Below are 101,719 nucleotides of genomic sequence, written 5' to 3'. Positions count from 1 at the left end.
AGTTTATGACTATACATTATGAGAAGTGGGTGACATGTCAGCAACATAGTGGCGTCATGCAGTGAAACTGGATAACTTCCTGCAGCACACATTAATCACCATCAAGAATACCTGGTCTAGTTGTTAGCCTGTCTGCTGCACAGTTTTGAGATGTAAGAGTTAGAAGTGTTCATGTTGTTTCTTTGTGTGGATGTTCCAGCCTCTTCCCACATTGCAAAATAAAGAAAATATTTCAAATGCATACTACCGCAATCAGAGTCACAGTTGTCCATATGTGTGAGAGAGAACATTTGTTTGCCTCTATAGGATAGCTATTCTGTGGTGGACCCCACTTCTTTGCAAAGAAGGGATGATTTCTGCTTGACCTGCAACCCGAATGGAAGTGTATGAATGGCCGAGGGACCATAAATTTCCTATCCTTGTTTTATCTTATAATAAGTAAATAAATCATGCATTTTCATTGTATTGTTTTGTTTGGATTTTAATTCTTATGAGACCTCCCTATGAAGTTTGTTGGAGTTATCGGGACAAAATATTAATTATTGCAATCAATAGACCTTTGCAAGGCATCTTTTAGCGTGGCAGCAAAAGGACCTTAATGCACAAAGATGAAACATGCCATTCACATTGTGGCCAGTACTAAAGATGTTGAGTCATCGTTGTATGTGGTTGCTACATTACTCTGCTCGTAGTGGAAAATTCCACTATTTACACGCTAACTTTTGAATAACAAGCACATACAGTCAATCATAGTGCATGTGATAAAGAAGCATGTGACTATCTTCATTGCAGTCATCTTATCATTATTATTTTTTTAAATGTAGTGTCAGTGTGAGATAACAAGGCCAGCAAGAGCAGTTGACTTTCATCAAAACATCCTGCACCGGCAGACACGGCTCTGCATATTATAGGGGGAGGGAAGCCGAGTAAATTTCCACTGGCTCTTCTGGTCCGATACGTTGGAAATTTCCATCTCGAAGAAAACTACATTTCCCAGAAAGCCTTTCGCGACGGTGACGTTTGTATATATGTCCGTTGCGCGACTACCGATTGAGTTGCTCGACCGATTAAAATGTTGGAACTATTCACGCTAAATGTACATTTCTCGAAACATGTACAATTAATAAAGTTAAATCAATCATATCGTTGAATGCATGTTAAATCTGTAGGAGCATCAATTATATCTAATCGAAAAACACAATATAAATGTTAAATACTAGTGGCGACTGGTGGAAGTTCCGCGGTGGGGTGCCGGGGGTCCGTAAACAGACAGACATCTAAACCGTGGTTAACAAATATCATTTGTATTATATTTTTCTTAGGAGTAGTCGTAAGAGATCTCTTGTATATTTTAATCAGAAAACAACATTTTATTGAGTTATTATATTGTATGCAGTTATACTTTTTACTATTTTTTATGCATCTCTGAGGTTGTATTACTTGAAGAGCTTAGTATTATTTGAGAAGATTGTACTTGTATTTTACATGGCAGAAAATGAGCTCCAAAATAAATTTAAAAAATTGCTTTTAATAGATATGCTTTTCCCACACAGCAGCTCAAACAAATCCAAATCTCTACATTATAATATAGCAGTTCACAGTTCATATTTATCAATCTGATGGAAAAAAAAAGCGTCAAAATGTTTCAATAAAATACATCATACTTGTCAGAGATATTGATGTCAACCTCATTGCTCCTGGCTGTCTGTGCGAACTCACTGTCGAGGTAATAAACCCTGCTCAGAAAGTGTCTCCCAAAATCCTTTTTCAGGTTGAAACGTGAAGCCAGCCAGCAACATTGTTGGTTGAGCTATCCTCACGATGATATTGCTAAATGTGAAACGCCAGATTTCTGAAAATAACTAAATATGCGTATGTTGTCACTGGCCACTTTTTGAAGTACCTCCCGGGACTGTTCACTTCCTACGTTGATAAATAGATACTTGGTTCTTCCTGTGATAGAAATGAGATGGACACAACAATGACCTCAAAAACGCTGAATACAACCTGTAGAATTCCAGCAGCATTCATCTGTAGGTCTGCTGACATTGTTTGTGGAAGAGTCATGGTTTTAATTCAGGCACTGTTTCAAAAGGGGCCAACTCAAAATGGAGTTATTTAAAGGACAGGATCGCCTTCACCAACAGCTCCATTCTTGTATTCATGAAGCCACCATGAAGTCTTTAGCCCCAAAGTTGACATTTTCCTATTTGTGTCCAATAGCAACAGGAAACCAGAATTGTGGTTTTAGTTCAAGTTGCATGTGCTTTTGTAATTTTTTTTTTTTAACCACTAAACAGAAATTCCAAGGGTTCATATATGGACATACAATCATCCACACTCACGTCTATGGACAAGTTAAGAGTCTAAAATGATCAATGCACAGGAATGTGTGATGGGACACCGATAGAACATGCAAACTCCACACAAGGAGGAGATGAGATCCGACCCCCGAAACGCAGAATGACATGATACATTACATTATGTTACATACACGACTACTTGGAATGCAGTCCCACTCTGACTTTGCAGATGCGTGCGGTTACATTTGCGAAACATACTTGTTAGTGCATTGGGACTCAAGTGGCCAATATTCACAGCCAGCCAACTACTTGTGGCTAAGGAACATTTAAAAAAAATAAAAACGCCCAGTCGAGCTTTGCAGCAAGTGTCATCCACGCATACCCCCACATGCACACACAAATAAAAACTGCAGGTCTGATCCAATACAGCTGCAGCTCGAGTCACATAAAAGTGCAAACGACTGCACTTTGCGCAGTTTCACTGAGGTCTGTTAAACATCCTTTTAGGTAACAGACAAACAGTCAGACGGCAAGGAGGAAAACAAGTGCCTTGGCAGTGCTAACAACGAAACCATTGTTTCCTACCTCCCAGCGGTTCAACTTGGCTTTGGCCGATTAGAAACAACAGCGTGGCCTCGGCTGTCTTTTCACGTGCACATGATCATGGTTTCATCTGGACTTGGGAAAATCAAAAATTCATTCGAGTCGATTAATCTGGAACAACAAGATGTAGTTATGTTAATAAAACATTCCAGCCTTCTCCCCTGACGCTGGTTGATTTTCAAGTTGATCCGACTTCAAAACTCATGTGGCATTGCTTATACGCTGAGGAAGATTGATCTTTATCGAGCCTTGATGCAATTACGGTTGGGAAACACTGCTGCATGGATAGTGGCCAAATGTGGTCAAAGCTTTAAAAACACCACCACAAACCAACCCATGATGGTTTGGGTGAATAACACCGGCCAATTTTTTTTTTTTTTGTAATCAGAGATGTAAAAATAAACTTGTCAAGATGAATTATTTGCACTGAATCCGGATCTGCCTTGATTTTGTTCTTGAGCACATCAAGTTTTTAGACTAAAAATATAATATTCAGTAATATTCATGAATCAAGGGTAGGGATTTAAAATAGGTGGATTTTTCTTTTTCTCCTGAAACGTCAGCTATAAATTGCAACACTTGGTAAAATGCACAAAAAGCACAATGAAATATTGCTAAATTGTGCAGTGCAATCTGTAATTGTGTTGATTCTAGGTGTCTGAAGCTAATGTCAAATTGCTTCTCTTGTTGGCTGAAGTTCCGAAACTTATTTAGTAGCATTGTTGTTGTGTGCAGCAGAAGGAATCAGATTACTACAATCACCAAAGGAGTGGTTCACTTTTTTTGCAGGGGTAGTTTGCAAGAAAATCCCATCATGCTGTGACTGCAAAGCTTTTCTCCCAGCGTAGTAAAAACGATTCCGTCTCTATAGAACAATTTTTGATAGCGACATCACTCCTAATGCTATTTCCGTTGTTAATGCTGGACAGGATTACTGGATACACACGGTAAGACTAATACAAAAATAAAAGGCTTATTGCGACCCTACTTTTAGAGCGCAGAGGCAGGGTACTTTCCAACAAGGTTTTACTGTATTCTATTGTTAGGTATACTTTCCATTAGTGGAATATTATCTCATGAGGTGTATAAAAAGGTTGCAGTCCGAGCAAGTGAAATCTTTGGTGTGGCAAATAGAATGAGAAATGTGCACAGGCTGGGTTAACATGGTATTTGTAAAATTTTTATCTTTGAAAAAAAAAAAAGAAATAAAATATAAAATGAATAAAATACAAACGTAAGTAACAAAAATATAAAGTGACAAATATTATTCATATTTATAGATTTACAAGACTGATTTGGATCTGGGGGGGCACAGGTGGTGGTTTAGATTTCGGCTCCGGCCTAGTTTGCATGATCTCCCGTGCCGGCGTGGGTCTCCTCGCTCATTTCAAGAACATTCATGGTAGGCTGATTGATGACTCCAAATTGCCCGTAGGTGTGAGCGCAAATGGTTGATAGTCTTTGTGTGCCTTGCGGGCTGGCAACCACTTCAGGGTGTCCCCGGCCTTCTGCCCGATGACAATTAGGATAGGCTCCAGCACGCCCATGACCCCCGTAGGGACACCCGGTACATATAATGGATGGATGGATGGATGGATGGATGGATGGATGGATGGATGGATGGATGGATGGATGGATGGATGGATGGATGGATGGATGGATGGATGGATGGATGGATGGATGGTTAAAAAACACAACACTCATTGTGTAAAATTGAGCAGGTTCTGCATCAACACTGCTCGAAATGATCGAAAATGAATGAGTGTGAATCCATCAGAGATTAAATAAATAAATACATAACTAAACTGTACCAGCTATAGTTCGGTAAAATCTGAGGAGTTCTCAGCGAGATATTGTTCCAGAATCTCATCAATTACATCACACTCATAATTGACTTGGGCCAGGTCTAGGCAAGGCACACGATTGACAAGAAGACGTCCAATGTTGTGACGCAGTTCAATCAGCCTGAGAGAAAGAGAGAGATGGCAAAATATGACACAGCAGTGCTGGAGTTAAATGTTGGCTTTTCCCTTCCAACCTTGTGAGGTGGTTTGAGTTTGAAGCTCCGTGTGCTTCTTCTATGAAAGACTCTTCATTCTGTAGCGACACTTTGCTTGCATTCTCATGCTCTTTTTCTTCCGCTTGCTGCAGCCTCCTCCTGAGGTCCTCACACTGGCTCGACAGGTTTGCCTTTTCTTCCTCAAGTTTCTTTAACTGATGAACAGGACAGAGCAAGCGTCAGACACATGAGGAATATTTGCAGGTCTAGCGTGATATTTAACACTGACCTGAGAAAGCAGTTGATTCCTCTCCGTGGTTCTTTGATCCAGTTCCCGGACAAGAGATTCAACTTGCAAAGTGCTGTCGCCCGAATCCTCCTCGGCCTGGGGAGTTCTAGGCTTGGTCTGAGCAGCTTCCAATAAATCAGCTCTATCTCTCACAAGTTGATCAATTTTTTCTTCAGCCTTCTCAAGCAAGCTTTTATAGTCTTTATCTGGCCATGTTTCTTCCGTCTGGCTTGATTGGTGGGAACAATTTAAAAAATATTGTCCTTGCTTCTTAACATCTTGTTGTTCCGGTGCCTCTGAAGGCCATTGTGCTGATTTGAAGATGTTGTCGTCGTCATCATCATCGCTACTGTTTATGTCTACAGTCTGATTGGATTCTTTTGTGACCTGATTTCCGTTTGGGTTTTCTTCCTTGATCCTTCTTGAAAACTGAGTCCAGCGTTCGGCGGTTGTAACGACCCCACCTTTTGTTTGATCTGGATTTTTGCTCTGTATCTCCCTATCCTCCTTCTCATTCTTTATTTTTGGCGTTTCCGTCCGACTGACGACAAGAGGCGGTGCGGGGGAGGAACTGCTTCCTTCATCGGCTGACCCCGTAAATCCTGCTCTGCCATTTTGGGGTTCAAAGACCTCGATTCTGATTGGGGTCACATCTCCCGATGACGACGCATTCGAAGAATCTTGATTTGAGACGTTTTGATGACAACTTTGAGGTGTATGTTGTGGCTCGACGGATAGTCTTTTTTTTTTTCTGTCGAACATAGAAAATCACAAAAAACAGGCTTATGTGATAAAATATGTGGAAACAGCCAACCAACAAAAAAATAACAATCACTTCTCGAACAATGTATCTGAATTTTCACATTTTTTAAATTCTATCGGAAACTGTTTGAGCGGGAGAGATTCTTACATTGAGATTCTCATTTGATGAGATATATTAAAGTATTTTTGCTTCTTTTCAACCCGTTTGAGAAATGTCATCCAAGGTTTTTTTTCCAGCGTTGGCAGCTTTGTGAAAATAACAAGGCCACATCTAAACATGCCTACCTTGGAGTTTGAAACAAGGAGTAGACACTTGAAATAATTGGTAAACCATTGGTACTGGGTGGGCTGCCAGCTGGAGAGAAAGAAAGGAAGGAAGGAAGTGTTAACACTTTGTGGTATTTTGTTTTGGCTAAAACAAACTTTTGCTCTGTGTGTTTTGTTTGGTTACATGTGAACACTATTGTAAAAAAAACCAAACAAAAAAAAAACACACACACAAAGAAGCAGCCCAGAAATGGATGGAGACTTGTAGAGCGCGCTTTGGTTAAATTACAAACATAGTCAAGTCAACCGCCAGCGCTTTTGTATGCAAGATTTGCATTTTTACACACAACACAACAAAGCCCTACGAGCGTATCGTCTTGGATTTGATTTCAAAGATGTTTTTTCAAATTACAACTCACACACAGCAGTAATCCCTGAGGGTGAAGATTCCTCTACTGACACCATGTTCAACCTATTCCGTGAGGTAGTGGGAGTTGATGGGGAATGGACACTCTGTAGATAAAAATAATAATGAAAAATAAAAATTGATTAAATTCTCTTTGGAATGATTACATAGAAATAAAATGGTTTTATTTTGCAAATACTTTGCTATCTGCCTACCAGCCATATTCTAGAACTTTACTGAATGGTATAGAGTATAAAAAATAAGCATAGAGAGAGGTGAATGGGAGACACACATTGTTCTGTAGCTGGCGTTTGAGGTGATTCTCCTGCTGCCTTAGGCGCTTGTCTTCCCAACATCGTCGTTGCTCTTCAAGCTAAAGTAAAAGCGCATTGAAATGCAAACAGTCTTGGAATGCTAGTGCAGATAACAAACACTGATCACTGGACTGGCCCTTACCAATTGCTTACTTTTTTGCATTTTTTCCTCCCGCTCTCTGTAATACACACATCACAATGGTCACTATTTGATCAATTGATGATTCAAAAACAAAATGGGTACTTTTTCTTGTAGGTTTTTTCGTATGTCCGTTGATCATCATCAGAGTCCTGAGCCTCTTCTTCCACCTCACAAATCCTGCCAAAGCATATAAATAGTATACTAAAATCGTGGGATTAACAATTTAGTCGACAGAAAAGTCTTGGTAGCCACTTTTTTAAAAAAAAATTTGAGGAAACAACACGCCAGTAAATCACTGAAGTGAATGAATTTACAGCAGGGTAAATGAAGGTCACTCGGGATGTTTAATGGTTCAATGATTTAGGAAGGAAGCCTTGTAAACTTAAGATAGCAACACTTTTGTTGCTACTTCATTCTCTTAAAATTAAGACTTCTTATTAAAAAACAAGAATCGCATAAAACTAGAACTTTGTTCTCATAACATAACTTGGAGTGCATGACCTTAGCTTGTAGTATTTTGGTTTTAGTCTGCACCTGATATGCCTTCATCATCGTGGCTTGGGGAATTATTGAATTTATAATGTCTTGTCTGTACAAATGTTAATAAAACTGTGAACACCTGAATTGAGGATCAGGATTCATGCTACAAAACCACTGGTCAGGCAGCCTGCTGCAGTCGATCCCATCGGGGAGTTTGCGCCATTTTCTACAATTGTCACACATCACCCAGTTCTGGTCCGGACGCTTGCTGTAGACCAAAGAAGAAATACAAAAAAATCACGCAAGCTGGCGATCTTCAGCGTGTCTTTGCCTGCCAAAGATGTTTCCTAAATTGTTTATGATTGCCATCATCTGGAGACAAATATTCAAATAATAGGACAGACAACAAAGACAAAACTGACAATGTGATGATGACTTCTTAATAAAGTTCTTTAAAAAAAAAATGGATGTATTATTCTGGCTATACCCATTCGAATTTGTATCAATACGAACCTGATGTCGCTCACTTCCAAATTTTTGCCCGGGTTGTTTCCGGTCAACCTGTAGCGGATTTCATTGCAATATTCGTCCAGTTTGACAGTCAAACTGCTCATAGTTTTTCTGTTAATGAATAAATAAAAAAAACAATCATAAATAATAAAAAACAAAAAAACAAGCACAACACACTGGCGGCATTTCTACATATCGGAGACGTCATTTACCTGTACTTGTCATTCTCAATAAAGCTTTGCTTGTTGTGCATCGGCTCCAGAAAGTTGCACTCCATGACCCCGATGACGCCGACACCTTTGCTGTTAGGCTGTTACATGTCAACAGAAGGCATATAAAAGTTCAGGGGCTAATGTCTTCACTCAAGGGGGATCTTATAATTCAGCCGATTATTCTACAAACTTTTGCCGATGCCGCAAAACCCACCTTGAGTTGGCAGCCGATACGCTCGTAGGCCTTTATGAGTCGATTCTTGTGATACATCATGATACCATAGTGGTCTTTGCTTTTGGTGTTGTAACCAAAAATGATGGGAACTCTTTTAGTCTGTCATTCCATTTAAGGTAACTGAAACCAAAACAGCTCACATCTCACATAATCGTATCATAAAAATAAAAAATAAACGGATGAACAAACGAATGAATAAATCAATCGATAAATAAAACAAAATTGTAATGACAAGAGGATACAAGAGACAGGGGTTTGTAGTGATCTGTTTTGCTTTTGGCCAGACTCTTGGCAATCAGCTGAGTTTTCACCTTCTGACCTCGTATAACAATGTGCATGCGAGGCTTCAGGTACAAGATACTGCAGTACGCCTGAAAACAAAAAAGAGAGAAATATACAATCAGATAAACTGTACATAACATGACGTCGTGTGTGTTGTGTTGAAACTTTCTGTATTATGTTAGCGGTTGATGTCATGCATTTTCATTATTGATTAAAAAAAATGTGTGAAGCAATATCTCTTACCCGTAGTGAGTATACACTCGGAGGTATATGTGAGGGGATTCTCTCACCAGGCCGGATTAACTCTTCATAGACATCAGATGGAATTTGAATATCGTAACGGTCTGTCTGAAAATCAAACTCCAATGCCCCAGTGGATGTCCTGAGAAAAAAATGGATGGAGTATTATAATCAATGCAGTTTTTACAGTGCTGCATTAAAAAAAAAAAAAGACTTGGTTTATGTTCATGTTAAACATACACCGCAATTCATCATCGGATTAAACCACACATGATTTGATGACAAATAACTCAACTGGGTTATCTAGTATATGAAATCATATGAAGTGCAAACCTGCGTAAGTTCCAGATGATGATGCGTGTGCCGGTCGTGGTGGTGGAGCAGGTAGACGTGATGGCGCTGATCTCAGTCAGCAGCTCTGTCTCGGTCTTGAAGGGAGAATATTGAAGAATGTCTTGCAGACTAGCTTTTTGCTCCTCTCTGACAAACAGTAGACGGTATGTCAAGGAGAAAACATATATTGTGCATGACAAAGCTGAGTAGAAATTATTTTTGAAAGAGGCAACCGTGTGCTAACGCAAAAAAAGGATATAGTTGTGGTTTTTGTAGTCAAAGTTGACAATGGGCACAATTATCTGTTGGGCGTTGATCTCTTCCAGGTACGTTTGGGAGAGCATCCCGACACACGACGAATCCTTGGACCTGGAAAAGACGATGGCGTCCCTCCCGAGACGCATGGATCCGGATTTGAAACCGTTGCCGTACATCCCGATGGGCTCCACGCCATTGACGGCAACCTTGTCACTGTAGCCGAAGCTTGAAAATGCAGAAAGATGAACATAATGAACTTGATTGTAACAAGAGCCACTCCTGAAAATGTCATTCTTTCTCTCCATGTGTGTACCTGAGCATTTTATGCATGGCGTCGGGGTCTAGACCATTTCCATTATCCATGAAACTGAGGCATTCGCGTCCTTTGACAACAGTCTTATCGATCCAGAAAGCATTGGCCAACACATCTGGATCGCAGGCATTGTCTGTCAAAATGAATGAGAGCAGTTGGTTTTCTTGTGAACAGTAGTGTTGGGGAATAAAAAAGAATGTCTGGATGAGTGTCAAACAAGTGTGTGGGGATATTGCAACACGCTCATTACATAACATTTGCACAGAGAATGTGTTGGATGACAGCAGTGGTAGTTTGGGGTCCATGATTCAAGTCAATTTGGGATGTCGAAATCATCGAATGGTTTTGCGAAACACTGGAGTCCGTTAAATATTCTGTTCATATGTGCCTGGTTGATTCATTAGCTTTTGTTGCTTCCATCCGATTTTGGTTTACTTGTTGTTTGAAAAGAAATGATGATGAAACTCAAGAAATGATGTTGCGTGACAGATATTTTTCCTGATGACTCTGATGAAGGCAGAAGTACACGCCGAAACATGTCAGGTAATGCAATCTAAAATACCTTGTTTGAGATAAAAGAATCAGAGAAGTGAGATATTTTTCCTTTTCTTGTCATTGCACTTTGGTCGATGACTCACCAATGAGTTCAGCAATGGCACTGAAGGGCCAGGTGTGGCTGGTAGAATTTGTATGAAGGTACTTGGGACAAAGCTGAAAGTGGTGCACATGCAATGACAAAAAAGGTTAAGTTGGTATGACATCATGCGAGACGGAGATCAAAAGACATTCCTTAAACTAAATACAAAGCATTTAGTTTAAAGGAGAGTTGTAAACTGGTAAAAGATAAGGCCTCCTGGTCTGGCAGGCCAAGGCTTCCCCCGAGATTATTCCAACACTCGTTATTATAAAACACATTTTATTTGGAATTTTGTTTCTTGACAACTTATTACAATACGGCAAAAGCTCGGGATGACAATGAAATATGTTTTCATACTGAGAAATCTGAGACCAATAAAAATATATCCTAGATTAGAGTTATTACCTTTTCCCCCATTTTTTTTTAAATTACAGACATTGCAACTTTCTCGACCTGTACTGTGCATAGTATTTGCATAGACGCTGTATTCTGAACTTGATGCCCAGCACGTCTGCAGACAACTTCTACACACAAACAGAAGATCGTTTGCTATTATGTCTGCAAGTAAAACCATCGATTCCCTAGCAACAATATAGCCAAATAAACGCTTTATTTTGAATACATTTGAACGTCGTGATCGAGAACCTGTCAAAAGTTACAGTTGTTTTCAATTCCATCTTTACAATTACAGTAATCCCTCCTACTTCGCGGGGGTTACGTTCCAGACCCACCCGCGAAATGGGAATTTCCGCGAAATAGAAACTAGATTTTTTTGAACTATGAGCCATAATTTTAACACTTCAGAACACTTAAACTGCTTTCTAAAACAGGATATTCTATTTTTATCGCTGACATCAACCAGCTCGCTGCTAGGGGACTTTCATATCAATGGACTGTGCGCTCCGCATTCATGCCTTAGCGACGAGACTAACAGTGTATCGCTATGTCCAGATGAAGGCCACCGCCGGTGGAGAGAACGCCCTGAAGTCACATGTGACGATAAAGTATACTGTACTGACTCTTTAATTTATTCATTTCAAAACAAGAAAACGACTTTTAAACGTAAGCTATCATTATTAAAGGAAAATGAAGAAACTCAAGTGGCCGCGAAACCTCGTGAAATGATGAAATTTCTGCGATAAAATAATTAATTTACGCATTTTTGAAAACCCGCGATACAGCGAAGCCGCGATAGTTGAAGCCGCGAAGTAGGAGGGATTACTGTACATTCATTCAAGTCATGCCAGCTATAGTGACTCCCTCTTCCGTACCGATCTCACCGCTAATGCTATGTAGTGGTTTGAGACGTCACGCTTGAACCGGCAGCGTTTTAAACATAGTTAAAGAAACCTAAATGTTGAAGAACGGCGATATTTATTGAAACTGCAGCAGAGAATCCCTTGTTTTACTTACAGTACTCAAAGGAACTCCACGGTCTTGCGCTACAGCCATCACGTTTCATCGATAGCGGAAGTGACGTTTGAGCAAAAGCAGTATGCGATATTACTATGTATATAAGTTCTTTTGTTCAGACAAAATCGGAACAAAATAACTGCCTTGTATAATATACGGAGACATTATGAATCTTATCCAAATAATGCAGTATTACGCGCGCGCTGCATTACTTTCGTTTTCCACAAAATGACGCGCCCGCTGCATTACTTTCCTTTTCCACAAAATGTTGAGGAAACGGAAAGGCGGTAAAAGTAAATTCAGTAATAATAATAATAATAATAATAATAAAGCTGGACCGCTTTAGACAAAAAAAAGCACCCACACACACTGGTGACGTTGAACCGTGCTGGTCGCCCTCCCGCGGCTTGAAAAAATGTCACTACTTCATTTATAACATTTTTTTATTTCAACTTTGACAAGATCCTTTCAACATTTGGAATAATTTAAACAATGGCATTTTAACATAGACAAGGGTAAAAGATAGCAAGAATTTGTAAAAGCTATCTTGGAACACTTACAACGGATTTCCCTTAATACCCCTAATGGCATGTAAACAACATAAAATCTAAGTATTAACTAGGGGGGGTTGAGGTCCAAAAACAATCAAGAGATACAGATTCCTCGAGACAAAACAGAACATTCTCATGGTCAGACATTGTAACATGAATGTTTAGTCTTGAAATCTGGTTGCTCTCACAATTTGCATTCAAGTACACAAATACAGAATATTCAAAAGGTGCACACACTCCAACACCACAATTTAGAGGTGTGAGTGGCCAAAATACAACTATGCAATCATTTTGAGAACAAATCCACATTGGCTCCATTTAAATAAAAAAAAAATAGGTGAGGGCAACATTCCAGATGGTCATTTGTGACATATGCTGACTAAATATATTTAACCCAAAAAGCTCAATGGAGTAGTTTACCACACAGCCTTTCTGTTTTTAAATATAGATTCGGTGTATTTATGTGCAGATTTGTTAAAATATTTAAAAGAAATTCCAAGCCAACTTTCATAAGTAGCAGTTAACACTCATGCACTTGGAATGGAGTTCCATTCCACTCAATTCTCCATGTCATCCAGGAACTCTTCCTCGATGATCAGCTCAAGCCTGTCCAACACAGCGTCTGAATTAGTTGCGGGGTAGTCTGCTACTTGAACCGGGGCCGGTGAGTGGCTGTGAGTGGGAGGGCCCTGGAAGGAACAGCACAGGGTCAAAAGGAAAGGCAACAAGTGTGTGATGGAGGACAAGGAACACTGGGTGAGGAGGGGGAATTCCAGGTGCTCAGTAGAAGACTCCTCACTCAGTCCGTTGCTTGCCTGCAAAATAGGTGCACAAAACTCTGTGAAGTGTTTTGGGATTGATCAACGAAGCCAGTTTCTGGAGTTATCAACAAAGCGATCAATATAGGATTTTACCCCATAGCGTTGTTGTATGCCTTCCAAGACTCGGACAACGTGGGGCTTGCACTCCTGTTCGCCCTCTATCAGGGCACTTTCCGGACCGCTGTAGTGGTTCACGTCTACTTCTGGAACAAACGCCCAGCGATACCTGCGCAAAGAATGTGGCATTTTTATTATTTGCATTTTAAGACATTGCTTGAAGACATTTTCTCTGAACTAAAACTCAGACCAACAGAATATAAAGTCCGCTTACATCTGAAAGATTGGTATTTTCTCCGGGGGGAAGGCTAAGGATGTGTCCAGAAACTTGCAAGCCGACAAGTACATGTCCAACTCTGCCTGGGAGAAATTCACGGGAGCGTTTCTGTCCAGGGCTCCGCGTACGACTTTAGTCAGCCTGGGAGCACAGTTTATTCATTTATTTAGAGCAATTATCCATACCAATCAAAAATTGGTAAATAATAATAGTGAGCTCACTTTGAGACATCTTTATCAACCAGCAGAGCTTTCTCCAGACGTGAAAACGTACGAATCTGGAAAAAAACAGTTATTACGATTTTTATACTGTGTGGTCTGTGAGTGAAGATCGTTAATGATATTAATCTGAATATTTACCAGCTCTGTGACCATGATCGGCCAAAGAGATGTCAGGTGCTGAGATGAAATCCGCAGCAGGAGAACACGGAACATCAGGAATATCTGAGCGGAAACAGCGGGGCTGGGATTCATTCGTAAGGCCTCCGTGAGGCGTTCTGGGAGGAAACAATTTTGTTATCATCACAACTCACGAGTTGGAAATGTAAAAGTTTGCTCACTTAGAAAGACAAACAATTCTTATGAATTGTGATTATGGTAATAATAAAAAATCCATAAAAAAAGAATAATACACCTTGGATGAGGGGTAGATAGAGATGATACTGATCAAGTTCTCCGCTGAACATTGCGAACGCCTGGCGCTTGAGGAGCATCGGTTTCTGCTCGACATTGGCAAACAGCTTTAGGGAGCCACTCTGCATGCCTGCGATAATCAAAACCAATTGTGGCGTTCACACAATTGTCTTTGTCTGGCATCTGGCTTGTCATCAAGGTGCGTGTACTCACTCATGAGATCTTTAAACATGGTCTTCTCGTGAGTCAGCAAGTGGTCGATTATGGCTTTCCAACTGGATGGAACACACAAGTCAAGCATCATACCATTAAATTTTCAAAGTAACCACTACGGGGGAAATGTGAAATAAAAAATAAAAAAAAACCTGAAAGACATTCAAGTAATACGTTTTGCAATCCCACTTACCTGGGTGCACAGGAGGCATCCATTGTGAAGAAAAGTGGATCCATGAAGAGCTCAAAGACTTCTTTCCTCCAGGCTCTTTTTGTGTAGGCATAACCACTCAGGTTGCTCAACAGCTGGGCTCCTGCCTCAAAGCTGGGCATGTTGTAGGCACTACAACCAAAGGAGAACTTCATTTCAGCATTGAATCATGATTAAGGGCCGGCACTTTGGAGATAAGAGCGATACCTGTGATTCTTCAAGTAGGGGAAAACATAGTACATGAGACGAGAAATGAGAGGCACAGCTTTCTCCTTCTCATCACTGCGGTACACCATATCAAGAAGTGGTGCCAAGACCTGCACAGTGAGAGAGAGAGAGAGAGAGAGAGAGAGAGAGAGAGAGAGAGAGAGAGAGATGATTCATTCTTATGAAAATGTACAATGGGGGGTAGATTTGCATGACTGTTAATTTACAAGTGTAATTCAAGTGTAAAAAAAAAAATATGTATTGGGAGTTTCAAATATTCATAAAATGAATTAAATTGATAGAATGCAAAACATAGATTCGGTTTGCAAACATTTCCACCCACTCGCTGTTATTGAAACTCAAAATCTTTCAAGTCTCTTCGCTGCCAGTTTTGTCCACGGTGTCCTCCAGCAGGGTTGCCATGGCCACCCAGAATCATTATTTCAGTGGCATTTTTTATTTTTTTTCCCCTTCACCTAAAACATTTATGTCCACACATTTAGTATGATATAAAACATACCTCTGCCAGAAGCACAAGGGCCTGCACACTGTACACTGAGGGAGCCGAGGATGAAACCATGGTGCTGGCTTGAGGCATCGACTCTGTCGAGAGGAAAAATAATTAGCATCTCTGTTTACAAAATTGGGTTTTCAAGTTTGAAATGGAGCTACCAAAAAAAACAAAAAAAACTTCTTGTGCTCTAAAGTGCACACTCTTGATTAGTAATGCAGCCATTGAGTTATAAACAAACATAAATATCCTCAAGTCTTAAGACACACAGAAAAAGGTTCATATTTGTTGTCAGTGCTCATTCAAAATATTTTGGGTTGAATTTGCTGCAGGCAGATAAGTGTTAAGTTACCACAGTGATCGGCGTCCGTCTCCACGTCATCCGGCTCATCCGTTTCAGGGCACACCTGCGACTGCACTTTGACCTCCAGGCTGCGGCTCAGCCAACTGGTCTGCTCGAGAGACGAACCCGCGATTCCACCCACGGCCTCCAGGATGCGCTGAGTAACCTCCTGCGCCAATTGTTATCATCGATACAATCAATACCGCCAGTTTCTCCTGGTTTGTTACTTAAGTGCTGGAACGCCGGATTTTCTTCAAACCTGCAGATCTCGTGTGTCCTTCTTATTGTCCAAGTTGGGGAGCCGGTTGACAACTTCATTGAGGATTCTGCAGGTGACAAATGTCATTGAAGCAGAGAGTAATCCTAACAAAATTCCTTAACAGCTTGACAACAAATGTAAGAGTATAAATATCGGTGCAAAAACAAACCCCAGGAGTAAGAAGTGACCAGGGGGAGCCAGGTTCAGCGGGACGGACTCCCGTAGCAGACTGAGGAGAGGGGCGACGTTCTCCTGCAAGGCTTGTGCTGTAACACTATAATATTTACAGTAAATCAATAAAATAATTCATAAAAATGAAAATAAAAAATGCTAAGGTGTTTTCTACTAACCTCTTTATGTAAGTGTAAGTGAACTGCAGTATGGGAATGTCTACCAGGGTTGTCTTCTAATTCAGAGCAGACAGTTGAAAGATTTTTTTTTGTTAGAAAAAGTTGGCAAATAATGCAACATCTGACCAATTGTTGTTTTCTTTTACCTGATCCCCTTTGAGCTGGTGTGGCTTTTTCACCACTTCCTTGACCAACTGTAAGATTATGTCTGTGCGTAAGGTGTTTAATGATTTCACCAGGTCGACAATTGTCAGACGAGACTCGTTGGCCACAGGTAAGACCTAAAAAGAAAAATCAAGGACTGTCAATCCTGTCAATTGTTGCAGGTGCCTCGAAACATTGCAGTTCTTACATTGGTTGTGTTCCTCCTTTTACTCTTCCTGTTACTCCAGGCTGCTCCCAGTGAAGCCATGAGCGGAATCCCATATTGGCCAGTTAGAGGAAGCAAGAACTGTAATATCCGCTGACGTAAAATCTAAGCAAGGAAGCACGTGGCAATATTTGGTCAAATTTTCGACTGCATTTAAATGAGTTCTAATATGTTTACAAATGTTATTACAAAATAGGTTGATACATACAACAACAAAAGCTGCAGTTGTCTGAACTTTACGATATACGAGCGTAAAGCAACACACCTTGGTGCTCTTAAAGAAGACAGATGAACTGTGCGTGCTGCTTTGCGTAGAGTCGGACGCTCCCCGTTTGTGGAGCTCTTCCTTCATAACCACGCCCCATAGCAACGCCATGCTATTGAGCATGTACGGCAGCGCTTCCAGTACGGCGCTACGTGCGTTACGGATGTCAACGGAATCGCAGGCAACCGAGGTCTGACAAGACAGACAAAAAGAAAAGTGTATTCCCAAAACAAAAGTGGTCCTGGGCGTAATTGCTGGTACGCTATCCATGAGACTCACCCTCTTGTTATCCAGGAGACAGTAGTGTGTAATGGTGGTCAGGCCTTCTAGAAGGGTCAGAAGGTAGTCTGGTGCAATATTCTCCCGTCTTCTTCCAGTTACACTAAAGAAAACGGGAAAAAAAAACTGCATTTCAAAGAATGGAGTTGAACCGAGAAGTCTACCTGCCCATAAATTGTACAATAATGAATCCATCTGTCTATTTTCTTCAGGTATTTGTGCTCATTTGAGTCACGGGTGTGCTGGAGTCTCTCTTTACCTCTGATTTGTTCTCCCATCATGCTCATAAAGTTTCACCAGTTCATCCAAGTTCCTGCAAATCTGATTGATGAGGGGAGCCACAATGATGCCCAATGAGCGGCCCAAGTAAGGCAGGGAGGAGCACAGCAGCGCCACCCAGTGGGGATGCATGGCGTAGCCATACTGCGCCTGCAGAGCCCTGGCGGCGGCAGAAACAAACATTCCCTGGGCGGTGATGGGGTGGCTTTGGACGTATTGGGCTGCCTTGATGGACTGCTGGAACAGGACGGCCGTTTGCCAACCCCGGGTAAGGGGGTTACCGCCGGTCGGGGATTCCGCAAGCTGACCGGAAGACCCGCCGGATCCGGCGCCGCCGGGCCACACGTGGTACTCCAAGATTATGAGAGCCTGAAGGAGTTTGAGCAATTCCATCTGTAACGGATATTGCTCCTGCCCTTCTCCCTTCCCGACGTTCACAAGACTCTCCTCTGATAGTCCGCCTTCTTCATCCAACAGCTCAAGGCACTTGGATGTTCCCTTGTCCGTTCCTCTTTGGCTTATATACATGGAAGCTGAAAGTGTAAGTAAAGTATATTGCTGCACTTTACAACCAGCGAGTAGTGCGCGAATGTTTTCCAGGCTGCTCTCCTTTCCTTGTGCCATGCAAGTGAGCTGGTTCACCATACGCGTCAGCACTTCCACGCTCTTCACCTGAACGTCTCGATTGCCCTGCAAGTCGAGAGGTCCGAGGCTCTGGTAGGACAAGTAATGGGAGCGGAGGAATCGCAGGCACAAGTTCATCAGCAGCTCGATGAGCAGAGAAGGGGGCGTGGAGTGGGAGGACGAAGGGGAAAGTAAACCGCCGTAGAAGTTCAAGCCGTCCTGAGCTTGCTGGTGGCGCTGCAGGAGGTTGGAAACAAGGTTTAGGTGTGCGGCAGAGCTGGTGTCCAGAGAGGTGGAGGAGAGCGCCTCCACTAGAGGGCACTCGGCGCTGCTTCGCAGCAGACTGTCGAGCAGCGCCAAGCCTTGGAGCAGATGGCGCCAACCGCCCGCCGTCTGATATAGAAGCACATGATGGAACAGTGAACCAATGGCCTCTTTCTTCTCACGCTCTTGTTTTAACAGACGAGATCTGGCCATAGCCTCCAACTCCAGATCCTCGTCATCCTCGCTCGACAGCGAATCGGACGCCAGCGTGCGCTCGGATTCCACTCTTTGCAGGCCGTTGACCAGTCCTCCATCCTCGGTGGCAGAGCCGGAATTCTCCGTCGACACTTGGGCGCCGCTGGTGTCGGCCGATTCCGTGTGCTCGCTCTTGACGGCCTCCTCTTCATCTTCCTCTCTGTCCTCCTCCTCTGTCTCTTCGCTCTCGCTCCTGGATGCTATCAAAGCGTCGCCTAGATTGGACAACTCGACGCCGCTGTCTAATTGTAGCCAGAGGGATTCTCGGTCAATGACATTTCGGAGATTCAGGATCTTGCTTTCGGTCTCCAGGGCATCCGCTGCTTTGGCAGACAAACGACTTCTGTTATTTAGAATCTTGAGGTTGCCTGTAAAATGGAGAAAACCATATCAAGTATATTATTCAAGTATTTGAAGCCCACTCAAGAAACGTTAATAATTTCTCATATTAGGGAGTTTAAACTAAACAGTGTGCCTAACAGGCAGCTTGGAAGCATTACTCTTCTATTAGACAAAAGTAGTGCTAGGTACCATTCATTTTTGATTTTTTTTTTATCTTTGTCACCCTTTTGTAGCAAGGTAGGGAATTTCAGGAAGCGCACAAAAAAACGCAAACAGGTGAATTTTTGTATCATATATAACAACAGACAAAATAATGGGTCAATTTGTCAGTAGTATTGCCGAGTATAGACTCCACAAAAAAATCGTGACTTTATGGACGGAAAACTGTAAATATGCTGGTGCTTGAAAAAAAAAAAAAGACCTTGTGGTAACACAACAGAAGCTAACAGACTAACCAGCTGTGACATTTTGTTTGATGGCCTGAATGGAGCAGCGCTGAGTGGACGGGTGAAGCAGCAAGAGCAGGATGGGCTCGAGGATCCGGTTCACGTCGTTGAGGGACAGAGCTCGCGCTAGCCAGCACTGTGCGGCTGCACTTATTGAGCCGTCCGTGCAGCTGAGACTCTCCACGACAACACACAGCGACCTGAAAAAGAGACAACCACATTAAAGACACCAATTGGAAAGAATACAAGGCTCCACATTTGACCAAATATTGGGAAACCCTAACCTGTCAAAAGAGCGGCAGTTCCTGTTTAAGTGGATCTCGCGGGTCAAGTGCCAGAGGATGGAGAAGCGATGCAGGGCTTCGAGCCGAACGGCCTGGGCCGTACAATCACGAGAACCGGTGTTTAGTTTTTTTTTGTATTTCCCTATGTCATCACAAGCACGAGTGGTGGTTCGACAGGTTTTTTCACCTTCTCGCTGTGTGTCAGCGCCTGGCAGATAATGTCTTCGCAGATGGTCCCTGACGGAGCCAAACAGTGAAGACGGTAAAAGAGCTCCACGCAGGCGGCGTGCTGCTCTCGACGTTCTGTGTCCAGCTGGCTCCAAAGCACCGCGGCCAACCTCTGACAGCACAACACAAAATGAGAAGATTGTCAGTATTGAGATTTTGGGGCAAGCGCAAACGTTTCCTTAAACCTGGTAGAAGTCAGTGTCCTCTTCTATGGTGCAAAGCACAGCGGGATAAATGGGGGGCACGGTGATCATCTGCAGCTGCCCGCTCAGCGGATTGGCCTCGCAGGTCTGGTAGCGCCTCCGCTTGTCCTGGATGACCAGTGCTAGGGACTGGGAGTAGTTGATGAGTTCCAACAGAGAAGATATTGCAGTGTGCTGGATTTTGTAGTCCCTTGACATGCAGCACAGTGTCATCAAAGATCTCAGCCACGCCGACAAACGTTTCTTGTCACCTCCTGCCAAGCACAAAAAGCATTTGAACGCAGCCGAGGCTTCCGCTGGGATTGAGAGCCCGGGAGGGGAAAACCTAACCTGCTAGGTCAAACATGTCCGTGTGGAGAGCCAGAGCCTCCTCTTCGCTTAGGTAAACAGGGAAGGTGGTGCACTCCAGAAGTAGATGGCATGTAGCAGTGAAGGCCTGCCGACACGCCTCGTTGATCTCGGCTTTGCTTCGCGGCCGGTACCCGGCGGCCCAGTCCAGACAAGGGCCTGGCTCTTTTTTCTTTTCTGTTTGTTGGACCTCAGATGCGTGCTGATGTTTTAACTTGCTTGGGGTGAACAGTTCGGTGAGTTTGTCTTTAATTTCCAGTCCTCCTATGCTTCGTAATAAAGTGTTATTCTCCACAGGTGCAGTTGGGACCTCAGTCTTGGGCTTTCCGTCCTGTGCTGTAACATCCTCCACCTGTACCAGCAGGTGTCTACAACACAGAGAGTTTTTTGGGGATTAGATTCATTCACCTGGAAAACACATTCCGGGTTTCACATTTACATTTTTTGATTTTGTTGTCGAATAACGAGTAGTTTACCTCATGGCTATGAAAGCGAGGATGTCCTGCAGACATTGGGTTGTGGTGTCGACACTACCACCCCTTCTCCACACTCCATTTCCGTTCTTGCACATTCCATTCCCGCCGGAGATCATGGAGGGTGGAAGTTGCTGCTCGGATGGCGATGCACTGATGCCCAGCCCGCTGTCCTCTGATCGGAGTGTCGGGTAGGCTTCCTCTGCAGGCTCTGCTTCATCCACATCTCTGTTTAGCTCGTCATCTCCGTGGTGACCGTTGCCTTCTGCAACACTGTCTTCTTTCTCTCCTACCTTCTCTAAATCCTGGAGAGAAGTAGAATTGAAAAAGTGAGGCAGTTTTCTTTCTTTTTGACTGATTTGTCTTGAGTCAATGGTCAAACCTCTACCTGAGTAATCCTTTCGTCTTCTTCTTGTGCTTGTATCTCCATCTCTTTTGTGTGGGCTTCTGTCTCAAAGTCCATGAACGCCACAGGCATCTGGATCTTACTCAGGACCTTGAAGCACGCACGCAGACCCTGTGTGACATCCTCCAAACGAACAAATTCCATGTGGTCATGCACAGACCGCAGCATCGTGCCCAGCATCTCAGGAAGGAAGTGAGACTGGATATCAGCATGGAGCTCCTTTGAAAGAAGACAAGGATTAAGAAAATGAGTCGTTATGACCACGTCATGTTGCCGTTGACAACTAGAGATTCTTTACCAGGGGAAGAACATCAAGCAGAAAAATGATAAGGTTTGACATCTCTGTGACAGAGGGAGCGGGACAACTGCTGTCTCGCTGAGGCTTTGGTGGCTCGCCCACATCACTACAAGTATGAGAAAAAAAAAAAAAAAAAGTTCAGTAAACAAGAACTCATTCAGTAACTGTAACAATGAAACTGTGTGTCTCGCCTGAGAGACTTGCAGAAGCACTCGGTCATGTAATCCCAAAGGTAATCACTGTTCATGGAGCTCACGAGCATGTTCATCGTCTTGATGATCTCCGAAGCGTTCTTGTTCTCTTTTATCATGCTGTGAAAATTCAACCAGGACAAACATCTATATGGAACAAACTCCACTACGTAGTACAGATACTGCTGGTAAAAATATATGTGACTGTTTTGATCCTTGTATCTGCTGCCCTCACCTAGCTAACTGGTTGCCTGAGAGCCTTGAGCTGGTGAAAGCATCCTCACCCAGCATCTCTCGACAGTAGCTGTAAAACGCTCGGACCACCTCCAACAGCACACAGCCCAGGACCGCGGGACCTTAAAACAGATACAACAGTAAGTACTCTTAAAAACAAGCCATAATTCATTATTTTAATGTCTTTAAGTGACCGATTTACCTAATTCTGGTTTATCTAGCAAACTAATAATGATGCGAAAAGGCCTGAGGTAGCCAATCACATTCTCCGGTTTGCTCTGCACATTCTTCTGTTTGAGAATGCTAATCAGACCCTGAAGGCAAGGACACCGCCAGATGGGAAGGAGAGTAACAAGTGAGAAACAAACATGAGTAAATCAGCATGCAGATACAGTACAACACACGAGACAAACGTAAATGGCAAACTCATGAGAAATAGACAAACGTTTTAAATGAGAATATACAAATTTAAATATTGCACAAAAGTATCACTCAACTAAAACGTTAATTGAGTCAATTTAATGTGGTAAAAATGTAGCTCATTACTTCCCACCTCTGGAATATAAACCCCAACAATACCTATCACACACCACTAGGTGGCAGTATTGTTCCATACACACTTTCCTGTCTAAAAAAGCTGATTCATAATGTAAATTAGATGATTACATCCAATTGTGCATATTAGCTTTTTTAGAAAGTGGGAAGGAATTAGCCTTATCAGAATTTTCATTCATATGCAATTAATAAATACCATTTCCACGATACTCTCACTTATTTAGATACAACTCAAAAAGTGTGAGCTACCTGCACAATAAGATCCTTGGAGTATGTGTTGAAGTAAAACACCGTATGTTCCTCTGCCGAAGAAGACATGCTTGGATGCGGAGCAACCATTTCCCCTTTAATGTCTGTGCCTGAAGGGGGGGACACAGAAAATAAAAGTGACAACCAGATATCGACCAAACACTACGACAGAGGTAGTGAGTGAGCACTTCGGACTTTCTCATGATCAGTTTACCTAGGAGCCATGCATAGAGACGCCTGTTGAGTGACATGTCTCTGCGAAGTAATGTAAGTGAAGCAGCAGAAACCACTGCGGTCATGTCCTCAATGCTCATTACGATGCTGGCCTCTGAAGGGTCCTGAACCAACAATAGAAAAAAAGAAAAGCGTGAAGACATACACATAGCGTGCAGACTGGCGTTAATCAGAAAATGTGGTTTGTTTACCAGGGATGTGGCCAAGGGAAAAAAGAAGAGCAGGATTTCCAGCATGTTCCTCTGAACCAGTACATTTGAGTCTTGCAGGGAAAGACACACAGACTTCATCTAGACAAAGACAAGCATGAGGGGTAAACAAACAAACCTCATTGAATTGCTGAATGAATTCATGACCAAGGAGAGAAACGCTTACCACCAGGCGATGGTCATAGCCGAGCATGTGTTTCTGCTGTTGTAGGGGCGAGGTGCGGTCAAAGTGCGCGACTATGAAGACGGTAGCGGGTAGTCGCACCAAAGGACTGACCAGAATAGAACCCCACAGCGCTCCATAGAACACCTGCTGTCCCACCAGCAGAGACAATTTCAGCAGCAGGGCATCAGTCCTGGACAAACAAAGAGACAAAACAAACCCAGAAAAAAATGTGTTCATTAAAATACTTTTATAATTTATACCTAAGACCTGGGCGATTAATAGAATAGAATTTTATATCAGGAAAAACAATATAAACAGATATGAAAAAGAAATAATTTTGATGTTTCAAATAAAAATAAAAAAAAATCTGACTTTTTAATTTCATCCAGACCTAAATAGAAGCCTGGTCCACTATACCTGTCATTGACCTCCAGTCCCTCCTCCAGGCCAGGCAGCAATCCTGTTATGAAGGCCTGAAGACTGGGAAGTAAAGCCCTCTGCAGTGGCAGATAGTAACGCTCGTACAGCGTGAGCAGGACAGGCTTCACTGCCATGGCTGCATGGCCCAATAGTGGAAACAAGCCGGAGCTAAGGATACAGAAAAAAAATAATAATAATAATGCGTCACAGCAAAACACACAAAGCACCTCAGGCCATCGCTCGTAATTTTTCGACTCACCTGTAAATGAACAAATCCTTGGCCAGCCATTTTGTCCCGATGATTTTGAAAATAACCTCGTAGGTCTCCAGAGCCTTGAGGTGCACCCCGCTTGGTAAGGCCGGGTGCAGGCATTGGGCCAGACGCTTGCCGATGATGAGCCTCTTGGGAAGGAGGGAGTAACGGAGGTTACTCTGTAGGGCCTGGCGGGGAGTGAGAAGAAATTCGCAAAAGCTGTGCTTCCAAAAAACATTCTTTTAAATCGGGTAGTGTAACACAAATTTCTACCTTGTTGAGCTTGCCCAAGGAGGAAATGAGATCCGCCCATTCGCTTGACGATTCAAAGTTTCGCAGCGCCTTCTCAATGACTGCTGCGTAGCTGCGGTAGCGGTAGTCGTTCTGAAGTTCGACCTCCTCTGGATCCATGTCACAAGTCAGTCGGGCAGCAGCATGTTCTCAGAATGTTTCTGCAAAAACAGCAAAGGCACGTAAAAGTTTTTTTTTTTCCCCCCACTAGGCGTGGATGAAAATCAACTTCTCATGTTGTCTTTCTGAGAAGCCTCCGGGGCTTGTTTATGGTAAATAGAATTATGCACTGCATGTGATAGAAGAGCGTGTGTGTGTGTGTGTGTGCGTGTGTGTGTAAGATTAGAAAAAAAAAAGAGTCGAGGTAGGAGGGACATCTAGACTCTTTGGCTTAGCAGGGATGAGCTATGCAGAAAGAGACATGACATAAGTTTATCCACTGATGCCGCTTATTGTCATGCAGACATATCTTGCCAACATTTTCATTTCTCATGTTTAACCCCATAATTCTTTGTTTTTCACAAGTCCAGAATGGCCCTCAGAAGACAAACCATCCCATATTGGAAAACCGGTTAAACTAATTTAACGTCAAACCAAATAGTGGGTTTTTTGGGGTTTTTTTCAGTTTTTGTATTTATTTTTAGTCAGTATTTTTCCAGAACAAATTTGGGTAAGTAATTGGAAAATTCAATTCAAAAACACAAATGGGATGTTTTCTTCTAACAGACACATTCTTGGCAATTAGAGGTTATTGAAAGACAAAATGTTTTTATGAAATGACTATCAAATTATAGACGATGGAATTCATGTGGGGGAAAAAAAGAATCCCTTAAATTAATCTTCAGGATATTAAATTCATTACTGTCATGCCACCCTCTGTTTTTGTTTACAACAGAGAAACTTGTTGATGACTTGAAATGTTTGTCTGCGCCCAAAAATTACCTAATTGAATTTCATGGAAAATTTGACAAACAAACAAAAAAACAGCAACACCAAAGAGAGACAACTCAAGGTTTCATAATTGGAGTGTGAAGAAGGACAAGATCATGAGAAAGACATTGTGAAATAGAAATGGATGTTGTGTAATCCTCCACAATTAGTCTATTGAATGACATTTACAGGAACATCAATAAAGTGAACACTTACAAGGGGACCAAGCGTGAAGTGAAGAGCAAATTCCGAGCGTAATTGCCCCCTCCCAAAAAAAACATACGTTTATAAATTCTCATTAGTTGTGAAAGCGAGTGTGAATGATTGATTGTTCATATGTTCTTTGCCGACCAGTTGAAGGTGGACACTGCCTCTTTCCCAAAGTCAGCCGGTATACACTCCAGCTAATGCACAATACTAATGAGAATATGGAAAATGGATAGATGTATTATTGATCAAATAATAAAGGGCAGCAGAAGTACCAGTGTACTACAAGTACATGTCTGCCCCGAGGCTCAAATGTCTGCTGGCCTCCCTGTGTAGAGTTTTCTTGTGATCGCATCACACCAGGACAGTTTGTGCGCTTCTCAGAAAAATGCAGTTTGGCTCATTAAAACTTGTGGTTTCATCAAACGCCTTATTTCCAGTTTGTTGATTTGCTATCCGTATTTTAATGCTTCTTCAAGCACTAGTGGGTTAACTCATTATTGACCCCCCCCCAAAAAAATCAAAAGTTGGTTGATGTTTCATGTTTATTGGCATATCTTATGTGGTTTTGTGGTATTTGATATCATCAGCAAAGAAAGTTCCATCAAATTTGCAGGATGCAAACAGTCTATCTGAAATAATACTTAAATGATCAATTATTGTTATTAATTCATGAGGTCACTTAAGTCTTAGTTTAACAGTGACCCGAGTGAAGACAAGGGAGGATATTTAAAAACAATACAATCAAAGACCCAAGTTTGAACCTGACGCCTCGGTTCAGCCAGCTTGCATCTACTGCCATCAATTTAAAGATGCCTGAGTGTTTCAGGACACAACGACCACAACACCACGCAGCAGACATTGTCACCTGACTGACACTAAATTCCCATCGCACTTGTCCACAATATTCATTATGATGAGACAAGCTTTTGGCCACATAGCAGCATCCCTAGTTGAGTCTATTATGTAACATCAATGTGGATTAATCGGGGGGTGAAAAACGCCACTCCCCGCAGATAATAGGAACACTGCAGTAGAAGGCTTAGCTAGCATAGAAATACCTTCAGCGCATTTAATTGTGAGTGAATGTTCGGAGCGTATAAAACTACAGAAGGGTATACGTAAGCTAACCTAGCCGTGTATCAGGTGCATCAATAAAATGACTCACCGAATAAACCGCGGTTTGCGTGCAAGCTCAGTCGTTTCGATGAAGCCAAGCACAAAGACGAGACAATTTACAGGATTTCGCCTCAATGTATATATTTTTTTAAACACCGAGGTAAAATATGCGTTTGTTTCCGTCAGTAGATGAGCGCATCAAAACTAGCGTCCCTGAAGTGCTCCTATCAGGGTAGTCATGACTGGGTGGTGGTATTCTTCAACTCAGCTGATACACAGTGGACGAGCAGACTGTTTCATATCCGAGTCCACAAGGGGTGGCATGAGCAGATGATTAGTACTATAAAATAAATCCGACATTTAAACCACCAAACAAAATGTAAGGCACCATTATTTTATATTTATTCTCGCCTTTTAATAGAAGATAAAGCTTTTTGTAAGGACACAGCCTTAATTTGAACTAGAACACGTCGCGTCACAACCCCTCTCCCGGGTATGGTACATTCCAGGATGTGTCGTGTTTACAAACCTCTCACCTAGCCGTTGGACCGACACCGTTCATTTAACACAACTTTAAGAGGTTTTTTTTTTAAATTATTATTATTTTGTTTCGCTTTTAACGTTTAATTTTTCGTCTTTTTGTACTCAAAGTTTAATGTAATACTGTATGAATTTTAACATCAAATATAAAATGGGGTAAAGCTAAGTACGGCACACAAAAATAAAAATTACTGCAGACAAAAATACACGGAATGAAAATAATATTATATTACTAGGATGGCATCATTTTTGTATTGAACGTTGTGCAACAAGTGCGGATAGGTCCGAGGGTAGTTGAATGTACAGCCACTTGCTTTCGTGAGGATGTCAAATTAGATCTAATATATTAATTATATGTATTATTATATTATAAAAATATTATTATATTATCAAACAATTGGGTAGCAAAAATAATTTCATATTCAAAAATCTGTGATTTTTTTCCCATTTTGTATATGCTGCAGTTCCAAGTCTTTCCGATAGGTAGCGATAATGTGCCTATAAGCTAGTTTACAATGATCGAAAAAGAAAAGCACGCGTTGACGGTACTTGAACCACAGTGGTCCACTTCGTGGAAGTCCTAACATTTGTCGAAATAATTGTGTGTTTTATGTCCTCAATTGATCTCCAGTGTGTAAGTGATATGGTGTGATAATAGTTTTGGGTCCTCGGGAGGAATCACATTTCTAATTATGGTCTTGAACAACTATATTTACACTCCAAATAAAATCTGAACTACGAGTTGAACCATTTAATCAATTTAAGGATTACACATCGATATTTACAACTATATTTACACCCCAAATAAAATCTGAACTATGAGTTGAACCGATTATTCGACTTCAGTATTACACATCAACATTTAGCGGTTGAAGACCACTAATCACTATATGAATAGACTTGACTTGACTTGACTTATTAGGTGTCCTTGATATCTTCCAGTCAGATCCAGTTTACAGAGACTTTTGACTCGCCTTTATGCTGCTGTCACCAAACTATAACTCTGTGCATCTGGCCAACAGGTCGGCACAGTCTTTGTACGTCCGTGCGATCCGACAGTACAAAAATAAGATGGTTGATGAAGAGTATAGCGGTTGGCCTCGCTAGCGTCTCTTGCCACTAGTCTTAATTAAAAAATGCACATCAGCTGTACCTTGAAAATGGCGGTGAGGAAGAAGGGCAGCAGCTTAAAGAGAAACACTCACCTTCATTGGTAAAATATCTAATAATGCACAGACAACAACTGACTGTCCAACTGCAAAGGAGAACTTTACTCATCATAGAAGTTGTAACTTATGCAACATGGTGACATTTGTGTTGCTTTATGACATTGATCATGATGCTAGTAAGACTGAGCAAGATGGAGAGTGAAATAGAAACAGAACAATGTCACATTTGTTGAAGAGAAAACCGAGCAAATAAGTACTTGGTAGCCTCCCACTAATCACAGCATTTAGAGTTTCACATTGTATTAATCATTTGTTTTTATTCATTTCTTTGCCTCACCAGATTGTCTTGATGTTAAACTGGTCTAGTAGTCTGTGCCACAACAAATGCTTGTAGGCTGCTGTGCACTCTTAGAAAAAAAAAATCCCTTATCGGAATATGTTGTTGGGAAATACAACCCCGGGGTTTCATGAATTAACCAGGTACATTTTATTGATTTTTACTGCCTTCAGAGGAAGGCAAGACCAAGATGCCCCGCAAAGGAAAACGCTCTCGAGCTGTAAAGCTTCAACATCAGAGGAGGAGAATGCTAGCACAGCAGGTACTGTACGTAACGATAAGGTGGCTACTGCATAAGCTTCTAAAACATTGTCTTGAAAACGATCGCGTGTATTATTTGATTTGACATTTACCCGGAATTGTACCCTCCCATGACTCTGTTGATGCTCAACAAAAGCCGGGCATCTCCCGGCCTTGGCTATATCAGAAAACAAATAGTCATGTTGTTTGTCACCCTTGTCCCAGAAAATTTGTAGGACATTACAAATCAGAGCATGGAGACAAGTGAAGCTGCAACTGTGCTCTGGTTATACACCGCATCTCAAATATTGGTTTTATTTATCTTCTTAGAAAGCAGAAACATCGGAACCAGTGATTCTTTCCAGCACTACAGAGAATACAGATGCTCCCTTGCATTCTTCAGCTAAAGAGGTATGCTAACCCCTCCTATTGCGTGGCATCAAGTGCAAGGTTGAACACAATAACTTCTGAGATGGTATCAACAAAAGAAATTAATTGAACCACCTCGAGATCTAAACTTTTGTCCTCATAAAACATAAAGTGCACTCCATTTAGCATTTATTAATCCTTATGACCGTATTCTAAGTATACAGTTTACTAAGGCTGGAATGATTAAATGAAAAACTTAACTCTCTTATAGATTTTGACTTTTTTTTTTTTGTCAACAGACCAGTGCAGAAACACTCAAAAGTGTTGAACATAGCAGAAAAAGGCTCAAGTCTGACATTCTCTCATCATCTGGTATGGAAAAAGTAGTAGTTTCTATGTGATGTAAAAATTACTTTTTAAAAAGTACTGAGTTATAGTGATTGATTATATTATTCAAAATATAATGGAAATAGTTACTGGAATGTTGTTTCAAGAAATTAGTTGAAATTACTTACCAGGAAATTAAAAAAAAAAACCACTTAGCACAACCTACACCAATGGATCATCACTCAGAATATTTGAGACATCTGATAATCCTGATTTTAATCGTAAGAGAGTAATTGGGATCAGAATAGGCCCAATTATCACCCTAATTAAAGGATCATTTTTCTCACTAGCCTGCAGTGACTCTACCAGGAGCTGGCTTCCAGTTATTATCGATGTTTTCTCAGTGTCAGACCCCAAAAGGTATTATTTTATTTTTCAAGGGTTTTGATTGATTATTTTTGTTCTCTTTGCTGCAGTTTATACAGGAAATATGTTTTTGTCATTTGTGTAGGGGACTACTACTGAGTAGACCAATTCCCACAACTAACAATGAAGAAACTAATGATGACCTTGTCATCCAGGGATCTTCCATTTCACCCGAAGACATGATCAATTAACAATCATCCATGGAATTCTTAACAGTCAGTTAATTGACTTAAGAGGAGAAACTCTGTCTGTCTCACCTTTGGGCACAAATTTTGGGCTCACAAATAATGAGTTGCTTCTGTTAGAGTTCTTTGTTTCGAGAAATGTTGCTATTTATTTTCCCGGTGACATGTTTGATACTATTATTTAAAATATGTTTTTATTGATGACCAGAAACCATGTCATACATTTTTGTTTCCAGGATTGCCATATATAATGTGGCATATTGAATGACATTAAACCACAGTTCTGCAGTGTTTTGTGAGTCATTCTATATGATCAGTGTTACCGCTACTGGTATCTGAAATATACAGAAATATACAGAAGTACAATTACTTAATGAACCATAACAACAAAGAAACAGGAAACGTTAAGTCCGTGGGTGTAACTCGCATCGTAAGTGGGTTGGTTCATCTCCGCTAACTCCGCCTTTTCCGCATTTTTGTCCAATCACCGATGAGCGCTGGACCGGAAGTTTTGAACCAGCCTAAACGCGGGAAGGTGTTCAGATTCTTCAACGGGACGACAGCAAAGGTAAAACACCGAATTCTGCCGAGAAACCCCGTTAAACCTTTGTTTTTATTCGTTTCAGTACGTGTATGCTAACTGTCATAAAGTGCTCATTTGTATATGTGTGAAATTAATTTAAATGGTCGAATGTAAGATATTTTTCTTGCATATGTAGCCGCCGCGTTTTATTAGCCATTAGTTTTCTTTATAGAACAGTAATGAAAGAAATGTCTCTAAAATGGCTTCGCTCGAAGGTCGGTGCTGGATTGAAACAAGATGAAGGTTGTTACTTGTGAGATCGCCTGGCACAACAAAGAGCCGGTCTACAGTCTGGACTTCCAGCACAGCTCCGATGGACGCTCTCATCGTTTGGCCACTGCTGGCGTCGACACCACAGTCAGGGTGAGTACTGGACAGGTTAACATTTTCTACAAAAGCTGGGCCTTATAGTCATCGATACTCCATCTTATAATTTCTTATTTTGCTAAGATACTAAACAAGGGGCCCTGCAACACAATACGTATTTATTATTATTATTTACTTATGCAGTTGTGGAGAGTCGACATGGGCCCAGATGGAAAAGCGGTGGTGGAATTTCTGTCTAATCTAGCCAGACACACAAAGGCTGTCAATGTGGTCCGCTTTAGCCCCAGTGGAGAGCTTCTTGCCTCAGGAGGAGATGGTATGTCTATTGTATGAATTTGCAAGTCCACTGATGTAACAAACATCCAGAGCAAGAAGTTTTAAAGGAATGATTGTTTCTCTGGCTCGAATCTCGAATAATGTCAACACAATATGAGATGCACCTCTCTGTATGTTATGATGCACCTAATTCGACATCACTATTAAACAAGCATAAAATAATTACCTATCTGAATAGATCAGCTAGCAATAGTTTTAATAGTTTTTGTTTGTCGATGAAATTGTCCTAGTTTTTGTCATCATGCATCTGTTTTTGTTGTCAAGGAAGATAATCTTGTTGTGAAAAATGAAATCAACATTGCCCACATGGGAAGTTCTATTGTATTAGCAATTTACCTCAATCTGTTTGGGGCTTGGTTCAGACGCAGCCGTTCTGTTGTGGAAGCTCAATGACAACAAGGAGCCGGAACAGGCACCCGTGTTCCAAGAGGAAGAAGACTCTCAGTTAAACAAAGAGAGCTGGTCTGTTGTCAAGACACTGAGGTACATAACAATAATGGCATTCATTCCCCAGCAAGGCTGAAAGTGCCGCTTTGTATGCATTTCAATCCCACAGCCACCGAATATGTGGCAAACCAAAATAATCAGGAAAGAGCACGATGTCACTGTATGTTGATTTTTCGAGCTTAGCTTTGTGCATGGTGTTTTTAGGGGACACATTGAGGATGTGTATGACATCTGCTGGACTCGGGACGGGAACTGCATGGTGTCTGGCTCGGTAGACAACACGGCGATCATGTGGGACATCAACAAAGGTTTGCTGAGAAAACCTCCAAATACGTAAATTTTGTGACAAAATTGTCATTTGCTAATTTTTGTCTTTCAGGACAAAAACTATGCATTCTGAATGACCACAAGAGCTATGTGCAGGGTGTCACTTGGGATCCATTGGGGCAGTATGTTGCCACTCTCAGTTGTGACAGGTAGCCATCATTACCCACAAAGACTTTAAAAGCGTTCGGTCCAATGAATTGACAGCTTTTAAAATGTTTTGATATTCCTCCTTTTCAGAGTCATGCGTGTGTACAGCACTCACACAAAGAAGAAAGCCTTCTGTATAAGCAAAATGAGCTCAGCCTCCCCTGCAGATGGAGAGGTTAGTACACACACATCATGTTTTTGTCACCTGATGTGTTAGTTACCGACTGAAATGTGTTTATATCATTGAATTTCTTTGATACACCGTAACTTGTCCAAAGTGCGACTTTATTGGATACATTTGCCCATCATGTGTAACATTGTTTTGTTGATATTTTTTGCAGGCCAAGCAGCACCGTATTTTCCACGACGACAGTATGAGGTCTTTTTTCCGCCGTCTTTGCTTCACACCAGATGGCACCTTCTTACTCGCTCCAGGTAGTTCTACGTAAAATTGTCACAATTGTTATTGTAATTGTTCTTTTGAGAGATTTGGTTTGAGGTGTTAACAGAAATATTCTCACTGTTCCTGCCCTCCTCAGCCGGATGTGTGGAGGTCGGGGAAACCATCACAAATACTACCTACATTTTTTCCAGGAAGAGCCTCAAGAGGTAAAATGCACTAGTTGAGATTGTTACAAGTATTTGTTTGATATCTAATGTACATGAATTCATTGTTGTTGTTTTTAGACCAGTTGCCCACTTGCCATGTCCAACAAAAGCCACACTGGCTGTGCGCTGTTGTCCAGTCTACTTTGAGCTGAGAACCAAAAAGGCAGAAGGTAAGAATACCTGACTGTCGCTTTAAATGTTGATTTCTCTTCTATCTCCCATTTTGTCTTCTAAATCTTTCTCTGTCCTCCACATCACAGACGGTTCAACCGAGCCCCTTCCTAATCTGTTCAGTCTCCCTTACCGTATGGTGTTTGCCGTGGCATCCGAGGACTCCATTTTTCTGTACGACACGCAACAGGCACTCCCGTTTGGCCTGGTGTCCAACATTCATTACCACACACTCAGTGACCTTACATGGTAATGGAACGATCTTCTCCAAAATAATCCGAACATCTGTCCTCGTTTTTATTCCATTCTGGTGTAAAGTGAGCTGTTAAGGCATTTCTAGGGCCGAATTATTGAGTCTTTTCATTAGGGTCTGGGCGATTATGGAAATGAATCATCATGATTACTTTTGTTTTGTTTGGAAATCACATTTTAGTAAAAAAGATATTATCTAATGATAGCTGAAAATGAGTTGCTTCCATTTTGTCTCAGGTCTCGAGATGGTTCCTTCCTGGCAGTGTCTTCCACAGATGGCTACTGCTCCTTCCTGTCCTTCTCTCCAGGGGAGCTGGGAACTCCACTGAAGGAGCCCCCCACTCTGGAAGTTTTCACACCTACCAGTGCTGCTGAGAAAAAAAGCAAAAAGACACCAGCCGCTCGAACCTCATCTCCCGTGCCCCAGCCGCCAAGCTCGGCTTCTACTCCCACATCCCACGTCACCCCGGGAGGAGACGGCGGCACAACCCCAGATGAATCGAAGACAAAGTCCAAGCCTCAGCCTCGAAAGATCACCCTCAACACACTGGAGGCCTGGGGGAAGCCCTCCACTCTAAAAAACACACCTCCCTCTACTCCTCCAACGTCCACAACCACTAGTGCACCCCCAACTCCCCAACCTCGCGTCAACACACTCACACCAAGCTCCCGGAAGGGCCCCCGCCTCACCCCGCTCGCTCCCACAACACCCAAAGTCCTCAACAGCACCAACTTGCCCACTACTCCCAAAGGTACCATAGCTTCTAAAGGACCCACTCCAAGGTAAATAGAAGTGGGAAACCGTGAGTCTGTCATCTCATTCTATTAAGTTGCCCTCACTCATTTACAGCCATGAAAAGATGAAGAAATACACTATTGCAGATAGCCTTCATGCATATTGCTAGATGTATCCAGCACAATCACATTGACATCAATTGCTTTGTTTTGGTTGTGCTCAGCTCAGAACAAAAGCCTTGTCTGGTATTAGGGTGTTCGTTGGACCCCCTGTTGATTATCAAATAATCACTGACAGACAATGGAGGGTCTGTGCTAGCTTTTGTATTTAAATGTCTGACTCGGAAACAGCTCTATCTCAGCTGACTTTTGCTAATTTTATGGCTGGACGGTAAATAAGTGAACAACACGATGAATAGATGATGAATGGGACTTTCTGCAACTGATTTATTTGTCTTTGTGTCCAGGCGAGTTTCTTTGACTCCTGTCGGGTTGCATTCATCCAGTTTGGTCTTCACTTCTCCTGCGTCTACTGAGAAAGCTAAACATGGTCAGTGTGCGTTACAGTACGGCCACCTCTTCCCTTTTTTTGCTTCTGCTTTTGGAAGCTTCCTTTAAATAGTTAATTAGAATAGTCCCGTGTCATTCTCATCTTTCTTTTTTTTTTTTCCATTTATCTTCCTCCTTCAGGACGCCCTTCCCCTCCCACCGATCCCCTTTGCCAGCCTCCGGAGTCCAAGCGACCCAAGACGGACGACAACATCACTGCGCCAAGCGGCGTCATTCAGCCTTAGTGCTACCATGATCGAAGCATGACTGTCCCACGGACATCATGATCAAATAATCCTCTTATGTGTTATACCACAGCGCCATTGTGATTTGAGAGGGTAATAACGCCTTCGTGCATGATGTATTCAAATGTTATCGTAAATACTTTGCATGAATGACTTTAAGAAGTATTGTATGATAATTAGTTGCTGTGATGTAATCAGTTAGCACAAAACATTAGGATCTTTCAATTCTGAATGGTGTAAGTAATAAACTTGCAGTAATAAAATAGCACTTGATTTAGTGCTGTTAACTTTAATTATGCTGTATTTCCTCAGTCTTGCTGAATGCGGTTTGAGCTCTAAAATTGTATTGTAAACTATTTTTTATAGTCAGAGGTTTAATGTTTCTTGAAATACATTTCTTCATTCAGAACAAAGCTAAACCAAATTAGTGAATTCCTCAACCCTAAACTAAAATCAGTGAAATATACACAGTAAAAACATTTGTCAAACGTTCAACTAAGCTTTTTTTGAGTCACCTAAATGATGTTGCTATCGGTCAACCGAACATGATTCACAGGGGGGGACGGAAACTAAAACATTGACATGTCGGTCAGCCAATCATAATCGAGCTCATTCGGGCTCTTTAACGGTTATGTGCACTGTGTGAAGGCGGGGAGGAGTTGGCTCCTTTAGGCTGATTAGCAACAAACAGAAGGTTGCGAGTTTAAATTTTGGATTATTTGACCACCGGATTGGATTTTGCCGCAACCGGAGCGGTATGAACTCGCATCTGTATTACACAGTCTTGTTGGCACTCTTTTCGGCGAGGCCAGGTGACTATTTGTAACATTAGAGAGCGCTGATAGCGCAGGGCAACCTCGCTTTTTTTTTTAGGTCGTTGGAGGTAGCGATGGTGAGCTGATAGCTGCGTCATCATGTTGCTTCCGACTCGAGTTGGTCGAAACAAATCTCAAGTTAACGCCGTCCGCAGTGATTCCGTCCCGAGGGCCACTCCCGATCACCTGAGGTAGATGCAACGCGGAACGCTGCCCGTAGGGAAAGCTTGCTAACGGCCGGGGATCGAGCGAAGCGGCTGACTTTACATCACTTGGCGTTATTGGCGCGATTCCCCCTCTGGGCTGCAATTGTTGTCTCCACTCGAGCGAACAGTCCCCCCCAAAAACAAGTGTGTCGCCGTTTGAACGTCACAACAACAATGACAATGTGACCATAACGTTTAACGTGAACTATAGCCATATAAATATTTGATATTTGAACGAGGACGAAGGATGCCCGTGATGACATCGAGGTTCCAAATCAGGAGCATCCACTAAGATTTTCTCGTTTGGCACTTTCGCCACTAATATTTATATAAGAGTTGATTTTCTAATCATTTTTATCAAGAGACAACTGATGAGGCATCAGGGTGTCAAAGTGTGTTAAGTTGGACTTGAGGGACTTTTCTCCTCAAAACAGGGGCAAAGGTTCCATCCGATCTATCAGGGTATATAACATAAGTCACGATGGCCGTTAAGGGGTCGACTTGCCCCCCCAAGCCGTGGTCGAGTGTTGCCAGCGAAAGGAGCCGGTCTTCGAACTTCGAGTGGATCGACGGACTGCTCTACCGAAAGAAGCTAGAGAAGGGTTTCCTAAACTACCGGGAGGTTTTGGATGAGGACCGGAGACTGGAGGCGGTTGCTACCTTTCACCGGCGACCATCCGGCAAGCATCACCTCTCCCTGGAGGAGACATACAAATGCGTGGCCGAGAACTACTGGTGGGAGGGTAAGAACGTCATCTTAACAACCTTTGCTTATTACAAAAAACAAAATCACAGCCTTTCTTCACATTTCACAAAGGTCAATAAATGATTAGGAATCAGACATAAATTGTAGATGGAGAAAGGTCCGCTTGTTTTGACAGTCTTGGATCCATCCAATCATTTTCAATAGTACCAGTAGGATTCTCCCAGGACTAGTTGCAAGTCAATCGCAAGGGGACAACAACCATTCGCACTCACATCAACACTTATAGGCATCTGAAGTACTGGCGAAAACCCTCACAAACATTCGGGAGAACATTCGAACCACCACACACAAGAAGGCCAGAGCCAAGGGTCGAACCTCAGAACAGTTTAGCAAACTTGATAACCAAATGGTCAACTTTGATAGATGGATGACTAAGGTGTATGCTGAGATTTGAACCCAGAACTGCACCCTGTTTGGACTTACCCATGGGTCTGGATAATGGACTCTGTAGTTTGCTATGAGGGTAAAACTGTGCGGTATGAATATTTTCTCTTTGTAGCTAAATAAAGTGACCCAATTGGCATCTTATCACATATTTGAAACTGGAAAAGCAGGGAAAAAAGTCTTTTTCTAAAAGAGCCCATTGATGTGTCACCCACTATTCTTGTCTCAGTTTGCTGATGAGATCATAGTCACTGTTTCTGTTTATAGCAATTGTAGATTGCAAAACTGCATATGATAATTCGGGGGGGGGTAATTTCTTTTTACCTTTTTTAAATAAGATGTGTTAGAAGCTGTGGACCAGCCTCGAGAAGGAGAAAAAAAATCTTTTTTTTGTCCATTATTGTTGTTGCAGAGATGTACTTCCACATCAGAGACTTTGTCCTGGACTGTTCTGAGTGTCAGAGCCAGCAACACAAAAAGAGAGAGGTGAGTAAGGATTGCAGTTTTGAGGGGGGGTTGTTTCTTATGTCATAAGTGTTTGGGTTCATACTTGCTTGCTCTCATCTTCTGTCCAACTTGGATGTCCCTGACATCACCTTTCTCACCTCATTCCTACAGTCTAACCCTGTTTTTTTTTTGTTTTTTTTTTATCCCCTTTAAAATCCGCCTATCTGTAGGAGCTCGGCAGCCGAGGATGCGTCACGAAGACGATGGCGTCGCACAGCTCTGACATGCTCAACAAGCTGAGGAGTCAGAGGGAGGCGGGAATGTTCTGTGACATCACTCTGCGTACTAACGGGCAGTCCTACGCCGCGCACAGAGCCGTGCTGGCAGCCGTCAGCGACCACTTCCAGGAAATCTTTACCGAGATGGATTCTAGTATGAAGGCAGACATAGATCTCACCGGTAGGTTAACATCAGCATATGTCGCGTTGTCTGATTTACAGTTAAGTGTTTCAGAAAAAACATCCCGTATGTCTTTGTCTTCATTCTGAAAAACCCATTGGTAAAATATATTTTTTTTGTTGCAGACCAGTGTTATGTGTGAAAGTGAGCCTACAAATTAGAATTGCATGCAAAAGCATCTAAAATAATTAAAAAAACATTAGCTCTGACCCAGGACCATAAATGAACACAAAAATTAGACATTTTACTCAATCCTCCCCAAATGTCTGTTTCACTAATATTTGGGGGATTACTGAAAATGTTATCGTCGCTTCTTATGATAAATTGATAAAGCATCGTTAATCTTCCTCAGCGTGTAACAATCTTACAAAGTAAAAGGACATTTTCACAGAGCTCACGATGTTGTCAAAAATGTCATACTTTGGAATAAGCATAGTTCACTTCTATTTGATTTACCCACCCTTTGCAAATCATTCAAACTCAATTTTGCTCAAATCGACCATTCTTTTAGCTCTTCAAAATATTGCGTTCATTTATTTTGGAAGAAAAGGCTCACTTTCATCTTATACCTTGGGGCTTCATCACTTGGATGTTAGCATGATGTGAGGTCATAAAGGAGCAAGTGGCTTAAAGCACTTTTCAACAGTCTTGCTGTTATTATCTCCCTGTTTCCGCTAAGTGCTCACCAATCAGCGCTGTCTCCACGTACCTAACAGACAGGTCTGTCTCCTCCACACAGGCTTCAGCGAGGACAGTCTTTTGTCTCTCCTGGACTTCTCCTACTCCTCCACTCTGTGTGTGCGCCGGGAGGACCTTCCCGAAGTCATCACCATGGCCCGCCACCTCGGCATGTGGCCTGCTGTGGAGGCCTGCTCTGCTCTAATGAAAGAGAACCACCGCAACATTGTTCATCCTAGCCGGGACTTAAAATTGGGCTATGGCGACGTTTGCAGTCAGCGCCATCACCAACAGATAGAAACCAAAAGGAAAAGGGAATTAGAGGATAACAATGGCAGCTTCCACTTAAAACTGGATGCATCTGATGAGTCTTTGGAGGTGGGTCCAAGTTGTAATGTGTGCAGGACACCAAATGCCAAAGTTCATAACGGGCTCCCCATGAGTCCTTCACACCGGATGAAGCTCATGGACTTCAAATCTCCTTCCTCTAAGAAAATTGCCGTATCCAGAAATGTTGGCACCCCGCAGTCCAAAAATTACTCAGCCATATCTCCATCCAACACTCGTCTCCTCCGGTCAAGTCCCGGTGCTGCTCAGGAGGTTCAGAGAACACTGTCCATGCCTGAAAGCCCTCGACAAAACCGGAAGTCGGGAGCCCCCAGATCTAGTCCGGTTTGCAGCCCCGTCAGGGTGAAGCAGGAAGAAGAAGAGTTGGGAGTGGACGAGGAGGACTATGCAAGAGCCCAGGAGAAGTACAAACTGATGATGGTTCTCGGCCTCCAGAGGACAGTCCTTCTCCCTCGACCGGAAGATCTGATTGGTTGGCGGCAGAAGAAACGACTCAGGAAGCTTAAAGCCAACAACTACTCTCTGACCAAGCGACGGAATCCCCGCCCCGCTCCGCCAGTGCTGCCATACAGGCCTGTGACGCTGTCTCTTCCCCTCTGCAACCCTGTGAACAATCTCCTACTCAACAAGGGTGGGAAGACCAAATCTGGTGTCCCACCTGTCACTGAAGCAATTTCAAAGAGACGTAATCCTAACAAACAAGTCCCTCCTAGCGACAGGAGCATGCGAAGTAAAGGAGTCTTACCTGATATGTTCCGAGCGAACTGCCAGCCTGGCTTCAGTGGTAGAGAGCTCAGACGATCTGTGAGGAACGGTGCTAGTGTCCATCCTCCAGTCCAGCAGTCCCTGCGCCGTACGGCCAGCAAAACTCCAGCGGCGAACAAAGTCAGGATCAAATCAGAACCAGCCGAATACTCAGTCTCAGGTCTCTCTCTCGCGTCAGTCAATCAACCTTCTCAGAGAACACAGGCCAGGAGCAACATCACCGTCGAGGCGGTCAAGACACCGCGCTACAACAGCAGCCGTCCGGGGACAAAAGCCAAGCCCAGGCGGGGCAGCGCAGGAGGGGGGAGGAAGCCCCGGGGTCGGCCCAGGAAAGTGTTGAGGGAGGAGATGGACGACACAGGGAGTCAAATAAAGGTCGATCCACCTGGCGGGTTCCAGTTCTCAGAGAACTCTCCTCCCCCAGCCATCTACGACCACCCTTTATACAAAGTCATCAAAGAGGAACCGGCAGATCCAGTGCCAGTCGGCGGACCTTTCTTGGATCCGCCCTCCCCCGACCTGGGTAAGCGCCAGAGCAAGCCTCCCATCAAACTACTGGACTCGGGGTTTTTGTTCAGCTTCTGTCGGCCGTCCGGGGCGCCCATGGTGGGAATCAAGAAAGAAGAAGAGAGCGTGGATATCTGTTTGACACGCTCCGTGTCACAAGTCAACGAAAAATTTGGAACGGGTCAGTCCAACCACAGGGCACTGAGAGCCAGAGGACCACCGCCCACCTTGGCAGTGGTGAAGAGGGAGAGAGAGGAGACGAGTGTGAGCCAGAACAGGGTTCAGAGACCAAGGGCTAACTCCCAACCTAAGACTCCTTCGGCCAGATCCAAAAGGACAAAGGCTACACCTGTCATACCAAAGGTAGGTGAAAGGGGTGGCCAATAGTTCATGATGACAGGTCTTGGTTATTGAACCATTCGAAAAGCCTTAAAAGAACTGCATCTCTCTCACAGCCTCTCAAGTGGCTTGATGTAGTTTTCTCTTATTTTTGTGTATGCTACTGTACATAGGGAATATTGCACTCAAGCTTGATTTGAAGAAAATTAGGAATTGAAATCGCATGATTTGTTCGGATAAAATCACAGTTCAATCTTTTAAAATGTCCAGCCTTAGTTTGAGTCTTTATGCATGTACAGTCTTGTGTAAGCCTCTCCCCTAACAATCATTGCCTGTTTTCTTCTTGGAACCCATCAGCAAGAGCCTACCGAGATCCCCTTGAGCAGCAGGGGCTGTGTCGTCTTGGACTCTGTTCACCGGGCAAGGCTAAAGCAGCTGCGGGGCCCGCGCAGCCAGGCCCCCAAAGCCCCCAAGGCGGCCCATTCTTGCGCGCAATGCTCCACCTCCTATCAGGATTGCGATGCTCTGATCTTGCATCGCCTGCGGCACATCGAGGGCAAGCACTGGCCGTGTCTGGTAAGTCCTGACTCTCTCCTTCCTCGACTGTGTTTGCTGTTATTAGAGGACATTGGAGATGATTTATTGTTCGACAGGCTGAAGTTGCAGTCGTAGGGTATCGTCAAGACGGTATATATTTTTTTGCAGTTGATGATGTTGTCTGACCACCTTTTGCTCTGAAGCTTTGCAGCAAGACCTTCTTCCGACTGAGGAATGTACGGAACCACATCCGCACCCATGACCCCAAGTTGTACAAATGCAGGAGCTGCATTGTTGCTGGCTCCTGAGGCCAGTTTGTTGGCCAAAGCGTCTGCTGAACCAAGGTGAGGTGAGGTGGGTGACTGAGATGCACACTGAGGTCATCTACAACTGATAGTCTTTTTTTTTTTCTTTTTTTTTTCTCCCCCCACCTAGAGTCTGACAAGAAAGTGACACGAGCAATCGGAAGCGTGTACATAATGGAGCCGTCACCCACAAGCACAACGGGGTCTGTAAAGACAAGTGACTGTTCTTTTGATTCTTATCTAAGTCTTGTGGTGTTTGAAAGCCAAAACCAAGGTGGCCGTTTGTCCGTTTCCCCTCCCAAAAAAAAAGATCCAAACTTGAATATTATACTCAGGGGGCGGGGGAACATGACGCCGCCGCCGCGTAACATCGATCCCACGTCATCATCAACATGCTTGTGTATAAAAATGAAAACCGTGATTGTTTTAATTGGCTCCCGTTATATAGTGTCATCAATCCTACGTGTACAGTTGATATTTGGAGTGAGTGCACTTATGTTGTCATTCGAAGAGCTGATGGTGAATTTGAAGGTGGGGAAGACTTGAAGCCATGGGTGGGAATACTTGAAGTGTTTTATCGGGGGGGGGGGGGGGGGGGAGTTTAGGCGGTCCTTTGGGTATTTCAGTGTCTGTTTTGGTGTGGTCTACTCTGTAATAACTTCACTCGCCGGCGCCGCCCTCCGTTCTGATCTGCCTGTCTCGCGTCCTACTATTCCGTACAAGGAGCGTACGCGACCGTTCCGACAACACCGCATGTGCATCTGCAGTACGTTGGTATGGATTTTTGCAACGTGACTGCTTCACAATGGCAAACTTGAGCCATCCTATCCTCCACCTTTTATCTAAGCCCGTTTCCCTCCTACTGAATAAATGCAATGTGTGCACATAGAGTTTATGATTCACAAATTGATTTTCGAAAATATTACTGTCTGTTAAAAGACTGAATACATTTTTGACTTTTATATTATTATACTTGCTTTAATTACCTTTATTTTCTTTTTGCTATAGTCTCGACCTCATGTGTTGAGCCAGCATGACAATGATAGAATATTTAACAAAAAAAAAATACAAGAGTATTTATAAATAATGCTGGGACCTTTTAACATATTGTCGGGAAGTAAGTGATTGCGAGTTTTATTGAAAATGAGATGATTTTAAATCCATTCCTGTGCTTCTTGTGGTTGGGAAGGTTATGTGTTTGCTCTGGGGATGTTCTAATCTGATCAATAAATCTGAGTATATAACATTGTCTCAAAGATTCTGCTTTTGTAAAGCGATTCATGCCGTTTGAGGGTATTTGGATCCTATTCCAGCTGACTTTGCGCGACATCCGAAGTACACCGTGGACTGCTCGCTGACCCAGCACATATCACGTATAGATAAACAACCACATGTGCATATGGAATAGTTAGTCTTCAATCAACTTTATATGCGAGTTTTTGGGGATGTGGGAGAAAATACGGACATAAAAAAATCAATGCAGGAACCAGAATATCTCAAATATGACACATTTAGAAACCACATCCGCAATATATTCATTCATTCATTTTCTGAACCGCTTTGTCCCCACGGGGGTCGCGGGCGTGCTGGAGCCTATCCCAGCCGTCATCGGGCAGTAGGCGGGGGACACCCTGAACCGGTTGCCAGCCAATCGCTGGGCACACAGAGACGAACAACCATCCGCACTCGCACTCATACCTAGGGACAGTTTAGAGCCTTCAATCGGCCTACCAAGCATGTTTTTGGGATGTGGGAGGAAACCGGAGTGCCCGGAGAAAACCCACGCGGGCTCGGGGAGAACATGCAAACTCCACACAGGGAGGGCCGGAGGTGGAATCGAACCCGCACCCTCCTAACTGTGAGGCGGACGTGCTACCCACTGCTCCACCGAGCCGCTTTCGCAATATATTTTTGACTCCAAATTGTTTGTCTGTGCTCAAATGTGATACATTCTCGACCATTGCAGTACCTAAAGTATACACGTGGTTGCGGTGTTTGCCATGGCACCTAAATGAAATTCTTCGAGAGTGCATTTATATGCTGCTTAAAAGGTGAGTAGTTTTACTTACAAGTTTTCTGCTTTATTACTGAGTGGGTAATCTGTTTTTCCATTTGTATGTGTGACGGCTAAGAACAGATGTGAATGCAAGAGGTCAACTTCTTCGCTATTCCACACTTTGCATCTGTCATCAAAGAGTAAGTAGTTTTATTTTGTTCTATTAAACTAGTTCAATTATTTTTATTGGGACGGATGATGGATAATCATAATAAAATGTTTGCTTAAATACACTGTTTCAATTTTATGATGGCCCTGGAAGGAAATAATTCACTCTACATGATCTTATATTGGTAATTTTTTTTTCACCAAGTGGTTGGCTCTCCATTACTTCACATAAATTAGTTTTACAATGTAAATACAGCCATGTCTGTGCAAATCCACTAGATGACAGTGCCGCTCTGCAAATATCTTCATGATGCTTTGTCATGTTTTAGCCGAAAGAGCCAGTGGCCTTTTTGTTTTATAACACAATGGTTGTCTTATAATGTTGAAACAACAGTTAAAAATGTTGATAGTCAACTTGGTCATTCGTCATCACTGAGTGAGTTGTTTAAAAAAAATAAAAAATAATTGGGGGGGGGGGGCACTTTCCACTGTAATTAAACTATAAAATTCCACTGTACTATGGTACTTGGACTTCAAGTGATCCAGATTACACAAATGGTGCAGCAACACATGTAGACAGACGATATACAAATACTCATTGGAATTTATTCCTTATTCTCTGTAAAAAGACTAATATTACTGCATCTTACTGACCTCGGTTGAGATTTTTGCACACCAGAGGCAACCAAAATGTCCATTCAATTGAAGCATGGAATCACTATACCAAAACTGTTTAAAGACATCAATTCAAAAATTGTCTTCATGATACATTGTATGCAACCCCACGATAGTCTAAACATTGTATTGTGATTCATATTTGGGTTGTAGATATTTGCATGAACAACACAATGCCAGCCAATGGCACCATTAGGCCCAACTGTAAGTAGTGCCTTCACACTGCCGCATTATTCGGGGGGCCTCCGTCTACCTTTTCAAATCTCGGAAACCAGCAGGGTCTTGCTTACTCGGGTTACCCTCGCAGCACTAGCGCCTGCATATGTGGGCTTACAGAGAGTACGCCCAAGAACAGCTGACAATTTATGCTGCTGGGGCCCCCTCATTTTCAGTGGGAAGGAGGAGGAAGAGCATGGGGGAGGAGGTGGAGGCGGCGTTTGGGTGGTAAAGGGTTAAAAAAAAAAAGCGAGGATGGGTAGCTGCAAACATACGGGTCGCTAAGGGTGAGAGGGGAGGAGAAGCAGCTCGCCTTGTTTGTAGCTTGTCAGCAATTGCCTGAGACAAGCTTTTTGCCTCTGTGTGTGAAAGCTACTTGGCAGGAATGCTCAGATCGTACCAAGTGCGGCTCGGGGAGGGGGGTTCCACAAGAGCAACGTTGAGGAGTGTGTGTGTGTGGCACAAATGAGCTTTTAGTGCCGCTTTTGTGTGCGTGTGTGCGTGTGTGCGTGTGTGTGTGTGTGTGTGTGTGTGTGTGTGTGTGTGTGTGTGTGTGTGTGTGTGTGTGTGTGTGTCTGTGTGTCTGTGTGTGTGAATGGGGGCTGGAGAAGAGTGTGGATATGTCCTCACTCTCTCCCTCTCGAGAAGCAACAAAAGATGGGGAATGAGACACCCCCTCCTCCCCTCCCGTTTCCCCTCTTCTCTACTCCCCCTTTTCCCTTCCCCAGCTCTCAAGAGAAAGAAAGCAACCGAGGAAGGGGGGAAAAAAAAAAGGGAAAGATGATGAAACCCAAAGTGGTCCCGCAGTGTGAATTGTTTGCTTGCATCTCGATCGTGTGTGACTGTGTGTTTCTGTGTGTGCTCTCGTTGTTGTTATTATTATTATTATTATTATAATGTGTGGGTGTTGTGTCTGGCTGTGTGTTTTGTTCCTGGCAGGGGTTGTTATTGTTTTGAGTGTGTGTGTGTGTGTGTGTGTGTGTGTGTGTGTGCGTGTGAGACAACCTGTAGCGTTGTAGCTATAAGAACATCCCTCCTCTACGTCAGGAGGAATGCAGTCGGCAGATCTTGCAGAATTCCTCCTCCACGCCTGCTTCATTATTCCCAAATGCCGCCATGGACACAAGCATGGAAAAAAAAACATGTCTGCATATTTAGATTGCTGACACCCAAATTGAGTATCTACTGCAACCTTAACACAGTCCAGCTGTAATCGTTTCCTCACAGAACGCAATACAGCGGAACTAATATTGTTACTGGCACAAAGAGCATGGTGGACTAGTGGTTAGCACATCTGCTTCACAGTTCCGATGTTTTGGGTACATCAGTTCCTTCCCACTTACTAATCATGATCAATATTAAACTCCTTAGTCTCCACAGTTTCTCCATAGCCCCTTAGTCTCCTCTTGAATAAAAGCTGAAATAGCAAAAGATGGGTTGAATCAATTGTGCCTTAGCTGTACACGCTGCAGGATTCGACTCCTCAGTCCCCATTTGTCTGACACCGTCAATTTCCTTTCGGATTAAAGTCTTATTTCCCAACACTAACCAACTAAAAATAATATCTGTTAGCGTGGAACTTGTTTGGCAAGCATTCCAGTTTCTCACGTGGCCCGTTTACAAAATCAATTGTCCTTCCTTCTTTAAAGCTTTATTTTTCCTCAAAGCTTGGCTAAAATTCCCAATCTCCCATTTAATTGATGGTCGCAGGTTTCCGTTCCTAGACCAAATCGGTGTCGGTATGGAATCTTGAAAGTCTCGAGAAGTGCTACTGAAGTGCTGCTGCTCTTCTATATCACACATAAAGAGCCTGACAGGTTAGGCAATTTTAAAACCAATTAGGCCGTGAATAATTTCCAGCATGTCACAATGTATTGGGGGTGAGAGTGCACTTTGAGCCACTGGTGTACAGCTTCGGGAGATGGCTTTTTTTTTTTTTTTTTTGTTGAAATATCTGAATGTGCATGCAATTACATTTGTGCACGCACACTCGAAATGACGCTGACGTTCTCACCCACTGTGGATGTAAAGGAAAGGGAGAGGAAGTAGGACAGGAAAAGAAAAACTGGGCGGGCATTTGAGGTGGAGAAGAAGATGGGCTAGTAAGAGAGAGAATTTAAAGGAGGAGGAGGAGGAGACGGATGAAGGCGCCGGCGAGGGGAGGGAGGGAGGCGCGTGGAGGAAGGAGGAGGAGGAGTCTTGATCTCTGGGGTTTGAAGCGCATTAGTATTCATAGGGAAGAGGAGGCCACAGACAGCAGAGAAACAGAGGGACCAGACAGAGCAGAATATTGCACGCACACACACACACACACACACACACACGCACACACACAGTATTATGTGGAAGCTACACAGTGTAATAACTGTCTAATAACATCTTCTAGTTGCACATGGGCACGCAGCCACTGGAAATCCTCCCCAGAGACGCTTCCCCAGACAAGGCCTCCCCCAAGTGCCCCCCCGGATCAAATCTGACTCAAAGCATCTCTCCCTCCCTCTCGTCAATAATGATGGCTGCAGATGATGTCTTAAGGTGACCTTAGCTAGTGTAGTATGTACCGAAGCAAGAAAGAATTGGTAAGGAAAAAAAAGAGGAAGACATGTTGCAAAATAACAACGGTGACACCGGCATGGGCTACAGAGAAGAAGAGGAGGGAGAAAATGGCAACACTATGGCTGTTCTATTCATAGTCGCTCTCTTTAGAGTTTGTTTGACTGTGTGTGTGTGGGGGGTGCGTGTGGGTGGGCAGGTGGTGTACAGCTGACAGTTGATTTGCTGTGACACCAGACACACTGGCTGCTGCCTTGGACTCGAGAGGCCTCCATGTCAGAGTCCCCCCTGCAAGCATGGATTACACACACACACACACACACACATGCACACAGCTCTATTACCTCAAGTAGAACTTGGATAAGAGACAACATTGGCAAATATCAACATTGGGAGCTTCACAAAATACCCAAATTTAATTAACAACCCAAGTAGTTTCGTATTTCAGTCTGCTGTTTTATTTAAAATGCTAAATTGCATCTCTGTTGCTCGCAAACATCAAACCGAAAATCGCTCGGCTGTGATTGGTCGTTACCCGAGCACTTAGGCTCAATCGACAACAGCAAGTGGCAAAATGGTCGCCTCCTGAGATGGATATTATCAGGTGGATTTTTTGGGCCTTATTTTTTAATCCCACAATGCCGTGCTTAGACTCGTAGGGGTAACTACAACATATTATTGCATGTTTTTTTTTTTTTACTTTAATTAAGCAATGGTTTAAAAAATGGCGCAGAAATTTGCTGACAATACAAAAATGCAATCATGTATTTTTTTTTATCTTCTATGGAGAACAACCATTATTTTCAAAAAGTGAAGCGTCTTATGTATTGATTACCGCACCGTAGGCATCCAATGAGTCGAGATGGAGGAGTAAACAGAAAAGAGGAGTTGGGGGGGGAAAAAAACAACAACTATTGAGTGGGGGGGAAAAAAAGGAGCGATGGAGTGAGAGGAAGAGTGAGATCTCATCATGCTCACATGCGGCGTGCAGAGATAGAGGAGGCTGTTGCCATGGCGGCAGAGGCTGCATCCTTTTGTTAAGGATGTCACTCAGGGGGAATCAGGGCTAATAAGGGAGGACTTGGCCCCCCACGCGTGTCGGCTTGTTTCCGTTACTGCGATTCTATGGCAACTTTTTTCTTTTCTTTCTCCAAGACATCATGATGTGTCTTTTGGGAAGATGCCGAACAGAAAGTACAAGTGGAGGTGAGGGTGAGGCAGGTCCATGTGAAGAAATGTCAATGCGCTGTGTGTCATTGTGCCCTTGCGCCATTCAGACTTAAATAAGCGTGTGTATGTGCTACGTAGGTGATTCATCGTCATCTTCGCCGCAATTTATCCTGGAATCGGAGAAGCAGGTTTCATTTAATCTGCCCTCTCTTCTCCCTCCTCTCCTCAGCAAGAAGCCTTGAGTGCACTCACGGAGCCCCCTTAGCTTGTTGTTAGCTTTCGAAATTGGGTTCGGAAAATGACTCACCCTCTGCAAAAAAAAAAAATCAAAGTCGACTAAAATGCTTCACAACAAACCGTGTGAAATCACTCGTCTCAACGATATTACACAGTGGTGCCTTGAGATACAAGTTAGCCGAATTAAAGATAAGAGCCATTAATCAGTCGATTTTTCTTCTTTTACTTGCAAAGTGAGAAAAAAAACGCTGTAGGTGACTAAACTCACTTCACAGCAAGCAACAGTTTGGCAGCTACCATGAGTAAATATTCTTCAAAAAAGATGCCTCAAGCTGTTTATTTCCACTCTCAATTGAAGGTTACTGTCAAACTCAACATCAAACAGCCAATGACACATTGTGCATTTAAAAACAACCACATTATCTCTGCTACTGGATTTTTAACATGCAATGTGAAATTCCATAGGGACACAGACTTAGCATCGATGTGGTAGTGTCATTATTATTATTGAACACAAACACGCTGTTAGAAACGGGCGTTTGCGCCGTTGTGGGAATGAACACAGCCCACTTGCTACCCAGCCATTGGAAGTGGCTCCTCCCATTCTCTTAATATTCAGCGCAGGTGAGCCGTCTAGCAGTCGGTAGCATAATAAGCTAGTAGCTACACCGAGGGCATGTACTGTAAAAGAAATGCATTGCAAATTCCCAAACATGCTAAAGGAGGCTAGTACTTGCTAAAAAATCAAGACGTACCAGTTTTTACGCCCGAGCACATAAACGCTGTGTACGAAAAAGAAACCCATTATGTCTGAATGGCCATTTGACATATACGTGCCCTGTGATTGACTGGCGACTAGTCTAGCTGTCGAGTGGTTGACATTTACGCTAGCCGCTGTCTATGTTAATCCTGTCTGCAATGTGTTTGCATTCAGGCGATGTTTATATCCAAATGAGAAGCCCCTGTTCCCGCATTTTACTCCATTTATTCCTTCGTTTTCAGGCAGGAATCAATGCTTTTGCAATTCTAGCACTCTTGCCAGAGAAGTTAATCTTTCATTATGTGCCCTCTGATTCTTCCTCACCCTTTCTTCCTCCTTATCCTTTACCCTCACCCACGCTAACGGCATATTTTTGCAGCATGATAATGATTCATGTTTCACACGTGCTACCTCTTTTTATTAAAATTTCAGCCCATTGATGCCTCTTCGGGGTTTGGCCGTCGACCAGAGGCAAGATGGACGCAAAAATGCATTCTGACCACGATTAAAAACATCAATGCAATTGTAGGAACACGCTTTGTAATGAAGCCTTTGGCAGAGGAGTGTGTGGGGGGGGGGGGGGTCAAGGGAATGACGTGGGAATGATGATGCGAAGGCAAGGAGGTCTCACTCCTTCTTTTTCCACCCACCCCCAGCCCATCCTTTGCTGTATCTGTCCGTCCGTCTGTCTGTGCCTCCTCTTTGATCTCAGCCTCTGTCCCCCCCCCCACACACACTGCATATTAACATGCCCGAGCCCCTGCTTGGTATTCCGAGGCGGGCACCGGGATGCCAGTCTCTATATCCCTCGCTCTGAAAGAGATGCGAGAAAGGGGGTGGCGGCGAGGGTGGAGGGGGGGGAAAAAAAAAACTGTCTGTCTCAAGATGCTTATCCCACTAAATGGGTCTGAAATAGCAGGAGAAGGGGAGCAGAAAGAGGTGGGAAGCGGAGAGAGAGAGCGACACGACAGAGACGGGAGGAAGTACTTTTTTTTTTTTTTAGATGAGACTTTAATTAAACGCCACAACCACAATGGACCAATATTACAACCAGGGGGGGGAAAGAAGGGATGCACATACAGTATTAATAAACAGGAGAAAGCAATGTTTGGGATTAGCGCCTCTCTCTCTCTCTCTCTCTATCTTTTGCCTTTTCTTTCTTACGCTCGCTCCCTCTCGTCTCCTTCCCTCTAAGCCTCGGGGGAAGGCACAGCTTTAGTTAAACTGCTCTATTAAACGGCGCCTGCTGAGAAAATCAAATTATAACTTGCTTTAATCAGTGTGTATCAGTGGCCCACACAGGAGCAGCCAGCTCTGACAGCATAGAAGCGTACGTGTGTGTGTGTGTGTGTGTGTGTGTGTGTGTGTGTGTGTGTGTGTGTGTGTGTGTGTGTGTGTGTTTGCGTGTGAGACCTGAGGGATACAGGAACCTACTCCGTCTGCTTCCGTTCCCATGGCAACAAGCAGGGGGGAATATGGGCTGAGGAATATGTGCATGTATTGTTTCCTGTCTGCGAGCATTCATAGGCAGAATCATGCAAGGTGGTCACTCCCACCCCCCTCCCTTCCCTCCTCCCCGACTCCAATCATGATCATCAGTCCCCGTCTCCTCACCTCACGTCTCGCCGTAAATCCCGCTCTCATTAGGAAAGCGTCTTAATTGTCCTCGCCTCTGATTAGTCTTTAACAGTCCACTTTAGTGGAATGGAGAGACACAGGTGGGTGGGCTCACCAGAGGGATGGGGATGGGGGGGGGGGGTAATGACCGCTCAATAAACATTGTTTTAGTCCTCGCCACGTGGTTAACAATCAGCCGCCGCAGACGAGAGTGCCACAACACGACTGCAGGCGACGCTAAACAAGAGCGGGGAGGGATTGGGCATCGTGATCCGCCATTCCCAGGCAATAACACTACAAACCTTATTTCGTGTGAGGTTTTTTTTTTTTTCCTCCAAGGTACTGTGGATTCCTCCCACATTGAAAAAACACATTAGGTTCATTGACCAAACTCATAGGTGTGAGACCGAGTGTGAATTATTTATTTATACAACAGTGCCTTGATAAACAAGCGACCCGGACGGTTCTTTGCTTTGACTCACGTGCGTAAACCCAAAATAGCAACACTATTTTTTAGATTTCTCATACTTTTTTTCCCCGCAGTGACATGAATTGTACCCTAGATCCAACAAAATGAATCATAATAGAAAACAAACAATGGTATAAAGAGTGGGAGCATCCTGATGCATGAGAATGTGTGAGGAGCCGCTTTGCCTTGGTACTCATGGCAACAGTGCACAGCCAGATAATCTAGTGACTGACGATTGGTCCGGCTGACGCGTTGCTCACTGACCTCACTTGCTGTACATAACTCAATGCACTCAACCGGTGTTTCTACAACTGCTACCATGTCAAACAAACTTATGACCAATGCCACATCCCCATTATGCCTTTGATGCACAGCATGGGGCCAAAATGATCGGTCCGTATTGATTTCCCCAGATTATTTCATACTGTCTTGAGTTATGATTTGTTTGATTTCCCCAGATTATTTCATACTGTCTTGAGTTATGATTTGTTTGATCTTCTGGAAGCAATTTTTAAAAATGAAATACCCTGGGTTGTCTTTAAAAGATCTTTTGATGACTAGGGATCATTATTAGGTTTCTTTTGATACCTTACTGAACAATTTTTCTTTTTTACTGCATTACTTAATCCATGTAACTATTGTTAAACAGATGTTAACTAGTCGTTTAGTTCCAATGGGTGAATTGGAGGTGGGTTAAGATCACAAGATGCCAACTCATTGATTAGCAGTCTAGTCTTTTTTTCCTCTCCTCAATCCAATTATAATTTGTCATTTCCAGAATTATTTCTATGACTTATCCTTGACCTTAGGAATGCGAAGTTTTTTCATTGCTGTGAATTCATGCGTTAGTATGCTCCATGTTAATTTGCCAAAAGTAGGAGCTTTATGAGTGGAACGGCAAGATATCCATTCTGCGTGTACCACGATCTAGCAAAAAAATGTTTATGGAAGCGTTAAATAATGCAGATGGTAATATGATAAGTGAGCAGTCAATGTTGGCATCTTGCTTTAAAGAGGGATTGCGAACAGATGGGCCGAAAGAAGCATCACTCGCACACACACACACACACACAGGCGCGCACGCAAAGCATCATTTTCATCCAGTGCCATACGTGCGATTGTGATCGTGTGACAGGGATGTGGATTGCAGCTTTTTCAGACGTGCCGTGAAGTCGCCCCTGTCGGTCGGTCGGGTGGGAGCGTCTTGCGTGTCCAATGCAACCCAGGGTGGGAATTCTGCCAGTCTACTGTTACACTGAGTGTTGTTTATCATGCATAAATGCACATGCAACTATTTGTGTGTGCGTGTGAGAGGGAGGCAGAGCTTTGTGTGTGTTGCTGATCTTTACTAGCATGCACAAACATGTCCAATGTTAGCTGTGGTCTGATTGTCCTCAGTCACAAATATGCAGCACAAATCCCGAGATTTGTCATGCACCAAAATACTCTCTGTGATAAATAAAAGGATCTGCATAGAACTTGCTATTAAATACGCTAGCACAATATACACAGTGAGGGTTCATATGGAAACGATTGGTGGGTCACCAACCACCTATACATTCAACTCTTATCTACCCTACACAGTGCTCACCAATAAAAAAATAAAAATGTGGAAATGTCATTCTGGTTCATTTGGTAATTAAAATCAAAATTTCATGTTTTCACTTATTACTACGCTTTGTGGGGCAAAATCCAGTGTGCACCACACACGAGATAGATAAATAAATAAATAAATACACATGTATAGTAATTAGTTCATTTTATGCAAGGCATACATTTTGGGAAAAATAGTGTTGGCCACAGACCAATGAGAAAAAAATTATGAGCTAGTTTGGTAAATGAAATGAAATTCATTGCTGCTAAAATGTGACTTTAAAACATTGTCTATAACATACAATTTTTTGGTGCGACTATTCAACCCTGACCTGGACTATGTTTGTAGAAATTTGTGTTTCCAGTTTTGCCTATGGGAAAAAAAATGTAGTCCATTTATTTCATTCACAATTTTGTGTCTTCATACAAGTGAAGCAGCAGGTTTCAAACGGTACACTCCAACATGAATGTCCTGACGTTTGTGAAAACATCTTTACTTTGAAAGCCCTTTGAGACACACACACGCGCTCACACACTCATACGTACACAATGAGGCCATCTTAATAGTGTGTACACTTAACTAGCAATTAATTCAATCCCCAGTTGTCCTGATTATACATTTGGGTTACATTTGAAATGTATCTTGATTAATAATTGAGGAGGACCACTCTCACGTTGCATGTCTTTAATGTTTCACTCTTCCTTGGAGGCTTGTGATAGTCGCTCTCTTGTACGTACGTGTGTGTGTGTGTGTGTGTAAGTGTGTGTGAATGAGGAGGCAGGCTGATGCTGCGCCACAAGTGATATGAGGTGTTGTGGTCTATTTTTAAAATCCAAAATGTCATTAACTGACTTTGCTCAGCGGGAACATTAAAGTGCATAATGGTGAATGACTCTCGCCTAATGGAATGATGTTGAGCTAACTCAAGGAAAGAAAAACATTCGGCAATCTGTTCCCCCCCCACACTCCTATTCTTAATATAATATTGTCACAGAAGCATTCCATTAAGTTATACTAATATATACTAATTATGATAATTTGTAATCCTCATCACTATCCATTATAAAGTATGACAGCCACACAACATTCCAAGCAGTCCCAATGATGTGTTGTATGAAAAAATGTTTTCAAATAGTATTACACAGTGTTTCATTTATTCTGATCACAATTCTCTTTTCTTCATGTGTTCACTTATTTTTACACTTGTATGAAAGGAATGCAAGCATCTCACTCAATCTCTGCGCAATTTCTTTTGGAACAGACTCTTAACATTTATACTGAAGGAGCCAGAAGAGTTACAACAGATGACATCATCAAGGTTGGGGAAACTACAATCGAGTCTGGAGGGGAGTGGACCATATGATGTGTGAAAGAAGATGTGTGGAATTTGTAGGCACTTCTATGATTTTTAGAATGATAAATGAATAAAGAAGTCTCTCTTTTAAATATGCATTCATTCCATTTTCAATATCACTTATCCTGTTCGGGCTTGCAGGGAGTGCTGGAGCCTGAACCCTGAACTGGTCGCTAGCAATATTAAATATAAAAATACATTAGAAATATAGACAGTGACAACACGTTTGGAAGGAAGCAATTTAAAAAGTGAAAATAAACCATTTCATATTTTGTATTGACAAAAAAACAATTAGATGAATACAAAAATATTTCATGTGTTTTCATTTAACCGATTGCAGGGACTCTAGGTAACGTCGAAACTAATATTTAATCAAAGAATGCATTTTTAAAATAAAATACATCTTATAATTTGTAAATTAAAATTATGAACAATATCAATCTATTATCTCAACCGCTTATCCTCAAGTTTTCTTTTCAGTCAATTTGGAAGACATCAGTGTAAGTACAGACGATAACATCTAAAAGTGTATTCATATAAATTGTGAAAATAGTGCATCAATAAAATATTAAATTAAAAAATATATATATCGTGACGTCATCCATCATCCATAGAGACGGTGATGTCCAAACGCATTTCCTGCCTGAGAAATGGGGAAGTTGGTCCCAAAACTGACAAAATTCCTCTCAAATCTTTTTTTTTTTTTAATCTGAGTGGTTTGGTGAATGAGTTTCATTTTTCTTTTTTTAGGAAGGCGTTCACGAGTGTGCCTCTACTGTCCGACGGTAGCCTCACTGGCACACAGACCTGACCTAGAATTGCTACTTAGATTTCGGAGCAAACCACTTGAGCGCAACGGATAGGGGTGCTACTGTCGGCGGTAGTGCTAGTAGAGCGACGTCAGGAAATCTTGACTGGGATGCAATGGAGTAGGACCACTGGAAAAACTCGGGTTAAGGGGGGGGACGTGTTTGTATTTTATTATGGAGCCGCGACCATGTTGTGATTTGGGCTTTCCGTGAAGGAGGAATTAAAGGAATTTAAAAGTCCCAGGTGAGTGTCATGTTTTTTGCTGGCCCTCGACGAATCCAGGTGGATAAGAAAAACGAAAAGTGTCGCCAGTGGAAGGGCACAGTTCGCCTCCTGGCAACGGGGCACACGCGAGTTCCTCCTCCCGGGGACATCTAACTCCGGTATCCGTCCGTCTCCCCTCCTGAACGACACCCCCTCCCCACCCACCAACCCGAAGGCTCTTCGGCTGCTGGCTAGCAAAGCCCCGCGTCGCGTCCACAGCCGTGGCGGACAACCGAGGCGCTCCTTTTCCACGTTACAGAAGCCCCATTTTTTTCTGCCTCTCCCCCTCCTCCTCCTATTCCCACCAAGCAACCAGCGCGACAAAAGCGGATTATTCACGATGGTCTCGGCATGGCGCAAAAGCCGCGGAGAAATGCTGATATTTTAGCCGCCGACAGCGGAGGACCGCCCGATCTTGTTGGGAAAATGGAAAAAAAGGATACAATGCTCGCCGTGCGTGTTGTGCATTCCACTGGAGCTCCGCGGACGTGGGGTATTGTATTTTTGTTGTTGTTGTTTTCATAAGAAAAAAAATTGCTCTTTGGTGTGATTCGTCTACGGCGGCGGCGAGAGATTATAAAGGCCTTGAGCCTTCTCATTTTAATTGTTACATTGTTAACTGAGCTAGCATAACTTGAACAACGCACGCCCGCCGACCGAGGGCCCTCACACTGAGGGCTTTTTCTTTATGAAGCCACGGTGAGACCGTGATGGCACCTCTCGTGTTGCGTTCGCGGCCAGGCGAGACGTCGTTGTTCTCTCCGTCCACTGGCCTCCCTCTTCGGGGAAGACTTTGTTTGTGCTGGCCGAGAGGCTCCATGAATGCTCAAGTCCTCCTCCCACCCCCACCCCCACCACAGCAGTAGCTCTGTGGCCAAAAAGGAACAACTTTTTTTTAAGGGGGGAAAAATGGGAGAAAAAAAGTTCCTGGAGGTTTTTTTTTTCAAGCGCCATTGACTTGACTTTTTTTTTTTTTTTAATCCGCCAGGAGTTCCAAGTGGGGCGCTGAGATTCAGTGGGGAGGTGGGGGACTCTCGAGACTTTCGACTGATGCGTAGCCAACGTGTGCTTTAAGTTTATTTATAGTTTGGGGTTTGTAGCCATGTGAGTGTATTTTAGGTGGCCGTTTGTGAGGAAGTTTGTGCGGCTTTGTGCTGTGTCACACATAGTATTTGAAATGTGCTCAAATGTGTGTAGCTTTGTTTCTTGCATTGGACCAGAGCCACAGGTTATTGTCGTGCTAGCATAGCTTTTTCTTTCTTGTGTCCACAGACAAGGTGTAACAATTTGGTCTCAATTTTTGAATAATGGTAAAAAGCCTTTTTTTTTTCTTGTCTTGTCACACAATTGTAGCCTTTTCAGTGATGCTCTTATCAGGTAGGGGCAGGTATGGGCTTAGTGTCACCCACAACTAAACATGCTAAAGCTAATTAGCTTGCAAGAGGACCCTGTTCACATTTTTGAATAGTTTAAAGATGTTATAACTTAGTTGAAATAAGCTTGGCTCATTTCAACCAAGGCCAAAGTTGCTAAAGTTCTCAATTTGACACAATCCACACAGATTTTAGTTTTAGCATTCTTAAACATATGTTGTCATCTGCTGCCCTATAAATGTACGCAAGTTGTAGAATTTTAATATACAAGATGTAGATGTGACAGTTTGAGGTGTGATATAGGTTAAAATGGCAAATCCTGAACCCCTTGTCACGTAAACATGCCCCATTGACTTGTCTCGTATGCATACTGAATTGATGGAATCTGGTTGCAACATTTTGAACTATTATTGCCTGTCAAAATGGAAACTACAGACCTCGTCATCCTGAACTAAAAAATGCTACTGGTTTTAATTTGACACCATCAACTGGCTCTTCTGGTTTTATTATGCGTAAATATGCCCTCCTGTGTCATTTATCTATGAAACATCCACAGGACAATGAAATATGAAGTGTAGATGTGTGATTTTGATTTTGACAGAAGGGTGTTTGTCGTACATAGCCTCCACTCAGAAGCCCCTGGTTTGTTAGCTGGATTATTCACCTCTGGTTAGCAATGAAAGTTTAAAAAAAAAAAGAAATTGATAAGCCCTCGAGACAAAACAAGAGTAACACCACAACACTACATCATGATAGGTGTATTGTACTTTTTGCAGTACCCGCGTTCTAATACAAACGACATTGGAATACAAACTTACATGGTATAGACTGACATTTTGAACTGTTATTCTGTGTTACCAGCGCTAAATGCTCCAAGTTCTTACTATAAAAAAAAAAAATTATATATATATATATATATATATATATATATATATATATATATATATATATATATATAATTTTTTTTTTCTTTTTTTCTTCTTGTTCTTTGAATACCAACAGTTGACACCTTTTTTGCTTGTTGTTTTGTTCTCTTCCTAAGCATACACAGGTAATGGAATTTAATGTGTACCCACCCCCCGCCAGGATCAGCAGTTCAGATAATGGATGGACTGCAGACAGTCAGTGGTTAACTAGTTAGCTGCTAATGCTAGTGGCCTTGTTGTATGTATATTCTTCCAATAGCATCCCCCTGTTGAGCTCGGTACTGCTTTGGGAAGTGTCGCACGTTCATGCTTTCGTGCTTCTGACCGGAGGTTTAGTAAGACATGATGAGGTGTTGCTTGATGTTTTCTTTATTTCTGTATATGGCTTTGAAAGCCTTATTTGGTCATATTTCAAATTTTGCAATCATATCAATGTCAATATGCCACTTAGTTGTCATCATGTTAAGACCTTTTTAGTAACCCAATAAGGTTCCCATGTGACAGTTTATTTCATTTTAGGCAGAAGTACTTATAATTGCACTGAAAACCTTTTTTTGGTGTGTCTCAGAAGAAAGCATTTTATGGCCTATGTGTATGTGCTGTCCTGTCCAAGCTTGGTTTCCATGCACACAAGGCACACTTTTTTATTTGAAGACTGAGGGCCCCCTCAATTGCTAAGCAACACCACTGTCTGCTTGCATCATTTATTTATGCGATGCACACAGGTTCTTATTTATCTCTTCTTTCAATTCAACGCTGTCGTCTTTTCATTTTAGCGAGCCGTCATATGTTTGTCGCCAACAAAATGGTGCCCGTCTGGATTGGGCTCTGATTTGGTTGATTTTCAAAACAACATTTCCCATTGAAATGAACTGCGTTTGGAATTCAAGGGGTCCTTGGTCTAGAACTGTCCCGGGATACCACATTTTGAGGTTACAAGTGGTGCACTATTAACAAGGCTGCGCAGGAGCGTAGAAAATGTTTACTTACTTGCAGGTTCGGGTTACATTGCCGTTATAGAACAGAACTCAGTCATAAACTGAGGAACCTCTTGTAATTTGTTCCAGAGACCAAACTGTCTCCATAGCAAGACCTTTATTTGCACAGGCTATTTTTTGATTTATTTATATTGTCATACAGAGATAAATGAACCATTCTGTTAAAAACAATCACGCACTTTAATAAACCTCCCGTGGCTGATACTCCCAGCTCATTTTTTCACATTATTGTCACACGAGTATAAAATTCAATCAATTTAGTGTATGTTAAAACAGCAGAACACGCTTCATCACAAGCTACCCCGTCAGTCTAGAGAGTAGCCAACGAAGCAGAGTCCATCTTTCCTCGGGCAACATCTTAAACAAACGGACGCAAATGTGCAGACGCCAGTCACTGAAGTTCATCAAAAAAATGGGAATCCTATCAAGCTGATGAGAACTGAACACAAATAGGCAGAAAATTCCCCAAATAAAATGTGTAACGATGCTAAAATTAGCTTACCGGGGGCATCACTTCCACCTATCCACATGACTACACGACTCCTGGCAATCATCTCTGAGTAGCGTGACACAGATTCTCAATTTTTTTTACGTAGCTCTGCATACAAGATGGAGCATATATCCCTCACAGCTTCAAGTTGAAATGTTTGGTTGGAAAAGGAGCCTAAAAAGTCAGTGACCTCAAACTTTTTCTCCGCTTTCCGTTTGCTCCATGTTGTCATGTCATTACGAGCGACTCGGTGCTTTTCCTCGCCGTTGCACTTATTTGCTTGTCACCCGCTGAACCGAAGTTGTCTCTCTCTGTGTGTTGCAGGTGTGAATGACTTGTGGCTGTAGGGTGTCGTGAGCGGGCAGCTAGCTTCCTGCGAGTGTACACGCCTGCGCGCACACACAAGCTCGCAGCCTCCAGGGGGGAGGGGGCTGACTACAAGGGCTCCGGCGGCAAGCACACATCGGTGCCCAGGAGACCTGAGGCCTGGTCCTCCATATGAGGCCCTGCTCAAGGGGCAGGGGGGGCTTCTGAGGTAAGTCAAACTCAACTCTGCTGCACTCTTTCGACCCTGTTAAACACAACCTGTCATTGATTCTTTTTCTTTTGCATATTTTTGGAGAAACTACAATTTGTAGTGGTCAGAGCATTGAAAAAAACATTTTTAAGATGTATTTTCGAAGTGGCACGTAATCTGATTTGGGTCAAACGCCTGCCTCTGATTTCTCCAAATAGCAAATAAAAAAATGTCTAAGAGGAAATCCTGGAAAAAGAAATAATCACATCCGAGTTGTCCGTCTCTATAATAAATCGTTTTAGTGTTTTCTATAACATTCTTTGCTGTCACAAGATCCTTGCCGCAGTATATTAAAATTGTGTAATCACCCTTAACTCTGATGACATGCATGGCGGCAAAGATTACAGTTTGTGCTTGGGAGTTGAGTTTTTTTTCACATAAACACAAAACACACCTGGTTTTCTGCTTCTCTTGTGTTTTAGTCAATTTGGCTGTATTTGACCAAATAGTCAGTACAAAGAAATTTGTATGGTACCCTATGTGGCGGTATAACAAAGACACAAAAGCGAAAGACAATACCAGTGCATGGGTATTTGTAGGCGCCTTTCAAGGTGCTCAAGATCACCTTACAACAGTAATAAAAACGTAACGATAATTAGGTATGCCGTAAAAGAAAGGTCATAAAATGTGTGAAAGTCAGATGGCCTATGCAGATGGAGGCCTTTTAAGACAGGATTTAAATTGTGGAGGTAGTCGATATCCTGGAGTGACCGTGGAAGTGAAAGACTTTGCTTACCTGGCTGAGAGCGACAGACCCAAAATGGGATAAACAAGCTTGAGGTGCAGTGGGAAGCATTAAGGGAGACGGGTGGAGAAGGTGCGATGGGACCTTGCAATGGATGAGGGCAGATGAAGGGAGCGGGTGAGAAGGAGATTGGAGCCCGTGCAAGTTCTCGAGTATGGGAGTGAATTCTGATAATGGCCATTTGTGGAGTTATCACGCTCATAAATCTCATAAGATTTGCTGATGTCTTGACTGTGCAATATCACCAAAGATGATGTTTGCTTTATTTTTTATTTTTGCCAGAATCATTTGTAAGTCTGCACCGTATGTATATTCAACCACCGTGCAACTATAAAGACTCTGGCGTATATTCTCTCGCTTGACATTTATCTGCGAAGGCATCGATAGCTTTGTCGTGATGGGAGGAAGCCCCTGAGTTGCGGTGTTAATGATTCCAGAGGAATAAGGACGTCATGGGCCGCGCCACTCTGCTCCATCTGCATGCTGTTCCGTCTTATTCTCCAATTTGGACACAATTGTGGACAAAACACGGTCATGCTGCTCCTCCTCACATCTCTGTCCAGGCAGTTTATTTATCTGCTATCTAATCCCAGCGCATGTCAACTGAAAACCGTGGGGAGGTGAAGGACGCCCGGGAAATGGATATTGATGGAAGGCAGCAGAAGATTTATTTTTTCTTCTGTTCATTGGCCTCTCATGTTTCTTTCTGTATTTGTTTGCTCTGTGGGATTTCTAATTAAAACTCCAAAGATTTGTGCTATCTTGGAGGCGGTTTGCTCACTTCCCTACGGAGTGCTTTGTGGGTGAGAGGGAGGGGGGGGGGCTCTCCTTTCCCAGTCAAACAGATAATACGCGTTGAAGTGTCTGCTTGGCCGCCGTATTGATTTTTAGTCTCAAGACTCACTTTTTGTTGTTTCCTCTGATCCATGTTAATGACATCAAAATTCAAGCCATCATGTTAGTTATGCTAGTTAGTTAGTTATGTTTTTTTTTTCTTCATTGTAGTTGCAATTGTTTTCATTCTACAAATGTTTAGGTGGTGCACACATGCATAGTCGAGCATAGCCCACCCGTTCCAACCTTTGAGGTAATCGCACCATGAAATAAACTGGAATGACCAGAAAATTAGGCATTGCTTTTAAGGGGGAGGGCGAGTAGTTTCGGCAAAGTTTTGCTGACTCGCAAACAAACCGGAGAAAAACTATTTTGGCAGAAGTAACGAGCCTCAAAACTGTTAATACAAGCAATGTTTTCCATGGCTCTCCATTTGCCGGCTCACCAAACTTGACTGTGTGACCACATTCAGTTATTCAGCGGCCGTGGTCTGACAGATTCAACTTAAATGGTAACGATGCACTTAAAAACCCGCCGGGGCATTTTCTTTTTAATGCCACTGTTATAATTTTAAGTATATTAACCGGGACACCAAAAAATTGCCACCTATTCTGTTAAATGAACACGTGGTTGTGCGTCACAGGCAGAGGCAATGCAAATTGGAAAACAGCACACACTCGCACACTTTCGGACATACTTTCTTCGCCCACAGTGGTGTCTCGCTCGCTTGTATGAAAAGCATCAAACTGGGTTGAGTAATTCCGAGAGGATTGCATTTGATCCAGTTATTTGCTGACCATGATGGAAATGTCATCAGTTATAAAAAAACAAAAACAAAAAAAACAAAAAATATAAATCATAACATTAAGGGAAAACAGCCACCTGAGATGATTTTGAAAAAAATTTTGGAGCTCCAACGGGGAGTTGTTTTTACACAATCGAGCAAACGAGTAAAAATATTTTCTAAAGTTCAGTCCCACAACAAATTTTGCATCCATTTTCGACCGTAATATTTCAAAAGAAAAGTTACTCTATCAAACTGCTGTGATGTCACACCATTTAGGAGCAGCCATCTCACTCGGTTGTGGTTTCCGGAACCAAACCGAACTGAATGACTCGTACCACTTTGCGGAAACATGGCTGTACTCAAGAGCGTACATCAGCTAGGAAAGGTGGTCTTTGGATCCGCTGGAAGTGACGGATCAGTCCCCCATCCGTCATTCTGCTTTCATGTTTCTCTGCTGTGATTGAAAGCTGTGTGACAACTAGACTCGCCCGCCTGCCCCCGACAGACAGGAGGGGTCTTCTCATTGCTGGTGTTGCCTTGTGGCCTTTGGGATCCTTGCGACAACTACCTGTCTGATTTCTCTGGCACTCAATGGGCATAGCAGATACCTCAATGGATCAACACACACACAAATTGTAGGTTGAACTCTGACGGTGTCTGCCAATTAATTAGGATTTCTTTTGGTTTTACTTCCTAGTCCACCGATCCCCTTCCCGCCATTCACAATTACCATATTAATGACATGACGTAAACGCGGAGAGGCCGTCAATCGATACGGGCGCGTGCATTCATGCACACGGGGAGCGCACCGCTCCCCCCACTTTTAATTAAATTTGTGGTTTCAAAACTCGTCACGCCGCTGAATTAATCAAGCTACCGTCGGATGAAATCATATTGATCCTTAAGTGCTGATTTGACATGTGTTCCTTAAGTACCGCATTCATTTTTCATGCGGTGGTGACACGAGTCGAATGCATTCGGCTTGATTTGCGGCTACGGCGTCCAAGCTGGTGAACGGCGGTCGACTCGACCCCAACGTGTCTGAAGCTTCAAAACTCGACATTGCCGTTTCATGATTTATTTATTTTTTTTTACTACGGAACGATGACATCCAAAAGGATGCCACACCTTGACTTTGGATCTGTCACGTCTGAAACCAGCATGTTTCATCCTGTTTGCTTTTTACCGACTGCGTATGTAGTAATTGTAACTCTTATCCAAAAGATGTATTTATTCATTTACCGTCTAATTACCTTTTGGCGTAGAAGCATACATTTCATGTCAAGAATCCAAAGAGTCATTTGGAAAATAATTCATCTGTTTTGACATTATCCACGTGCCGACATGATTAATGGGATGACACAGATTTTTATTGCGTCGTTAAACGCACTTAATGATGAATTGCCAAACAGTCAGTTCTAAGATTGAGTGAGAGATAGTTTTCTCTTTTATATTTGAATGGATAAGAAACCACTGTTGCTGTACTGAATTGCTAGCGCATTTAGCATGTGGCTAATGGCAAAGCAAAAGATGCCATGTTGTCTAGGAGTCTCTCGGGAGAGAAAAGAGCACAAGTTTGCAAGCATCAAAAGCCATAAAGCGGCCGTGCAGTTTTCAGACGTTATTAGGACAAATAAGTACCGACTCGTGGCTGTCGCGGTATGTGTATAAGCACGCATGTATTTATCTGCGCCTGTATATTTAATTGGGCAGGTCTTAGCCAGTGTGTTTAAAATTCCTCTGGAATGACACACTCGTGCAAACTGGGGTAATTCAGGGACACAGTCTGGCTCTCCAGAGTGCTGCGTTTTATGATGGGGAGGAGGTTGCACATGGCCTGCATTACTGCATTAGTGTGGTTCCTTATTCTCATGGCAGTTGTTTGATAAATAATAAAAAAGACCAGAGGGGCAGTAAGATATAAGGTGCTCCCGTAGCGTTGGCTTCCATATTGTCATCTTCCAGGGTCAACCTGTTGGGCTCGTAGATGATGTGTCGTACAAAGCCAATGTTTTGAGTCACATTCTACTGTATGTACAACAAAATAAATGTTTTAATTTCCCTCAGTAATTCCTCAGTACACATCGTCTTTTCACATGTTTTGCAATTGCTATATTCCAACTTGTATCACATACTTAGAAACAAATGTTTGATGTCACTGTATTGATCGGTTTCCCAACCGTACTTTCCGACAATAGCGACAATGTTTCGGTGGATTGCCAAAGCTTTACCGCGCACTGCTTGAAACCAACACTTCATTTTGAGGTCTGATCGGTTGGAAGGTCAACCATTTGCATTGTATTTTAATGCACATAAATAAGCGATGATACAAGAGAGAATTTCCTGGAGTGGCTGCTGTCTCCGTTGTGTGTATTTAAAGCTTCTTTGTGATTTGATTTATGCAGAAGCAAAACATTAATATAACTGAATTAAAGTATTGCCTCATGCTTCCAAAAGGTCCGTAGAGTTCCTAATGGGATTGACTTGTGGGACTTCCCACAATGCTCTTTGCCACCAGGAGAGACATCCATCCAGCATGAGCAAGAGGAGGAATGTGGTTGGAGTGTGGGAGCAACTGTGAGAAAGCAGGGAGGGAGGAAGGGAGCACGGTCAAGGGACAGGAAGAAAGTACGAGTCTGATGGGGGCTGGGAGATTCTCCTCACAAAATGAGGTTAGCAAAAAAAAAAAAATACCAAGAGCAATAGAACTCGGACACAGTGACCCATCATCTGAGTGACCCTTACCTAGATAACTAAAGTGCAAAAAGAAAAAGCTATTTATTTAGGCACACAGCAAAATTACTTGCTTGGAATTATAGCTGAACCTGTATGTTCGTTCAGGTGTTTATTTTATGACCTGCTCTTTCTGTGGCTACAAAGAACTCTACCTAGCCCATTACACAGTATGAAGGCTGCTTTGGCCAAGAAGGAACCTGTTTGAATTTCAGAGCAGATTACGAAATTTAGTTTCACCTCACTCAACTTGCCTAACTAGGATAGACTCCAGGGGTGGTTCTGCTTCTATCAGCGTCTATTTGTTTTATTTGCAAGTGAATTTTTTTCCCCCTGAGAACATATATAAATATCTAAAACTGATCAGGCTTGTGCTTCCACCACAACTAGCACCTCAACAAAGGCGTACTGGAAAGTGCTGCTCGATATTAGTTGGAGATGAATAAAAGGAATGCAATGAACCAAGCTGAACCATTCCACAAAGCAAGCAGTTCCCAAACAGGTTGGTATGGCTCTGAATGGAGTGTCTCATTTGATTTTGCTGATTGAGTGATTTGCTTCTCACACAATGGATAGGAACTGCCGCTTGAAGTCGAACCATATTGCACATGTTTGCGTTGGGCCGATTTTCCACTTGAAATGTAAGCGATTCTTTGTCTCGTGTGAAGTAGCCGTGCCGGGTTCCAAGAAGAAGCCAGCACTTAGCCGCAGATGCAGAGACGAAATGCAGATGAGCAGAGATGTGCAGTGTGTGTGCGCTTGTGAGTGTCCATTGCCGGTCCGGCCGGCTGCTGGAAGGGGCCGCCGCTCGTGGCGCTGTGCCCGGCCGGGAGTCCGCCAGCAGATGTGTCACTTGTGAGTCAGCTGTGCGCCACTTGTATCGCAGTGTCTGAGGCACAGGCGCCCACCTGGGCTCTCAGCAAAGAGAGCAAATGGTGTAATAACCCCTCTCCTCCTACGGGGATGTCTGTGTCACACCTCCTCGCCAGCCTCTCGTTTCCCTCGCCACTTCCATCATGTCGATGGAGGCGTTGCGGCTTCTGTCACCATGAGATGACAAAACGTGACACTACGCACATGTCGCTTCCCCGGGGATGGAAGAGCCAGCGGTGGTGGGCATGGCGACGGGTTTGGGTGGGTGCTTGACAGACAAGACTGAGGTAGTTAGCTAATATTTGCGTGACTTTCCCTTATGGTAACATTCATGTCAAAAAGACAATCTATGAAATCCGTATCTCTAGATATGTTGCTATCCTATCCTTATTCCATTGTTTTTTTTCTGCCAAAAGATTTTTTGAAACAGGTTGGCTTGAAGAGGTCTCCGCCACTTCCGCCTACTCATGTCAAGTTTGTCACGTGTGATCTCCCGTAGATGTGTGTTGTTGTCGGTGTCTGTCGGCTCCACTGCCGCCCGGCATTCCTGACATTCTGCATGTGTCGCCTTTGAGTTATGATGCCACGTGCGGGGTGTGGCGGCACCTCCGCCGATAAGCTCGCTGGTGTTCCAAAGTTTGCTTTTAATGTAGCTTTTGGTCCGTATTGTGGGTGTCTGCCATCATTTGCAAAAGAATGTGGAAAAAAATAAGCCCCCTGTTGATGCACTTGTTTTACTTCTCAGGTTGTCATCCATCTGGTATAAAACAAGGAGCAGCTTGATGTGTGATTGTCGTGGGGCTTTCTTTGTGGAAAAATAGTGGAACACTAAAATGGCTAAGTCCAAAAAAAGAATTCTTGGTGATTGTAAACAGGATTTAGTTCCAAATACTTCCGGCTGTTTTGAATAAGTATTAGAATTTATTAACTTTGATTTATCTCTCGTCTTTAGCCGTCACGGTCATTTTACTTTGAGCCGAGTGAATGCAGAAATCCACTGCTGACTGCTCAACATTGATCAAAATGTCGCGTAGGTAAGAAGAGAATTTCTAGCACCAGCTTTAGGATGAAGTGATGTCCTTGTGTATAGAAGAAGACGGCCTTTTTTGCATTAGCGTACCTTAATGCTTGCCTTTGCAATCTACAGTATATTATGATACATTCTCAGAAAAGCCGAAAAATGACCAATTTGCCTTAAACAAATAAAGAGCCTAAAGAAGAAATTGTCGAGATAGCTACCGAGCTGATTGAGAGCGGGGATGGGAGCAATACTTTTTTGCGACTGAATTGCAAAGCGGGATTTGCATAAATAAAGCTGCAACTTCGACAGGCCGAGCCGACGGCGCCTCTGAGAAGAAGACGAGCGCGTTTGTTTTTTGGTTATGCCTTCCTGTAAGAAGTGTCAGAAAAATTCCAGTCAATGAGATGAATTAAAATCGGCGGACAGTGGGTTTAATGCGAGGCCAACAACCCCCACCATCACCCGTGTATATCCCACACCATTAACCCCAAATACGAGTATAAATCCTCCCATCTTTCCTCTGGTGCAAATCTGGTGAAGTACCTCAAACAAGTCCAAGTGGCCAAGTCCAGGACGCCGTGACATAAACGTGTCATGAAATGCTACCATTTAGCAAAAAGCCACTCCAAATGGAAAGGGAACTACATGTGCCTTCTTGTCCAGAAGCAGAAAATTGCTAGTAAAAGCTAAAGTGTAGAGATTCCTTCCATTTCCCGTAAACTGCTGCGCAACAATGCTCTGGTGTCTTTTATTGGAGATGAATTATATGCCGCTTTGTTCTGCACTGTACCTTAATTCAGGACAGAGTTCGTTCCAAACATTTTAGAATTTATACGTCATCAGACCAAATGTACTCTTATTGACTAGTCTATGCTAATACAGTAGTAAAATCCGAATTACAGCGATCAGTAGATAATACTGTATTTAAGAATACAAATAAAAAATGTTCTGGTGAGGATAGATATCACACGCTTGAGCACAATATTCGAATTCCAAGAAAGTGAAGTTAGTCGATACTGAAAGGTGCCCAAGGCTGGTGAGATTTGCATGTTAATATTTCTTTCAACTCTTCGACGTTGCTACATTAGAAATGTGTGGTTGCTGCAAGGCCGCTTTCACTGGTGGACATACATGCCTGTATTTCTTAACAAGAGTCAGCACACTCAAGTTAACTTTATTTGGTTAGCCTTACCTTGTATATTAGAATGGTTCAAACCTTAAGGCCCTGCTGTTCCAGCATTTTGTTTGTTTAAGCAAAAACGGAATTTGGAAATGTTGAAAAACAAACTTAGAACATATGACTGACTATAAAGGAACAATTCTGCAACCAGATGTTCAAATCTAACATCTTGATCGCTTAATAATTGTCCATAAGAATTCTGAGGACTCTAGTCCGAATCATTACCCTTCCCTCCTTTTTGAATTTTCTAATCAGTAGACACTACAGAGGGTGAAATATTGAAAGTGCTTTCCATCTTTGAAGAACATGATGAACCACACTGCTTTTTAATTATTTCCTCATTAAAAGCTCTGAATTGCCTCTACCCGATTTTTCTTGCAGACCAGAATGAATGCATATTGACCATGACATTAACAAACCATCATCTTCAAATATAAAATTTTTCATTAATTTTTGTGTGTTTTACCTGCATCCGATTTACTACTGAGTCACATAATTCTGGAACTATATCACAGAGTGCGATCTATATTGAGCACACTGAAGAACTCTCACTCACTGCTGTGTCTTATGTGTACACCCCCCCCCCCTCTTATTGCGAGGTTTGTCCAAACAGTGTAAATTGGACACACAAGGGTTCTCTGTTCTTGCGCTCAAGCAGCCTCCTTATGCCCACGTGCCTTTGCGATATGTCCAGCGTGGACGTAAATCACTTTGCTTGTAGTAGACTGTTGAGAGATTAGCGCTGCTGCCGCTGCTGCTGCTGTAGCAGGAGTCTTGTTTTTCTTTCGCCTCATTCCCAGTGACAACCCCCAACCCCCGCAGAACTCCACCGCTCAAACGGTCCACCTCCTTCTTCCCAGGAGAACTCCGGAGCCAGTTACAATGTCAAGCGTTTGGAAGAGCTCCTAAATATTTTGCGGATGACAATGCAATTTAGCTCACTGGGTTGCGTTCTTATGCAATCCTCTGGTTGGCTCACCAGTACACAAAGGCTACTTACCCCCCCCCGCCCCCCCACCCCTCTGGCTTTACACATCACTGTCTGCTACAGCGAGCTGCACTTAAAGCCACACTTACTTAACCCTAAAACCCCTCTGAAGCTTTTACAGTTGAAAGGTGAAACCATTTTGAGAAGTTAAGCATTTTGGAGCTCAGTTGTGTGTTATCATTTCGGGGCCTTTCATCACCGTTTGATTTGGACAAAAGTTTTCACTCCTTTGTGCAGTTCATTGGTTAAATGTGACTGAACAATGCAGTCGAGCGAGCAGCTTGTAGGCCACACTGACTCCTAGTCGCTTGTCTCAAACTGGTTCCAAAGTCGGTGTGATTTGGTTGTGGCGAGAAAGTAATTTCAAACCATTTTATCTTGGAAATGATCCAATCAGGTTTGACGACGTGCGTAATGGTGACTGTGGATGGGTTTAATAATAAATAGTTAAGAGGTCTGACATTGATGTAAAATGGATTAATCGTGTTTAGAGGCAATAGAGACTTAGCAGTGTTCTTCATTAACAATGGTCGTACGACTCTGACCACTCAAATTTGATAATGCTGGGCTGACCAGGTCAGTATGCATTTTATAAATACTATATATGACACAAGACGTTCCAAATATATATTTCTTAAATACATAAAATCCAATACTTTGAGTTTTGATGATTTTTCTTTCATTTCTTTCTCATGTTCTGAATTGTACATTTCCAGGGTTGTTAGTTGTGACTTATTCTCTTTGGTTTTTCTCAGACTAAAGTCCCCTGTACTATTTCTGTTAACAGCCTCGCTCATGTTTTTTCCTCCTTCTGTTTCTCCACAGTGTGCCCAAGGGCCATTGAAAGCCCCCTTGAGGAGTTTCATAGATACGCACTGAACGAGAAAAGACTCCTGGACTATTGTTATTGTTTTTATACATTTTCTCTTTTCATAAACGCACACACACACATACATACACACACAAGGGCGCGTGCACACACTCACCTAGACAAGGACGTGAGGGAGAATGTTGGAGGTCCAAGAGGAGAGGCCAGCGGCGGCAGGTACAGCAGCGACACATTTCAGCAAGAAGGAGCGAGGCAAGAAGGAGCGAGAGGAGGCCAAGGACGGACGGGGGAACCTCAGCAACCTCGCCAATCCCGGATCCAGGAACGTCCGCGCCAAGGCGCCGCTCGCGCACGCGGGCAGCCCCCACCAGCACCTCACTTCGCCCTGTTCTGTCGTACTGGTAACCCCATCAATGCACTCCAATAGGCTAAAGAACTCCCCATCCACCAACACACAAAGGTAAGTCCTCAGGCCATGTAGCAATTGATCACACCCATTAGTCAGAGCTGCCAACTTATCCCATTATTAGCTCGAAAATGAGCAAAAATAATTGATAGAATATTGCGACATGTTTGACGACATGCGCGGTGGAAGCGAGCAGATGAGTCCAACGTTAGCCCAAAGCTAACGATTTAAAGTGATGGGCGATGACACAAAGGGATGACGCTTCATCGCCAGATTAATGTGTCAATAATTCAGAAGCAACAAACGTGTTTAGGATCATGGAATAATAAAAAAAAACGTGACTTGATACGTCACTATTGTCATTCTTGTCGGAATATGCCAGCTCATTGATTACGATGTATGTATGTCTATCCATCTCGACAAAATCTTCCTTCATTAAGAGTTGATTGCATTTATTATGCATTATTTCTGTCCAGTCGTCAAGTTTTGCAGCATGAGATGACTTGGAGGAAAATGCTGTAAACCGGAGCGTTTAAGGTCGAGGGAAAAACCCCCAAGACAAGTCGTAAACAATGAGCCAACGTGTCTTGTATGGTATTTTCATCTGTCGCGTTGCTGTACTGAAATTCACTTTAGCTCCAACCTCAGCATGTCCTTGCGGCCTCAAGCAAAGGTCCTCGTGTGTCATCCGGAGATGTCCCTGGGTTCAGGGAGTGCATTGTCTTTGGACGTTTTCCTTGCAAACTCATGCTTGAGCCTCTGGAAACAGCTGTCTGGAGTGCCAAAACTCTCCCCGGCGCTCCCCTACTTTTCTACTCCCAGCAGCCTCATGTGTTTGTACATAGAGTGAGCAAGGCTGCGGTTGTGCTTTTTGGACTTGTTGGCATTCGTTACACACTGCTTGTACAAGTGTGTGCGAGGGCGAGTGAGCGAGCGGGAGGGAGGGATTAGGGTGTGGCAAGAAAATTCTCAGAAAGTTGGATTTGTCCTGCTCCACGAGACTGAGCTGCTTTCATAGTGAGCTAGTAAGGGCGGCAGCGCTCGTTGCTACAGGGGACGACCGTGTCTCTGCAATGTTGTATTATTTCCACGGAGAGCTTCAGATGAGGCAGAACATAAGCTTTCAAGGTTAGAAGCTTTATGCCCCATATTGTATAGGAACAACAACAAAACTCAGTTGAACAAATTTATTTATTATTGCACATTAACATTACAACATGAAAATTATGAAAACTAATTCCACCATTTTTTGTCTCTTTTTCTTCCTCGCATCAGCCCTAAACCGAAGACGGAGGCCATGGTACGCTCACCTCCCGTCATGTCCCCCTCCACTGCCTCCCAGATGGACTCTAAAATGCCCAATCAGGGTAAGCCAGGGAGCGCTGGCTGTCAGTCGCAGCCCTCGCCCTGCGATCCTAAGACCCTGGGTGCCAAAGGAGCACAAAACGTGGCAGGGGGCATCGGGCTGAAGAACGGCCAGAGCTTGACCTCCGGCCCCAGCTCCAAAGTGAAAGTGAAAAGGGAGCGAAGCACATCGGTGGAGTCGTTCGAACAGCCGGAGAGCGGAACGCCCACCAGTGAGGAAAAAGGTAAGGGAACTTGATTCATGTGCAGCAGGTTTCAGGGGCCGATATTATTCAGAGGCCTTGTAAAGATTTGCTGTCAGCACCTATGATTTTATAGGGAAATTACGCCGTCTGTCTTTGTAATGAAGCTTTTAACTGCTCACCATTGAAAGAACAGAACAAAGTCTGCAATGCTTGAATGCTGGGTTTTCCCCCCCCCCTCTAACTCGTGATGCCCTCATGCCATCTTGGAGTGGAAATTTAATGGATTGCATTTTTTTTTTTAAACAATAGTGACAAAATGGAGTGAACTTCTTGGCCCCACTTTTGATGAAGTGTCAATTAGTTTGCTGTCTAAAAAAAGAATTACACGACATTGGTTAGCAAGACTTGAACTACATCCAGAATCTTTTCAAGGAAATATTTGAATATGGGGAAGTTGATTGTTGTTGAGTGGACCTTATGTCGCTGCCATTGTAATGGAACGCCATCGTAAACTAAGGACGTCTTGAAATCCCTTTTTTTCCTGTTAAACATTCCCCATCATGTCAGTCATTGTAATGTGCAAAAGTTAAATCATAGCAAATGGATTCTCGGTCGTTAAAAGTTTCATTCAACAACCAAGTAGAGTCCAGTCGTCTCATTTGAACTTTTGTGGTTTTTCTGTTTATTCTGTACCACTATAGAATTGAGTGCGTATACACACACGCCTGCCTCTCTTTGTAACTCACGAGTCCACGATGGCTTTTGTGTGTTTGTGCAGACAGTAGCAGAGTAAAAAGGATGTGTGTGGCAGAGAGGAGGCAGCCTTACAGTGGAGCCGACTGGTGCTCCGGGGGAGAAAGTGACGAAGATGACAAAGGATTCTTCAGTAAGTGTGCTTCCAAGCATGTGTCGGTGGTCCATCTGTTGATGAATTCCACGCACGACTGCACCGCAACACATCCTAAAGCCGCGTCGTCTCGCCGTTTCACAGACTGTAACTCCAGTGACGTGAAGCCGCCGGATTCGGTCGCACATTCTACCTCCAACCCTGGACTCAGCCGTTCCTCCACGCCCTCTCACAATTTACTGGGAGGCCAGAGCTCCACGACGGAACCTGCTAGTGGCCAGAAACCGGGCTCCAAACTCGTCTACGTCTTTACCACAGAGATGGCTAACAAGTAAGGAATCTTGACGTAACACGATTCATTCTCTGAAATGTGCAGGGTGGTTGGAGTGAGAAATTGCTGTTGCGCTTCACTTATTTGGTGAGATGAATACAAAAAAGGAAAATAATCAAGTGTTTAACCAGTGTTAATGATTAAATTGATTACAGAAGCAAAAGAAAATGAAATCCTGATGCCAATAGAGACCAGCGGTTTCCCCACAATGAACTCTCTCAGAGGGTGTGCATATAAAGTGGTCGACTGCTTTCTGATGTTGCCATGATCACTGACTGTCCTTTCCACTGCCACTTGAATACAGATGCGGAAACATAATTGCAGCTGTTGGCTGACATGAGCTTTTCTTCTTGTCTTCAGGGCAGCTGATGCAGTTCTGACTGGCCATACGGAAAACATCATCACCTTCCACATGAAAAACATCTCCAACAGCAAAGACAAAGCTCACCTCCTGGTAAAGACATCTTAATATTTACATTTATCACACATTAACATCATCGCCTCTCTAATCATGATTTTTCTTCTCAAGAACAATGCAGCAAACGCGCTCCGAAATGACTCCAAGCCTTCCCAGCAAACGCCGTCCCATGGCCAAGATCAGAGTCACCAGCCTGGATCCAAGCCGTCCTTAACGGGCATGGCAGAGCCAGCCCAATCCCAGTCCGCCAACCAAGGAAGCCAATCTGGCGTTCTTCCGCAGGATGGCTCATCAGCCGCGGGCATCGAATCAAAGAATCTTCCAGGCGGTAGCCCCGGCAACAACGCGGGCCAAGTTGACCAGACACCCATGAGCCAACCCGAGGCAGGCCTCAATGCTCCCACCGCAGGTGAAGTAGGGCAGGGCATAGGGCCCGGGGGTCCGGGTCTCACGCCCCAACAGCAGCAGCAACAGTTGGCGCAGGAGCTTTTAAATATGGAGGCCAACACAGAAGGTCTATCCCAAGAGCAGTTGGAGCATCGCCAGCGTTCGCTGCAGACATTGCGAGATATCCAGCGCATGCTTTTTCCAGATGACCGCGACGCACCACCCCCTGGGCCTCCACAGTCTCACGGTGGGCCCCACGACGGAGGCCCCGACGGTCCTCCACGGAGATCGGAGCCAGGCCCCTTACAGGCGATGATGGCACAATCTCAAAGCCTTGGTCCACCAGGAGGTCCTCGCCCACAAGGTCCACCCTTTGGACCTCCACATGGACCCAGAGACATGCCTCCTTTTCCACAGGATGAAATGGCTCCCCACATGGGGGGCCCGGGTGGTTGTGGAGACGGTGATCAAATGACCCCGGAACAGGTGGCGTGGTTGAAGTTACAGCAGGAGTTTTATGAGGAGAAGAGAAAGAAACAAGAAATGCAACATCGGCCACTTCCTCCGGACATGATGATGCACCCCCACGGTCCACGCGGCATGATACGAGGACCTCCGCCCCCCTATCAGATGGGCCCCGGAGAGATGTGGGGAGGACCAAGTGGGCCACAAGACCCTTACCCAGACCGTATAGGCATGGGCCCTGGCCCCGGTCCGAGAGGCATGCCTCCCCACATGCAGAGGATGCCCGGCTTCTCCGGGATGATCAATCCTGAGATGGAGGGACCCCCGCGACCTGGCATGGGGTGGCCTGACGACATGCCGCCTCGTATGGGAGACGCAAGAGGGTTTCCTGGTGGTCCGGGGGCCATGTTCTCTGGCCCCGGCGGTCGAGGGGAGCGCTTCCCAAACCCTCAGTCAGTTCAAGAAGCAATGTTCCATCAAGGCATGGGGGGAGAGAAAGGCCTTCCCCCTGGCATGATGATGGACATGCAAAGGATGATGGGGCATCAAAGAGGTGGAATGGAACCAGGAAATGGCATGGGTATGTTTCCAAGAATGCCCGGTGACGGTCCTATGAGCCCATCGTCAAGGCTCCAGGGAATAGGTAGTCGAGAAATGGGTCCTGAGTTCGGCATGGGCCCAGGTCCAGGGCCTGGACCACACATGCACCCTTCCAAGTTACGAGATCCTCCAATGAACATGAGTCCAGACGAGATGATGAGAATGAGGGGAGGACCTCCGATGGAAAACATGGCCGGACAAGGCAGGTCGATGCAAGGGCCGCCATTCCCTGAGCAGCCGCAACCTGGAGACTTTCCTATGGGGCCTGGGCGACCTTTCCCGGGGGGTCCTGGAGGAATGAGGGGGCCGCACGGAGAGCAACCGTTTGGCCCCGAACACAGAGCCACACCTACGGGAGGAAACGGTCGCATGAACCACTTGCCCCCCAATGCCGGCCCTCCACAGGGCCAAAGAGGCCGCAAGCCAGCAGATCTGAATGTCCAAGCAGGTGGGGGTAACTCTCCCAGCGTAAACCCGCTCAAGTCCCCTCCTCTGAGGCAGGTGCAGTCTCCCATGATGGGCTCACCTTCTGGAAACCTCAAATCACCTCAGACACCGTCCCAGCTGGCCGGCATGCTCACGGGCCCCACGGGGCCTCAGGCCCCCCCGGCACCTCAATCATCGGCACCAATGAAGTCACCACACTCCATGATGGGATCTGCGGGAGCCTCTCCTGTTCACATGAGGTCTCCTTCTCTTCCCAATCCATCGCCGGGATGGGCCTCCTCGCCAAAGCCGCCCATGCAGAGTCCTGGAGTGCCACAACAAGGTGGAAAGCCCCCTCTCAGTCTCACCTCACCGAACATGATGGGGAACATGGAGCAAGGTAGTGTGTCCTTTTGCAAGATATTAGCAGCGTTTTTGTAGTTGAACACAGACAAATGCAAATTTTTTGGGGAGGGGACTGTTGTAAGACCATAGTTGAGATATATATATATATGAACCTCCAACTTTACACCGTGTATTTTGCATTATTTATCCATAAAAATATTAGCCTTAAATCATACTATCTGATTGGTACTAATTCCAGACATTCTACAATGTCATCTGTATTATGAGTCCGCTGTCCACTGCTTCCATCTTGTGGTCATACATTTACAATTGACTGTATGAAAAAAAATAAACTCCAGTATGCCAGGAAATTCAATTTTTTTTAATTCACGTTTTTGTACTCTCACCACACAGGCGGTAATGGCCCTGCCCCCGCCCCACCTTCGTCCGGTGCACCGTCTGGCCCAATGTCCCTCTCGGGCAACGTGCCATCGGGGAGCCCTTACACCATCCCACCCGAGCCCACATTGTCCCAGAACCCGCTCTCCATCATGATGTCGCGCATGTCCAAGTTTGCCATGCCCAGCTCCACGCCGCTCTACCACGACGCCATCAAGACCGTCGCCAGTTCCGATGACGACTCGCCCCCGGCACGCTCCCCTAACCTGCCTTCTGTCAACAACAACGGTATCATAGCTTAACAACAGTCTTTCCCAACCTTAATTGATCCAAAGCACATATTTTTTTTATGAAAAGAATGTCATTTCAAACTTATATAGTCTCTCTCACATTGAAAATGCTGCAATAACGGTGACTCATTGAATCATTGTGTGTGCATGTCATGTATGTTGCATGAATGGTCACAGGGGCTTTCAAATCATTATGTAAATTCTGCCATCTAGTGGAAGACCATTTATTTGCTTTGCCTCACGACAGTAGTATATATGTCACTGGCAATGAAAAAAGTGTTCATAGTAAATAAGTAATTTTTGGACCAATGGATAAAAATGTTACCATCACCGCAAAGTAGAATGGGTCCAGTATGACTAGGTTTGTACCAAGAATAATACCTTTTTGTGTTTGTCCACAAGGTATGCCAATGAACCACCAAGGCAATCCCCGCATGATGGGACCCGGCAACTCCGGACCCATGCCAGCCCTCAGCCCCCTCGGTATGAACCCAATGGGATCCCAGCCCCTCTCGCACGGAATGCCCCCGCAAATGCCCTCTCCTAATGCCCCCAACATGGGCCCCGGTATGATGCCCCACGGCATGATGATCCCCACTAATCCGCAAGACCCCGGGATGGCCAACCCACAAATGATGCCCCAGGGACGTCTGGGTTATCCCCACCGAAATCAAGGCTACCCACTCACACAGTCGCCGTCTCAGCAAGGCCCCTTCTCTCCGCACAACGGGCCCGGTGGGCACCAAGGTTTCCCCGGCCACCCCATGGGCTTCCAGGGAGAAGGCGGGCCGATGGGAGCGCGGATGGGGAACATGCCTCACGGGGGCGGGCCGGACGGAAGCATGTGTAAACCGAACACCCCCGGAGGACCCGAGTTCAACAACATGCAAGGCGGCTTCAGCGAGGCGGACCTTCACGAGGTGATGCGGCCGGGAGCGTCCGGCATCCCCGAGTTTGACCTGTCCAGGATTATCCCTTCGGAAAAGCCCAGCCAGACTTTGTCTTACTTCCCTCGCGGCGGGGGGGACAACCCCGGTGGCAAACCATCACATCCTTCCGGCTTTCCCATGCAGGCCATGATGGGTGACGGCCCCCCGAGAATGGGCATGCCCATGCAGGGGATGGGGGGGATGCCGGGGGGTCCCGGTGGGGGCATGGGGCCCCAAGACATGCCCATGGGCAACCCCAGCCACAACTCCATGCGCCCGCCGGGGTTCATGGGCCAAGGCATGATGGGTCACCAGCCCCGGATGATGTCCCCGGGCGGCCCCGGGGGAATGATGCAGGGACGTCAAATGGCCCACCCCGGCCCGGGCGGCTCCCCTAACATGATGATGTCACTGCAGGGCATGGGCGGCCCCCCGCAGCAGACAATGATGATGGGGGGGCAGATGAGGGCCCGTGAAATGGACATGGGCTTCAGTCCGGGCCCTGGAATGTTCTAATCCAGAAACTTTGTACCTGGAATGTTCTGGGAGGGAGTTAAAGGCAAAGTGAGGAAGTATTATCCAAAAACAGTGGATGTACCCTGGAATCAGATAAACAGAGACACCCGGTCACGTCACGCTTTTGGACTGCGGGGACTTTTTCCCAGTGGAGGTGGGAGTACTTTTTGCCACAAGAACAATTTTGACTTATGAACTTCAGAATGTATGGAATTGTTGTGCATTGGTTTCGCTAAAAAAGAAAAAAATTACAGTTTTTGTGTCTTTGGGGGGAATTCTCATGAGGAGTTGGACAACAAAGAAGAATCAAGTCAATATGGAGATGCTACAGTATATGTCCATCTTATTTTTTTTCCTTCTCCGAATTAAGAACAAAACAAAATCATAGATGTGGTATGGAACAAGATTGAACAGGATCGAGAATTAGTGCTTTGTGAGGACTTGGGTAGAACTTCATCTTGTCTTCATTGTTTTTGACTGTTTCTGTACAGTATAGACATGTGAGCGTGTGTGATATGAGTGTGTGCGTGCGCGCGCGTGTGTGTAGGCATTCTATCAGTGACCTCTCGACTCCTCTTACCTGACTTTACTTGGGGGAAGGAAGCCCCCCCCCCCTCCCCTAAAAAAACAAAACTGTACTGTTTACCATTGGTGGGCTATTCGAATATTAGTCTATTTTAATTTCCTTTGTAACTCCAGTGTATAACAAACCAAACTATGACCTCATTAAGATAATAGTATTATTAAAAAAAGAAAAAAAGAAAAAGCACAAACATGGACCGTCTGCCGAAAGCGTCTTTTTATTTTTAGCCACATGAAGTGTGTGGGGGGAGAGATCCTGAGGGGCTTTGCAGCACACAATACCACACATTATTAGAAGTTGTGCTGAAACTTCCAGGATTACTTTCGCCAGCGTACATCCTATTGCTAATACCCAGATGTGTTATGTGTGTTCTTGTTCCTGTTTTTACTTTTTTGTTTTGTTGTTTTTCGACTCTTGTTGACTCTGGGTAAATCATTCCCATAGCAATAATCCCTTCCCGCCCCTCTTCCCCCTCCCTCCAACGGTCCGCAGAGTGGGCTCAATGTCGAATCGGGCGGGGTATGCCAGGTAACATAGAACTAGAATTAGCTAGATCTGGTGAAAGGATATCAAAAACGAGAGCGCGTGCGGGATGCCAATGTAAACGCGCACTGCTTTTTGCCATCCAGTTGACTTCCTCTCTCTTTTTCTCTGTTGTATAAGCTTGTCATGTGTTTCTCCGTTGGCTTTGGTGCAAATAGTCTACCAGGGCTGTGGTGATGGACTACAAATAAAAGATATTGTTTTGGTATATATTTATATGTCCTCGTCCGTTGCGCGCATGTGTGGATGGACAGTATGTTGTGGCTCAAAGGTCCTGCCCTAGAATATTTTTCTTCATTTCTCAAATCGCTTTAACCTTGGTCCCAGCCTGTGTCCTACATTCGCCAATAACGCGTATAAAGTGCAACTAGAAGGTAACGCTGTTGTCTGGCAAACACTCTCCTTAAGTCTTCAAAAGGTGAGTGATTTTTTTGCTTTACTTTATTATGTGTAAAAATTTTACTTTGAATATTACCTGTGCTGGTAAAGGTTTAATAATGTTCACAACTGATTTTGATTATTGTTCTCATTGGTAATAAGGTGTCCATTTTGTTCCAGTCAGCATGCTGGATGTCGTCTTTCTTTACTGAAGAATACGGTGAGTCCATTTTTTTAAAACTTTTTTTAAAAACGGAATTGTAAAATCTCAATGTTCTGAACTCCTGTTTCCATGTCAGTGTTAATTAAGGTGCACGCATACATGGATCAGCAATTGATGTAGCTCAACCTCTCCATAATTGACATCGTGTTCAACTATTTGCATGTGAATCAACAGTGAAGTAGTCGGCTTCATTTAGCCTCCACCCACACAATCAGTGATTTATTCCACATCATTGATTATGTGGTCTATATAACCTGAGGAACTAATACTAAAAAGTAAAACCACTAGGAATTCTCTCGCCACTTGTTTATTAAATACAAACACACTGCAATTGACTTATTTTGCACGTGTGTATAAAATAGTTCATGCAAGTCTTCCCCTGAGGAATGAAGTGGCATTCGGTTTGTCAGAAAAACCTAATCAACTTAACAGTAGTGTTAAATAATATGAACATAATGTGTAAATGCAAAGACTGTCAGTGTACGTGTTCAGAGCTTAGATTTGTCGGTTGTACTGTTGCAAAGCGACTGGTAGAGGTCATTCTTGAGTGAGTAGGCTGAAAGCACGTTCTGAAATTCCTGCAGGGGACAGTAGAGTCCACTGCAACCAGGAATTAGTTGATCCTGGAGAAAAAAACCCCCATTGGATTAATGTGAAGAGCTGAGGGTGGTGTCAGGCGCTCATACCTGGCCGATGTAGGACACTTTGACAAAAGCCTCCTTGGTGCGCCGGTGCTCATGGAGCTCCAGTGTGATGTCTGAAGCGTACGGGGGCCACTTCATGTCATAAATGCCCAGCGCCATCAGGCATGGGATCAATGTGGTGTCATGGGCCGAGTACAAAAACAACTTCCTGTGTGAGAAAGGCATTCACAAAATTCGGTAACCTTTCCAAAACACTGCTGTGAAGAAATGTGATCGTGTAACCTGTTTGGTTCTGATGACGTGCCTTGTAGCTTCTCGTCAATGTTGAGTAAGAGCATATGCAGCAGAGGTCCCACGCACAACTGCAAGTTCTCGCTGTCGGACCGAAAAAAAAAAAAAAATAGCGTGTCATTGTCACGTTGTCCTTGTTGACTCTGATTAAGAGTGATAAGAGTCATTCATTGTTACAATGGCTGACCTCTTGCTGGGTTGATAACAATAAAACATCATCTCCACGGCTCTCTGCTCCACTCTGCTTCTCCACGCGGACAGGGCGGGTGGGCACGGCAGTCCGTGAGTCTGACAATAGGCAGACACATGTACACGTTGTTGCGTGATACACTTAAGTTCACATGACAACCTAATTGTCAGAAAAACGATATTAGTTGCATATTAAAGCATTTTTTTCTGAATGCTAAGGGAGCGTCACCTCTCTGGCGACCATATCGTCCCTGATGAGGATGAAGTCGACATCCGTTTTGTCGCTGATGCCCAGCTTGCTTCGGATGTTCTTCAGGTCAGCCGCTATGTCGGGCAGAAGGGCCACCTCTTTCAAGCGGGGGCTGATGCGCAAACATAGTTCTACTTTTTAACAAAAAAAAATCAACAAGACTAACAACATTCCTATTTTTGTGTCACAGCACAAACCTGCTGAGCATTCTGAGCAGCCGACATCCATGGTAGTTGGGGTACAGAATTTCTGACTGTGCATCTGTGGTTAATATTGGAACTATGTCTATGATAAAAAAAGGGGGGGGTGAAAAAATGTCGACAAAAGAATGATCAATTGCTTTCCTGTGAGCGAGTACCTTTTTGGTTTTGCTGAAAGAGCCCTGCCACCAGGCACCTAGCAGACTCGATCGTCCTTGAAATATTGGTGGAGCGCACACTTCACACGGGAAACACCTGATTAGAATCCACTAACTGCATTTACAAGAATGTCATCTTCCTCCAATTCATACTTACTAGACCTCACTGGGGCAGAAGGTCGTACTGAGGAAGGGAACCTCCTGAATGTATCTTCTCCTCAGTCTCTCGCCCAGCTCGTACAACTGCTCCATGCCCAAAGTGGTCAGCTGACCCGCAAACACGCCGCCCTGACGTGGCCGACAAAGAGAGTAACTTTAAAAGAAACACGATGTTAATGTCCATCAACCGTGGCAAAGAAAGCTACTCACACTAAGCACGCTCTTCCTGTAGCTGTCCTCCAATGGAGATGGAGGTGTGGGCCCCCCATTAAGGTCTGTGACCACATAATTGATGTGTGTGCGGGCCGGAGGCTCCAACAAGGTGGGCACCCATTGTGCCTTTCATAAAAAAAAAAAATCAAAATAATGATATGTGGGACTTATACTGACTCAGTGGGTTGATTGTTAACTATATTTGGTACAATGACCCGGTTGAAGTTTAAATATAAAACAAAGACAATTTCATGTGTAATTACAAATTGCACCCTATAATGACTCTTTTTACGTTCTTCTTTTACCTCCAACACATCAGGTATGGATTTAAGCGGCGTACGAGCCCCGTGTCGAAATAGCACTTGAACCAGTTTGAGCTCGTACTGAGATGCTTTCGAGCCGCCATCCGCGCTCCTCTGCCTCCACCACAACACCGAACCGAAGGCGATGGAGACTGAGCCCAAGATGCCCATTTTAGTCCAAAGTTTCCTCATGGCCGTACTTCTGAAGACATTAACATCAAAGATGAGAATATGCATGTATGAATGACTCCATTTATTCTCAGATATGCCAGTAGATCAGGTTTGGAGTTCCTATATAGTCCCACTGAATTGAGCATGACATGTTTAGCAATGACTTGTTACAATGGCTTTTTGTGACAATTCCCTGGGGTTATACTATTTGGCCCCTCCTTTGTGTAGATAGTAAAAACCGTCACTCATAAGATCTCAAATTCGACCAAGCTTGTGTTTTACATAGTGTAATAAGTTATTAATTCATATTTACAGGGACTGGTATTAAGACCAGATAGGCAACAAAAAGTGGGTTCTTGGTTTACGACGGTCTGGACTTAGTGTTTTTCTATATAGTTTTGGCCTTGAATTTGTTTTCCCATACACCAATTTACATTAACTACTACGGTAGCTACTTAGTTACTTACCTACGTCCAAACTCAGGTTAAGAGAAAGAGAAGGCCCAGTGTAATATCATGAAGGGAAAGGAGGCGTTTGACTTGCTGCGTGTTTGTGTTCTTATTATTTAACCATCTGTCACAACTTACCATTACTGCAATATACGTTAGCTTTTTAGGTCAAGGGATGACCTAACCACCCCTTGACGTTTAACGTTTAATATGACAGCTCAACTACAAGGCAGTAGTTGGTTGCCACTTGCCAGCATTTCATGTAGTAGAAAATCGTCAGTTTTGTTACCCGATCGGTTCGTTGTTAGCAGGGCAATTAACAAGATAGATGATGCTAGCCCCAGCGCTTTGCAGCCATGTAAAACTAAAAAGTCAGACGAGGGGCATAAAAAGCAGATTCATTTTACTTGCCAAATCGTCTACTTACTCGAGAAGTCGGAGCAAAAACGAAGATCTTCGCAAGAAGTCACTCAAGCTGCCGGTTGTGATTAGGAAACATGCTGGGGAACGTTGAGTAAAAGTACCGGTAGGTGGCAGGTCGAAAACTTCATTTCCCATCAGGCCTGTGTTGCGTTCACTGCTAGCTGTCATCTTGTCCTTCTCTCACGCATTACGCCTTTTCGTTATAGTGTTCCAGATGAATTGATTGAGCGATATGCAATGACGGACATAACAGTGGTAAAGTATTTTATTACTGTTGTAATAACCTTGATTGACACCGTGTGTCATGTTCAACGACATAGCAATAAGATAATGTGACGACACGTCCACTCCATGCCAAGCAAGTCCTTTGTTAATCACAAAAGTTAACAATAAGTAGTATTCGTACAATTTATGTTTTCGCTTTAACGAAAACACCTAGTTGATAAAGAAAAAAAATGAACTTGCGGTTGACACATTTTTGATGAAGTTTAGATCACTGTTTAACATTGAACGCACCATTTCTTTTCTTCTTTATAGGATTTTACAGGGAGTGCGTTCCGGCTTTTGTCTGCCCTCTATTGGTCAGTAGAAACATTACACACAGTACGAAGTAATCAAACTTGATCATTTATTGAGAAAAAACTGCAGTGAATTGATATATATGTAATAAAATGAATATGGATATACAGATGGATGAATGGATTATTGCTGTAATACTTTAAAACCTAAAATTATATTGAAATATTAGTCTGAAAAAGCTAATGAATTGATCATTTTGTCCAAGTATACTGCATAATATTGCAAAATATGAACAAAGGAAATAAAAATCACTTGTGAACATTTAAAAAAATGCATAGAGACGTACGTATTCTCAACACATAAAACAGAGACAATGGGTAAACGTAATGAGTGCAATCTTGCCACCTAGTGGCCATATATAAAATAGCAGGCGTCCGCGTGGGGCCTCTGAAAGGGACTTTTCACGTGAACATTTTCATACAGGTTTCGAACAGGTGATTTTTCATATATGAACATATGAAGCAATACATCACATGACTCTCATTAAGGCATACCATAAAAATACAGTAGAGAAGTCCTTGGAGTGCCTACTCGACCATCAAGTGCAAAATGAAACAACAAAGTCAATTCTTTGTTTCTGTAAATGTGACCGTGGGCGAGCTGTTCAGCACTTCTGCCCGACTGTTGTGTAAATTTACACAAGAACTTCCTGGGAAGAAATAGTCTACCGTAGCGCTCCCTGCCCACTATAAAAACTATTCAAGTGCAAACGTCAAGAGTCTGTTGTGTTACCCCCGCATGTCTATAGTTCAAAGTGGTTCCTGAGGGTCTAGTGTTTAAATGGCCAGGTCGTCATGTCTTACTCGCCCACTGCTCCCGCTCGTCTTACTCAGACGACGTTTGTCCCCAGTGTACAATGCGGGCATAGGGTGGCAGTTATTGGAAAGCCCCTGGGGCGGCGGTGTCCCCTGGTATCTCTGAAGAAAGTCCTCATGGTCCTCCAAGTTGTCCCTGCTGTGGTGACGCTCGGCCGCCATATTGGCCGAGTTCTGCTGCAGCGCCATCCTGTTGCTGAAGGGAACGGGCGCCATGGAGGTCAGGGAGTTGACGCAGCGGCTAAAGTCGGGAGGCGGAGTGCGTGGGGCGACCGGGCCGTCAGGCTCCAGCGCCATTGCCGTCACGGCAGGCAGGGTGCGGCGCGCGGCCTTACGCTGAAGGCAGGCTCTCAGGCTCTTCCAGCCCAGGTAGTAGAGCTCGAGCACGGACAGCGCCAGGGACACGGCGGCCACCACCAGCATGAAGACGATGAAGATGTTCTTCTCTGTGGGCCGCGACATGTAGCAGTTGACCGGATTCGGGCAGGGCGACGCCGTGCACAGGTACAGTGCCTTGAGGAACACTCCGTAGATCATGTACTGTATGGTGACGAAGATGACCTCCATGGCGCTGCGGATGAGGATGCTGAGGATGTACGTGTGGAGGAGCGGACCCCTGAGGCGCAGCCGGCTCCGCCCGTCCGCCCCCGCCTCCATCACGGTCTCCTTCTGCTGCAGGTACTCCTTCTCACCCTCCATCTCTTCCTCGCCCTCCTGCGATCTGGCCTCCTTCTCCTCCTGCTCCCGCCGCCTACGCTTCTCCTCGGCTCGCACCGTGTGCACGGCGTGGCCCATGTAGATGAGCGACGGCGTGGACACGAAAACGATCTGCAGCACCCAGTAGCGGATGTGTGCGATGGGAAAAGCGCGGTCGTAGCAGACATTGGTGCAGCCGGGCTGCTGCGTGTCACACAGGAAGTCGCTCTGCTCGTCGCCCCACGACGACTCGGCCGCCGTGCCCAGCACCAGGATGCGGAAGATGAAGAGCACGGTGAGCCACACCTTGCCCACCGACGTGGAGTGCTCCTGGACCTCCTCCAGGACGTTCCCCAAGAAGCTCCAGTCTCCCATTGCGGCTTACGGGCGCCAAGAGCACACCTGACAGGGAAAATAAGATGGAGCATTTGAATGATTCCCAAGACCAAGAGTTTTAACGGACCAGAGTAGATATTTCTGGTTATGTGTGTGTATGTTTGTGTGTGTGTGAGTGAGAGTGTGAGTGTATGTTGATCATCTCCCATAAAAATAGCCACTCTGCCTGTGAATGGCTTGCTGACTGGACACTGTGGCACGAAAACCATTTTTCCCATCCCCACTCCTAGTGGGAGAGGAAGTTCTTGAATCGAGCTAAAGTTCACAAAGTGCTTGTTTTCAAAACAAATACAGAACCATACATTTACTGCTGTGCCATGTCTTATTCCAGCATTTGCACGAGTGACCGACACGAGCGGATAAAATGCCGCCAGTGGGCAGGTCGAACGTCAAAGAGTTTGTCCTTTGAATAGCACGTGGATGTGGATGTGGCCTCCAGCAGGCATCCGTTCCGTTACCGCAGCTTCTATCTCCTCCATCCCAAAATCGTCCTCAACGCTCCCATGTGGATCTCCCTTTGAGTGCTTTTTCCGCTCCAGCGTTAGCGTGCTCTTGGCTCGGACCCAAACATGGCGCCTGCGAGCTGGCAATGACCCTATAAGGCAGCTTTGTGGATGACCCCCATCTTTAGGATGTTGGCTGCTCACCTCTCACTCACGCATACATGCCAACAGATAAGAGACGTTTACATGCATCTGAAGCTATTACTCGACTTGGGAAAGTTGGAGAAAACATCCCAATGGCAGCAAACGTATGGTAAAAAAAAAGCCGTCGCTTACCGTTCCTCCTCTTTGTGAGCCCTCACTTTCCATTTCTAGCAGTCCACTGTTTATTCCACCCTACAAGGCTTTGATGGAGGCAGCTGACCACGCTGACTCTGCTTATGTGTGTGAGAGAGAGAAGGTCTAAATGACCATGACCATGTGGCCACCCGTCCCTCCCTCCCTCCACTCTCCATCAGGCTTATATATGGCAATTGTCAAGTGTTGGGCTTTCCATTGCAACATCACTGACAGAGGAGGAGTAGGGGCACGCGTGTAGAAAAAAAACAAGTCAATGAAAGTTACTTGAGATTAACGATTTGATAATTATAGGAAACAAATAAGACTTGAAAGGTCAGTGATCCCATGGCAGCTGTACAATGGTCAGCTGTGTGGCCCGCTAGACTTTTAACAAACAATACATGGAATAGTAAAGTAAGGTTTGCCAATATTTTAGTCAGAGAAGACTCATCTAATTGAATTTTTTTTTTTTTTTTGTATTCGTGTCCACAATGCTGGAGCGTCGCTACGGCGGCTTGCATCAAGCTGATGAGCTTTACTGGAAGTGAATCACAAAGAAATCCTGAGTCTGAGGAAGGGAGTGAGAGTCCGCACGACACAATAGCAGGAGGTTGAACATGGAACACGCCATGCATGCTCCTATCAAACAACCACCGGACTTTGTTCTTTTTTGACTTTCTAACAATACACATCATCGACCAACAATTTGAAATGGATTTATCGATGGAACAACCCTTCTCATTTTAATAACAGTCCTACTCAGAGAAATATGTTTTTACACTTATGATGTGGGGAAAATGCCTTCATTTAATGGGATTATAGTAGGGCAAAGGTTTACAGGATAATATTTTTGTCACGGGAGTTAGCTTTTAAATGATTTCGCAAACATTTCTGAGGGTATGAGAAAAATGGTTTCAGTCACGAGAAAAAAGTTTTGATTTTACAAGGATGATCTTATAAATTAGTATGACACCACTAAAGGCGCAGAAAAATTGTAATTTTCTGATCAAATAGTGCCCTCACGTGGTCTTCTTTGAACATTAAATAAGTTGAGTGAATGAACAGCGCCTCTGCTGGTTGCCACAATTTTTGCCTTCCACACAATAGACAAATAATCTAGTAATCGATTAGCGTTATTTTTTTGCCATCTTCTCATTTCCCCCAATACAAAAAGGAATCATTAAGAGAAATTCCATCCGATTTCCATCTCAGTTCTCCCTTCTATGTTTTGCATTAATAAGCAGCGATTCATTACTGAGCGTCGAGTCTGTGCAGCATCACCCCTGTCACGTCTATTTACAATGTGCCTTGGCAGGCTAATGGAGACATAATGGACGACGGGCACTGATACTCTGGGGTGGGAGTAATGCCACCTTCAAGTGGCACAAACAGAGACGATGGACGGGACCACACGTTTTTTCCACTCGGCTGCTCTCTCTGCGGCCTTACAGGGAAGTGACACACTTTGGGGGGGGGGGGGGGGGGGGGGCAGTGTTGATGCTGCAAATATGCAACATGTTTGGATTGCTTGCGCACGAGATGGGAGCTGTACGGGTTTTGGGAGTTACACGCTGTCGCTTGCTTGATTGATTTGCTTTTACTTGTTTTGTGCTACGAGACATAAATTAGGAGGAAACTTCAGATACAGCTTTAGTGACAAGAGAAAATAAAAACTGTTAACATTTTATAATTTCGCTTACACATATTGTCCCCTCCCTCCCCATAATTGTTGTAATGTGATTTCTGACAAACTGACAAATTAGTAAGTTAACAACTATAAATCAAGTACATTTCATATTAATTTGAAGGATTACCCTTTAATTGAGTGTGACCTTAACCTTTGAGACCAAAACCTTGTTTTACTGTATAATAAATAAGGGTGCACAAACTGCAAAGTAATGTAAAATATTGGGATACATATCTTCTCAAAGGCCATGTATCAAGACATACATGTATTACGATGCATATCGTGACCCTGTATGTGATCCGCATTGTATCGTACGGTTGTTGGCAATACCCACCACTGATAATGAATCTGATATAGTTTATTGTAAGAAATAGATTCATCTATGACTTGTGTTTAAAAATACACGTGAAGTGAATGTTAGGGGGAAAATATCGCGTATTAAATTGCAATCAGGCGGATGTGGGTTCTATTGGCTGTCCTTATAAACATTCAGGCATCAGTGGAGATGTCATTTGTACATTTTTTTGGGGCCTCTTGTTTAAAAGAACATGTACAGGAACACTGCGATGTGCACTGAGGACAATTGTGTTATGACTTCATGATGAGTGAGAAAAGCTGATTTATTTCCTGCGTTATTTGACAATCTCTAGAGGGAGCCATGAAGTCAAATGGTGCAAAGTACAAGTGGATGGCAGTCATGCAGTAGCCAGCACCTTAGATGGGAAAAAGCTCATGTCGGCTATACAATGCTGTATTTCACATTTATCTAAGGCGTCATGTACATGAAAGACGTGCTTTAAACAGGCACGCCTTCAGGCCGGGTTATTCTAGCCTTGTTTATTTTCGGAACTTTCCATACTTTTGTAGTTGTTCAATGTCGTGTCAATCCGGTTGTAAAATATGAAGCTGGCAGCTGCCTGTTGCAGCCTCTGAATAGACAATTCAAACATTTACATTTGTGTTGCGGCTCGAAAATGAAATATGTCAGTAGTGTTGTGACAACGCCGCAACTCCTTTGTGTTGATACTTTGAGATGCAATGCGCTAAGCCATACACGTGCATGCAATTGAGTGGAGATTTTTTGGATGGATACATTGTGGCTGCACACAAATGGGCAATGAAAAAGGCAGTTTTATTGTATTTTAGAAACCCCACTAACATGCAGTTTTGTTTTCATGTAAAAGACATTAAGCTATGGGAGAAAAAAATCAAATATGTTTTAGGATTTATAATGGTAAAGTCATTTTGGTATTGAAAGCTATGTAAGAATATTTTTTTCTTACAAAATAATACCTTTGAATTACAAAAAACGTCAAAAATAGAAATACTGGTAACAGTAAAATGAACTGATTTTCAAAATGCTTCACAATGTGTCTTAATATTTTTGACTAAATATATGACAATGACCCAAATTTCTTTTTGATTAAATTTGTAAATATAGATTTTTTGAGTAACTTAATAATTTTAAAAAAAAGTGCTTTTAGGGGGTTGTAACAAAGAGCATTATTTTGAGTAATTTCTCTGGGGGGCGGGGGGACTGATTTGTTATCTGAGTAAATTACGTTGGAAGCATGGTGTGGGGGTGGCACCATTGTTTATCTACACGCCGCCTATTATTAACCTTTGACGCGTGCCGGGAGTAATTTCCAGTGTGTACACTTTGCAGCTGTTTAGCAGCTCGGCCGCAGGGGCAGCGGCCATATTTCAGCCAGCAGTACCAAGACGGCCGTTCTCGATGAGTGTGTTTAAGTTCAGCTGCCCGGTGGCGCCGTCACTTAGGCGTTGCCTATTGAGCTACAAAGCACCCCCACCACTCCTGGCTGCACTGAGTCACCTGTTGGCATCACACGCGCGGCCCTCGGCGTCCGTGTATCAGTGTGGCCCCGCTTCCTTACATGGCTGCCTGTACACACACCACAACAATCTCCTGATGAGATATTGGTTAGCTGTGTACGGCGGCTCAGAGGTGTTGGACCTTATTTGGTGACTTGAAGGAATATTCGATCTGGATTCATCACTGTGGCAATGAGTCAAGATATGATGACACAGTTGCTACCTTGATTTAGGAATGTCCCAGCTTGTGATTTTTCGGCGCTGGTCGGAGTAAAAAAAAAATGGATAAATGGGGAGCGCATGTGCTTTTAGTCTTTTATTGAAGGGGACCAAAAAAAAAAAAAATCTAATTGAAAATCAAGTTAGAGCCAATTGTCCTTTAAATGAAAGTACTAATTTTCATTTATTTAAAAAAAAAATAGGATTCAAAATTATTGAAAATCTAAAAAAATATTTTAAAAAAAGTTTGGAAAGTGTTAAAATGTATCCAAACTTACCTCGCTGGTGCTTGGGGCGGGATAATCTGTCACAACTGTGTGTCATTAGACAAGAGCTTGACAAAACCAACTTTATACAATTGATTAAATTTTGATTTTAGCTTATCTTGATCCTAAAACCTTTATGATCAAAGAAAACATCATGTTGGGTGTGCAAGTTATTGACGCTGTAAAAGTACCCTGAATGCACCTTCTATCAATAACCAGCTTCACTTTTATATCCCAGTAAAAGTAACATGTAACTGTCATCCTTAAATTCAGTTAGTTTGGATGTTGCACAGTCAATTAATTAATTTAAACAGGTTCACATGCACATGAGAAGGTTTAGAAAGAGTACATCGTGGAGTTATTTGCAAAATAAATCACTCAAAGTTCAAATTCAATTCATTGATTAATTCATAATTCATAATTTGTGCAAAGACCACTTCAACCAATCATACACCTGAGAGAAACTGACTCGCACCAAATAAAATCAGGCTTGTATCAGAAAACATAGAAAGAAATATTTTCTGACCAAATTCACAAATGTGATGACGTTTTGGAATAAAACAAGTGCTCCATTGTAAAAGTGTCACGCTGGAGTCAGTACTGATGCTTAAAATGATTCACTTTCGCTAGTTTATCATGTCTTAAATTTCATCGAGGCTATTCTAAAAGTAGATTTAAACTTAATAACAAATCTGACAACTTTCCTTGAACGCTCTTTTAGTCGCACCTGTTGGTCTTACCTGCTGTCTGTCGTCTTATTCCCAGGAATGGCAGCCACTTTCTTCTTCTTCTTCTTCTTGTGCTTTTGTCGTCTCTGCACCAAAGTCTTCTCCCTCACAGGGGGTATAAGAAGTAAAAGCATGGAGCGGGGCATCACACCCACTCGCCTAGTGGCCACCCTAAGGCCCACCCTCTCTTCTTTGCTTCTCTCCTCCTCTTCCTCCAGCCTTAACAACCCCGTTTGCCACGGCACCCTTTTCTCCTTACATCCCTGGTGCTCTATTTTCTGCTGGGAAGCATTCTGCCGGCAGCAGAAAAGGGAAGTGGGATTGTTTTCTGGGATTAATGGCAATTCCGCTTCCACGGTGGCCTTCAACAGTAGACGTGCACAAGAACCTCTTGAAATTTATACCTCTCAAAAAGGAGTCTGTATTTTTAAGGCGTCTTCCAAAATGATTCGTCAACCCTGACCGTATATAATGAGAACAAGGTCTCTTGACTTTTGTGAGTTTCAACGTAAATTTTGTGTTGTGTACTGAGAAAAGAAATTACGGTACACTCTGGCCTTCCAGGCATCACGTAACTTGTGCAACAATGCCCTGTTTGAGAGGAAGTCGAAGTTGGAAGACATTCTAAAAAAAATTACTCATGGAATTTGGACTCTTTACGTCTCAACTGGTTTACGCATAAAAATGGCATGACATCCAGACACTTATTGGAATTGTGACGCAAAGACGGATACATACAGAATGTGTTGCGTGGAAAAGAAATAGTTCCTTCCTAGGTGACAAAAAAGCCAAAGAAGAAAAATTATATACTTGTGGACATAATCCGTCATTTTTCATGTTAGTTTTGTAGCCTGGTTTCTTAAGTAGCGTCCTACCCTTGATGAGTATTTTGTTAATTCGTGAGAACGGCATGTTCCATGATCAAAAGTCACTTATGTAAGTTTGATGACATAGGAGATAACAATTTTTTTCCATGTATTAATAGTGATAGAAAGTAAATAAAAATGGGGAGGGGTCTTATGATAACCCCTGGTTGGGAAGCAGCTGTGAAACTTAAGGCATGTGTCATCAAATATAGTTTTATTTATCCAAAAGAAACAAGTCCCTTTTTGCCTTGAAGACATTGTACTCTTTTAGAGAAGCTTCATTTGGTTTGGTTGGGAGGGGTAGAAAATGTGACACTTCACACTAATAATCAGTCACTATTCTTAGACTCTGGAACAAATTATTTCAAACTGTCATGATCCTAAAACCTGAACGAGAGCTACAATTTGATGGAACAAGTCCCCAATGCCAGGATGCATTAGCGTAAACCCCCTCGACCCCCAACTCGTCCCCCGGCTCGCTGTTCCGCCTGACACGCGTCCGAGGCGGGCCTGAGTTTGACGGACATGTGTTCCTAAACATGCCCCCTAAAGGAAAGCCTGAGAGAGGTCCAAAGCAGGAACATAAAAATGGGTTGCAAAGCTCAAGGTTGTTTGAAAAGGCTTTTTTTAGGCTCACGAACAGCCTAAATTCTTTCTGGCCAACTCTGAATTCCCCAAATGTTCTCTTGTCAGAGTGAAAATACAAACTGAATATTGTGGAGTCTACCAAGTAGTGGTTGATCAACAACCTCTTTCTTGTGAAAATGAAAAGTTACTGTCATCAACAACTACTGTAGTGTTTCACGCAATCCCTCATCCCATAAACACATGGTCGGATTTCTTCCTTTCAGTCGACTCACCCACTAGTCACAAATCACATTTAAAGGCCTTCATGATCCCTTAGATAAATGGATCTTAACAAACTCTTGGAACACTCAACAGGTTGGAATTTTATTCAAGCCTAACCATCATAATCTTCTTATTCTTCAATTTGGACTTAACCACCTTAACTTTAACTTCTCTCCAACCTGCCATTAACCCCAACTCCCAATTGTAACCGAGCTAACCTTAACCCTAAACATCCGAACCCGTTGCGGTCAATCTTGTAAGCAACCCATCTAAATAGGACCGATAGCAACAATGAAAGCCTTTCCCAACAATAGGCCTACTCCACCCAGTCTGTGACAGTATTTCTATGAGTTCGAAAGAACCGGGGACTATTCCCTTGGTAGCGCGCGCATGCCCATGTCTGCCAGTATTGTTCTCATGGACATCATCATAACCGACAGTTGGGTTATTATTACGCTGTCGCTGACAGGCCGGGCGAAGCACGAGAATGGCTCTGGTCAATGTCAGTAAATGAGCATCGGAGCTACTTGTCTCATAATAGAGTAATATTTTAGACTCCTCATTCCTGCTCTGCAATCCATGCGTTCCATGCAGCGCTCATTGCGGATCAATGCTATTCTTACTGGCTGAACTCTGAACTCGTTGGATGACTGGAATGTCCCACTGGCGGGAAGGGGGATGAGGTTAGAGATACATAGATGAGTCACACATGCTTATCAATGGATGGTCACTCATAAGATTTTGCTTTTAGTTGCTGTATCAACATCAACAACATATCGCAATATTTAATTCCATTGTATGTGGCATTTTTGCCTACTTACTCAGGACCTTCTTAGTGCCACCCGCTGGATTGGAGGGGTAGTGCACTTACCTCTGCTCTTGTTCCTTGCGTCATTTGGTCTGATTTCTATGAAAGCAGATTTTTGGGTTTATACAATTGTATTAAAACAATTTAGTATTGGAAACATTTGAATTTCAACATCCTGCTTAACCAGTATGAAATGGATAATTGACACAAATCAATTAGCGCTGAGACAAAGTGCTGGTATAGATGGAAATGGAAAAACATTGTTTACTGCCCTCCCCCATCAGCTGACGTTGATTAGATGTGTAGCCCAAACTCTGCCTTTAGGTCCAAATGCTTACAGTCTAGACCAAGTTGTGGTAAAGTTTGTTCCGCTAATCTCCAGCATCAGCAATGCTTTAATTAAAATCCTTTGCGTCTGTTTTCGTTCCAAAAACTGGCGCTGACCTTTCTGTCGACTAACGAATTAACCCAATGAAAGGCAACACAACCTCGAAACCCAATTGCCGGTTCCTCTCCCACCCTCAGAAGGAACACAGTTATCAAGATGTGAATTGAGTTGGGAGGAAGTAGACCCTCTTAATGCCACTTCCAGCCCCTAGACCCCTTCTCATCGCCCTCCCGCCCCTTGTCATGTCACCAGTGCGTACTTCCAGCATCCCTGCGAACAGCCATGAAGAAAAAAAAAAAAAAAAAAGGCCTAACAAACACAGGAAGAAGGATATCTACAACAAGCCTTCACCCAAGACAAGCAACATGTTTGTGTGTGTGTGTGTGTGTGTGTGTGAACTGATTGGCTTTTGTCACTTTATGTGTGTGTGTGTGGGGGCGGTCATGTACACACCTTACATCCCTAAAAACAAACAACAAATGAAAGTTTCACATTGTTCTCGGCTCACAGGGCAGCCGCTCACAAGAAGAGGTCGACATTATAGGCCAGTGGTAGACAAACTGTCGTGTCCCTCTAAGGGGACGAGTAACACGAAAGAAGAGATATTGCATTTTCTTATCATCCCTGCATCCATCTGTTCTCTGGGTCAGGTGAATATGTGGAAATAAACTCTTGGAAAAATTGAAAAATACTCAAAAGTCAATTATGTGGTCTAGCACTTGGGGCATCCAACCATATTTCGGAGCGAGAGGGCAGTGCCCTCCTGGCACCCCCTCTAGCGCCGCCACTGGCTGAAGGATAGCCGACTGATGAGAACAGGTGGAAACAAAAACCTAACAAGTAAGACAAGACCATGAGCATTGAACAAAACAAACAACGAAAACACTCGACTTACCACCATCGATATTATGAAGCCTATTTCAAAGCTGATGCATTAAAAAGCATGAATGACTCTTAGCATATTCCCAGTCTAATAAATGGTCGCTATGTAAATGTTTTATGACTTCCTTCACGCTCAGGCTATTGTTCATTGGAGGAAACAGCATTCATCTGAACACACTCACTGCTCTCTGTGAGTATGAAGTGAGCGCGGCCACGGTCGTGGTGGTGGTGGTCGCCGTCGTGCGTTCTGACTGCTCCACGCCTTGATAACATTGTCTCAGACGGCTAGCCGACCGAGGGAACCCGACGGCGTGAAATCCTGACACACACAGGGTGTTACCCTCTTCTGTAATCTTTCTCAAGCCCCTTCTACTGCACTTCCTGATTGTGCTGACACTTGGACTGTACTCAGTATCAAGGTCTCCATTGCGGTGCATTTTATCAGCCACCTTATTTCCTTTTAGATATATCTGTCAAAAAAATCTCACGGAATTCTATTTGCATTTTGGGTTCATTTTAAAGCAATTAAATAATTTTCATTTATTTTAATGGTAATATCAGAAAAGTTCATCCTTTCGCATCCAGACTGCAAATGAGGCATATTCCCTATCCCATTTTTTTTTTCAGGGCGTATTTCGGTGGAGAGAAGGCTGCACTCTAGGCTCTTAAACATCCAATCACAAATAGCACCTACTTCCTCTCTTCCTTGTTCTGACCTCCACCCAGCCCTTCACCATTGTGCCACCCTACGTAGACCCACTGTGAGAGGAAGTTGTCCTTCCACTTCCTGCATGCGTCAAGGAGAATAATTCGTGCTTGCTCCTAAAGCCTTGCTGTCACTGTGCAAGAGATGCGGCGCTAAAGCCATGTTTAATTGGGTCATCGTTTGATTGAAAAATTCCCAGATGTCTCTTGGGGGCAAACACATTTATTTTCAGTTTGTTTGTCAACTCTAGCATCAATTCGCATCAGTTTGTTAAATTAGGCTCGTGAGTGACTGCTTTCATTTTTTTTTCTCATGATTGTTGATATTGTCGTATTGTTTTACTGTTTTGAACTTGACTGCAGTTGAACATCTGTGGCCTGAAGACTCTTGATAAAAGTCAATGATGTTTTAGTCAAAAATCATAAGGTTTTGCACTTTACAGGGCTTACAAGAAAAGCCCCAAACTTTCATCATGCATGACGTTACATGGAATGTCAGCAAAACTCTTGAGACTTCAGGTCATAATGGTTCATAGCTTTTATGTGGCTTTTTTGTGGATTTGATAACGCTACTCTGAAATCAGATGTAACGCCCGAAACGCAACACTCGTTTATCTGGTATTTTCATTCTACTTTTGGCGCCTACTGTGGCGCCTGGGTTTTTTTTCCCATTCTGGTTCAGCCATTCTTCGTCATTCTGGCTTGATAACCAAAATTCAAAAAAATGCTGCTTAGCTTCATAAGTGTTTTGAAACCTGTCCAAAAAGCCTATCCACAAGCATAACAAATTACCAAGAAGCACTCTGGCAATATTACATACGCAACTATTAAAAAGTTGGAGCCAGCAGACATATCAGCAGAGATCAATAGAATTGTGTTCCCATCTTGTCACACAGTCACTTGGTCAGTAGGGCACAATCATGTGTGCCCTAAAGCGCCGCGTAACAAAATTTGCACGCGCCAGTCATGCTCACGATGATATTTCCTTGCTTTGATGAGTAAATAGATGACTTGTTAGATTGTTGTCATGTGTATGACATCAAATAATGTACAATGAAGCCAAAATCAGACAAATACAAGCATTGAAAAATCAGTTGAAGCAAGCTCGCCCTCACAGGCGGGCGAGTAGTGCAGGCCGGTGCAGTGACAGGACGTGGAAAGGGAAACCTTCAATTCAAATGCAGGCAGTGAGTCCAAACAGAGCAGAATGTCTCACTATTGAAACTTTTGTAATCTTATGTAACATCAGTCTGAATGGAAATCTCCAAACACAATAGTTGGTCAAAATATTTACAGAGAAATTAAACTTTTAATTCATACCCTCACGTTTAGACTACACATTTATTTTTGTGGGTGTTATCAGATCTGTTCCTGTCTTGATGTGTATTTGGATATTGACGTCCTGCATTTTACCAAACTGACCACCCAGAACATCTTTAAATGCTTTAAAAATAATACTAACTACATTTACAATACTAAGTGCAAGAGCTGTGATTAAGACAGAAATATGTTTCCAAACAACAAATCTCATTTTTTTCAAAATGAACAAACTCATCATCTTACAATACACATTGGTAATCATCCCAAAACTAAAGTGACAGATGTTGCTTTCTGTGGGTGTAAATAGCAGGATTGAAGAGGATTTACCATTCAATAATCAGTAAAAAATGACTCTTTTCACGCTTCTTTCAAATTTACAATTAAAACCAAATAGTGTGCTGCCATCTAGTGGCTGGCAGTGGAACTACACCACAAATACCGCAAAGGCTTAACAAAATTGAGTCATAACTAGACAATACAAATGAGCAAAATAGTGTCACCGCCAACCCACGAATCAGAGGGCGGGTGGCTACTGTAATATTTTCTAAGGGTTTACAGTTTCAGCTTTTTATTGAACATGATAATAGTAAAACAAAAACACATTGAGCAGGCACATTGATGTAACATGCCTCACACCCATGCCTAGTTTTATTTTACACCGCCTAACCTTTGCAGGATTATGTGCTGTTGTCACTGTTTACTCAGCAATAATATAAATTCCGTTTTTTTCTCCCAAGGGTTGCACACTATGACAGGAAAGAACAAGGCGCTATATGCAGGAAGCCTGGGGAACTCAGCACAGAGGAAATGTTGGGACTGGTGATGCAGGTGAGAAAGTCTGTGCGACGGCGATCACATGGCCGTCTCTTTGCGTCACTGGGCAAAAACACAAAACAAGTGGCTCCAAACAGATGAGTGGTATGAAAAAGAAAGCAAAAAATGTGACAAAGAGGGGAGACAGACAGCTTTTGTCCACCCCAAACACAAAGACATGCACACACTCACAATTGAGTTTTCAAGCTAAACAAACAAAGCCCATGTTTGTTTGTCTTTAAACACAAACCTGAGCGCTGAGGTCTCAGTGTTGTCACGGGGGGCTCAGCGCTGCCCTCAGGTCACGGCAGATAGCGTCTCCTAAATCTCACCGTGAATGGCTCCTTTATGTGTGTGCGTGGTGCACACACAGTGGAGGTCACTAAATAGATGCCAGAAACGATGATTTGGTGAAATCTTTCTGCTTTTAATTTGCGCCGCAAGCTTGGTTGAAAAGACTAAATGGATTTCTCTATGTTTTCTTGATAGGACATTAATACGCTTGAATAACACAAGAGTTATTATATTAGATTTTGATTAGTCAGTGTTAGGCCATGCATTCGGTTGGTCTTACTTGAGAACACTATGAAATGACTGAAAAGATCGTTGAGGAGAAAAAATACAATCTAATGGAACATATAGTATTAGAATTTATAAAATCAATGACTGTGTTTAAGCCAGCCCTATCTCGACGCAGTGTGTTACAATGTACCAGTATGTTTGTAATTAATACAGAACAGTAATTGGAAGTTTATTCAAATCAATTGCACTCAGATGACATCAAAATTTAGTGAGGCCTAGTCATAGCAAAAAAAAAATCACAGCCTAGACACTGTTGTCCCTTGAGATACTACCGACAAAACATTTTTAGATCATTTGGTTTTTTTGCTTTGACTTAATAATTTTCTTAAAAACACCCCTGACTGCGACCAATCCAAGCTACGAGACACCTTATCGCCTAATAAGGTCATCACACTAGTTAAGATGTCCGTCACTTCCTGTCTCACAAAGTCCACCGCGAGCAGGAAGCGGTCGGCAGCGCGGATCTGCAGTCAGATCGCCCCACGATATCTTTGTTAGCGTGTTAGCATTCTGGTCAGCGGCCAGTAAGTGCCCTGCCTCGGAGGTCTAATCTGGCCTTGCGCCTCACTGCACGCGCTCAATAGCATCCGCGCCCTGCATCATGACATCATGTCTTTGTGTAAAATCCGAGTTCCATTCACGCGCCCACTGTAGGGCTTAGCATCCAAACGTCCTCTATATCAACACGCGGCTCTTTAAAGGGAAACCCGGTGGATACTCCAGAGTTCCAAACATGGCCGCCGTCCTCCGACACGGCACGGGCCTACTCGTGGGCCGGAAGAGAGGGAGGATGTGGGCTTTTCAGATCTTTACTGTAGTTCCCAACCTACTTCCGGGTTTGTGGAAAGCAAAGTTAGAATAGTTTGGGCATTTTCCATTATAGTTGGATTTTGTTTTGGGGTTTTTAAATGTAGTTAGTTTTAATTGCTTTTGATTAGTGTTTAATTTTTCCCAAAATATTTCATTTTCCTTTCATTTTTATTAGTTTGAGTTTTTTTTTTTAGTTTTTAAAACAATCCCAAATGTTATCAAATTTGATAGGATATTTGATTAGATTAGAATTTGATTAGACTATGGATGGATTATTTTTCACCCTTTTGGACAGTTTCATAAGGGCCACGTATTGATTAAATAATTGTGATCGTTAACATTCATTATCCATTCAAAAGCATCATAGAAATGTCAATTTCAGAAATGCGACACGGCCCGTGCCTCGTTCACCGCAAGGCAACTGTATCAGTGGACTCCAACTTGTGGAGCACAAAATGAAGCACTGACATCAGGAGGTGGACTTAGGTCATGAAGCTGCTGATGTCCTGTGGGCAGGCGAATGCTATTGGATGAGAGGTAACAGGGCGGAACTTAGCGAGATGGTCAGAGATCTCTCTCAAAGACACCACGTGTCGGCAGAGAGAGATGAGGAAGCTGAACACACACATCAATCTACATGGTTTACTTTTGCATCATTATTTTTTTTGTAAATTGTTTCACAGTTGCACATTTATCAAAGTCCATGCGTACTTCAAGTTTAAAAAACGCTTTGAAATGTAGAAACCTGTCGTTGTTTACAATAATACCACATCACCCATGCAATTCCACTGGCTCCTGGTGAAACTAACACTCTTAAATAAACTCCTGTATACCTTCAAGGCAATCCACAACCTCACCCTTCCATTTCTGTCTGACCTCATCCCATTTTTTAAAGATCTCTAAAATAAAGTGCCCTAACCTAAAGTCAAAACTGCCTTTGGGTGCAAATCAAATGTAATGTTTAAGTGGTGGTCTGCACGTGCATTCAGGCATCATAAACAAACTGTTGCCATCTGACCAAACGGGAACGTTTTAGCAATGGTGGACATTCCTCACATTCCAGCTAATATGATGCTACACATGGCGCGTCCACACACAAATGAGTGGTCTAGCAGACTCCACAGTGTGAAAACTCACACAATGTTGCAATATCTCCATGCTGTTATTTTCTAGTGCAGCTCTACTGGATGCTCTGGATGCTTGATGAACGCTGGAATGTATCATCATTTATCTTTTTTATTGGGTCAGAGTGATCTTCCGCTATGGCTAATGTTCAACTCTCTTCTTCCAGCTATGAATAAAAATAGCATATACTCCATAAAGTCAATAAACCATCATCAAGTGAAACAGGGGTGGGGAACCTACGGAACGTGGGCTGGATATGGCCCACCAGAGCATTTATTCTGGCCTGCAGTTCAAGTCTAAAAACAATTAAAAAGGAATTGTTATAAAAAAAAAATTTTAATCCAGAAATGTTATAATAATTTGATGATGATTATTATTTTCAAATTTAGTATAACCCAGGACTTCATAAAAACTTAAATGGACCCTTTGTTCGCAGGAAGCTTAGTCCTGGTTTAGTCCTGGACATCTTTTAATCTTGGAGTCTTGGTCTTGACATGGTCTCTCAAGTAGTCAGGGTCTTGTCTGAGAGTCATGAATTGACTTCATCGAATGCCCTCCTCTCCCCAGACACTTTGCCTTGATTCAGCCTTGTATTGTCTAATTCTCAGTATAGGCACGGTCCATCTCTTCAAGGTCTTCGACTTGCCTCATCAGAGTCTTGGTCATATTGTATTGACTTGGTCTTGACACGCCCTCTTCTCCTCAGAGTCTTTACTCAATCTCATTGCTTGGTCTTTACTCTGTCTTATATTAACTCAGTCTTGGTGTTGATGTGGTCTCATCCAAGAGTCTTGTACTTGACTTGATCTTGTTTTTGACTACATTTGGTTGTTAACTTGTCTTCCACAAATATTCATCATAGAATTACGTGATGGTCCCTTTTCCTAGTACTCGAGGACACACGCTCTCCTTCATGACTTCCCGAACTTTTGGCATAGCTGAACAACCGCAGGCTCAGCAACAACATGCAGGATGTTTTAGGAAATCGGTCCGAACTACAGTGCTGCGGTGGACCCGGTGGCCCAATGGTGCGGCGTCCATGCTGCCATGGCAGCCTGAGGCCTGCTCCCCATACATCCCTGCTCGGGCTCTGTTGATCCTATTGTCTCTCTGCGTCACCACACGTCGCCCCGGCAAATAAAGGCCGTCTGGCTCCAAGCTTAAACATCGCAGCAAACTCAAAACCAACCATCAGAGCCGATTCATTCACATCTGCTCAGTGGGGCGACAAGGACAGGGCTTTAGGTGGGAAAGAGGGCAGAAAAAAGTTCACTTTTCCCCACCGGGTGCCAAGAGAACGGGACAGGACTCAACTTCGAGGGAGCCGCAGCTGTGGCAAGTTGCCCATTTCATGACATTTAAGGCATATCCGAGCGTATGGAAGATTGGTTTACGTAAAACGTGCTCATGTTTGTTACATGTTAACTTCTAGTCTGGTTGTTGTGCTTTGGACTTGTTTGACTCCTGAGGCGATGAGTTGTAACAGGTTGCCTGCCGTGGTCAGAGTTTGAACTGTTTC

At 43.5% G+C, this 101,719-nt stretch overlaps 8 protein-coding genes across 20 annotated transcripts; 4 read left to right on the top strand and 4 right to left on the bottom strand.

Moving 5' to 3' along the window:
- Nucleotides 1-4,064: 4,064 nt before the first annotated feature.
- morc3a (MORC family CW-type zinc finger 3a) lies at nucleotides 4,065-12,151 on the bottom strand. 2 transcript variants are annotated; one of them, XM_085919773.1, is made up of 19 exons: nucleotides 11,999-12,151; nucleotides 10,587-10,659; nucleotides 9,949-10,081; nucleotides 9,637-9,860; nucleotides 9,378-9,534; nucleotides 9,048-9,186; nucleotides 8,765-8,893; nucleotides 8,502-8,621; nucleotides 8,288-8,385; nucleotides 8,079-8,186; nucleotides 7,705-7,833; nucleotides 7,188-7,262; nucleotides 7,086-7,122; nucleotides 6,922-7,002; nucleotides 6,643-6,736; nucleotides 6,242-6,311; nucleotides 5,195-5,945; nucleotides 4,945-5,120; nucleotides 4,065-4,871 (listed from the first exon to the last, which is right to left on the bottom strand). In XM_085919773.1, exons 1-19 carry the CDS (start codon nucleotides 12,035-12,037, stop codon nucleotides 4,721-4,723), a joined length of 2,784 nt encoding a protein of 927 aa, XP_085775899.1. In that variant the 5' UTR covers nucleotides 12,038-12,151; the 3' UTR covers nucleotides 4,065-4,720. The 2 variants fall into 2 exon arrangements, with proteins under 2 accessions (XP_085775899.1, XP_085775898.1); XM_085919772.1 differs by lacking the exons at nucleotides 10,587-10,659; nucleotides 11,999-12,151 and having other exon boundaries at nucleotides 9,949-10,564.
- Nucleotides 12,152-12,423: 272 nt separating this feature from the next.
- On the bottom strand, nucleotides 12,424-28,652 carry dop1b (DOP1 leucine zipper like protein B). 3 transcript variants are annotated; one of them, XM_085920386.1, is made up of 38 exons: nucleotides 28,598-28,652; nucleotides 24,579-24,757; nucleotides 24,312-24,493; nucleotides 24,050-24,220; nucleotides 23,633-23,822; nucleotides 23,449-23,547; nucleotides 23,238-23,361; nucleotides 23,024-23,133; nucleotides 22,422-22,533; nucleotides 22,221-22,341; nucleotides 21,986-22,105; nucleotides 21,795-21,900; nucleotides 21,479-21,715; nucleotides 21,094-21,395; nucleotides 20,600-20,985; nucleotides 20,252-20,523; nucleotides 20,026-20,178; nucleotides 19,839-19,930; nucleotides 19,564-19,754; nucleotides 17,604-19,134; nucleotides 17,345-17,447; nucleotides 17,066-17,257; nucleotides 16,783-16,905; nucleotides 16,577-16,711; nucleotides 16,431-16,486; nucleotides 16,250-16,354; nucleotides 16,081-16,147; nucleotides 15,831-15,990; nucleotides 15,488-15,570; nucleotides 14,968-15,077; nucleotides 14,743-14,892; nucleotides 14,550-14,611; nucleotides 14,338-14,466; nucleotides 14,064-14,200; nucleotides 13,926-13,981; nucleotides 13,702-13,845; nucleotides 13,464-13,596; nucleotides 12,424-13,364 (listed from the first exon to the last, which is right to left on the bottom strand). In XM_085920386.1, exons 2-38 carry the CDS (start codon nucleotides 24,714-24,716, stop codon nucleotides 13,107-13,109), a joined length of 6,840 nt encoding a protein of 2,279 aa, XP_085776512.1. In that variant the 5' UTR covers nucleotides 24,717-24,757; nucleotides 28,598-28,652; the 3' UTR covers nucleotides 12,424-13,106. The 3 variants fall into 3 exon arrangements, with proteins under 3 accessions (XP_085776512.1, XP_085776511.1, XP_085776510.1); XM_085920385.1 differs by lacking the exon at nucleotides 28,598-28,652 and adding an exon at nucleotides 28,367-28,595; XM_085920384.1 differs by lacking the exon at nucleotides 28,598-28,652 and adding an exon at nucleotides 26,902-27,488.
- On the top strand, nucleotides 27,915-30,728 carry LOC147050935 (uncharacterized). Of its 5 annotated transcripts, none has more exons than XM_085920391.1 (6): nucleotides 27,915-28,026; nucleotides 29,072-29,160; nucleotides 29,469-29,549; nucleotides 29,807-29,879; nucleotides 30,185-30,254; nucleotides 30,346-30,728. In XM_085920391.1, exons 2-6 carry the CDS (start codon nucleotides 29,089-29,091, stop codon nucleotides 30,449-30,451), a joined length of 402 nt encoding a protein of 133 aa, XP_085776517.1. In that variant the 5' UTR covers nucleotides 27,915-28,026; nucleotides 29,072-29,088; the 3' UTR covers nucleotides 30,452-30,728. The 5 variants fall into 5 exon arrangements, with proteins under 5 accessions (XP_085776517.1, XP_085776515.1, XP_085776514.1 ...); XM_085920389.1 differs by lacking the exon at nucleotides 27,915-28,026 and adding an exon at nucleotides 28,450-28,605; XM_085920388.1 differs by lacking the exon at nucleotides 27,915-28,026 and adding an exon at nucleotides 28,636-28,697.
- Nucleotides 30,729-30,867: 139 nt separating this feature from the next.
- chaf1b (chromatin assembly factor 1, subunit B) lies at nucleotides 30,868-35,645 on the top strand. Its single transcript, XM_085920550.1, has 14 exons — nucleotides 30,868-31,013; nucleotides 31,244-31,391; nucleotides 31,539-31,671; nucleotides 32,054-32,174; nucleotides 32,343-32,446; nucleotides 32,518-32,614; nucleotides 32,703-32,787; nucleotides 32,954-33,047; nucleotides 33,152-33,221; nucleotides 33,300-33,391; nucleotides 33,482-33,641; nucleotides 33,882-34,427; nucleotides 34,847-34,929; nucleotides 35,070-35,645. Exons 2-14 carry the CDS (start codon nucleotides 31,266-31,268, stop codon nucleotides 35,171-35,173), a joined length of 1,815 nt encoding a protein of 604 aa, XP_085776676.1. The 5' UTR covers nucleotides 30,868-31,013; nucleotides 31,244-31,265; the 3' UTR covers nucleotides 35,174-35,645.
- Nucleotides 35,646-35,802: 157 nt separating this feature from the next.
- On the top strand, nucleotides 35,803-42,313 carry LOC147050933 (uncharacterized). 3 transcript variants are annotated; one of them, XM_085920547.1, is made up of 8 exons: nucleotides 35,803-36,179; nucleotides 36,629-36,937; nucleotides 37,757-37,830; nucleotides 38,022-38,250; nucleotides 38,990-40,911; nucleotides 41,245-41,463; nucleotides 41,628-41,768; nucleotides 41,860-42,312. In XM_085920547.1, exons 2-7 carry the CDS (start codon nucleotides 36,676-36,678, stop codon nucleotides 41,730-41,732), a joined length of 2,811 nt encoding a protein of 936 aa, XP_085776673.1. In that variant the 5' UTR covers nucleotides 35,803-36,179; nucleotides 36,629-36,675; the 3' UTR covers nucleotides 41,733-41,768; nucleotides 41,860-42,312. The 3 variants fall into 3 exon arrangements, with proteins under 3 accessions (XP_085776673.1, XP_085776674.1, XP_085776675.1); XM_085920549.1 differs by having other exon boundaries at nucleotides 35,826-35,928; XM_085920548.1 differs by having other exon boundaries at nucleotides 35,803-36,937; nucleotides 41,628-41,773; nucleotides 41,860-42,313.
- A 13,014-nt stretch (nucleotides 42,314-55,327) lies between these two features.
- Nucleotides 55,328-79,217, top strand: bcl9 (BCL9 transcription coactivator). 3 transcript variants are annotated; one of them, XM_085919834.1, is made up of 10 exons: nucleotides 55,328-55,591; nucleotides 59,724-59,934; nucleotides 69,963-70,426; nucleotides 71,648-71,961; nucleotides 72,701-72,808; nucleotides 72,914-73,100; nucleotides 73,461-73,554; nucleotides 73,630-75,796; nucleotides 76,156-76,428; nucleotides 76,833-79,217. In XM_085919834.1, exons 3-10 carry the CDS (start codon nucleotides 70,146-70,148, stop codon nucleotides 77,873-77,875), a joined length of 4,467 nt encoding a protein of 1,488 aa, XP_085775960.1. In that variant the 5' UTR covers nucleotides 55,328-55,591; nucleotides 59,724-59,934; nucleotides 69,963-70,145; the 3' UTR covers nucleotides 77,876-79,217. The 3 variants fall into 3 exon arrangements, with proteins under 3 accessions (XP_085775960.1, XP_085775959.1, XP_085775961.1); XM_085919833.1 differs by having other exon boundaries at nucleotides 55,328-56,105; XM_085919835.1 differs by lacking the exons at nucleotides 55,328-55,591; nucleotides 59,724-59,934 and adding an exon at nucleotides 61,595-65,577.
- An 81-nt stretch (nucleotides 79,218-79,298) lies between these two features.
- On the bottom strand, nucleotides 79,299-83,242 carry acp6 (acid phosphatase 6, lysophosphatidic). Of its 2 annotated transcripts, none has more exons than XM_085919836.1 (11): nucleotides 83,056-83,242; nucleotides 82,012-82,210; nucleotides 81,704-81,832; nucleotides 81,492-81,622; nucleotides 81,335-81,414; nucleotides 81,174-81,261; nucleotides 80,956-81,088; nucleotides 80,725-80,825; nucleotides 80,529-80,621; nucleotides 80,289-80,454; nucleotides 79,299-80,225 (listed from the first exon to the last, which is right to left on the bottom strand). In XM_085919836.1, exons 1-11 carry the CDS (start codon nucleotides 83,217-83,219, stop codon nucleotides 80,091-80,093), a joined length of 1,419 nt encoding a protein of 472 aa, XP_085775962.1. In that variant the 5' UTR covers nucleotides 83,220-83,242; the 3' UTR covers nucleotides 79,299-80,090. The 2 variants fall into 2 exon arrangements, with proteins under 2 accessions (XP_085775962.1, XP_085775964.1); XM_085919838.1 differs by lacking the exon at nucleotides 83,056-83,242 and adding an exon at nucleotides 82,647-82,872.
- A 513-nt stretch (nucleotides 83,243-83,755) lies between these two features.
- Nucleotides 83,756-91,088, bottom strand: gja5a (gap junction protein, alpha 5a). Its single transcript, XM_085919839.1, has 2 exons — nucleotides 91,065-91,088; nucleotides 83,756-85,543 (listed from the first exon to the last, which is right to left on the bottom strand). The coding sequence occupies exon 2, from the start codon at nucleotides 85,514-85,516 to the stop codon at nucleotides 84,407-84,409; it is 1,110 nt and encodes a 369-aa protein (XP_085775965.1). The 5' UTR covers nucleotides 85,517-85,543; nucleotides 91,065-91,088; the 3' UTR covers nucleotides 83,756-84,406.
- Nucleotides 91,089-101,719: the final 10,631 nt, after the last annotated feature.

This window comes from Syngnathus leptorhynchus, chromosome 9 (genome assembly GCF_054491065.1).
Source record: "Syngnathus leptorhynchus isolate UIUO chromosome 9, UIUO_Slep, whole genome shotgun sequence".
NCBI lineage: Eukaryota > Metazoa > Chordata > Actinopteri > Syngnathiformes > Syngnathidae > Syngnathus > Syngnathus leptorhynchus.
Note: the sequence above shows the minus strand (reverse complement) of the source record. Positions and strands in the feature narration are given on the sequence as shown.

Bases quoted from the DNA above. Each gene is read 5' to 3' on its own strand.
- morc3a (XM_085919772.1), bottom strand. From the start codon at position 10,253: ATGGACCCCAAACTACCACTGCTGTCATCCAACACATTCTCTGTGCAA. The intron at 8,894-9,047 runs GTAAGAGATATT...TTTTGTTTTCAG, and splicing joins CGAGTGTATACTCACTACGG to GCGTACTGCAGTATCTTGTA. The intron at 7,263-7,704 runs GTGTTCACAGTT...ATGCTTTGGCAG, and splicing joins AATCCTGATCCTCAATTCAG to GATTTGTGAGGTGGAAGAAG.
- dop1b (XM_085920386.1), bottom strand. From the start codon at position 24,716: ATGGATCCAGAGGAGGTCGAACTTCAGAACGACTACCGCTACCGCAGC. The intron at 17,448-17,603 runs GTAAAGAGAGAC...CGTTTTCTTTAG, and splicing joins GATGGGAGAACAAATCAGAG to TGTAACTGGAAGAAGACGGG. The intron at 14,612-14,742 runs GTAAGTGGGATT...TGTTCCATCCAG, and splicing joins GATGCCTCCTGTGCACCCAG to TTGGAAAGCCATAATCGACC.
- LOC147050935 (XM_085920387.1), top strand. From the start codon at position 28,695: ATGGTGACATTTGTGTTGCTTTATGACATTGATCATGATGCTA. The intron at 28,738-29,071 runs GTAAGACTGAGC...TACTGCCTTCAG, and splicing joins TGACATTGATCATGATGCTA to AGGAAGGCAAGACCAAGATG. The intron at 29,880-30,184 runs GTATGGAAAAAG...TTTTCTCACTAG, and splicing joins TGACATTCTCTCATCATCTG to CCTGCAGTGACTCTACCAGG.
- chaf1b (XM_085920550.1), top strand. From the start codon at position 31,266: ATGAAGGTTGTTACTTGTGAGATCGCCTGGCACAACAAAGAGCCGGTC. The intron at 31,672-32,053 runs GTATGTCTATTG...GGCTTGGTTCAG, and splicing joins TCTTGCCTCAGGAGGAGATG to ACGCAGCCGTTCTGTTGTGG. The intron at 32,175-32,342 runs GTACATAACAAT...TGGTGTTTTTAG, and splicing joins TCTGTTGTCAAGACACTGAG to GGGACACATTGAGGATGTGT.
- LOC147050933 (XM_085920548.1), top strand. From the start codon at position 36,676: ATGGCCGTTAAGGGGTCGACTTGCCCCCCCAAGCCGTGGTCGAGTGTT. The intron at 38,251-38,989 runs GTAGGTTAACAT...TCCTCCACACAG, and splicing joins GGCAGACATAGATCTCACCG to GCTTCAGCGAGGACAGTCTT. The intron at 40,912-41,244 runs GTAGGTGAAAGG...GGAACCCATCAG, and splicing joins CTACACCTGTCATACCAAAG to CAAGAGCCTACCGAGATCCC.
- bcl9 (XM_085919834.1), top strand. From the start codon at position 70,146: ATGTTGGAGGTCCAAGAGGAGAGGCCAGCGGCGGCAGGTACAGCAGCG. The intron at 75,797-76,155 runs GTAGTGTGTCCT...CTCACCACACAG, and splicing joins GATGGGGAACATGGAGCAAG to GCGGTAATGGCCCTGCCCCC. The intron at 76,429-76,832 runs GTATCATAGCTT...TTTGTCCACAAG, and splicing joins GCCTTCTGTCAACAACAACG to GTATGCCAATGAACCACCAA.
- acp6 (XM_085919836.1), bottom strand. From the start codon at position 83,219: ATGACAGCTAGCAGTGAACGCAACACAGGCCTGATGGGAAATGAAGTT. The intron at 80,622-80,724 runs GTCAGCCATTGT...TCGGTCCGACAG, and splicing joins TGTTATCAACCCAGCAAGAG to CGAGAACTTGCAGTTGTGCG. The intron at 80,455-80,528 runs GTTACACGATCA...TTTCTCACACAG, and splicing joins ACGTCATCAGAACCAAACAG to GAAGTTGTTTTTGTACTCGG.
- gja5a (XM_085919839.1), bottom strand. From the start codon at position 85,516: ATGGGAGACTGGAGCTTCTTGGGGAACGTCCTGGAGGAGGTCCAGGAG.